Source organism: Chelonia mydas, chromosome 23 (assembly GCF_015237465.2).
Source record: "Chelonia mydas isolate rCheMyd1 chromosome 23, rCheMyd1.pri.v2, whole genome shotgun sequence".
Lineage (NCBI taxonomy): Eukaryota > Metazoa > Chordata > Testudines > Cheloniidae > Chelonia > Chelonia mydas.
This window is the reverse complement of record NC_051263.2, coordinates 8,259,860-8,396,519: the sequence shown is the minus strand read 5'-3', so window position 1 is coordinate 8,396,519 and position 136,660 is coordinate 8,259,860. Positions and strand designations below refer to the sequence as shown.

Genomic DNA, 136,660 nt, shown 5'->3' with positions numbered 1-136,660 from the left:
AGCCTAGAGGAAGGGTCTGTCCCTGGAGCGAAAGGGGAGACACCTGCCTGGATTTTACACCCCGCACTGACAAGCGGGGAGAATTGTATCCCCTGCTGGAGAGACACGTGGCCAAACCAAAGGGGAGGGGGCTCAACAGCACCCCCCCATCTGCCCTGGGGGGGTCCTGGCTGCAGAGATGGTCCAACCCCCCCTTCACATCGCCTGCCCCCCCCCGACACACACACAGGGGAAACCCCCTGGGCCCCGCCACCTCTGCCCCCACCCGCGCCCCCAGAGCCTGCCCGAGCCGGGGGCCGCGGCCCCACCGCTGTCCAGGCCCCTCCAGCGCCGGCGCGTCCCCAGGGGCTGCGAGACCTGCGGCCCCTCCGGGCCCTTCGTGCAGCGCCGCTGTCCCGCCCGCCCCCGGGTCTCTCCGGCACCTGGTGCCTGCGGCTCTGGGCGGGGCCGGCGGAGCCCAGGGCGGGTCCAGTCGGAGAAAGTCCCCCGGGCGGGGCACACCTGGCTCAGGCCCAGCTGGGGAAGGAGCCGCTGCTCAGGCGGGCTCCCAGCTCCGCGTCTCTGATCCTTGCTTTTCCCGCTTCCTCCTTCCTGCCACTTGTTCCCCCCGCTGGCTCCGGCCCCTTCCTGGGCTGCCGCACTCCCCGGGACAGGGACTTTCTTAGGGGGGAACTAGCCCCCTCCCTGCTCCTCCTCCTCCTGCACCCCCTGTCCCAGAGCCCTGCAGGGACTGACCCGCACCCAGGCTCTCGCTCCTGTTTGCACTGGCAGGGGCCGATCCAGCTCGGGGAGAGTGAACGCCCCTGGGAAGAGGAAAGTGACCAAGTCTCCCTGCGAGGGGGTTAGAGAGGGGGAAAGGACAGAGAGACTGATAAGGAGGAAGAATTCAGAGTAACATCCGTGTTAATCTGTATTCGCAAAGAGAAAAGGAGGACTTGTGGCACCTTAGAGACTAACCAATTTATTGGAGCATAAGCTTTCCTGAGCTACAGCCCACTTCATCGGATGCATGTGAAGTGAAGTGAAGTGAGCTGTAGCTCACGAAAGCTTATGCTCAAATAAATTGGTTAGTCTCTAAGGTGCCACAAGTACTCCTTTTCTTTTTAAGGAGAAAGAAGCGTTTTTTTATTATCAGCAGGAGGAAAAAAAGTTTTTCTCCTGCTGATAACTCATCTTAATTAATTAGCCTCTTACTCCACCTTTTCATGTTCCCTGTATGTATGTATATATAATCTTACTGTATGTTCCAGGCTATGCATCCAATCAAGTGGGCTGTAGCCCACAAAAGCTTATGCTCAAATAAATTGGTTAGTCTCTAAGGTGCCACAAGTCCTCCTGTTCTTTTTGCGGATACAGACTAACAGGGCTGCTACTCTGAAAACTGATAAGGAGAAATAACTGGGGAAACCAGTGCCCGGCTCTTTTCTACTGCATCACTCTCTGCATCAAATATCCCCCCCCAGTGTCCAGGTCTCCCAGCTCCCCCTGCCTCCCAAGGGAATACACATAGGGGTCTCTGTCCTGCCAGGCGTGATTAGAAGGAGCTGGAGGTATCACCCTTCTGTCACTTGAGGAAGACAGCAAGCCTTGGGAACATGTATCGGTGGGCTCCAGTGTTACAGTGCCTGCTCCAGGAGGTGTTTGTGCTCTGTTCTTCCTTGATGGGCACAGAACCGGGCAGCAAAAGGTTTGTGTCAGTTTTGTTCCTGCACATCCCTTAAATTAGAATAATAATGAAATGAGGAAAAGGGAGATGGACTAAAAGGAGACTGTTAATCTACTTTGGTAAGGAGAAGATTGAGATTAAGCCAGACAAGGCTGCAAAATGATTATTATAATAAAACAAAAACCCCTAGGTGTGTTGAGATCCCATTGAAATTTGCACACGACTCAAAGTCGGGTGTAACCATTACACCACTGATGCTGTTATTGCCCTCTCCTCGGCACGCCTGGGATGCTCTGGACTGAGTTGCGATAACCAGTTCCAGTGCAGACTTTGACTGAGATCAGGGTCTCCATTGTGCCACATGCTGCAGAAACCGCCATCAAAACGAAGGCCACAATTTTCACTTGCACTGTAAAACGCTATCTGAGACCAGGGCCTTCTTTGCGCCAGGCACTATAGAGACCCTAACCGACACTGGGGACCCCATTGTGCCAGGGCCAGCCAATAATGGGATGTGTGGATTGTTGGATCATATTAAAGAAGTTCTGTATTAAAATCACAAATGAGTTTGATTCCCAGTAGTTTAAATTCCAGGGTATTACTAATTAAGAGGTCTCTTGGGTGTTGGTACTGTTTCTCTCCCTCTATGTGTGAAACTTGCAAGCTACTAATTGTGTTAGTACATTTAAGACAGAGTCTGTTCTCAAAGCAATTCTTTGTAACAACAACTACTCACACAGAGAGAGACTCAAAGCAATACTCTGTAACAACAGAAACAGCACCCAGAGACTTCCCGCCCTTTTGTTGTATTCATCTCGCTTTGTTAACAATTGTGATTAAAATAGAGATAGAGGATGTATGTCGATGGATGCTTGGTGTGGATAATAAATAAATGATCAGGGAGGTGCCAGCCTAAGAATCCAGTGTCCATTGGCTGAAGAAGGCATCAAGTGGAAATAACCAGAGGACCCCCGGAGGGCAGACTGGAATCCACCCAACAGCCTCAAGGATGGGAGAACCGAAGAACAAGATAACATCTGGCAGCACGGAGTGGTCAGGAACGTGCTATCTGCTGATTGATTCAGCAACAGCATGAAGAAGCAATTCCCATAGACTGGCATAGGAAGAAATTCCTATAAAAATGGACTCTAGAAAGTGAGAACTTTGGGGTCTGATTCTGCAAACCAACTTCCAGGAGCATCAGATGACAAGGCCCTGCTCCCTCCTCATGTCCAGGCCACCTGGCCAGTGGCTTGGCATGAGAACTCTAAGGCTGGTAACTATGATAACAACCTTGTAGAACGTGTGTGTGTGTGAGTGAATGAATATGTGAATAAATATGAAATTGAATGGAATGTTATAGCTATAACTAACTGCTTACTATGATTCTTTCTGTATTCACAATAAATGTGGCATTTTGCCTTTTCCCCTTTAAGAAGATCCTGCTGGTTTTTATTTTATTGGTGTAACATTTTGGTGGAGAATTGTGAAAGCGGGAATACTGGTAAAATACCTCAGTTATTGTAAATATTGGTGTGCACACCGCCAGCTCTATTGAGCTAGGCATTCCTATTGGGTTAACCAGACCTGCTGGCCTCCGGGAAGGTAGCAGGGGGAAAACGCATAGATTAAGCTACGATTACTAAACCTACGTCCTGTTGCTCACTGAGGTAGCAGGGGCAGCAAGAAGGCCTAAGGGCCAGGCTAAGCTACTCGCTGGAATAAGGAGTAGCACGGCAGACGGCTAGCTTTGTTCTTTCACTTACATCCTTCACTTCTTTGGATGAAGCTGTGTGTCTGCCACAAATGTACGGCATATCTGAGGTTCCAGCAGCTAGTGACAAAGCTAAATTCTCATTGCCATCAGCCGGAGATTATTCTGGGCTGCCAGGGCTGCAGGTTTTGGTCCAGGGTCAATCCAGGGGATACAGCTGTTGCACACCTAAATTGGTGAATCCTACAGCTCATCATTAAACTGCGCTGCCACATACTGCAAGGTGGCCTCAGGGGCAGAAAATCTGGCAGACCAGAAACCTTGCAGTAGAGAAGGAAAAATCCTCAACAGTCACCGCCTGCAGGAGCAGGAAACGCTGCGTTTGGTTTTAAACTTCTCACACTCGTCAACCCTTGAGTCACCCCTGTAGCTCTCCTCTCCAATTTATCACAAAACACAAATAAGCGCACAAGCCACCAACCAAACTGGATCAGGTTGTCCTGTCTGATCGAACCATCTATTGCCACCCAAGGCTTAATTTAAAGCCGATCGTTCCATTCACCCAAGAGTTCAACTTTAACCGCGGTTCTTTTTTTTCTAGTTCCAATCAAGTCCTGTGCAACATGTTCATTTTTAACTGATCACTTATTTCTTTCACAATGGCAGCTTGGAAAAGTTGTCAGGTCTAAGCCTTTCCTTCCTAATCAATATGAAGAAAAAATAATCAGAGAAAGAAAATTCCATGAGGCACGTCTTCTGTCCTGCACAACGGAATAGGGAAATACCGATTCCTCACTCTTCCTCATGGTGAGTAACAATCTGTTTGTCCTTGGGATCCTGTCACAGGCACAAGGGTTGAGGATGCAAATGACATATCAAGGCTGCATTGGTTTGTACAGCCTTTTGCTCCTTCATTAGCAATCAGGACGCATGAATTACAAACAACTCAGTTTTGACTTTCACCTCATAGGCTATTTCCAGGCTGGCAATTAGAAGTGTCTGTCCTATGGCAGGTCCCACTGTATTCTCCCCCGTCTACGAACTCGTCTTCAGTTTATAGGCCACTGAACCAAGTGAGGGGGAAGGTTCCCAGAGCTCCAGCTCCAGCCCAAACTTGAACGTCTACACTGCAATTAAACAGCCCCTTACCCTGAGCCCCACAAGCCCGAGTCAGCTGGCTTAGGCCAGCCACTGGTCTGCAACTGCAATCTAGACATACACTTCGTGTCAAAGTAACAGCTTTCCCATCAGGGAATTGTCGAGGACTCGAACCCCAGACAGGCACGGTTCGTTGTCTGACCGGAGAGAGACAGGCAACACCAGCACGGTCCGAACTCAAAGCTCTTTATTGAAGAGTGCACACAACAATAGAGAGCATCCCGTCTCCAGAGAGAACCAGCCAGCCTCTAAGTAAAACTCATGGGTTTTTATAGACAGTCCCGTCGCGTCACAGATTTATTCATAAAGCAGCCCACCCCCCATGTTAGTTAAAATCCTCTTTCTCTATTATGCATGCACTTCCACCCCTTTATTGTAGATAACTTTTAGCAAATCGTAATGCTTCACTAACTTTCTTATCGGTATGTTAGTGAACAGTGCTGCTGTTATTCCAGGGGAACAATTCTTGACTTCAGGAAACATTTTTCTTAGCCTGGTTCTGTGCATCACTGGTTTCTCTAACAAAGGGCAGGGCAGGGCTATATGGTCCAGAAATCCTTCTGGAAAACAAGCTACATCCAGAGAATCCTTTCCTTTCCCCAGGTTGCGGGGGCCGGGGGGGACCTTTAAAAGTGCTCTCTGTGTTATTGCACAGGGCTAAGTAAATAGAACAAACCCCAAATTCCCCCTGGGCTTTGGAAGCCGGGTTAGCTGTTTGAATTCCGTATTTCAGATGACTTCAAGTCTGCGCATTGTGGTTCTTTACCAGTTTAGCCATGGGATTTTTACTCACACACAGCTATGATGGCTGAGTGGTTAAGCCGATAGACTTGAAATCCAGTGGGGTTTCCCTGGGCAGGTTTGAGTTGTGCTCATGAGTGCAGTGTTTTAGACCCTGTTTCTAACCAGGGCAATAAACCTATATGAACCCGTGAGACACTCTCAATTCACTCTCCATCCCAAGTAAACCCTGCTCTGCACCGGCCCTATAGATGCCTGGGGTCCTGCCTCACACTGTGTCCCAGAGGTCTTGGGCAAAACGCCCCACAGGGGCAAACATTCTGGGCTCCCGAAGCTTCTACCACCTGCCTAGCAGCCCTGGCTCAGCCCAGACCCTGGCTGCTGCTCCTCTCCATAGAGAGAAAGGAGCTGAGGCAGTGCAGGAGGCTTCCCTAGGGCCACAGGCCTGAAGCTTTGGGAGAGAGAGATTCTCTGAGACTTCAGAGTGCTGTAAACCATGCGGGCACCTCCTAAATCAAGGGCCTGTTCCAGCCCTGAGACTGAGCTGCCAGGATCCCTCCCAGAGAGCTGGGTGCCCCAGATTCAGGGCTGGCCTTGGTGCCCTGGGCGAACCTGTGTTTTGGTGCCCCTGACCCCATGGGCATGGTGCCCCACCCCCTAACCTGGCACTGTGCCCTCTTCGCCTCTAACCCCTGCACCCCCCTCCTGTGGCCACATGGGGAAACTGACCTGGATGCCTTGAACAGCTGGCACTGCTGCTCACTCCTCCCTTGAACACCTGATCCTCCATGCCCATCCTAGGGAGCTGGAGGGGGGGGATGAGGAGCAACATCAGGGCTCCCCGCAACCAGGCCACTTTCCCCACCTGGGCTGCGTAAGGGGAAGGCAGGGCAGGAGAGCAGTAGCTGCTGATGCTCGCCTCACAGCCCAGCCCAGGTGGGGAAAAGTGACCTGGATGCACAGAGTGCTTGGAGTTGCTCCTCACTCCCAGCCCCCTGGGGGGGCATGGAGGAACATGGGGGGGGCAGTGTCTGTGCATCACCACTCCCCCCCCATGTTCCTCTGCCAGGAGGAAGCAAGGAGAAATCTCGGTGCCCCCCATGTGGCGCTCCCCTGGCAGCTGGGAATGGTTTGTGACGCTACACGGGCAGGGCGCATCTCTGCACTGCCTCCCGGCACCTCCTTGACCACGGCGCTGCTCCCTAAGGCCGGCCCTACCCAGATTACAGCCTGGAAACAGGCATGTGAAACTATCTCCTCTTCTCCCTGCATCACAGCTGGGGGTGGCGTGACCTCTCCATGCCTGTGGGCATCATGCCATAGCACCGCACAGGCATTCACGGCATCAGCACGTCCACCAGCAGCACTGTGCCAGCCGCAAAGCCCCCAGAAGGGCCAGGCTGGGCTGTTTACACTATCACTGCAGTTGGGCAGCCTGCCCAGTTGCAGCCGGGAAACCAGCCTTTGCTACCAGGCAGCTCAGGGCCGGTCTCCATTCTCGGTCCAGCCCAAGGTGCTGTTTCTAACAACAAACACTGGGTTTGTTACAAGTGAATCCAATCCCAGTTCATCAGCTCTCGGAACTGGTTTACACTTACGTGTGGCTGTCAGAGAGACAAACAAACCTCTGGGTGGACTGGAGAGGGTCACGTTCCATCCCTTGACACCCTCAATGGGAAGACTAGGAGAACCTCTTGCTTTTCATTGCTGATGTGCGCCATCGTGTGGCCATTTTGTGTCACTGCCTTTTATTAAAAATGGCTTTTTTCATAGAAACATTATTTTCCTCACAGAGCCACAGGAGCAGATTAATCTGCAAAGGGAAGGTGACGCTGAGGCAGTTCTGGAGGGAGAAGGGAACATTTTCAGCATTACTAAATTAATGGGTTGTGCCTTCTATACACACACAGAGAATAACCTTAATTATTGGAGCTACCAACACACTTCACAGAACGAAATAAACTCCGCTATGTGCAAGCAGAAGGGTGAACGTAACTAATTCTAAACACATGTTCTGGGCAACGCATGACCAAGTCACTGCATTGAACAAACTACTTGATATACTGAATGTCCTACATAATGTTTGAAAGGAGTTAAGAAAGATGTGATTGAAAATTAACATGCTGCGCCTTTTACACACACACACAAACACAGAACATGTGAGAGAACAAACTGAATTATTTGAGCTTCCAACATTTCTGCTTTTTCACATCATTTTCGTTATGAAGGTCATTTACATGTTCTTATTTTCTCAGGCCTAAAGATGGGGTAGGAGTAAACTGGAATTGAGGAAATAGAGCAGTGAGGAATTAGACTCATTATCTGTTAATTGACAACAACCAAACAAAAAAACAAACATTGTGAACACAGAGTTGAGGTTTCCCAGTGGTGTCTCTTATCCTTCCAGAACATCAAGTTAAGCAAAACTCAAACTCTGGGAAAGCAGGGAATACAGTATGAAGTAACCCGCCCGCCCCACTCCCCCCGTAACCTTAAATCTGACCACTTGGAGTAATTCCCTGATAGCGCATCTGAAAACAAACAAAAGTTTGGATATAAATTATGGCTACTTTTGCAATATATCTTTAGTAAAAGATCATACCTGCCCCCATCAAGAACAGCTGATTTTATGCTCACGACTTTCAAGTTTCTATGATGCTGGTGTCTGGGGCTGGCATTTACTATTTATTTTTATCCCAGCATAGTTAAAGACCAAACTGTTGCATAAACCTCCTTTATTCCAAGTGCTATGAACAGCCCACTCCCACACCCACTTCAAGAGGGTGGGTGTTTTCCTGGCCCACAGGGAATTTAAAGTAACTTGCCCAAGTCCTTAGGAGAAAACCAAGGGAAATACAAACCCAGCCATTCCTACTCCAATGTTCAGTGTGACCAGAACGTGAGACTTGTGAAGTACATCTGTGTAATTAGCTCTCTGGTACTACATTAATCCTGCAATTAGTTAGCTGCAGATGTAACCAGCTCTACATCTGTTAAAGTTACAGAAACTCTGCAGCCAGTCCTGCAATATGAGAAGCACATTAACTTTAAACAGCTGCTCTTTCAATGCATCCAAAAGTTACAAAAAACAATGCTCTATGTTAAAGTTGCCTTTTACTGGAGCACAATTTATATTGTGTGCATAAAAGACGACAAGGTCTGAAGGTGTAACAGGCCGTTTTGAAAAGCTTTGCTATTTTAGTTTTTAAACAGGCGACTGCCCACCTCCAGTGGAGTTTTCTGCCATGTACGATGATAACTTACTCACCAAACGTAATACAGACTTGTCCATTCCTCCCCATATTCAAGCTGTGACCAGGAAGTTAGCATGAGGCAGAGTCTTGTGAAATTATCGACGTAGGAAAGAATTAAAACTGGGATTAATCCAAGATGAGATTCAGAAACAGCCCATGCTGCAGCTGGTGAAGTGACAGGGACACACTCCCTCTACTGTGAGCTCCACAATAATTGCAGAAGTAGATCCAAGAGAGCAAGCTCATGTAGGAGATACGGGCAGCTGCCCTTTCAGGGCATCACTCACCTGGCAGGTGTTTTACACAGCACTTCCCCTCTATAAGGGGACTCCCCTGCCCCCAGCAACTTACTCCCCAGAGTAAGTCCTGAGAGACCTGCCTTTCTCTGGAATGTCTATGGTAAAAGAGCCACTGAGGGAAGGAGTTTTTCCAATAGAAATCTCTTTACTTCTTTCTCACTGCGCTGGTGTAGCCCTGGCTGCTCTGGCTTGGGGGCTAGTTTTAGCCTTGCTTTCAGGTGGGATCTTGAAAAACTTCTGGGGCTCGGCAGCTTTGATCTTTTTGGGGGGCTTTTCTCTGCCCGTTTGGTGCTTGCTTCAGCTACCTATTACTTAGTGCTGTTCCTGGTCCTGGTGGCCTTTCCGGGGCTCCTGGCAGCTCTGGCCAGCTTCTTGGTGCCAAGTTTCCTGTTCAGAGCCACAGGCTTGTTCTTGTGCTTTGTCCTGGGAGTCCAGCTGCTTCCGGCTGAGTGTGAGCCAAGGTGTCCATGACCTTGGCCTGCATCAAGCTTTTGCTCAGAACGCTCCTGAGCCCCAACTGAATGTGGTGCTTATTCTTCTGCACAGCCCAGCCCATGGAGAACAAGGATGGGCAAATGCATATTCACATCGTACCTTTCGTTCATTCAGGGCAACAGATTTGATTTCGGCTGATGAACAGGATTGCTAGGTTTTTACACGTTTACACTGGAAATGATTGTGGTGTTTAAATTCATTTCAAGCACCATCATGCAGCAGAACTCCTAAGCAGACTGAAATAGGAGGGTGAAACCGTGTGGCATGAATAAAAACCCAAAGGGGGCAGCTGGGAACCACAACATCCATAGGCTGGCAACACTCTGCCATTGACCTGGACCGTCTTTGGCAATGGCAGGTGGGAGACTGTGATCTTAAGGACAATGAAGGAGAGACCTGCTTCCAGGAGCTCCTGTTCCAATCTGAGACCATGCATGGTTTTGAAACGTTTCTAATACATTGTGTAGGTGTGTGTCAACACCACAGCTTGCACAATCCCCACCCCCACTCTCTCACACCAGAGCACAATGACATTTCTGGGACCACACCCTACTCCCCAGCTGTGACCCCCCCTTTTGCAGTTTAAGTAACTGATAAAACCCCTCCCCCATCCTGCCCCTGCTACTGTCCCAGCTGTGCTCCGACACCCCCATCTGCTGACAAAGCCCCCTGGGAGTTCTGAGACAGACAGACAGACAGACAGACACACACACACACACACATCCCCCCATCTAGCCTTTCTCTCAGCTGCAAAACCCCTACAGATCCCAGAGCAACCTCCCTCCCAGCAGGGTCCCCTTTCAGCCACAGGCCCTTTGAGGAACTGCCCTGGCTGATTCCCTCATGGTCTGTGCCAGGACGACCTCCCACTTCTTCCTCATTGGGGTAGCAGTGAGTATCCCTTCCTATCACCTTGGAGACCTGCATTCAATTCCCTGATGAGGAAGCTGCAATTCTGACACACACAAAACTTTGATGCTAACTCAGATCTTCCTACTGATCAGCCCTGAGCCAGGTCTCGGGGCAGCAAATGAGTCCAGTGTCTGGGAATGAAATCACAGTAGCCCGTGCTCCCAGCTCTTTTCTCTTACAGGGACATGGTACAACCAAAGTCTGTCACTGTTCAGCGTGTGGGGCATCTCCGTTTCCTTTGCTACTCATGGTGAGGAATTTCTCCATTTACAGAATTGCCAATCCCCAAATGTTCCAAAATCATCAGTCAGGCTCTCCAAAATCATGAGACTGGTTTTAAATCATGAGATTATGTAAAAATAACAGCTTTGGCGTTCTTTTTATTTGCCTTCTGCTTATTGAGCCTTTAGGGTGCATTGGGATCATAGTTTGAAGTTTTCTCCACAGCCACAAGGGCTAGAAACTTACTTTTTCTTTAAGAATGAAGGCTGAAATTATCACATCTTCACTTGACTCCAGGAGCTGAGGCTTTAAGGGAAACAATAATTATCATGAGAGTTGGCAACATTGCCTTTATAAAATGTCTTGCTGGAAGGGGAAAAGGCGAGAGAATAGGTGTTTTCTCTCTATTTATTTCCTCTCAATTTTCTGTTCCTTTTTCTCTTCCAGGATCATTCCTTCCATTTCAGATTGTCCAGTGACGCCATCCCCACTTAAGAGCAGATGGATCCCATCAACCCAGGTTGAATCCGAGGGGTGAATTGCTGGCAGCGAGGAGATCTGGCAGCTCTTCTGGGACTGCAGATGAGAAATAGCGCGCTGTTCTCTAGATTCTCCCCCAAGGGGCTCTGGGGAGCAGGGTGGGCACATGTGCTGCATTCTGTCCAATAGTCCCCTTTGATCCCAGCCCAGGGACATCTCCAACTGCCTGTTATCCTCATGTTTCCTTTAGCAGCAGCAAATAAGGGATGTTTCCCATTGCCCAGGAGACCCCAGCCTGGGATTAAAGGCATCTCTGGGTTTTTCCTCTCTCCCTTCCTGGGAATCAAGTTCATGTGTTTACCAACAGTTAAAGAAGCCTCACCCCACACTTCCTTTATGTCTGAATTAATATCTCATTTCTGAGTATCAAGAAAAGAATCAAATGTCATTTTAGTTAATAGAATATAGAATATTAGGGTTGGAAGAGACCTCAGGAGGTCATCTAGTCCAACCCCCTGCTCAAAGCAGGACCAACACCAAGTAAATCATCCCAGCCAGGGCTTTGTCAAGTCAGGCCTTAAAAACCTCTAAGGAGGGAGATTCCACCACTTCCCTAGGTAACCCATTCCAGTGCTTCACCACCCTCCTAGTGAAATAGTGTCTCCTAATATCCAACCTAGACCTCCCCCACTGCAACTTGAGACCATTACTCCTTGTTCTGTCATCTACCACCACTGAGAACAGCCAAGCTCCATCCTCTTTGGAGCCCCCCTTCGGGGAGTTGAAGGCTGCTTTCAAATCCCCCCTCACTCTTCTCTTCTGCAGACTCAGTTCCCTCAGGCTCTCCTCGTAAGTCATGTGCCCAGGGAGTGGAGTCAATTCAGTCAAGTTCCCAGGGAGTGGAGTCATAGGTGCCAACTTCTCCTGGCGCTGGTGGGTTCTCGACCCCCCAGCCCCACCCTGACTCCACCCCTGCCCTGCCTCCTTTCCAACCCCTTCCCCAAAGTCCCCACCCCAACTCTGCCCCCTCCCTGCCCCATCGGACTCCTTCCCCAAATCCCGGCTCTGCCTCTTCCCCGCCTCCTCCCCTGAGCACACCGTGTTCCCGCTCCTCCCCCCCGCAGCTTGTTATGGCAGCAAGCGCTGGGAGGAGAAGCGGGGATGCAGCACGCTCAGGGGAGGAGGCGGAGGCGAGATGAGCTGGGGCGGGGAGCTGGGCTGCCTGTGGGTGCTCCAGCCCCAGAGCACCCATGGAGTCGGTGCCGATGAGAGGAGTTAATTCCGTTTTCAGCCTGCATCCTTTCCAGCCACATTCCTGAGGGCATTGCACCACCACGTGGGCATTTAATTTCCCTCGTCAGTTTCACACAGAGACGCAATTTCCTTTACATGAACAGCAAAATCTTTTCCTGTGTCTTCTCTGAGCCAGGGCATTCAGTCCCACTGAAACCGTCTCTCCTGCACCAGAGATGTATGGTTAAACAGAGGGGACATGAACACCTTCATCTCCGACAGTGAGATGTTCCCTCTCCTCTTTCTTTCTGCAGCTGGTGTAATTTCAGGGAATGCCCGGGATGGAATGAAAGGCTGAGTTCCCTCCAGGGTGAGGAAGGAAAAGAGCCACCAACCCCCTGAATAAAGCTCAGATTCCCAGGGAAAACCTGACCCCTGCTATTGGAATCCCTGAATGGCAGGAGAGACGAGTGAGAAAAGACTTGTCTCAATTGTCAAGATGGGGAACAAACAACTATCTACAGCAGGGGTGGGCAAACTTTTTGGCCTGAGGGCCACATCGGGGTTCCGAAACTGTATGGAGGGCTGGGTAGGGAAGGCTGTGCCTCCCCAAACAGCCTGTCCCCTGTCCCCTATCCGCCCCTTCCCACCCCCCTCAGAACCTCCGACCCATCCAACCCCCCCTTGCTCCTTGTCCCCTGACCACCTCTCCCTGGGACCCCACCCCCATCTACCCCCCCACTCCCTGACTGCCCCATCCCCTAACCACACCCCCACCCCCTGACAGGCCCCCAGGAACTCCCATGCCTATCCAACCCCCACCTGTTCCCTGTCTCCTGACTGCCCCCCTACCCAGAACCTCCGCCCCATCCAACCACCCCCTTCTCCCTGTCCCCTAACTGCCCCCCAGGACCCCCTGCCCCTTATCCAACCCCCCCTGCTCCCCGCGCCCTGACCATGCCACTCAGAGTAGCAGGACTGGCACCCGAGCCGCCCGGCAGGAGCTCGCCACCACTGAGGCTGCAGAGGAGGGGGGACAGCAGGGGAGGGGCCGGGGACTAGCCTCCCTGGCCGGGAGCTCAAGGGCCAGGCAGGACGGTCTCGCAGGCCGGATGTGGCCCACAGGCTGTCGTTTGCCCACCTCTGATCTACAGCAATGTCATTAACCCCAAACACACTGTAATCATGCTCCAGACAGAAGGGAAATTAAATTGGCAGGAAATCTTGTGATTCAGCTATGGCCACACTTACACGACTGCACAGCAGAGAGAGTCCTGGGGAACTGGTCTGAGCAAACAATTGGAAATGATAATTCAGTGAAATGCCTTTTCGATGAGAACACAACCGTAGTGCGGCGAGACAACGGTGCTGCTGTAAGCGCTCTAGTATAGACATGGCTGTAGTCTTTTACCATGCCACAGAGAGTCCTTTCAGTAGCCAAAACCTCTCCCCACCACCACCACCACCACCTATGGCCAGCTGGTAGGGTGACCAGCTGTCTGGTTTTCAGCCGGAACACCTGGTCGAAAAGAGTCCCTGGCGGCTCCGCTCAGCACTGCCAATCGGGACGTTAAAAGTCTGGTCGGCGGCGCTGAGCCACTGAGGCGGGCTAGTCCCTACCTGTCCTGGCTGGCACGGCGCTGCGCCCCGGAAATGGCCAGCAGGTCCGGCTCCTAGGCAGAGGGGACACCTGGGGCTCCATGTGCTGCCCCGAGCCCCAGTTCCGCACTCCCTTGGCTGGTTCCCAGCCAATGGGAGCTAGGGTGGGGTGGTGTCTGGGGGCGAAAGCAGCCTGCCTTAGCCCCCCCGCTGCACCACTGACCGGGAGCCGCCTGAGGTAAGTCCATGCCCCAACCCCCTGCCCCAGCCCTGAGCCCCCCCAAACCCAGCGCACCCTCCTGCACTCTAAACTGCTCATCCTCCCCAGAGCCCTCACCCACTCTGCACCCTAACCCCTTTCCCCAGCCCAGAACCCCCTCCCACATTCTGAACCCCTCATCCACAGCCCCACCCCAGAGCCCTCACCCACTCCCCACACCCCAACCCCCAGCCTCAAACCACAGCCCCCTCCCACACTCTGAATCCCTCAGCCCCACCCACCAGCCTGGAGCCCCCTCCTGCACCCCAAACCCCTCAGCCCCAGCCCCACCCCAGAGACTGCACCCCCAGCTGGAGCCCTCACCCCCTGCCACACCCCAACTCCCGGCCCCAGAACAGAGCCCCCTCCTGCACCCTGAACCCCTCATTTCTGCCACACCCCAGGAGCCTGCACCCCCAGTTAGAGCCCTCACCCCATCCCACACCCCAACCCCCTGCCCTAGCCCAGTGAAAGTGAGTGAGAGTGGGGGAGACCAAGCCACCAAGGGAGGGGAAATGTAGTGAGCAGTAGGTGGGGCCTTGTGGAAGGGGCAGAGCCTGGTGGAAGGGGCAGGGCTAGGGTGTTCGGCTTTGTGAGACGAGAAAGTTGGCAACCCTATCAGCTGGGGAAAAGATTACAGGCAACCGAGACCTTAAAAACAAACAATAAACCCATCAGACTAAGTGGCCAAGTAGTTACAACAACAGCTTGCTAATCTTTCCTCATCGTTGTGGGCCACTTTTATTCTTCCCCCATCTTTCTTAAACAGCCATTTCCCTCCTTCAGTTCAGGGTCAGTCCCACACTCATTGCTTCCTTCACATGACATTTCATACACACCCGGTGCAAGAAAAAGCTCATCAAGGAATCAAAGGCACCTGCTGGATCCCTGCCCCACGGCTTTACAGAATCCAAAGCTTGTCAGGCCCTGGTGGAGGCTGGCAGGGAGTCAAGGGCTGAATCATTTAAACTACAGTGACAGGCACTAATAGTAAAGTTGCTGAATGCATGGGAGTTAAAAATTGGTAGGTAAATGTTCCAGCCTTGTTATAACTCCAGAACTCGATCAAATGGAACTGCAGCCATTTTGTGTGTCCAGCCGCTGTTAGCTGAAAACCAAATTCCACGTAGCTAGGAATGATTGTTAGGACTCCGAGAGGCAGCAAGGCCAAACAGCTGCATGATCGCAGTTTTGCTAATCAGAATGGGAGTATGGGATAGAAAAGTTAACAGACCTAAGGGCCCCTGACATATAAGCTTTATTGTTGTTATGACTCGAAATATTATAAATGCGTTGGTGATCAGAAATAATGAGAAACTTGTTGAAGTTAGGAGAATTGCTGACTCTGTAGTGGTTACTGTGGGATATGTGATTTGTAAGAGTTAACTACAAAAAATGAAGTAAAAGTAAACATCTCAGAGCAGCCCAAGGGAGCTTTTCTTTGGGCAAGGAGCACACACCTAAACTGTCCGTCAGTTGGACAGAAGGAGGGCCCCCAGGAGCCCAGCTAGTGACCACTGCAAACCATCTCAGACTTTGAGTAACTATGTTTGAGATTGTCACAGAGTGTGGGGGAGTCCGGGGCCTGCACCCCTCGTCCTGGGATTCACTGTGACTCTCAGCCAGCCAGTAAAACAGGGGGTTTATTGAACAACAGGACCACAGTCTAAAACAGAGCTTGTGGGTACACCCAGGACCCCTCAGTCAAGTTCTTCTGGGGGGCAGGGAGCTTAGACCCCAGCCCTGGGGTTCCCTGCGTTCCACCACCCAGCACCAAACTGAAACTAACCCCCGCCCCCGCAGCAGGCTCTCTCCTGCAGCATCTGTCCACATTCCCGGGAAGAGGTGTTACCTGCCCCCTCCCCCTCCTGGCTCAGGTGACAGGCTCTCAGGTCTCCCATCCCCAGTGAAACTCCCCTGCCACATTCCCAGGTCAACACTCCCCCCTCCCTGCTGCATCACATCTCTCCCCACTTCGAGACTGAACTGAGCGGGGTCACTCTGACCAGTGACCTGGGGAAGTTCGGGGCCCCCTCTCCGGGACAGCGCATCCGCTATCAGGTTGGCACTTCCCTTCACGTGGACCACGTCCATGTCGTAATCCTGCAGGAGCAGGCTCCACCTCAGGAGTTTGGTGTTGGCACCTTTCATCTGGTGCAGCCAGGTCAGGGGAGAGTGGTCGGTGTATACGGTGAAGTGTCACCCGAAGATATAGGGCTCTAGTTTCTTGAAGGCCCACACCATGGCCAGGCACTCCTTCTCGATGGCCGCGTAGTGTTGCTCCCGGGGTAGCAGCTTTTTGCTCAGGTACACGATGGGGTGTCCCTCCCCCTTTTCATCCTCCTGCATTAACACCGCCCCCAGTCCCGTGTCGGAGGCGTCGGTGAACACCATAAAGGGCTTGTCAAAGTCTGGGTTTGCCAGAACTGGGCCACTGACCAGAGCCTCCTTCAGCACCCGGAAAGCCTCCTGGCACTGCTCGGTCCAGACCACCTTGTCTGGCTTCCCCTTCTTGCATAGCTCGGTGATGGGGGTGGCTATGGCGCTAAAGCGGGGCACAAACCTTCGGTAGTATCCTGCCAACCCAATAAAGGCTTGGACCTGCTTTTTGGTGTGGGGAGCGGGCCAGTCTCTGATCACCTCCACCTTAGCTGGTTCCGGCTTTAGGCGGCCGCTCCCCACCCGATGGCCCAGGTAAGATACTTCAGCCATCCCCACCTTACACTTCTCTGCTTTTACAGTCAGCCCAGCCCCCTGGAGTCAGTCCAGCACTTGTCTAACCTGGGACACATGGTCCTCCCAGGTCTGGCTAAAGACACAGATTTCATCAATACACGCCATGGCAAAACTCTCCATCTCCCTCAGTAGCTGGTCCACCAGGCGCTGGAAGGTGGCCGGCGCTCCCTTGAGGCCGAAAGGCAGGGTCAGGAACTCATAGAGCCCCAGAGGGGTGATAAAGGCCGATATCAGCCGGGCGTCTGCATCCAGCGGCACTTGCCAGTATCCCTTTGTAAGGTCCATGGTGGTAAGGTATCGAGCTCCTCCCAGTTTGTCTAGGAGCTCATCAGGCCTGGGCATGGGGTAGGCATCAGATACAGTGATGGCACTGAGCTTCCGATAGTGCACACAGAACCGGACCGACCCGTCCTTTTTGGGGACCAGCACCACTGGCGCGGCACAAGGGCTGGCAGATGGCTGGATCACCCCCAAAGCCAGCATGTCCCAAACCTCTCTTTCCAGGTCCTGAGCAGTTTTCCCTGTGACTCGGAAGGGGGAGCATCTTATCGGCAGGTGCGATCCTGTCTGCACCCAGTGGACAGTGAGATTAGTGCGTCCAGGCTGGTTGGAAAACAGCTATCGGTATGGATGCAGCACCCCTCTGATCTCAGCTTGCTGGGCAGGGGTTAGCTGATCCGAGAGGGGAATTGTTTCCAGGGGTGAACCAGCTCTGATCCCAGGGAATAGATCTACTAAAGGGTCATCTCTCTGCTCCTCCCAATGTCCACACACGGCCAACACCACATTCCCCCTGGCATAATATGGCTTCTTCATATTCACACGGTACACCCGGCGGTGGTGCGCCCGGTTTGACAGCTCTACCACATAGTTTTCCTCATTTAGCTGCTTGACAATCTTGAAAGGGCCCTCCCAGGTGGCCTGTAGTTTGTTCTTTCTCACGGGGATGAGAACCATCACCTGATCCCCAGTGGCGTAGGCACGGGCCCGCACCGTGCGGTCATACCAGACCTTCTGCTTCTTCTGGGCTCTGGCCAGATTCTCCCTGGCCAGGCCCATGAGTTCAGCAAGTCTCTCTTGGAAGATCAGGACATACTCCACCACCGACTCTCCATTGGGAGTGGTCTTCCCCTCCCATTCGTCTCTCATCAGGTCCAGGGGGCCCCTTATCCCCCTTCCATATAACAGTTTGAAAGGTGAAAATCCGGTAGACTCCTGGGGTACCTCCTTGTACGTGAGCAGCAGGTGAGGTAAGTACTTGTCCCAGTCCTGCAGGTGCTGGTTCATAAAGGTTTTCAGCATCATCTTTAGCGTCCCGTTGAACCTCTCCACCAGCCCATTGGACTGGGGGTGATAAGCTGAAGCCCAGTTGTGCCGGACCCCACATTTCTCCCACAAGCACCGGAGCAGGGCCGACATGAAGTTGGATCCTTGGTCTGTCAAGACTTCCTTGGGGAACCCCATGTCACGGAGTCCCTTGGCGATGCTCTGGAACTGCTCCCCATGAAGCCAGTCAGGACTCTGGGGCAGTCGCCTTTCTGTGAGCAGCCTGTCTTCAGGACACACAGCTCACACAGCTTCCACCTTCCTGGGTCTGACCTTGGAGCATTCAGCATCCTCTCCCCTCCGTGCGCTTCCCCCAGCGAGTCTGCCCAAGCGGGGTCCTGGGGAAGCCAGAGGGTCTGCCCCCCAACTTCGCAGTCAGACGTGACTCTCAGCCAGCCAGTAAAACAGAGGTTTATTAGACGACAGGAACATGGTCTAACACAGAGCTTGTAGGTGCAGAGAACAGGACCCCTCAGCTGGGTCCATTTTGGGGGGCAGTGAGCCAGACAACCACGTCTGTACTTCACTCCATGTCCCAGCTAGCCCCAAACTGAAACTCCCTCCAGCCGCACCTCCTCTGGGCTTTGTCCCTTTCCCGGGCCAGGAGGTCACCTGATTCCTTTGTTCTCCAACCCTTTAGCTCTCACCTTGCAGGGGGGAAGGGCCCAGGCCATCAGTTACCAGGAAACAGGGTGTCGGCCATTCTCTGTGTCCAGATCCCTGCACACACCTGCCCTCTAGGGCTCTGCAGTGATCATACACCCTTACCCCACCACCCAGACACTCAAGAACTGTATAGGGGAAACTGAGGCACCCCCACACTATTCAGAGGAAACATTAAGAACAGTCCCACTTCGTCACATCTCTCCCCCCTTCGAGATCGAACTGAGCGGGGTCACTTTAGCCAGTGACCTGGGGAAGTTCGAAGCCACCAGCGTTCCCATGGATGCCCCAGCATCTCTCCCATTCCTTGGTAGGAGTTACACCAGGCCCTTCCAGTTTCACGCCCTCCCTTAGGTCGGGGGTGGTCAATAGCACTCGCAGGCAGCATGTGGGAAGGTTTATGCGGCCCGTGCCCTTTGGCCACCCCCAAAACCCCAGGGACTCAAACTGGGATTGGGTCTTCTCCCCAACAAGCTGGTCAAACACAGCCACTTGGTTATAGGACTGTTTAACTTTCTTAACAGCTTTCACTCCATCTGAGACCTTCTCAAAGCTCTCCACACTGGGTCTTTCAACAGGAAAGTCAGTGGATCCATTCACAACAGAAAATTTCTGGCTGTTAGGAACTGAAACTTTCTTGATTAAATCACTTTCACACCCTTCAGTTGCAGTAAACTGCTTGCAAAGACTCCATGAGGATTCCTTTCCCAAGGGCTTTTCTTTGCAACAATTCACCCCTCACAGAAATTCTGCTCTTACCCTCTTTAACGAGGGCTTGCTCTAGAGGAACACTTTCCTGAGCAACAACAGACTCTTTCTGGGTCTCCCTTACATCCAGAATTACCTCTGGCCCATCCGGCAGATTCCTACACAATCCCCTTTCAGGCAAACTGACAGACTTCCTAGATAAAAGGTCAGAAACATTCTCCTTCCCTTTGCCACACACAAGTTCAGGAATCTTTTCCTTCTTGCTACAGGTTTCCACACCCTCAGTAGGTAACACAATCACATCACCTTTATGCTCTGCTTCTGCCCTGGCTAGGATCTCACCCTGATTAGTCAGAGTTGCTCCACCCTTTCCCAACAACACACTAGCAACAGGCGAAATACAAGCACCCGAATCGCCTGGTCTCTGGGATTTTACAAAGACACTAACTGGATGCGACCTAGTTATAGTGCCATTCTCCCGAGCAGACACAAACTTAGGGCTATTCCCTTCGTGGGCTTTAGCTGAATCCAGAACCAACTCTGAGACAACTGCACTACCCTCAACCATCACAAGCTGAAAGGACCCTTCTGTCTGCTCCACAAAGAAGAGCCGGACACACTTTCTCCTTTCCCAGACACACAGCTTGGGATCTCATTCCCCTTGTCCCAGCACACAAGGCTGGTCACAGACAACTGCTTTGAGATCAGGGTAGCTCCCTCCATAGGCAAGTCAATACCCCTGACAGACACAGGCACATTTCCTTCACTGTCACAATTCTCCACCCAGCTAACAGGTAAGGTCCAGGGACACTCAGCTTCCACTCTCCTCGCCTTCCCACCCTGCTGACTAGACACAGCCATCAGCTCACAAGGCTGCCTAGGCTCATCCAGACTTTCCTTACCAAGCACCTTGCCACTCCCAACAGATCCCCTGCCCTGCCTGTGTCTCCCCCAACTCAGCTGGGGTCTCAGCTCCCACTGTGCTCAGCGCTGCCCTTGCTGTCCCAGGCAGCGAGCTCGCTGCTTTCCTCACTGCATCAGAGCCAGAGTGAACCCCCTCTCCAGTGTGCAAGGGGGGCGGGGAGCATCTCTCTGTCCCACCCAGCCCCAGGGGTCTGGTCACAGGCAGGCAGGTAGCCTGAGCCTAGCAGCTCCTCCCCCCAGCCAGCCAGGTCATCTGCATTTTCACTGACCATTTCCCTCTCCGCCGATTGGTTCCCTGGATTCAAATTCAAACCCTTGGGAGTTACACGAGCAGGGCCTGGATCCTGTCCCAAAGAGACACAGTCACCCCACAACAGGGTCTCGCAGCTGGTGTCCTGAACAGCTGAGAACCCCAACAACCAGCCAGCCCGACCCCTCCTGGATCTGCACAGGGATCTGGGCCATAGGGAGGGCGAAGGGCTTCATCCCTGGGACCCTCACACAGCCCCTCAGCATCTGAGGCTGCACCACCCAGGGCCTGGCAACAGTTCTCTCTGTCCCAGGATCTCGCCACCCCAGGAATGTCTCCCCATTGACCATCACCTTCCGCTCCCACTGGGGGTCCGAGGGGCCTGGCCCCAGGAAACTCCACACAGACATATAGGTTGGGACCAGGAGTGGGAGCCTGTCCACCTCCCCACCCATCTGGCTGACGGAGTCTATGGCCTTGGGACCCAGCAAGGGAGCTAGACACCGGGGCTTTTCCGCAGGGTCCCCCTGGTTCAAATCTCCAGCCTGCTCAAAGGCAGTGAGGTAGCATCCACATCCCCCCGTCCTTAACCAGGGGCAGCAATTTACTCTCGAGGTTCCCTGCGGAACTGGCACCGCGGGGTCTATCCCCACTCACCCCGGGGAGGTCCCCTAGGCCTCTCCGTTCCACCACCACCAGTTCATGCTGCTGCTGCTTCTGCAGCTCTTTCTCAGGCTCTCGCTGTCTCTCACAGTCCTCTTGCTCTCTCGGACTCAGCTCCAATCCCGTCCGTCTCCGATCCCCCGATGGGGAACCCGATCGTGAAGACCCTCGTCTGGTCGGGGACAGGAGTCTTGGGGATGCCTGGCTACCACTCCAGCTGCTCCCAGATCCTGCTATAGCCCCATTTGGGGTCAGGAATCTGTTCCTTAGAGCGGTCATCCCCCTCCAGCTGCACGATGAACTGTGCTTTGGTGAACTTTCCAACGCTCAACCCTCTCTTTCTGCACAGGGTTACAAATGTCCTTCTTAAGGAGACGGTGACAGGCCATCACTCCGCTCTTCCCAACTTGTTGTGGACTCACAGGCCCGTGTGCTCTCAGCTCCCCACGGTTTCCAGGGAGAACCCCTAGTGTGCCAGCCCTTCTCAAGGTCACCACCTCTTTGCCAGGGTCGAGCTGCAGACTCCTCCGCCCCTGGGACCGCTCGCTGCAATCCCCCGGGGGACCCTGTTACTGCAAAAGTCCTTCTCACTGGTCACACACTCCCAGGGGTTAACCGCCCCCTGAAACCGTCTCTCTCTGAATCTTCAGCACACCTGGTCCCCGTCAATCCCCCTTCGTTTTACTGCTCCCCAGTCACTTACTGCAGGAAGTGCCGTCCACGGGGTGCAGTAGATCCCACCGCTGCCACCAGTTGTCACGGAGTCCCTTGGCGATGCTCTGGAACTGCTCCCCATGAAGCCAGTCAGGACTCTGGGGCAGTCGCCTTTCTTCAGGACACACAGCTTCCACCTTCCTGGGTCTGACCTCAGAGCATTCAGCATCCTCTCCCCTCCGTGCGCTTCCCCCAGCGAGCCTGCCCAGGCGGGGTCCTGGGGAAGCCAGAGGGTCTGCCCCCCAACTTCGCAGTCAGACATGATTCTCAGCCAGCCAGTAAAACAGAGGTTTATTAGACGACAGAAACATGGTCTAACACAGAGCTTGTAGGTGCAGAGAACAGGACCCCTCAGCTGGGTCCATTTTGGGGGGCAGTGAGCCAGACAACCACGTCTGTACTTCACTCCATGTCCCAGCTAGCCCCAAACTGAAACTCCTTCCAGCCGCACCTCCTCTGGGCTTTGTCCCTTTCCCGGGCCAGGAGGTCACCTGATTCCTTTGTTCTCCAACCCTTTAGCTCTCACCTTGCAGGGGGGAAGGGCCCAGGCCATCAGTTACCAGGAAACAGGGTGTCGGCCATTCTCTGTGTCCAGACCCCTGCACACACCTGCCCTCTAGGGCTCTGCAGTGATCATACACCCTTACCCCACCATCCAGACACTCAAGAACTGTATAGGGGAAACTGAGGCACCCCCACACTATTCAGAGGAAACATTAAGAACAGTCCCACTTCGTCACACCCCACTCGGCTGAAAATGGTCAGGAGCGCATCTGCCATGGTGTCTGCTTCAATGGAAACTAAGGGCACTGCCTCAGGGTAGCGGGTGGCAAAATCTACCACCACCAGAATGTATTTCTTTCCCGACCGGGTCGTCTTGCTGAGAGGTCCCACTATGTCCATGGCCACATTCTGGAAAGGTTCCTCTATGATGGGTGTGATGAAGCAGGACTGTTCTTAATGTTTCCTCTGAATAGTGTGGGGGTGCCTCAGTTTCCCCTAGGCAGTTCTTAAGTATCTAGGTGGTGGGATAAGGGTGTATGATCCTTGCAGAGCCCTAGAGGGCAGGTGTGTGCAGGGGTCTGGACACAGAGAATGGCCAACACCCTGTTTCCTGGCAACTGATGGCCTGGCCCTTTCCCCCTGCAAGGTGAGAGCTAAAGGGATAGAGAATAAAAGAATCCGGTGACCTCCTGGCCCGGGAAAGGGACAAAGCCCAGAGGAGGAGGGGCTGGAGAGAGTTTCAGTTTGGGGCTGGCTGGGGACATGGAGTGAAGTACAGATGGGGTTGTCTGGCTCACTGCCCCCCAAAATGGACCCAGCTGAGGGGTCCTGTTCTCTGCATCTACAAGCTCTGTGTTAGACCATGTCCCTATCGTCTAATAAACCTTCTGTTTTACTGGCTGGCTGAGAGTCACGTCTGTCTGCGAAGTTGGGGTGCAGGATCCTCTGGCTTCCCCAGGAGCCCCGCCTGAGCGGACTCGCTGCGGGAAGCGCAGGGAGGGGCAGAGGATGCTGAATGCTCCGAGGTCAGACCCAGGAAGGTGGAAGCTGTGTGAGCTGTTTGCCCTGCAGACAGGCTGCTCACAGAAAGGAGACTTCCCCAGAGTCCTGACTGGCTTCATGGGGAGCAGTTCCAGAGCTCAGAATAGTCCCATTACGTCACATCTCTCCCCACTTCGAGATCGAACTGAGCGGGGTCACTTTAGCCAGTGACCTGGGGAAGTTTGAAGCCACCAACGTTCCCATGGATGCCCCAGAATCTCTCCCGTTCCTTGGTGGGAGTTACACCAGGCCCTTCCAGTTTCACGCCCTCCCTTAGGTCGGGGGTGGTCGATAGCACTCACAGGCCGCATGTGGGAAGGTTTATGTGGCCTGTGCCCTTTGGCCACCCCAAAACCCCCGGGGGTCAAACTGGGATTGGGTCTTCTCCCAGCGCTCCAGTCTGGAGGGCTGCAATTCGGGCTCTCTTGGTTATGAGCCCCCATCTTGACCTGGGCCACATACTGTTCACTTACAGAACTAGCATGGAGACATCCCTTTCTCAACAACACACTAGCAACAGGCAAAATACAAGCACCCGAATCGCCTGGTCTCTGGGATTTTACAAAGACACTAACTGGATGCGACCTAGTTATAGTGCCATTCTCCCGAGCAGACACAAACTTAGGGCCATTCCCTTCCTGGGCTTTAGCTGAATCCAGAACCAACTCTGAGACAACTGCACGACCCTCAACCATCACAAGCTGAAAGGACCCTTCTGTCTGCTCCACAAAGAAGAGCCGGACACACTTTCTCCTTTCCCAGACACACAGCTTGGGATCTCATTCCCCTTGTCCCAGCACACAAGGCTGGTCACAGACAACTGCTTTGAGATCAGGGTAGCTCCCTCCATAGGCAAGTCAATACCCCTGACAGACACAGGCACATTTCCTTCACTGTCACAATTCTCCACCCAGCTAACAGGTAAGGTCCAGGGACACTCAGCTTCCACTCTCCTCGCCTTCCCACCCTGCTGACTAGACACAGCCATCAGCTCACAAGGCTGCCCAGACTCATCCAAACTTTCCTTACCAAGCACCTTGCCACTCCCAACAGATCCCCTGCCCTGCCTGTGTCTCCCCCCACTCAGCTGGGGTCTCCGCTCCCACTGTGCTCAGCACTGCCCTTGCTGTCCCATTGGGGGTAGGCAGCGAGCTCGCTGCTTTCCTCACTGCATCAGAGCCAGCGTGAGCCCCCTGTCCAGTGTGCAAGGGGGTGGGGAGCCCCAGGGGTCTGGTTACAGGCAGGCAGGTAGCCTGATGGGATGGGGAGCTCTGCCGGGAGGATCCCCTGCTGGCTGCCGGAGTCAGGGTGCCCTCGGTATTCACTGGGCTTCCCTCAACCCCTCCCCCAGGCATAGGTAGGAAGGGTCTCGGGATGTCCTCGGGAGCAATCTGACCCCTCCCAGCCCAGTCAGGCCCCAGGGCCCACGCTGCATCCACCAGGCAGCTTCCCTCAGGGACAGGGATCAGGTCATCCAAGCGATCCCTCTCCTCCAACTGGACAATCAGTTGTTCCTTGGTGGACCTCCCAATGCGCAGCCCCCTCTGCCTGCACAACTCCACCAGGTCGCTCTTATTGCATTTAGCGTACATCTCCCTGCTGGCCACTTGCAGGCCTGGGCAGCTTTCCACGGTTTCCAGGAAGAACCCCTAGGGTGCCAGTCCTTCTTGTGGTCACCACCTCTTTGCCAGGGTCGAGCTGCAGACTCCTCCGCCCCTGGGACCGCTCGCTGCAATCCCCCGGGGGACCCTGTTACTGCAAAAGTCCTTCTCACTGGTCACACACTCCCAGGGGTTAACCGCCCCCTGAAACCATCTCTCTCTGAATCTTCAGCACACCTGGTCCCTGTCAATCCCCCTTCGTTTTACTGCTCCCCAGTCACTTACTGCAGGAAGCGCCGTTCACGGGGTGCAGTAGATCCCATGGCTACCACCAGTTGTCACGGAGTGTGGGGGAGTCCGGGGCCTGCACCCCTCTTCCTGGGATTCACTGAGACTCTCAGCCACCCAGTAAAACAGAAGGTTTATTGGACAACAGGAACACAGTCCCAAACAGAGCTTGTGGGTACACCCAGGACCCCTCAGTCAAGTCCTTCTGGGGGAGCAGGGAGCTTAGATGCCAGCCCTGGGGTTCCCGGCGTTCCACTACCCAGCACCAAACTGAAACTAACCCCCCCCCAGCAGGTTCTCTCCTGCAGCCTCTGTCCACATTCCCGGGCAGAGGTGTTACCTGCCCCCTCCCCCCCCCGGCTCAGGTGACAGGCTCTCAGGTCTCCCATTCCCAGTGAAACTCCCCTGCCACACTCCCAGGTCAACACTCCCCCCTCCCTGCTGCGTCACATTGATGCTCTGAACCTGTTGCATATATATATATGTGTGTTTGTGTGTCTCCGTGCTCGGAACCTATTAAATGTAGTTTTAGGTGAAAGCACTCTGGTTTGTATCAATCATTCATCAGATGGCAGAGCTGTGTCCCCACTGATTTATTCCTGGCACCACCTGGAGAGAAACAGTTCAGCTACCCCTGCTTTGGGTTCTGAAACCCTGGGTAACACTGCCACAGGCCACCCAGTCACTCTGTGAAAGATACAAAATGGCCCCTTCTGGCTGAAAGAACTTGGGAGTGGCTGTTTAGTGGACACTCACTGAGGTTTGATTCCTGTTTTGTGCATTGTGTTTGAGAATGAAAATCATCACCTCCCCCTTGACACAATGAATCCAGCTGGACATGTTATCACCCCTGCCCCAGTGCAGACAGACTAACAGAGAAATGCTGTTGATTCAAAGGTAAGACTTCCCAACAAGGCTTGGCCAAACAGGCAATCTCCTCTCTTTAAACATTGTCACTTGTTAAACTTTTTGCTAAGTGGTTACAGTGCTGCTATTTTAAGTGTGAGGTTGTGAGTTGAAAATTGCTAGAGTCTTAGACCAGATGTAGCTCGGGGGGTTGGAGCAGTGGTCCTGGACTACATGGGTCACTGTCTCAAATCTTGCCGGGGCCTAGGTAGCTGCCTCAGATTTGGAATCTCCTCACTGGTGGCTTGTCACTCGTTCCTTGATAGCTCATCTCTCCTCAGCATTAACCTCCCTCTACCGAAGGGACCTGGGCAGGGGCTCCATAGCTCAGGGGGCTAGAGCAGTGGTCCTGGACTGCAGGTGCTCTGCAGACAGAACAGAGCTGGTCTCTGCCCTGGGAACCCCACTGCAGAGAACAGTCGTCCGGACTTCAGCATGCTAGGTCCTGCACAAGCCCGAACAAAGCCGGTCCCTGCCCCTGGGAACCTCCTGCGCAGACCAGTCACCTGGACCCCAACTGCACTAGGAGCTGTACAAACTACAACAGAGCCAGTCTCTGCCCCAGGAACCCCCCTGCACACACCAGCAACATGGACCCCAGTGCGCTAGGTGCTGCGCAAACCAGAACAGAGCCGGTCCCTGCTCCTAGGACCCCCCCTGCACAGACTAGTCACCCAGACCCCAGAGCAGTAGGGCCCGCACGAACCAGAACAGAGATGGTCCCTGCCCCTGGGATCCCCCTGCACAGACCCGTCACCTGGACGTTCCAGGCTGGACCCCCCGAGCGCCAGGCGCTGTACAAACCAGAGCAGAGCCGGTCTTTGCCCCGCAGATCTCACCCTGTCCTGGATGAGACGCAGGACAGAGGCCACCCCGCCGCGCCCTGCCCTGGCCACGGGAGCCCTGGGACCGCGGTCCTAGCTCGCTGCGCGGGAGAACTACAGCTCCCAGCGTGCACCGGGGCGCGCCTGCCCCTGTCCCACCTGTGCAGCCGCCCGAACCTGCTCCCGGCGCGGCGCGGCCGGAGGGAGCGCGGAGCCAGGTCAGTGCCAGCCCCGCGCGCGCTGCCCACGCGCCCCCGGCCCGGCCAGGGGCTCGCGCAGCCCGGGCACCTGCGCCCGCCGTGCGGGGGGATCGGCCCGGCCCGTCCAGTCCCAGCGGCGCTGCCCCGGCTGCGGGGGACAGGGCTGGGGGGGGTCTGTCTGCCCGCCGCCTGCCCGGGGCACCCAGCGGCGGGGTCCCGGCGCGCCTGGAGCGGAGCCGGCTGCAGGGCGCGCCCGGCCGGCGGGTTAGGGTGGGAAATGCTCCAGCTGCGGGCCGGGGAAGGGGCGCTCCCCGGGTACGATTCTGGGGCGGGGGGGTGAGACTGCCGGCCGGGGGGTGAGACGGCCCTAGCGCGCGCTGCCCCCGCGGCCCTGCCCCCAACACGTGTCTGAGCTTCTTGGGGACACGGGACGTCGGACCGGTCGGGCTGGGCTTTCCCGCGGCGGGGGAGAGCCGGGCACGGGGCTGGTGGGAGGATTGTGGCTGGGGCGGTCCGGTCACTGGTGTTCCCCAGGCGGTCCGCTGTCTCTTGGCCGGGGTTAAGCCCTCACCGGGGTCAGCCGGCTGCAGCAGCCCGACGCCAGGCCTGGCGCCCTGGGGTGCGTGGGCATGCAGCGTGGTGCTGATCTGCTCTGGCCCAGGGTTTGCTCCCAGCTGGCATTTGGCATTGGACTGTTGAGAGACCCCAGGCACTGGGACCCCAGCCCCAACCCCGCCCAGGCGGGCCCCAGAGCAGCTGGGGAGGGGTGCTGCCGGACTCCGGAAATGCCTTGGCTTTGCCTCGGTAGGTCCAGCCTCCCTGGGCACGGACCAGCCATGCATCCTCTGGTTGGGACTCTGCTGAGCTTCCCAGCCCCGCTTCCCCTGACCCTTGTGCATTGCGGGGTGGGGGTGGGGACATGAAGCAGCACCAGCCTCAGGACTGATTCTGACCTCGCTCATCCCAGCGTAACCTAACTCCCCGTTTACCCAGGGGATGAGGCCTGGAGTAGTCTCAGGGACCCCCTGGGCTTGTGCAGGCTCCATGAGTCACTGGGATTAGCCTCCAGCCTGGAGTGAGCAGCCTGAGATAAGCGCACGTACCAGCCTGGCCATAAAAGGCTCCTAGTGGCTGGTGGCATTCTGGCCTCCCACATTCTTATAATTAGCCGATACCAGCTTGTCAGTGCCCCATGCCTGGGCGCCAGGCCAGGGGGTCTGGGAGCTGCTGCATGGCATGCTGCCAGACTGCCTGCAGGGATTGGCATTTGCAGGCCCCAGCTGGGATCAGCCACGTCCAGTAGCTGGGGTTGCTGTGTCCCGTGGCCGAAATGTAGCAGAGTGGCTATCAGCCCCCAAAGGTGCTGCTGGGCTGGCTGCGGTGGAGCCTTCCTGCTGCCCCTGCCCTTGGTTCAAACCCCTGCAACCTGCGTGGCATGTGATGCCCCTGGCTTTATTGCTAGTTCCCTGGTGTCCCTGCTCTGCTAGGCTGTGGGAGCTTCGTTGGCCTGACCTCTGCCCACCGTGCAGCATGGGGGGAAGTGATTGCCCATTTGAGTGACTGGGCTGAATCTGCTGCGAAAGAGCTGGAGACAGCCATGTGGAGAGGTGGGAGCAGCCCTGGCAGAGTGTTGACTCTGGACCCTAATGCTGATGGATGGTCGTTAGCTCTCTGGCTGCTGATCGTGTTAGTAGAAGCATTTGGGCAATGTGTTATCCAGCGCTGTGCGCAGTGGTAGGTTCGGAACGTGATGACAAACTTATTTTTGTGAGCGGCCAAGCAGATGAGCACCCCGATGTAATGGGCTGTTCTCTGTGCTCTCGGCTTCCCCAGGCACCTCCCGGTGCAGTCCTGGCTGCTGCTGGTTCCGCAGCACTAGGAAACATTGCTTGCTGCCTAGATATAGTGGTGATAGGTGCATTGGGATGGAGTGAAGGGGGGCTGAATGTGTGGTGTCCCTTGCCAGGATGGGTGGTGCTGTGCAATCTGTTTTTGTGGTGTTGCTCCCTCCAGCTGTGTGACACTGACTCATCTGGCTCCCCTGGCAGGTCCTTTGCCAAGGAGCCAGGGGTGGGTGGGCAAGGCACATTTGGTTTTCACTTGGGGAAGGTACAGGTTCTTCCAGGCCTTGGAGCATGGAGGGGGAGATCAGAGGTGGGTGGGAGGCTGCAGTGCCAGGCAGGGAAAGGCCCCCAGCCCAGAGGATCTGGTGCCCTGTGGTGCATGTATCCCTGTGCAGAGTGGGCATGAAGCGCTCCAGATCAGGGCTCTCAGTGGGGGAGAAATGGGCCAAGAGCCTGTGTGGGACAGGAGGGGAGATGGGGAGACTGGGCAGCATCCCAAAGTAGCCAGAGCAGCGGGGCTAGAGATCCCAGCAGGGGGAGGCATACCTGGGTTCCCAGCCACCTGGGTCTCCCCTTATCAGCACTGTGGGGATGGTCTGTGGCCTGTCCCCTCAGAGCTCCTCCCTGCCAGTATGGTAGGGAGCATCTCTCTCTCCCTGTTCCATAGAGGGCGGCAAGGGAGACTGGCTCCCATTCGCCTCCCTCGCCCCATGTCTGACTTCCTGCCCCTACGCTGTTTCTTGGCTCTACTTGGTGGGGTTGGATTGCATTTGCCATTCTGAGGTGCTTCTGGGAGGTTTGAGCACAGACTGGCCCTAAATCTAGAGCCCCCGGCTGGTGGTGGGGAGCTGCTGGGGTGGGGGGCTGGGACTGCAGGCACCGGGAATCCTGCTGCTGGGATGCACTAGGCTGTGTTCAGTATCCACAGTGGGTCCCTGTTCCCAGCTTTGCCGGGTAAATGTCGGCAAGGAGCTCACGCTGCAGAAACCAGCTCGTCTCCACTCCTCAAGGGGCCCTGCCAGCCGGGCTGGGACTGAGCAGCCAGCCCAAGCCCAACTGCTGCCAAACCCTCCTCTGGATTCAGTGAAGTGGCTGCAGGCTAATTGCTCCTCCTCGTCAGAGGCTGGGGAGCAGGGACATCACACAGGGAGTGTGGGCAGACCAGCTAGATGGCAGCACAGGGCAGGCACTGACAGCCGAACCCCCTGGGGCTGCCAATTTTGCACGCGTCATGGGGCCCAGCTCGTTGGGTGAATGGTTCATCAGTGACCCCTTGCAGAGCCACTGATGCCAGGGGAAAGTGAGGGCCAAAAATTGCATGTTAAACGCGCAGTTTGCACTGGTGCCAATTACTTCATATGGTGCTGGGCACAGTAAATTGGGCACTGTGCTTCAGGAAGTGGCACGTGGGGCTCAGCCACGGGCGCTCTCCCCTTGTAGGCAGTGCCTACCCCAATGCCCCAGTGCAGTGCTAATGAGCGCCGTGCTGCAGGGAGCCGGGCGGGGGCTCAGCGGGGGGCGCCGTGCTGCAGGGAGCCGGGCGGGGGCTCAGCGGGGGGCGCCGTGCTGCAGGGAGCCGGGCGGGGGCTCAGCGGGGGGCGCCGTGCTGCAGGGAGCCGGGCCGGGGCTCAGCGGGGGGCGCCGTGCTGCAGGGAGCCGGGCCGGGGCTCAGCGGGGGGCGCCGTGCTGCAGGGAGCCGGGCCGGGGCTCAGCGGGGGGCGCCGTGCTGCAGGGAGCCGGGCCGGGGCTCAGCGGGGGGCGCCGTGCTGCAGGGAGCCGGGCCGGGGCTCAGCGGGGGGCGCCGTGCTGCAGGGAGCCGGGCCGGGGCTCAGCGGGGGGCGCCGTGCTGCAGGGAGCCGGGCCGGGGCTCAGCGGGGGGCGCCGTGCTGCAGGGAGCCGGGCGGGGGCTCAGCGGGGGGCGCCGTGCTGCAGGGAGCCGGGCGGGGGCTCAGCGGGGGGCGCCGTGCTGCAGGGAGCCGGGCGGGGGCTCAGCGGGGGGCGCCGTGCTGCAGGGAGCCGGGCGGGGGCTCAGCGGGGGGCGCCGTGCTGCAGGGAGCCGGGCCGGGGCTCAGCGGGGGGGGCGCCGTGCTGCAGGGAGCCGGGCCGGGGCTCAGCGGCGGGCGCCGTGCTGCAGGGAGCCGGGCCGGGGCTCAGCGGGGGGCGCCGTGCTGCAGGGAGCCGGGCGGGGGCTCAGCGGGGGGCGCCGTGCTGCAGGGAGCCGGGCGGGGGCTCAGCGGGGGGCGCCGTGCTGCAGGGAGCCGGGCCGGGGCTCAGCGGGGGGCGCCGTGCTGCAGGGAGCCGGGCGGGGGCTCAGCGGGGGGCGCCGTGCTGCAGGGAGCCGGGCGGGGGCTCAGCGGGGGGCGCCGTGCTGCAGGGAGCCGGGCCGGGGCTCAGCGGGGGGGCGCCGTGCTGCAGGGAGCCGGGCCGGGGCTCAGCGGCGGGCGCCGTGCTGCAGGGAGCCGGGCCGGGGCTCAGCGGCGGGCGCCGTGCTGCAGGGAGCCGGGCCGGGGCTCAGCGGGGGGCGCCGTGCTGCAGGGAGCCGGGCCGGGGCTCAGCGGGGGGCGCCGTGCTGCAGGGAGCCGGGCCGGGGCTCAGCGGGGGGCGCCGTGCTGCAGGGAGCCGGGCCGGGGCTCAGCGGGGGGCGCCGTGCTGCAGGGAGCCGGGCCGGGGCTCAGCGGGGGGCGCCGTGCTGCAGGGAGCCGGGCCGGGGCTCAGCGGGGGGCGCCGTGCTGCAGGGAGCCGGGCCGGGGCTCAGCGGGGGGCGCCGTGCTGCAGGGAGCCGGGCCGGGGCTCAGCGGGGGGCGCCGTGCTGCAGGGAGCCAGGCGGGGGCTCAGCGGGGGGCGCCGTGCTGCAGGGAGCCGGGCGGGGGCTCAGCGGGGGGCGCCGTGCTGCAGGGAGCCGGGCGGGGGCTCAGCGGGGGGCGCCGTGCTGCAGGGAGCCGGGCCGGGGCTCAGCGGGGGGCGCCGTGCTGCAGGGAGCCGGGCCGGGGCTCAGCGGGGGGCGCTGTCGTCTTGCAGTCAATGCTGACTCCAGGGTGGTGTCGGGGGGCGCTATGCCCATAGAGGTGCCATCTTTCAAAAGAGATGCCGATTGCTAAAGATCCCAGGGAGTTTTTGCAGGAGGGCTGCTCGTTAGCCAGAGAGAGGGGGCCACATTGCCAGTGGCTGTTTTGCTGGTTCCCCCGGTGTCCCTGCTCGGCCAGGCCATGGGGGCTTGGTCAGCCCGTGCTCCGCTCGCTGTGCTGTGCAACATGGGGGACAGGCTGTGGTGCCCATTGGGTATCTCTCAAGGCCCCGGTAGTTTGCTGTGGGAACCTTCCTCACTTCCTGTCCCAAACTGCACTCAGTGTTGCTTGTGTGGCTGTTTTAACGAGCTGCCCTGTTCCACCTGGCTGCACTTCAGCAGTGGGTGAAATGAGTCCTGTGTGCACCCCCTGGGCCTGGTTCTCCAGGGCCGTGTCCTCTGGTTGCTGTTTACACCTGGCCTCATGCTCCCCGCTGTCGGGCCGGGGCAGGCCAAAGGTGTTTGTGTCAGGCAGGGGAGCGAGGCACCTGGGCTGGGCAGCTGGATGTGCTTTATGAGAGACACTCCCAGACGCTGGGCACTGCCGCAGAGCCTGCCCTGCTATTACGGGCTTTGGTGCATTGGCTCAGCCTGGCTGGAAGTGGCTGTTTGATCTCTTGGCCGGCTCCCAGCACTGACTGCAGCTAGATGGTGCTTGTAAAGATGCACAGCCACGCCTGCCTGGCAGTGCGAGTACGCGCCATTCGCATGAGACAATCACTGTCTGTTCCTTCTCCCTCCCTGACTCCACCTCCTGCTGGGGGGTCCCCTTCCTGTTTGCCTGCTCCCCCAGCTCTGTGGAGGTGCCTGCGAGGACCTCCTCCGGGCAGAATGGCCGCTCCTGCCTCCACACGGCTTCCTTGGCAGACCCTGAGCTCTGTCAGCGTCGTCCTGCACCAGGCGTGCTCCCATGGGAAAGTGCCTGGAGGGTACCAACAGCCCCACCCCGAACAGAGAGTGTCTGCTTTGATCTGGCCCCTGGGCAGGGGCATTGCTGGCTCAGGGGGCAGGGAATGGGATACAGGATCTTCCCCTCTAAGGGGCACTAACACCATTCTGGCCTCAGGGCAGTGGGACGGGCTGGCTTCTGGGGGCAGGGAATGGGACACGGGGCCTTTCCCCTCTAGGGGGGCAATAGCACCAATCTGGCCTCAGGGCAGTGGGACACGACGGGCTGGCTCAGGGGGCAGGGAATGGGACTTGGGGCCTTTCCCCTCTAAGGCACCAGCCCATGTTGCTTGCTAGTGACTGCACTGTCTCCCCTCTCTGCTGCTCTGTGGCTGAGGTGAAGGGGGTTTGATGAGGCCCAGCCCTTAGGGTAGGGTCCCATCACCAACCTCGTTTTGGCCAGGCCCTGCATCTAGGAGCCAAGGCCGGTGCTCATGCTGGCAGGACGAGGAGCAGGGACTGAAAGGGACTTGGGGTCACGGTGGACATCAGCTGGGGCAGTGTGGCTGAGAGGCTGAATGTGTGAGCAAGGGATGTCGAGCAGGAAGGGGGGGTCACCTGGGTATATGGCACTGGTGAGACCCTCACGGACCCTGTGCCCTGTTCAGGGGTCTTCAGAAAGGGGAGCGATGGACTGGAAAGGGCTCAGAAAAGAGCCACGAGAGCCATACAAGGGCTGGAAACCTGCATTCGAATTTCTTCAGTCTCGCTCTGCCCCGAGGTGACTGGATCCGTCTGCAACACCCGGGGCAGGAGGGTTCTGGGAGCAGAGGGCTCTGCAGCCCAGCAGACAAAGGCAGGGCGAGGTCGGTGGCTGGAAGCTCAGGTAGATTCAGAGCAGCCAGAAGGTGTAGCAGTGAGGGGCGTTAACCAGCCACGGGAAGGCCCCAATCTATTGGTGGGTTTAACTCCAGACTGGCTGTGTCTCCTTGAATGCTTCACTCTGGCTCCAGCAGCCTGGATGGGCTGGGAGGCAAGGCCCTGAGGAACCACTGTTACCATCCAGTCTGACCTGTAGGACACGGGCTAGGGGATGTCAGGGGGTTAGATGGATGCAGAGGATCTAGGTAGGAATAATCAGAGGGGTTACACGTGCAACAAGTGAGGGCTAAGCAGGAAGACGGTCAGGCTTGACAAAGCCCTGGCTGGGATGATTTAGTTGGGGATTGGTCCTGCTTTGAGCAGGGGGTTGGACTAGGTGACCTCCTGAGGTCCCTTCCAACCCTGAGATTCTACGATTAGGGAAGGTCTGTGTGGAGCCCTGGGTTCCTCTGGGATGGGGTGTAGGGGGAGTGTCAGCTTGGGTCAGGTCTGGCTGCCATCGGGTCACAAGGTGAGGTTTACAAAACTTCTCCTGTCGCTGCAGCTGTGACACTGCTGTGGGGGGCTGGACCGGGAGCTCCAACCACCTGAGGCCCTGGTCGCGGGGCCTCATCCCACCCTGGGGGGCCCCTGCTGATGTGCAGCCCTCCATGCAGGGCAGTCTGTGCTCAGAGGCCCCCACCTGCCAGAATCTGGGGCCGCGAGGCCAGTGCCACTTTGCTTCTGGGTTGAGTCAGGGCAGGGGTGTAGTGCCGTGAGGGGGACCCAGCCCCAGACTCCCGGTCCCTGCAGGGGAGGAGCACACTGACCCCCAAGACTCCCTGCCAAGCTGGCAGCAGTGGGTGGTGGCCCGGGTCCATGATGGTGTCTCCCGATGGTGACATTTGGGGCTGGGGCCCTGCTCCTGGACCAGTGAGGGAGAGGGCTGGTTTGCTGGGGGGCGTTGGGCCGGTCTGTCTGCCTGGTGCATCCTGTGGGCTGGGCGGCTCCAGCTGCACATTACCTGGCTCTCTGGAATTGGGTGTGGCTGGCTAGGGAACAGGTTTCCCTAGTGGGCGGCGGCAGAGCGAGTGTCTGGGACACGCACAGCGCTGTGTGTTACTCACCCGCCTGCCAGTGCCGCCAGGGGGCTAGGGCCGTGCAGGGGGCTGCGTGGGACTTTCTGCCGGCTGGGGTGGGCACCAAAGCCACAGGTGCCGCGGATGGCTCGGAGCTGGGCTGTCCTGAGGGATGGAGAGCGGTGGCACCTGGCTAGTGCCAGCTCGCTGGACCTGGGGCCGGTTACAGCCCACTGCTGGCTCACCCCTGGACTCACTGCTCCCTCAAGGCTGGTGCGGGAGGCCAGGGGTTCAGTGCTGGCTGCAGAGCTGTGCTGGGGATGTTACCACAGCACCTTCTGGCAAAGCCCTCCTCCTTCACCCCTTCCCCTCCTCTAGGCGGCCCCAACGGGCCAGTGCCAGGACTAGGCCACAGGGGAGCCCTCCCGAGGCTCCCAGCGTATGAGGAGAAGCTTCCAGGATGTCTGGCAGGAGACACCCCCCCGCCCCCCCTTCACAGGCAGGCAGGTAGCTCCTGAGGTCCCTCCACCATGGAAAAGCCCCTTTGACCTGGCAGATCCAGTCAGACCCTGCCAGAGAGTGTGGAGAAGCTGGGGACAGGGCAGGTCCGTGGCTGCCAGTGGAAAGCTGAACCCTGTGCCGAGGGTCCTGGCTCCCCTGTCCTCAGGTGTCTGCTGCCATCACCAACATAGCCAACTGCATGGCCAGGCCGGTCTTCCATTCAATTTGCATTTGCGCTAGGGAAAGTGACTATGTCATGGCTGCTTGCCCCAGTTCTGCAGAGGCTGGTGGCTGGCACCAGCCCTTTGCCTGGGCCAGGAAGCTTGGACAGCTGCACACTCGTCTCTTGGGTTGCAGGCCCAGCTCTTTGTGCCCGCCCTTGTGCCTGCACCTGTCGGGTTTGGTACCTCTAACTGCATGGGACGCTCGGCCGTGTGGTGCCCACTTCTCTGCTCTTGTCAGGCCGGGGATGAGCAGGAGTTCTGAGCGGAGAGAACCCCCGTGCAGCTCTCTCGGGAGCTGGAGACACCAGGGGTTGGAAGGAGGATTCCTGGCTTCTGTCCATGGCTCTGGGAGGGGAGGGGAGTCTAGTGGGAAAGAGCAAGGGGCTGGGAGCCAGAACTCCTGGGTTCTGTTCCCAGCTCTGGGGTCTAGTGGTCAGAGTGGAGAGGGAGCCGGGAGCCAGGACTCCTGGGGTCTATCCAGAGCTGTGGGAAGGTAGTGGGTTCTAGTGGTTAGTGGGGAGAGGGTTGGGAGATGGGATTCCTGAGACTTCTCCATCTTGCTGAATGACCTGGGGTGAGTCCCTGCTTGTCTGTGCCTTGCTCTCCCTGCGGCTGCTGGAGCTGGTAACGCTACCCAGGCTCCGGCAGGTCCCTGGGGGCTCTGTGCTCCCCAGTGCTCTGGCGCAGGGGTGGAGCCCGCTGGCCCAGCGCCGGGTTGTTGGGTTTCACTCTGATGCCCATGAGGTGGCGGGACCTGCCCTGCCTGCCTGCTGAAGGGTGAGAGTACATGAGGCTGCAGCTGGGCAGGGTGGAGGGAGAGGGGACAGCCCTGGCGCTGCCCTTTGCACTGCCTCTGCCCCTCTGTCGGGGCGCTGCCCCGTGACGGCACCAGCTGTGCCTCTCCCTGGCAGGGCGACCCAGCCAGGGCCCAGATCAAGAGGGGGTGGCGTGAACAGACCCAGCCAGGGTTCTGCAGAGGGGCCCCGGGGGCAAGCGAGGCTAACCTAGAATCATAGACCCATAGGGTGAGAAGGCACGGCAAAGGTCACCTAGTCTAACCCCCTGCCACGATGCAGGATTTGTTGTGTCTAAACCACCCACGACAGGTGGCTCCAGCCTCTTTTTGAAAACCTCCAGCAAAGGACCTCCCTAGGTGTCTGTTCCATTCTCTTACTGTTCTTACAGTTAGGAAGTTTTTTCTGAGATTTAATCTAGATCTGCTGTGCTGTAGTTCAAACCCATCGCCTCTTGTCCTGCCCTCTGTGGCAAGAGGGAACAACTTATCTCCATCTTTTTTATGGCAGCCTTTCAAGTATTTGAAAACCACTGTCATGTCCCCCTTTAATCTCCTCTTTTCCAGACTAAACATACCCAGTTCCTTCAGCCTTTGCTCACATGGCTTGCGTTCCATCCCTCTGATCATCTTTGTCACTCACCTCTGGATCCTTTCTAGTTTCTCCACACCCTTTCTAGACATTGGTGACCAAAACTGGACACTGTCCTCCAGCTGAGGCCTAACCAGCGTCTAGCAGAGCGGTACTGTCACCTCCTGTACTTCTGCTAATGCAATCTCAAATTGCATTTGCTTTTTTTGCAACAGCATCACATTGTTGACTCATGTTGAGGTTGGGATCCACCACAACTCCCAGATCCTTCTCAGTAGTGCTGTTGCCAAGCCAGTTATCCCCCATTCTCTGTTTGTTTTTTTCTCCCCAAGGGTGGCACCTTACAATTGTCTTTGTTGAACTTCATTGTGGTGTCTATACCCCAGTTCTCTAATTTATCAAGATCCTTTTGGATTCTAGCTCTATCCTCCAAAGTGTTGGCAACCTCCCACCTCCAGCTTTGTGTCATCTGCAGATTTGATCAGGGTGCTCTCTAGTCCTACATCCAGGTCATTAATAAACACGTTAAACAACATCAGACCCAGAACAGATCCCTGTGGAACCCCACTGGAGACCTCCCTCCAATCCAACATCATTCCATTTATAGTTACTCTTTCTTTGTGGTGGTTTAACCAATTATGTATCCACTCAATGGTAGTTCTGCTGAGCCCACATTTCTCCAGCTTACTTATCAGAATGTCATGTGGGACTGTGTCAAAAGCCTGGCTAAAGTCCAGGTCTATGATGTCCACTGCATCCCGCCCAGCCACCAATCCAGCTACCCTGTCAAAGAAGGATAAGTAAAGAACACATCAGAGATCTTCTGGCCAACCTGAATGAATTCAAATCCGCGAGGCCGGATGCTATTCACCCCAAGGTGCTGAAGGAATTAGCTGACGAAATCTCAGAGCCAACTGGCGATAATATTTTCAAACTCATGGATGACGGGAGAGGTCCCGGAAGACAGGAGAAGGGCCAGTGTGGTGCCCATCTTTAAAAAGGGGGAAAAGGAGGAGCCGGGGGACTACAGACCAGTCAGCCTGACCGCAATACCTGGGATCTACTAGAGCAATGTCTAAAATGTTCCATTTGCAAATTCCTGGAGGATGAAGGGGTGATCACTAGCAGCCAGCATGGATTTACTAAGAACAAATCATGTCAAACCAGCTTGATATCCCGTCCCCTTTATTGTCTGTGGTAACTTTGCTAGTCGTCCGGTCACCTGTTGTTTTTTTGTGGGAGGACTGAAGCAAAGTAGGAATTGAGCAGTTACTGGCTCGCCTTCTCCATTGAGCAGCAGCCCCTCACCATCCCTGACTCTTCTTCTCTGCCTGACGTATTTGTAGAACCCCTTCTTGTTGGCTCTAACATCCCGGCCAGCTGTAGCTCATTCCTTGCCTTGGCTTTCCTGATTTTGTCCCTACACACTCGCGCTGGTCCCGTGTATGCTCCTTGGTGACCTGCCCCTCCTTCCGTTTCCTGTAGGATTCTCGAGCCCTGACTGACTGGCCAGCAACAATGGGCCTGGGGCCTGTCCCATTTGAAAGGCTGTGCTGTGATACCAGGCGCCCCATTTCCCTCCTGGCCACAGGGACCCCCGGTGCCCCTCGCCTATTTGGAAAGTTTAGGCAAAAATGGTTAAGTACAGAGTTGGGGGTGGGGGGGATGCACTTTTCCCATGATTTGAAACCCCCAAAGCCGTCTCTGGGTCACACACACATGCCCTGGGGCACCAGCGCATAAAACATCGCAACAGCTGCTTCCCGTTGAGAGCTTGTGCAGTCCCATGGAAGCCGCTGGAGTCCCACTGAAGCCAGGAGTCAAGCGCATGCCAAGGGGCTTTCCCAGAGCAGGATCTTGCGGGGGCTTGCTAGTGCATTTGGGGGTGGGGGCTGCGCCCCAGGAGCATGTTGGGGGCCACGTCTCCCCGGCGTACTGAGCTCCTGGAGAACAGACTTCCTGTGGCTCGTTCTCTGAAGGGGGGATGGGGGACGGATAGCTCAGTGGTTTGAACGCTGGCCTGCTAAACCCAGGGTTGTGAGTTCAATCCTTGAGGGGGCCATTTAGGAATCTGGGGCAAAAATTAGGGATTGGTCCTGCTTTGAGCAGGGGGTTGGACTAGATGACCTTCTGAGGTCCTTTCCAACCCTGATATTCTATGATTCTAAGGGGCGGGGGTGACGGGGGTGCCTGACGCTCCTGGGCTTGGCGCTCCCACCATCCCCTTCTCCTGCAGAGTGTCACAGCTGAGCTGCAGCCCCCCGGGGGACATCTCCGTTCAGCTGCAGGCTGGCCTGGGGAGCTGGTAGGAAGGGGCTGTGGCGCCCTTCATGGCTCTTCCTGTTTCCTCTTGTCCTGGGACCTTCATCCTAGAGCAGAGATGGACAGGACCAGAGCCTGGAGAGCTGGGCGACTGGAGCAGCGGTGGTGATGCACAAGGCGGGGACAGGAGTGACCTACAGGGCGATGCTGCCCCACCCCGGAAGCGTCAGGACAGGCTGCTTCAGCCCCACAGAGCCTCAACCCCCATGTGCTACAACCCTGTGGCATCTCTATCAGTGCCTCCCAACTGTCCCCATCTCCTCCAGCCTGATGGGTGCATCACGGTGATGCTCAATGCCAGGCTGAGCTCGGGAGACGCTCAGCAAAACCACTGGCCATTCAGCCACACAGGTGTGCCCCAGCTTCCTGGGCTTTGCACGCGGGTGCCTGGGCTTTGCACACCTGTGTGAGTGCTGTGTGTGTGTAGGGTGTACATACCTCTGTGTGTGTGTGTGTGTGTGTGTGTGTAAGGTGTTATAGCACAGTGGGTACTCACGGCTGTGGCGCCTCCTACTGGTCAGTCCAGGAATTAGCCCATTCCAGCCTCAGAGCGCCTCCTGCTGGCCGGTATCTCCCTACTGGTACCTGCTTCCTCATCTATCTCCACCACTGTACTTCAGACACTTCAGGCCCCGTGTCCCTCCTTGTGCCTCTTATCCCCCATATTCTGGGTCTTCCCTCCCGGGGAACCCCCTCCCCCTATGCCCACCTTGCCTCAATGGCTACTGCCAGTCGTCATCTAGCCCCCTTTCTCTGGGGCAAACTGCAGTCTGTAATGGCCAATCATCATGGGCAAGGGGGTTGGACCTGCTGTTTTTCTAGCCCCAACTGTCTCCCTGCAGCCCCAGTACCTCCTTAGGCCTTCCTGCCAGGCCTGAGCTCCCCAGCGCTGCTCTGCTGAAGGTACCCTGTCTCTCCAGGCAGCCAGGTCCTTCTTGCTCCAGGGCTGGAGTGAGACTCTCACGGCTCCTTACTCACAGCCCTCGTATCAGGGCCAGCTGTGCCCAGCTACTCAGCCAGCCTCCCTCAGCTGCTCTCACTCCTTTTATCTCAGGAGCGGGGTAACCACCCCTCTACGGGTGTATGTACCTCTGGGTGTCTGTCTGTGCTGTGTGCGTGTGTAGGGTGTACATTCCACTGGGTGTCTGTCTGCGCTGTGTGCGTGTGTAAGGTGTATGTTCCACTGTGTCTGTGTGCGGGTGGAGGGTGTATGTTCCTGTGTGTATATGCCTGTGCTGTGTGTGTGTAGGGTGGCTGGAGCTCTGTGTGTCTGCATGCACTGTGTGTATCCGGTGTATGTACCTTTGCACGTACCTATGGTGTGTGTGCACCTGCCTGTTTTGTCTGCATGTGCGTTGTGCGTATCCATCAAGGCAGCATGTCAAGACTTGGTAGCAGCCGAGCCAGGTGCTGCCCAGGTGGCGGTGCAGGGAGCCGTCCCTGGCCTTGCCCGCGATGTTGGGAGGCCCTGCCTGCGGTGACCCTAACGCTGCTCTGCCAGGGGCATTCTTGGGGGGGGAGGGGGTCACCCAGCTGGCGGATGCTGGGGCAGAGTCCCAGCTAGGCCATGAGCCGGCAGCACTCCGGAGCTGCAGTCCGTGGCCCTGGGCAGAGAGTGCTGCCGTCACTTCTCTAGGGCAGAGCCCTCCCAGGGCAGTGGGGGGTGAGGGGACGGAGCTCAGCACAGGCCACAGAGGCACTCCACTGCTGGCGTAACTCTGCGAGTGGGGGGGGGGGGGGGACTGCCCCAGCCGGGAGCTCAGTCCAGGGGCGGGGGGCTGCACAGCATGAGAGCAAAGCTACATGGGTACCAGCATGGCAGAGCGCAGCGGGGCGCCTAACCCCGGAGCAGGAGGACAAGGAGGGGACGATGGGGCAGAAGCTAGAAAGGCCCTGTCTGGGCCGACCATAGAGGGCCAAGCAGCAGCATCCTTGCAGTCTGTCCCTGGGCCTTTGCCAAATCTGGGTCTATACATCCCTGGCGATGGGGGGCCTCCAGCCTTCCCCCTTCGGGTGATTCCTGGCCGAACCCGTCTCCCGCTAGGGAGTGGGAGAGCCCCCAGCCTGTCCCTACAGTGTTCGCCTTCCCCTCCCTCCACAGGGCTCACACCCTGCCAGGCTTTGTGGATTTTCACTCAGCCCAGGGCCAGGCCCCAGCCCTCCTGGCCAGCCAGGCGGCTCCTGGGCTGTAGATACTCCTGCGGGAGGGCTAGCTGGGTTGCTCTGGGCCCATCCCCTGGCCTGTTTCTCTGGCCTTGGTTAGCATGGTCCGCAGTGGCATTAGCACACTTGAGACTGGGCTGACGTGAGGTGAGCGAGGCTCTGACTCCCAGCCCACCTGCAAAGCAGCTCCCTCTCCAGCCTGTGCTCCTGCCAGCAGGAAGGTGACAGACCCAGACAGACTTGTTTCCGTTGGGTATCGGATAGCTGCAGCTCAAAGCCCTTCCCCTTGGCTGGGCTCCGCTGGGTTCTGTCCCGAAAAGCAGACAGAGCCGCTCTGGCCCTGGTGCGGCTCCACACGCCTTCGATTCTTGCCTGGGGAATCCCCTTTCCCTCCCTGCAACCCCTGGTCCTGGATTTACCAGGGTGGGGCCAGGATCAGGGTCTTGTCTGTACTTGAAGGCTGCTCCCATGCTGGCTTATCTCAGGCTATGTCCGCACTACGGGCTACAGACCTTACAGTGGCCCAGGAGGTGGGGGCTGGTTCTGTGACCCAGGCCAGAGGTGCCGACTTGCTAATTTCCCAGGGGGGACTCGACCCCTGCTTCTCCCCAGGCCCTGCCCCCTACTGCCCCCCTTCTCCCAAGGCCCTGCCCCGTCTCTTCCCACCTCTGCCACTTCCCACCCTCGCTCCCCCCCCCCATCGCCTCTGGCCCCCCGCGGAACAGCTGATTGCTGGTGGGTAGGAGGTGCTGGGAGGAAGGGGGAGGAGCGGATCAGCCGGGCTGCTGAGCACCCACTGGTTTTTTTTCCTGTTGGTGCTCCAGCCCCGGAGCACCCACAGAGTTGGCACCTCTGCCCCAGGCCCCTCCTTTCCCCTGGGAGCAGGGGTCTCATAGTGCCCACCCTAGCTCACTCTGCTCCTTCCCAGACCCCATGGCAAAGCCCCTCCAATTCCCTTCCTCTGTGGCTGGTTCCTCCCAGGGCCTGTGCATTCCACCGCAGCCGTAGCTGGCCGCGTCTTCCCCCCGCCCGTGACCTCCCTGCTCTTCCTTCCCTGGCCCTCGGTGCCAGCCTAGCTAGGCCCTGCGATCGGCTGTAGCTCAGGGGTAGCTGCAGCCCGGGGTAGGGGTGGTGCTGAAGTCACATGGGGCGTCCGCAGCTCAGAATTGAATTAGATCCCCTGACTCACCAGCCTGTCCCCCCTGTGGGCTCCCGGCATCCCCCGTTGCTCCGCGCATTCCCTGGGGCCAGCTCCCCTGTTGCACTGTTAGGTTTACCCCTGCCCCAGTTGCGCCTCACTCTCTTGATGCCTTAGCCCTCTTCTCCCCTGCCTCCGAGCTCTCCATGGCTCAGGATGTGATACCGGGGAGGGGAGCACCGTGTTCCGTGTTCACAATGTGGCCCCCTGCAGCGGCCGTCTAGCCAGCCTCCTCGCCCTGCTGCACTCATGGGCCTCGGTCCCCAGAAGCCGCCACCTCCGTGCCCTTTCCCCTGCAGTGATTGTCCCCAGGCGCCTTCCCGGCCTGGCAGGGGTCTGTACTGTTTGGGAGATGGTGTCTCCTGGGCTGTGGACACCAGCGCTCTCCGCCCACCTGCCCTGCCTGGCTCCAGGGGGAGCTCACGTGCAGTGTCCCAGCTGGCCTGAAATTTGGGTGGGGCCTGCAGGGGCATGATGGGGAAGGGGCAGAACAGCTCAGAGCATAGGGTCTGTGTGTGGGGTTGGGCCATGGCCCCTAACTCTGGGGCTGCAGACGGTGCGATCTGGCCTGGACCCCACAGTAACAGCTTCGGAGGCACCAGACCGGAAAGCCCCACATCCAGGCAACACAGCCTCAGCCCTGGGAGCTAGCTCGACCCCCTGCCCCATAGCTCTGAACCCGTCGCTGCATGTCCCCCAGCTCATTTGCTGGTGCCCTCCCCTGCCCCCTTGTCTTGCCCCAGGCTTGGCTCCTGCCTGTGGCTGGTAACTGGAGACAGGCCCAGTGCAGAGCCTTGGTTCGGTGGGTCTGAGGCTGCAGCTCAAAATCCTTCCAGCGAGGGGCCCACTGTGACCCAGACCCAGGAGCAGCCAGGCTCTGGGTCCCTGTGGCTGAGGAGGACAGGCCAGGTTCCGGCTGGGCCCAGATAGAGGCACAAGGCTCAGCTCTGGGTTGGGCCATCCCCCACCCCAGTCTTTCTGGGCCCATGGATGGATGTGAGAGTCCCGTGGGATTAGCTCCACTCTAGGTGTATGTGTGTCCATGCCACTGTGTGCCTGTCTGTCTGTACAACCCCATGCAGTCGTGTCCCCCCCCCCCCCCCGCCTGTGCCTCCGTGGGCCCATGTGTGTGCTTGTGTCTCTGTGTGCCCAGGTGGGTTTGCCCCATGTACCCTAATGCCACTTGTTCCTTGCTCTCAGGAGACCATTCTGGGGGCTCGGCTCTGCGTCGTGGGGTCTCGGGGAGCTGATCCCAGGGGGAGACCAGCCCCTCTTGTGCAGCTGTGGCATTGCTGGTACTAGGGGGAGGGTGTGCTGTGCCAGGCCGGGCCGTGGTGGACCTTAGCCCGGTGTGAGGACTGGTTCAGGCACGGCAAGCTGGGATTTGGCCTGGCTCACCCTGTGTACTCCATTATAACTTCCATTTTGGTGCCACACGCTGTCTCCGCTGGCACGGGCCTGGCGTGTCCGGGGGGGATGCCTCACTCGGGGCAGAGATGCCCACGGCAGGCAGCTCTGGTGGTGATTGCTCTCGGCTAGGATGCCCGGTGCAGAGCCTCACAATGGATTGCATGTTTTAATTATTGTTATTGAAAGCAATTCAAGCTAGTCACGGCATGCAGCCAGGAATGGGCTGCAGGGTCCCCAGGGATTCTGGGTAACAGGGTGGGGGGCAAGTCCAGTCCCCAAGGGATGCAGGGTAACAGGGTGGGGGGCAAGTCCAGTCCCCAAGGGATGCAGGGTAACAGGGTGGGGGCTGGGTCCCCTAGGGGAATGGAATGGGCAGGTCCCTGGAGGGTGATGGGGGGTTAGGAGGGCAGCTCCGGTGGGGGGCAGGCATGGGCTGGGCAGCTCCCTGGGGGGGCGGGGGTGCTGGGGCTGGGCAGCAGAGCAGAGCTGATAATAGCTGTGCTCCTGGCCCGGCAAATGCAGGGCACTATCGGCTCTGCATGCGCCCGGCGAGCAGGCCCGGGCGCGTCGCTGTGCCCACCCGTGGGTGTTCGCTCAGTGCCTGGGATGGCCGTGGGCGGCAGGCTCAGCTGCAGGAGGGTTTGCTCCCCTGCATGGTGCTCAGCAGCCTCAGGCATAGCTGTGCCCAGCCTGTGCACCAGGCAGGGGGGCAGAAGTGCCAGGGGCTGGAGTATCACCGACCTGGTGGGGTTGGTGCCAGGTGAGCTGGGTGTTCGCTGTGTCCCTAGCCCCTGTGACGGTGGCAGTGCCGGGTCCTGGTGCCCGGGTGTCCCTGAACCTGGCCCGATTGGTGCTGGATGCCAGCTGTGGCTCCCTGGCTCACTGGAGCGGGCGGCGCCCGTGGCCTGGCCAGGTGTCTCTGCTGCAGCTCCCATTGCCCAAGAGCCCTGAGTCAGCCCCTCCGCCTGCATCCCCAGGGCCAAGCAGGAGCCAGCCCCGCCCCTGGCTCCCAGGGCTGCTTCATAGGGCAGGGGAGCGATACTGAGCACCGGGCGCCTACTCAGCCCCTTGGCACCTGGGTGGGGCAAGAGGGCGGCCCTGGCTGAGAAGGCAGCTCTGGGTCCCAATGGAAGTGCTTCTCGTCCCCAGATCCCTGCGACACTGCAGCTGGTGGCCAGTGGCCTCGGAGCCCCCTGCACCATGGCCAGCGAGAAGATGCATGGTGCCCAGGACCTGCAGGAGCTCAGCTTCCAGTGTAAGGGTGGAGGGCTGGGGGTCGCAGGGTGGGGAGGCCCTGTGCTTTGTGCACAGTGGTCTGGGGAGTGGCTGGGAGAGGTGGGGGTTGTGTGGTGACTGGGGGGAGGTGTTGGGGGGGCAGGAGGGGCGCTGGTGGATGTGTGGTGACCAGAGGCTTGGGGGCAGTGCGTGGTGGTAGCCAGGGGCTGGAGGGGGCATGGTGGCTTTCATGGATTTGGGGTGCCAGGGAGTTGGGCTTTTGCGGGGAACAGAGGGTGCATGGTGGTGTGTGGGGTGGCCAGGAGGGTGGGGGATTTGCAGTGGTTGGAGATTTGGTGGTGGTGCGTGGTGGCTGGCAGGTGTGTGAGGTGGCCAGGGGTGGAGATTGGGGTGCAGTAGGTTGGGGTTCTGGGGGGTGCCGAGGGTGCGTGGTGGCTGGCAGGTGTGTGAAGTGGCCAGGGGTGGGGATCGGGGTGCAGTAGGTTGGGGTTCTGGGGGGTGCAGAGGGTGTGTGTGGTGGCCAGGGGTTCGGGGTGCAGTAGGTTAGGGTTCTGGGGGGTGCGATAACTAGTGGCTTTTCAGCTATTTGGTCACAGCCTCTCAGAGCGCTTGGGCTGCTGTTGCTGAACCGGCAGCCCAGCTGTCCCACCGACTCCTTGGGAGAGGGCTGGAGACAAGCTGGGGATGGGATGAACCTGGGACCCTGTCGCTCACCAAGTCTAGGGGCCTCTCTTGGAACCGCCAGCCTGCCCTACTCAGAGCGGGACAAGGGCCCCGCAGGGCCATGGCTCTGGGCTCTCTGCATAGCCCGGGCCAGCCGGGTGCGGAGCCTGCCCTGGCACAGGGCCTCATGGTGCTGTCTCCCCCAGCCCTAGCTATGAAGCACATTGATCTGAAGCAGGTGGAGCTGGACACGGCCGCAGCCAAGGTGGATGAGCTGTCCAGACAGCTGGAAACCCTGTGGACGGACAGCCCGGGGCAGACTGCTGGGCAGCCCAAGGTACGGCAGGGAAGGGAGACAGCTTGTCTTGGCAACGACTGCCTTGTCACGGGGAGCACTGCCCCACCACTGAGATGCAGCCATCTCTGGGGTGCGATGTAGCTGAAAGAGAATCCTCTACTTTCACCTGGACGGGGATGTTTCAGGGAGGAGGAATGGGATTTGACCAGGACCCCAGGGCTAACACCCTGGCAAAGGGGAGTCTTGTGAAAGGGCTAGTGAAAGAATCAAGTGGGCAAGAGTTCAGGTCTCTCATCCCCAAGAAGGCACTCCAGCAGCACAGTGCCCCCTAGTGCCAGACTGGGCCAGTGGGGGTCAGCACTCACCCCAAAGGGACAGCGCCCCCATTGAGTCCTTGCCCCGCTCCCTGCAGCACAGCGCCCCCTAGTGCCAGCCTGGGCCAGTGGGGGTCAGCACTCACCTCGAAGGGACAGAGCCCCCAGTGAGTCCTTGCCCCGCTCCCTGCAGCACAGCGCCCCCTAGTGCCAGGCTGGGCCAGTGGGGGTCATCACTCACTCCAAAGGGACAGAGCCCCCAGTGAGTCCTTGCCCCGCTCCCTGCAGCACAGCGCCCCCTAGTGCCAGGCTGGGCCAGTGGGGGTCAGCACTCACCCCGAAGGGACAGAGCCCCCAGTGAGTCCTTGCCCCGCTCCCTGCAGCACAGCGCCCCCTAGTGCCAGGCTGGGCCAGTGGGGGTCAGCACTCACCCCAAAGGGACAGAGCCCCCAGTGAGTCCTTGCCCCGCTCCCTGCAGCACAGCGCCCCCTAGTGCTATGCCCGCCGGTGCAGTGGTGCCATAACAGGAGTCTGATTTGCTCTGGATGGGGCAGGGGCTGCAGCCGCCAGGCCCGTGCTGAGCCTGTCTGCTCTCCCTGCCGCTCTCAGGTGGACAGATACGGCGCCAGCCCCTCGCACGCCCCAGAGCCGCTTGGCTTGGCCACGTCCCCACAGCTTCAGTACGCCAGGAAGAACTTGTCCCTGGAGAGCACCAACAGCTACATCTCCTACCACGCTGAGACCTTCTCGCCCACCGCCGCCTGCAGCCCCCCTGCCAAGGCCCCGCTGGGCCACCCCGCCTCGCCCCAGTCCCCCTTCTACCTGCAGGGCGAGCCCCTGGAGCGGGCCCAGTCGCCCCGGCCCAAGGTGCTGCCCGTCTCTTACGACTCTCTGCCCCTGCCCAGCCCCAAGGGACGCGCGCCCTCCCCGCGCTCCCTGTGGCAGGCTGGGGCCACGGAGCGCCTGTCCTTCTCCAGGCCGGCGGGCCGCGCCAGCTCCCCCCGGCTGCCCCCCGCCCCCTCTGAGGCCTCGGCACTGCAGATGTTCTTCCCGGACCGCGCGCTATCTCCCCGGCCGCCCCACCCGCCGCCCTACGAGAGCCACAGCCTGTTCCCCGCTGGGCCCAGCTCCTTCGCCCCCTTCCGGGCCCAAGGTAAGCCAGCCCCAGCCTGACACACAGACCCCCTCCCCATATGGCTTTGGGGGGAAAGGGGAGAGCACCGCTGGGCCTGTTCCTCTAGGGGGCACTAGAGGGGTGCTTGCTGCGTCCTGCAGCTTTACGGGGGGGCTCAGAGCAGGGGTGACGGAAGTTCTCTAAAAGTTTGGGGGGGGCCACGGGCGCCTGAACGGTGGCCCCACCCCTTCCCCCGAGGCCTCGCCCTCACGCCACCCGTTCTCCCAAGACCCCACCCTTGTGTTGACCCTTCTCCCTGAGGCCCTGATCCTGGGCTGTCCCCTCCCCTGAAGCTCCGCTCCCGCACTACCTCTTCCCCCCAAGACCCTGCCCCCTGCTTGCTCCTCCCCGCCCCATTGCTCACCCTTACAGCCAGTAAAAGGTGGGGTGGGGCATGGACCCCTGGCTCAGAGCAGGGACGAGCTGTGGTGCTGAGACAGGCAGTTACTTCCCTGGGGGACGTGGCGGTCTCTGGGTCACACTGGTGAGGTCTCCCCTGCCCATCCCCCATCCTGGGGCTGGAATGGCCCCTGCTGGGGGCAGGGCAGGGCTGAGGACCCAGGTGCTGGGGGGGCTGGGGGTGGGGTGAGACCATTCAGAGTCTCTCTCTCCAGATGACCTGGTGATCCGGCGAAGGCCCCAGAGGAGCTGGAACGAGTCGGACCTGGACGTGGCGTACGAGAAGAAATCGTCCCACTCGGCCGGCTACGAGAGTGAGTGCCCAGGGTCCATGGGGAGGGCCTGGGGGGATGGACAGACTTCTCTCTCCCCCTCCCAGTCTCTGGGAAGCTCCTGGCTGCGGAGGAGCTGGCAGCGCCGGGGGTCCCTGGCAGGCCGCGGGGGAGCTGGCAGCACCGGGGGGTCCCTCCTAGCATTGTCCTATGGTGGGTGCCAGCTCCATTTCCACACAGAGCCCCTCAGACCCCCATCCTAGCAGGACAGAAAAGCAGTGTGTGGCTTGTCCCCTGCGACAACATGGGAGCCCCCCACCTCACCAGCTGCCTTCCCGCAGGAGGAGATGTGCACACAGGGCTCAGGCAGGCGCCCGCGGGGCTGAAGCTGGCTCCTTGGAGGGAATCGAGCCTGGATGGGGTCGCAGGGCAAGGCAAGGTAAGTGCTGGCCAGGCAGGGCTAGCAGCCGGTGGGGCTGGCCCACAGCTTGGTACCACATGGGGAGGAAGGAGTCACAGCACCAGTCCCTGTGTGCTCTGGGGGGTGAAGAGAATTCATCTGCATCTGAATCAGGCCAAGCTGACCCCTGCCAGAGACCAGATACTGGGGTAGCTGGGCCTGTGGGTCTGATCTGGGGCCACCGGCGCAGGGATGGGGCTAGCTGGCCCTGTGGGTCTGATCTGGGGCCACCGGCGCAGGGATGGGGCTAGCTGGCCCTGTGGGTCTGATCTGGGGCCACTGGCGCAGGGGTGGGGCTAGCTGGGCCAGGGGTCTGATCTGGGGCCACTGGTGCAGGGATGGGGCTAGCTGGACCAGTGGGCCTGATCTGGGGTGACGGGAGAGAGGTTTGGGGCCAGCTGGGCCCGTGAGTTCGCCCCTGCGCTGGGAACCTGGCAGCCCTGCATCTGGCAGCAGGCAGCTCCTGGGGCTGGCAGCCCTGCATGGGCCCTGCCCTGCCGCTGGTGGGACCCTGGAGCCAGAGCTGTACTGACTAGGTATGGGAGCTGCAATGAGTTATGGCTGGGTGTCCCCCTGTGCTGCTGGGGGGAAGGTGGGGGGTGTTCTCAGCACTGCATCTGATCCTGGCTGGCTCACAACCCCCTCTCTCCCCTCCAGGACGAGCACCCCCAGCCTTATGCCATGCACAGCGCCACGCTGCCCCGCAACTACAAAGTGTCCCTGCTGCCCAGCGAGCGCAGACCAGACAGCTCCTTCCGCAGGCTGCTGCCCGCCAGCCAGACGGGCACCCTGCCCCGCAACTGGCAGTTCTCCCAGCAGCCCGTCTCGCGCATCGCCATGCCGCCCCCCAGCCTGCAGGGCACGCGGGCGAAACGCCACAAGCCCCTGCCCCTCTCCATGATCTTCAAGCTGCAAAACGCCTTCTGGGCATCCGGAGCCTCCAGTGCCAAGGGCCAGCCCCAGGGGGCCCCAGGCTCCCCCATCTTCCTCCGCTCCCCACAGAAGCAGCCCCAGCTCCAGCAGCCGTCTCCTCCGTCCCAGGCTCCTCTGCGGCCGGCCCCGTCGGGGGCTGAAGGTGAGAGACCTGGGGCAGATGTTGCAGGGCCTGATGGTCTCCTGGTTCCCCTGGGGCGGGGGTGAGGTCAGACCCCTAGCACCATGGGGCAGAGTGTGGGGGGAAACAGGAGGAATTGCTCTGCACTCAGCAACGGGGCTGGATATGTGCAAGGGCCAGGGGGCTGGGAGTGGATCCAGGACTCTCCCGAGCTGTTGGGATAAGGGAGGAACTGAGTAGGTTTTGGGGCTCCCCTTTGGGTCTTGGGATGCTGCCCGGTGTCTAGGGAAGGGGTACTGCTCGGGTTCCCCCTGTGGATCTGGGGAAGGGGGTGCTGCCTTGGACCCCCTGGGTCTGGGGGTGCTCCCCTGGGGTCTAGGCATGCTGCCTGGGGTCTGGGCTTCTGGGTGCTGACTGGGGTTTGGGGGTGCTGACTGGGATGTGGGTCTGAGGGTGCTGCCCTGGTTCCTCCTGTGGATCTGGGAAAGGGGGTGCTGCCCTGGCTCCCCTGGGTCTAGAGATGCTGTCCTTGGCCTGGGGGGTGCTGACTGGGTCTAGGAGTGCTAACTGGGGTCTGGGCCTGGGGGTGCTGGCCTAGGGCTGGGGAAGGGATGCTGCCCTGGTTCCCCCTGTGTATCTGGGGTGCTGCCTTGGCTTCCCTGGGTCTAGGGGTGCTGTCATGAATCTGAGGGTGCTGACTGGGGTCTGGATCTCACGGTGCTGCCCAGGGTTAGGGGTGCTGTACTGGGTCTGAGGGTGCTTCCCCTTCTCTGGGGGTGCTCACTGGGGCTGGGGACTTGGGTGTGCTGACCTGCCATGTCTCTTACCAGCAGTGGGAAGGGCCTCAGCCCTTGAAGCACCGGTGGAGCCCGTGCGAGGGGCCCCGGCGGCGGGCGACACGGAGCCCGAGCTGGAGAGCATCCTGCGGGGCAGCGAGCCAGCAGAGACGGAGGAGGTGGCTCGCCCCTTGAGCCCCACCCGTCTGCAGCCTGTCCTGCCCCCCGAGGCTCAGAAGGTGCCCGAGTTCAAGGAGGTGGCCCGGGTGCTGGCGGAGATTCCCCGGCCCCTGAAGCGCCGTGGCTCCATGGAGCAGAGCCCCGGCCCTGTCCTGCCGCCCACCCACAAGAAGCAATACCAGCAGCTCATCAGCCGCCTCTTCCATCACCGGGGCCGCAAGGAGGAGGTCGTGTCGGCAGGGGACGACCTGCCGCTCATCGCGGAGACAGCTGAGCTGAAGGCAGCCACCCCGGTCAGCCCTGCCCCGGCGCCCTCACCCCAGAGCCCGCCAGCACCCACAGCGTCGCCCCTGCTGGCTGTTACGGAGAGCCCCGGCACCCCGACGCCCAGCCCCGGCACCCCGACATCCAGCCCCGGCACCCCGACGCCCGGCCCTGTAAGTGCACTGAGGAGCTGTCAGCCAGACCCCAGCCCCGGCACCCTGACGCCCAGCCCCAGCACCGCGACGCCCAGCCATGTAAGTGCACCGAGGAGCTGTCAGCCAGACCCCTGCCCCGGCACCCCGACGCCCAGCCCTGTGAGTGCACCGAGGAGCTGTCAGCCAGACCCCTTCCCCGCCCCAGCCCCGGCACCCTGACGCCCAGCCCTGTAAGTGCACCATGGAGCAGTTAGCCCGACATGCCCCCAGCACCCCGACGCCCAGCCGTGGCACCCCGACGCCCAGCCCTGTGAGTGCACCGAGGAGCTGTCAGCCAGACCCCTTCCCCGCCCCAGCCCCGGCACCCTGACGCCCAGCCCTGTAAGTGCACCATGGAGCAGTTAGCCCGACATGCCCCCAGCACCCCGACGCCCAGCCGAGGCACCCCGACGCCCAGCCCTGTGAGTGCACCGAGGAGCTGTCAGCCAGACCCCTTCCCCGCCCCAGCCCTGGCACCCTGACGCCCAGCCCTGTAAGTGCACCATGGAGCTCTCAGACAAACGCCTTCCCCCCCCACCCCTCCCCCAGCCCTGGCACCCCAACGCCCAGCTCTGTAAGTACAGCCATAGAGTTGTCAGCCGGCCCCTCCCCACAGTCCCAGGACAGGGCCCCCCGAACCTCCCCGGTGCACCCATGGAGTTGTCAGCCAGTCCCCCCCACCCCCGCAACTCTCAGAACTGGCCTCCCCGCTCGCCGGCACAGCCCGAGCTCCGGCCCCTCCCGCCCACACCGTGACCTTGCCCCTTGCGTGCCTGCAGGAGAAGCGCTCGGCGCTGCGCAAGCTCTCGTCCCCGAGGCGGCGGCTGGGGAAACGGGTGCAGCTCAACCCCCTGGTGCTGCTGCTGGACGCGGCCCTGACGGGCGAGCTGGACGTGGTGCAGCAGGCAGTGAACGAGGTGAGGCTGCTGCCCCGCCCCGCCCCTCTGGAGACAGGCCTGGCCTGGAATCCTCTGCTGAGCGCGACCTGGGCAGGAGGTAACGGCCGGGGGCCGGTGCACCCCCAGGCTGCCCCGTCCCCTTCGTCCGGCTGGGGCCTGGCCAGCTAGACACCGACTCCAGCCCCTGCGACTGGTGAGCGAAAGCTGCTGCCCCGTCAGCCCGTGATCCCCTCGGGACTCAGCCAAGGGCCCCCCCATGGGCAGGCCCAGTACATCCCTGTACCCCACAGCCGGCAGGCCCCTGGGCGGCTGCTCTGGCTCCTTTGTCAGCAGTGGTCAGGGAGATGGCGAGTGTCCTGCCATGTTCTGGTGGATCGGGATGGACACAGCCCCTGGGACGGGCCCGGTGTGTTGTGGGGAGCAGGGGGCACAACCCTGGGACAGGCGGTTGGCAGCGTTTTCTGAGTTCACCCGCTCTGGCCTGCAGCTCAACGACCCGAGCCAGCCCAACGATGAGGGCATCACAGCTCTGCACAACGCGATCTGCGGGGCCAACCACAACATCGTCGACTTCCTCATCAGCGTGGGCGCCAACGTCAACTCCATGGACAGCCACGGATGGTGAGCGCCCGCCCATGCCGCCGCTGGCACCCGACCTGCACTCGTGTGCCTGCCAGCACCCACCGTGCCGTCTTGTGCCCACTGGTGCCTGCCATGCGGCTCCGGCCCCCTGCGTCCCAGTGCCTAGTCCCGTGCCCGCCATGCAGCCCCGGCCCCCTGCGTCCCAGTGCCTAGTCCCGTGCCCGCCATGCAGCCCCGGCCCCCTGCGTCCCAGTGCCTAGTCCCGTGCCCGCCATACGGCCCTGGCACCCTGCATCTCAGTGTCTAGCCCCGCGCCTCCCAGCGCTGCCCTGTGGCCCTTCGCCACTCAGCCCCATGCCTGCCAGTGCTGCCCTGCACCCTGTGTCCCGGTGCCTACCCCCGTGCCTGCCAGCGCTGCCCTGTGGCCCCCATCATGCAGCCCCGTACCTGCCAGCATTGCCCCAGCATCCCAGTGCCCTCACCCTATGTGCAGCCACATCCCTGCCCTCGAGCCCCTGCTGGACAGCCCTGGCACCTCGGAGCAACTGCACTGCTCTAGCCCCCATGCCCCCCTATCACCCAGTGCCTGATGCCCAGCTCTGCACCCTGGCCCTGCCCCTCCCTTGCAGCATGCCAGGCCTAGCCTTGTGCCCTCGTGCTCCCCGTGGGCCTGGGCAGGGTTGAGGTGGGTGGGTGAGCGGCTACTGTGTGCGTGGCTGGGGTCCATCCCTGTCCCAGGTGCTGCCTGCCCCAGGTTGCCGTCGTGCCCGCTGGTGCAGGCAGACGCTGATGGTCCCAGCAGAGCCCCCCACTGCCCTGGGTGCCTGTCAGCTTGTCCCTCCTGCCCCCAGGACTCCCCTGCACTGTGCCGCCTCCTGCAACGACACGGCCATCTGCATGGCCCTCATCCGGCACGGAGCCGCCATCTTCACCACCACCTTCAGCGACGGCAGCATGGCCCTCGAGAAGTGCGACCCCTACCGGGAGGGCTACAGCGAGTGCTTCAACTACTTGGCCGGTGAGCGGGGGCCACCATGGGGAGGAGCGGGGGACGGGGGGGGGGTCAACCTCAGAGGGGCGGGGTGGGATGTGACGAAGCGGGACTGTTCTTAATGTTTCCTCTGAACAGTGTGGGGGTGCCTTAGTTTCCCCCATGCAGTTCTTAAGTCTCTAGGTGGTGGGATGAGGGTGTATGATCATTGCAGAGCCCTAGAGGGCAGGTGTGTGCAGGGGTCTGGACACAGAGAATGGCCAACACCCTGTTTCCTGGCAACTGATGGCCTGGCCCTTCCCCCCTGCAAGGTGAGAGCTAAAGGGTTGGAGAACAAAGGAATCCGGTGCCCTCCTGGCCCGGGAAAGGGACAAAGCCCAGAGGAGGAGGGGCTGGAGAAAGTTTCAGTTTGGGGCTGGCTGGGGACATGGAGTGAAGGGCAGACATGGTTCTCTGGCTCACTGCCCCCCAAAATGGACTCAGCTGAGGGGTCCTGTTCTCTGCACCTACAAGCTCTGTGTTAGACCATGTTCCTGTCGTCTAATAAACCTTCTGTTTTACTGGCTGGCTGAGAGTCACGTCTGATGGCGGAGTTGGGGTGCAGGACTCTCTGGCTTCCCCAGGAGCCTGCCTGGGCGGACTCGCTGTGGGAAGCTCACGGAGGGGAGAGGATGCTGAATGCTCCGAGGTCAGACCCAGGAAGGTGGACGCTGTGTGAGCTGTTTGCCCTGTAGACAGGCTGCTCCCAGAAAGGAGACTTCCCCAGAGTCCTGCCTGGCTTCGTAGGGAGCAGTTCCAGAGCATTGCCCGGGGACTCCGTGACATGGGGGCAGCTTTGTGGTGGGGGGGGAGGCCTGGGGCTTGACCCCCTTGGGGGGAAGGGAGGGCCGGGTGGCTGTGGGGCCAGGAGGCTGGGTTATTCCACTGAGGGACTTGGGCCTCCCCTGGGGGTGCCGGCTGATCCCTATGCCTCCCAAGCCGGTGGCAGCTGGTTCATTCTCTCCCCTCCCCCACCCCCCGTGGCCCGTGGGGGCAGCTGGTTCGCTCGTGCGCCTCCCCCCGTCCCCGTGGTGGTGTCTGGCTCACGCCCCCCCCCGCCGCCCGGCCGGGCTGTCGTTGCAGATGTGGAGCAGAACATGGGGCTGCTGAACAACGGGGTGCTCTATGCGCTGTGGGACTACAGCGCCGAGTTCAGCGACGAGCTGTCGTTCCGCGAGGGGGAGCCGGTCACCGTGCTGCGGCGCGACAGCCAGGAGGAGCTGGACTGGTGGTGGGCCTCGCTCTATGGCCAGGAGGGCTACGTGCCCAAGAACTACTTCGGGGTGAGCCCTGCCCTGCGCTCACCCGGGTGGGGAGGGGTCGGGGCTGGAGGAGGACGGGCCGTGCTGGAACCCCCTGGGAGCAGACCTGACCTAGGCTGTGTCTTCACTGCAAAGCCTACAGCACAGCGGTCCCCAAACTTTTAGGGATTGCACCCCCCTTACCCGGTCCACGCCTCCAGTCTCCCAGAGCTCGGGCTGGGGCTGTGGCTTGGGGCGGGGGGACGCGGCCTGAGTTAAGGGGGCAAGGCTGGGGGTGGGTCGGGGGCCGGGAGTGGGGCTGTGGCTAGGGGCCGAGGCTGGGGGTGGGAGTGGAGCTGCAGCCAGGCTACGGTTGAGGCCAGCAGCCAGGTGTGGCCCCACTCCCAGCCTTGGCCCTGGCCGGGAATGGAGCAGCAGCCGAGGCTGGGGGCTGCCGTGGGGCAGGGAGCAGAGGGCCAGGGGTGGGGCTGGGAGCCAGGGACGTGGCTGGAGGCAGGGCTGGATCAGAGCTGGTAGCGGAGTGGGGTTGGGTAGCACTCCCTCCCCTCCTCCCCGCCCCCATGGGGGCTGGCCCAGACCCCGCTGCACCCCCTGGATGTTCATCCACACACCCCTAGGGGGTGCGTCGCACACTTGGGGACCTGCGCTATGGCAGCAGAGCCCCTAGTGCAGACGCAGCGTATGCTGACAATAGGAGGAGTTCTGTTGCCTTAGGAACCCCACATCCCTGAACCCCAGAAGCTGAACCTGCCTGAGCCTCCCTCGACAATGCTGTCTACACACTAGGGGCATTGCCAGCATAGCTGGGTCACTGGCCGGTGTGGTTTTTTTACGCCCCCCCGATGGACCTAGCTGTGCTGGTGTGTGTTTGGCCCGCGACTCAGGGATTTCAGTTCGCCTGAAGCTTTGGTGTTTTCTAATTTGCTTGGTTCCGATTCAGAAAATAAATTTACCAAAATTCCCTGGCGAACCAGAGATCCCTGAAGAATTGGTTTCAGAAAGACCAGAATATGGTGTTCCTGAAACAGAGTTGTGAAACTGACAAGAATTCAGAGCTATTCCCTGAATAGCAGCCATGAAACCAAGAAGAATGTCAGTTTCACTTAGCAGTTCCACAGCTGGGAGCCGGCCGGTCCCTGGAGTCCCCGTTCCAGCCAGGATCTGGGGGATGGGCAGACTTCCTGGTGGAGCTGTGGCCCCTTGAACACTGGCAGGCTTCTGACCACGACTGCCCAATAGCCACGGCTGTGGGGAAGCTCGTGGCGCCGCGGTCGCTGGGAGGGCACTGCTGTGGGGAAGCTCACACTCTTTCTCTCTCTCTCCTCCCTCAGCTATTCCCCAGGGTGAGGCCTCAGCGGAAGAAGGTCTAATGCACCAGCACACGGCTCTGCTGCTGGGAATGCAGCTGGCACCTGATGAACTTAGGGGCTGGGGGGAACATGGGGTTCTGCTGCTGGGATTCTCCCCTGCTGGGAAGTGCTCCCCTCTTCCAAGGACTTGGTCAATTGGCCCCTGGGGGCTGTGAGGACGGGGGGGGGTAGGGCTGCCAGGGAGCCAGCTGGGCAGGGTGGATGTCCTGCTGGCAGAGAGGTGGGATGGGCGGGGGGGGGGGGGGGGCATGGCTTTGGCGTGCACTGTGGGGGGGGGTAAGAGCGTTGGTGGGAGCTGGGTCGCACCCTGGATTCAGTCGGGCCCCGTCCTTGGCTCATCCGCGTCAGAGACTGGTATGCGTGACTGCAGGGGGAAGGGGGAACAAATTCAAATCGGTCTCTAACCAAACTAAACAGTCCGTCCCTTGGGAAAACCCGAGGGTGGGTGAGTGTGGCGGGGGCAGCCTCCTGTGCCAGACCAGGTGCCACCCTGCTCCTCCCCAACCCTGTGGGCTCCAGCCTGACCCGGTGCCCTGGCTGGGGGAAGCTGCGGGGGGAGCGGTCATTTCCTGGCCCAGTCTCAGAGCAGCTGTGTTCCTGTGGGAATCACTGGGCCCAGGCGCACCTACTTGCCAGCCCCACCTAATGGGCATACAGAGAGAGAATCCTTCAAGATATGGACATGCAGCCCATGGAGACTTTGGGTCCCAGCATGCATTGGGGCCAGTCGGCTCGGTGACCCCCAGCGGTGAGGTTCTGGGGGCTTCACCCTAACTGGAGCTTGGGCACTTCCACAGAGGTCCAGGCCAAGAAGATGCAGGGCCCAGTTTCCTCCACAGTCTGGCAGCACTCCTGGTACCAGTACAATGGGCCCTATGGTGCTGCTGTCCTCCTTACCCATGGGGCTTGGCGCCCAGCCCCCATTCAGCCAGGGAGTGGGGAACGAGGCTGAGAGCTGAGCCCCACTCTGTGCCCTTCACTCACAGGCCTCTCCCCAAAGACATCCCTCTGCCCCCCGCTACCTCAGCTACGCCTCAGCTCAACTTGTGCCGTGTAAGTTCCCCACACAGGCCCTGGTTCTCCGCCACTCATCTCCGGCTGTTTGCTATGTCGGCATGAGGCTGAAGGGGGGAAAAGCTTTCCAATCAATGGGGCAGCTTGGAGGTGTGTGGCCGAGCCAGAGAACCCCAGTGGGCTGGGGATGCAGCTATGCTGTCGTGCAGCCCTTCGCATGAAGCCTGCTGCCGAGGCCTGTGCAGCTGGCTGCTGTGCATACGGGAGAGGCTGATGATACTGCAGTGGTAAAACCTGTATTTCTCTCCGATTCCAAGGCCAGACGTGCCCATTAGATCATCTAGTCTGACCTGCTTTATCACAGGCCAGGGAGCTGCCCCCGGGTTACCCCTGTAGGGACCCAATCGCTTGTTCTTGGCTGAAGTTTTCTTCCCAAAAGGTAGCCAGGTTAGACTGGGAGAGATCAGGAGGTGGAGAATCCACCACTGCCCTGGAGAGTTTGTTCCACTGGGGAATATTTGTGCCTAATTTCTAACTGGAATGTGTCAGGTTCCAACTTGTAGCCGTTGGTTCTTGTTCTGCTTTTCTCCATTAGATTAAAGTGCCCTTTAGTACCTAGTTTGGCTGCTGTGAAGTTGCTGTGATTGAGTCACTTCTCAGTCTTCTGTGGGATCAGCTAAACAGACTGTGCTCGGCTCTGAGAACTTTAAAGCACCCTAATAGAGGCTCACACTAAATGTATACCCCCGATGGGGAAAAAATTCTGCCATGGCTAAACAAGAGTTTAAAAGAGGTGGTTAGAGATGAAGAGAAATCCTTTAAAAATTGGACATTGAATCCTACTAAGGAAAACAGAAAGGAGCATAAAGGCTGGCAAGTAGAAAGTAAATTCGGCAGCCCAGAAAGAATTTGAAGAGCAACTAGCAAAAAGCACACAAACTAACAGCAAATTTAAGTACATCAGAAGCAGGAAGCCAGGCAAGCTATCAATGGGGCCACTGGATGATCAAGGTGCTAAAGGAGCACGCAAGGAAGGCAAGGTTGTGGTGGAGAAGCTATATGAATTCTTTGAATTGGTCTTCACTGCAGAAGATGTGAGGGAGACTCCCACACCCGAGCCATTCTTTTTAGGTGACAAATCTGAGGCACTGTCCCAGATTGAGTGATTGATAGAGGAGGTTTTGGAAAAAATTGGTAAATTAAACAGTAACAAGTCTTCAGGACCAGATGGTATTCACCCAAGAGGTCTGAAGGAATTCAAATATGAAATTGCAGAAATACTAACCGTGGTATGTAACCTATCACTTAAATCAGCCTCTGTGCCAGATGACCAGGAGGATAGCTAATGTGACTCCAATTTTTAAAAAGGGTCCAGAGGCAATGCTGGCAAGTACAGACCACTAAGCTTAACTTCAGTACCAGGCAAATTGGTTGAAACTATAGTAAGCAGAATTATCAGACATATAGATAAACGCCATTTATTTGGGAAGAATCAACATGGCTTTTGTAAAGGGACAAGGATGATTTCATGGATATAGTTTACTTGGACTTTCAGAAAACTTTTGACAAGGTCCCTCACCAAAGACTCTAAGCAAAATAAGCTGTCATGGGATAAAAGGGAATGGACCAGTAACTGGTTAAAAGACAGAAAACAAAGAGTAGGAATAAATGGTCAGTTTTCACAGTGGAGAGAGCCGGTAAATAGTGGTGTCTCCCAAGGGTCTGTACTGGGATCAGGGCTGTTCAACATATTCATAAATGATCTGGAAAAAGGGGTAAAATAGTGAGGTGGCAAATTTTTCAGATGATACAAAATACTCCAGATAGTTAAATCCAAAGCAGACGGTGAAGAGTTACAAAGGGATCTCACAAAACGGGGAGACTGGGCAACAAAATGGAAGATGAAACTCAATGTTGATAAATGCAAAGTAATGCACGTTGGAAACATAATCCCAACTATACATACAAAATGATGGGGTCTAAATTAGCTGTTACCACTCAAGAAAGAGATCTTGGAGTCATCATGGATAGTTCTCTGAAAACATCCAGTCAATGTGCAACGGGAGTCAAAAAAGCTAACAGAATATTGGGAATCCTTAGGCAAGGGAGAGATAATAAGACAGTAAATATCGTATTGCTTCTATATAAATCCATGGTATGTCCACCCCTTGAATGCTGCAGGCAGTTCTAGTTGCCCCATCTTAAGATATATTAAAATTGGAGAAGGTACCAAGAAGGGCAACCAAAATGATTAAGGGTCTGGGACAGCTTCCGTATGAGTAGAGATTTAAAAGATTGAGACTGTTCAGACTGGAAAAGAGAAGACTAAGGGGGGAGATGAGAGACGTCTATATAACGGTGTGAAGAAAGTGACTAAGGAATTATTTGTCCCTTCACATAATACAAGAACCTGGGGTTACCCGGTGAAACTAATAGGCAGCAGGTTTAAAACAAAATACTTCTTCACACAAGGCAGAGTCAACCTGTGGAACTCAGTGCCATGAGATGGTGTGAAGGCCAAAAGTATAACTGGGTTCAAAAAAGCATGAGATAAGTTCCTGGAGGACAGATCCATCAATGGCTGTTAGCCAAGATCATCAGGGATGCAAGCCCATACTCTAGGTATCCCTAGCCTCTGACTGCCACAAGCTGGAAATGGATGACAGGGAAGGATCACTCCATAATTGCCCTGTTCTGTATGAAGCATCTGGCACCAGCCATGGTCAGAGACAGGATGCTGGGCTAGCAGGACCATGGGTCTGACCCAGTGTGGCCGTTCTTAGGTTCTTGGCACCAGCAACACCATGGGAGCTCATGTTGAGTTGCTTGTTCACTGTGACCCCTCAATCCCCTTCAGAGTCCCTGTTTGCCAGGACACAGCCCCCTGTGTGGTATGGGTGGCTGGCGTCCCTTGATCCCTCATGTAGAACTGCAGTTGGCTGGGTTAGACGCATGTTTGAATGGGCCCAGCTCGCGCTGGCTGACGGCCCTGTGCTCACTATTCACCGCTCCATCGATCTGTGCCATACGCTGTCTCTGCAGCAATGGTATGGTTAGTTCCAGCTCATTGCTGACAATGTCCAACAGTGTCAGGGTTAGAACTGCTCCCTGCAGAACCCGCTTGAAACCCCCTCATTTATTCCACTGCTCCGACTCCCACCTCTGCTGTCCCCACTCCCTGCTGCTCCAGCCCTCTCGGGCCTCCTCCCTGCCCTGTGGCTTCCTGTGACTCCCTTGGCCGTCCAGAGGCTCCGTCTCCCAGCCATGTTGATGCCAATGGGAGCACTGTGAGGCCAGGGCTGGGCAAGCACCTCTGGGGATTCCACCACCCTGGAGCCAGGCCTTGCCCCAGGGAGCCGCTGTGGGCATGAGGTGAATGGTTCTCCATTCACCCGTGACCCACCCCCTCTGCCCCAAGCATTTGGGGCTATTCTCCCTGGGGTTGTCAGTCCCCATGCAGCCCCGCCTCCGGCAGGGCCTCGGGGCCGTGAGCAGCGTTTTCCCAGTCACATGTGGGTTGGGGAGGCTTGTTTAGTTGCCCTCAGGGGCATGCACCCCCATAATCATCAGGGGCCCAGAACTTCTCTGGCCCTGGGTCTGCGGAGGGAGGGAAGATCGAGCTCCTGTCGGGGAGGGGGGAAAGCAAGCTCCTCCCGGGGCCTGGTGGGGGAGGGCAGCAAGCTCCTCCCAGGGCCTCGTGGGGAGGAGGGGAGAGCAAGCTCCTGGGAAGGCACAAAAGGGGTCAAATTTAAATTCCTGCACGCACCCATGGTTGCCCTGACTCCCAAATGGATGGAGCTCCGAGTGCCGCCACCCTACGGCATGAAGGGCTAGGGTTAGGCATGCTGGGGCCACCTACTGTTCCTAGCTGAGGCAGCATCTGGGGGGCCCTTCCAGCCCAGGAGCCCGCCGGTGGGGCGGAGCACGGCCCAATCAGGTGTGTGGGGGGAGCGGGTGCAATTGGGTTTATACACATGGCTCTGAAGCTGATGTACAGACCTTCACAGCAGCTCAATGTGCAAACCCCACCCCCACCAGGGTCTGGCACAGCACGGCACGCTGTAAATCACCCCCCCCCCCCCCGCCGGCTTGGGGCCTGGCTGAGCTGGGGCAGGGCCAGCCGGGGCAGCGAGCCAGAGGCCGACATTAAAGCTGCATTAACTGGACCAACGTGCTTCTGCTTTGATGGGCCAAACCCCTGTGAGCCCCTCCCTGGCTGGGGGGGACAATGAGGGTGGAGGCAAGAAGACGGGAATGAGGGGGTGGGAGAGACCCACTGGCCTGCAACACACAGACCTGGGGCTGTACAAATGCCCCCCAGCCCTCCTTCGACGGCTGGGCCTGGCTCACTGGCTGGGGGCCGATGGTGGGGTGTGTGTGGAGGGGGTGACGGGGGCTGTGCTCTTCCAAGGTCAGCCCACGGACTACGCCCCTGCATGAAACAAGCCCCAAGGGAGGAGCCGTGACGTTAGGACAGGCCAGACTGGAGTCAGAAGAGCCGCCGAGGAGCGTGCACACCAGCACCGCGGCGCCGAGCAAGGAACCACAGCAGCGAGGCTGCGAACCGAGACCTTTGGAGGTCACCCAGCCCAGTGGGGGGGGGGGGGGGGCTGTCCTGTGACCTGGGGGTGCCCTCATGGTACGTTGCCATGGCTCGGGCTCTCACACGAGTGGCCAGCTCACGAGCAGCTCGAATAGTCTGGAAAAGCAAACAAGTTCTGAAGCCGCAAGGCTCTGGGCGGGGCCGGCCCCTGTCCTGCTGCAGCGGATGGGGTTCCCAGGGTGGGCTGTGCCATCAAGGATGCCCACGGGCCATGGCCGGCTTCCCGCTTGGAGGCTGCTCCAGCCTCTGGATGAAAATCACCTCAGTTTCAAGCCCCCAGTTTAAAAGACGTCGGGGGGAGGGGGCAGACTGAATGGTGCAAGCCCCAGGGATGAGCCCAGCTGCACGCGCCCTGATACACTCGCAGCCCCACCCCTGGAGCTGCAGCGCGTAGTGACTGGCATGGTCAGAACAGGCCTCGCGCTCAGGAGGGATCATACGCCAGGAGTTCTCAGCCTTTCCCTCTCTGACGCCCGGCAGCATGCTATAAAATCTCCACGGCCCAGCTCTTCAGCACCAACTCGTTTTCTGCATAGAAAAGCCAGGGCTGGCATTCGGGGGTACAAGCAGGGCAATTGCCCAGGGCCCCACACCAAGTGAAATTGCTCAGGCTTTGTCTTCAGCCCCGGATGGCAGGGGCTCAAGGCCCCGGGCCCCAGTGAGTCTAACGCTGGCCCTGCTTGGCGGACCCCCCTGAAACCTGCTCACGGCCTCCTAGGGGGCCCTGATTGAGAACCACTGCCGTACGCAACATATTGCCAGACACATTCCCGCTGTGTGCCTCCATTGGGTCAAATGCGTGTTCGCTTGTTTCAGACACGCTGAAATACGTTAGTGTTTAGATCAAGCCTGGGTCGTGTTTGCAGATTGGCAGGAACTATGATGTCATTGGAATAACAGAAACTTTGGGGGGCAGTTCACGTGACTGGAGCACTGTCATGGGTGGGTATAAACTGTTCAGGAAGGACAGGCAGGGGAGGAAAGGTGGAGGAGTTGCACTGTATGTAAGGGAGCGGTATGATTGCTCAGAGCTCCGCTTGAAACTGGAGAAAAGCCTGTTGAGAGTCTTTGGGTTAAGTTTAGAGGCGAGAGCAACAAGGGTGATGTCGTGGTGGGCATGTGCTATAGACCACCAAAGCAGGAGGATGAGGTAGACGAGGCTTTCTTCGGACAACTAACTGAAGTTTCCAGATCACAGGCCCTGGTTCTAATGGGAGACTTCAGTCACCCTGACATCTGCTGGGAGAGTAATACAGCAGTGCACAGACAATCCAGGAAGTTTTTGGAGAGTGTTGGGGACAACTTCCTGGTGCAAGTGCTGGAGGAACCAACTAGGGGCCGTGCTCCTCTTGACCTGCTACTTACAAACAGGGAAGAATTGGTAGGGAAAGTAGAAGTGGGTGACAACCTTGGCAGCAGTGACCATGAGATGGTTGAGTTCAGGATCCTGACAAAAGGAAGAAAGGAGAGTAGCAAAATACGGATCTTGGACTTCAGAAAAGCAGACTTTGACTTCCTTAGGGAACTGATGGGCAGGATCCCCTGGGAGAATAACATGAGGGAGAAAGAAGTCCAGGAGAGCTGGCTGTATTTTAAAGAAGCCTTCTTGAGGGTGCAGGAACAAACCATCCCGATGTGCAGAAAGAATAGCAAATATGGCAGGTGACCAGCTTGACTTAACAGTGAAATCTTCGGTGAGCTTAAACTCAGAAAGGAAGCTTACAAGAAGTGGAAATTTGGATAGATGACTAGGGAGGAGTATAAAAATATTGCTTGAGCATGCAAGGGTGTAATCAGGAAGGCCAAAGCACAACTGGAGTTGCAGCTAGCAAGGGATGTGAAGGGTAACAAGAAGGGTTTCTACAGGTATGTTAGCAACAAGAAGGTGGTCAGGGAAAGTGTGGGACCCTAACTGAATGGGGGAGGCAACCTAGTGACACATGATGTGGAAAAAGCTGAAGTACTCAATGCGTTTTTTGCCTCGGTCTTCACAGATAAGGTCAGCTCGCAGCCTGCTGCACTGGGCAACACAGTATGGGGAGGAGGTGAGCAGCTGTGAGTGGTGAAAGAACAGGTTAAGGACTATTCAGAAAAGCTGGACATGCACAAGTCCATGGGTCCAGATCTAATGCATCCAAGGGTGCTGAGGGAGTTGGCTGATGTGATTGCAGAGCCATTGGGCATTATCTTTGAAAACTCATGGCGATCGGGGGAGGTGCCGGACGACTGGAAAAAGGCTAACGTAGTGCCCATCTTTAAAAAAGGGAAGAAGGAGGATCTGGGGAACTACAGGCCAGTCAGCCTCACCTCAGTCCCTGGAAAAATCATGGAGCAGGTCCTCAAGGAATCCATTTTGAAGCACTTGGAGGAGAGGAAGGTGATCAGGAACAGTCAACATGGATTCACAAAGGGCAAGTCATGCCTGACCAACCTGATTGCCTTTTATGATGCGATAACTGGCTCTGTGGATATGGGGAAAGCAGTGGATGTGATATATCTTGACTTTAGCAAAGCTTTTGATATGGTATCCCACAGTTTTCTTGCCAGCAAGTTAAAGAAATATGGGCTGGATGAATGGACTATAAGGTGGATAGAAAGCTGTCTAGATCATCGGGCTCAACGGGTAGTGATCAATGGCTCCATGTCTAGTTGGCAGCCGGTATCAAGCGGAGTGCCCCAGAGATCGGTCCTGGGGACAGTTTTGTTCACCATCTTTATTAATGATCTGGATGATGGGATTAATTGCACCCTCAGTAAATTCTCAGCTGACACTAAGCTGGGGGGAGAGGTAGGTATGCTGGAGGGTAGGGATAAGGTCCAGAGTGACCAAGACAAATTGGAGGATTGGGCCAGAAGAAATCTGATGAGGTTCAACAAGGACAAGGACAAGTACAGAGTCCTGCACTTAGGACAGAAGAATCCCAGGCACTGCTAGAGGCTGGGGACCGACTGGCTAAGCAGCAGTTCTTCAGAAAAGGACCTGGGGATTACAGTGGATCGAGAAGCTGGATATGAGTCAGCAGTGTGCCCTTGTTGCCAAGAAGGCCAATGGCATATTGGGCTGTAGGAGCATTGCCAGCAGATCAAGGGAAGTGAGTATTCCCGTCTATTTGGCACTGGTGAGGCCACACCTGGAGTATTGCGTCCAGTTTTGGTCCCCCCACTACAGAAAGGATGTGGACAAATTGGAGATAGTCCAGCAGAGGGCAACGAAAATGATTAGGGGGCTGGGGCACATGACTTACGAGGAGAGGCTGAGGGAACTGGTTTATTTAGTCTGCAGAAGAGAAGAATGAGGGGGGATTTGATAGCTGCTTTCAACTACCTGAAGGGGGGTTCCAAAGAGGATGGAGCTCGGCTGTTCTCAGTGGTGGCAGGTGACAGAACAAGGAGCAAAGGTCTCAAGTTGCAGTGGGGGAGGTCTAGGTTGGATATTAGGAAACACTATTTCACTAGGAGGGTGGTGAAGCACTGGAACGGGTTACCTAGGGAGGTGGTGGAATCTCCATCCTTAGAGGTTTTTAAGGCCCGGCTTGACAAAGCCCTGGCGGGGATGATTTAGTTGGTGTTGGTCCTGCTTTGAGCAGGGGGTTGGACTAGATGACCTCCTGAGGTCCCTTCCAACCCTGATATTCTATATTCTATGAAATATATGTATCTAGAACCTGTGAAATGAGCGGTGGCTCCCCCCAAAATCCATGACTCCAGAGCTGGGGCAACAAAAATTGCAAGACTGGCCATAAAACCCTGAGAGCTCGCAGCACTGCTCTCGCCACAGGGGTCACCCTCCCCCAAGCCCTCCCTTGACCCAGGCAGGGTTGGTCCTGCAGCTCTTGGCTCGATTGCTCACGCCTGCCCATCCATAGAGATCCCCTGCGCTGCGCATGCCTGCCCGGCGCAGCCGAACCCACCGCGCGCTTCGGGCTCTCAGCCCACCCTGCCGCTCAAGCGGCCAGGCCCCCCCCGCTCAGACTTGACTGGCAGTGTCTTCACCCAATGGACGTCGGACTCTTCCCAACTGGTCGGCTCTCCAGCCAGTAGGCGGAGAGGGCGGGAGTCGGACCGAGGTGGGAACCGTCAGAGGGCGGGGCAGGGCCGGCATGAGGCGTGGGAGGGGCTGCGGGGAGGGGCGGGGCTCGGAACCATGAAGTGAGTGAGGGGAGCGGTGGGGTTGGGGATAGCGGAGCGGAGCGGGGCGGGGCGGTGGGGGGTGGAGGAGCAGGGGGGGGGGGTACGGGGTGTTGTGGGGGATGGAGGAGGCGGGGACAGCGGGGAGGGGAGTCGTGGGGTTGGGGGGTTGGGGGGCGGGGCGATGGGGGTGTTGTGGGGGGTGGAGGAGGCGGGGACAGCAGGGAGGGGAGCCGTGGGATGGGGGGCGGGGCGGTGGGGGTGTTGTGGGGGGTGGAGGAGCAGGGAGGGGAGCCGTGAGGTGGGGGGGGATGGAGGGGTACGGGGTGTGGGGGGTGTTGTGGGGATGGAGGAGGCGGGGACAGCGGGGAGGGGAGCCGTGGGGTGGGGGGTATGGGGGGCGGGGTGGGGGGGTGTTGTGGGGGGTGGAGGAGGCGGGGACAGCGGGGAGGGGAGCCGTGGGGTGGGGGTATGGGGGGCAGGGTGGTGGGGGTGTTGTGGGGGGTGGAGGAGGCAGGAACAGCGGGGAGGGGAGCCGTGGGGAGGGGGCATGGGGGGCGGGGCGGTGGGGGTGTTGTGGGGGGTGGAGGAGCAGGGAGGGGAGCCGTGAGGTGGGGGGGATGGAGGGGTACGGGGTGGGGGGGGTGTTGTGGGGATGGAGGAGGCAGGGACAGCGGGGAGGGGAGCCGTGGGGGTGGAGGGGCCGGGACAGTGGGGTGGAAGGGCGTGGGCGGGGGGGGCGGGTAAGAAGCCCCCAGTAGTGCCTGGCCTCCTGCTCTGGCGCAGCCTGCCTGTGGCACAGCAGGTAAAGCGCAGGAGGCTGAGGTGGAACTTTCTGATCCAAGAGCTGAAGATGTGACACCACCGAGCTTAGGTTACCATATTTCTGGTTCCCAAAAGAGGACGTTTGGGGGTGCTGGAGGTGGTACTGCGATGGGGGTACTCACTGGAGGTGGGGGGCAGTGACTCCCTGTCATCGTGGCAGGACGGTTGGTGCATGGTCAATGCCTCCCTGCAGGTCCCCTCCTAGGGTGACCAGACAGCAAATGTGAAAAATCAGGATGGGGGTAGGGGTATTTAGGAGCCTATATAAGAAAAAGACCCCCAAATCGGGACTGTCCCTGTAAAATCGTGACATCTGGTCACCCTCCCCCCTCCCCAGGGCTGGAGCCTGGGTTGGTGGGATCTGGCAGCTGTGACTTGCAGGGGAATGGACCAATCAGCAAGCAGACCCATCAGGGCTCTTTCTGAGCTGCACCTTGTCTGCACTGCAAAACCCTTGGACATTTCCTGTTATTTTAAAAATCCTCCCCGGGCAGAGAAAGGAGGCTTAAAAAGGAGGCTCTGTCTGGGGAAATCCGGACATACAGTAACTCCAACTGAGCACGGCCCTGAACCAGGTGCTGACTCTGTTTGCTCATTTCTGGGCCAGCCTCCTCTGCCTCACTGTGCCAGGGTGCCCCTCATCGCGACTGTTCAGCTGGGCTCTCTGAACCCATGACTTGATCTCATTGTCAGGCTGAACATCGATGGGCTGCTGGTGTATTTCCCCTATGACTACATTTACCCGGAGCAGTACTCATATATGCTGGAGCTCAAGAGGACGCTGGATGCCAAGGTCTCTCCTAGGGGTGGGGATCTGTGTGGTGGTGGGGAGCACTGGGGGTGGGAGTGTTACACATCTCATTGTGTGTGGCTAAATAACAGTGCTTGTATTCACCCATGTTCCCTTCGGAGCCCCTGAGCCCTGCCCAAGTGGGGCTCCTGGCATGCAGCCTGTCACCCAGCTTGGGCACCCTGGGCTGGACGGCACATGTGGTGCCCACTCAGAAATTAGCAGGGTGAATCTCTGTCTGCTGGGGGCAGTGATATGCTCTGGGGGCTGCATGCCACCAGACCAGATTGGTGGGCTGGCACAGCCATCTCCCCGCTGTGGTCGGCACTCTGCTCCAGAAGACGGAGAGGTGCCCCAGAGGTCTCCTGTCTGGGCAACCGTGGGGGTGGAATGGGCGGTGTTTGCTGCCCCTGGAGCCTGAGATCTGGTTGTGGGTGCAAGGGTCGTTGGCTGTGACGTGTCATCCTATCCCTGTATCCCCCCCTCTCGCCCCCAGTGTGACACTGCTCCTGCGCTGCCCAGGCCACTCTGCTGGGAGGGACCAGTGTGGCCCAGTCCAGCCAGTCTCAGTGGGGTCCTTCTGCAGCCTCCGCTCCTCCCGGACCCGCCTCTGACCCAAGCTTGGTGACTCCAGCTCCCAGGGCCTTTCCTTGCAGGACTCTTGCTGTCTTCCCTCTCTTCTCTGGCCCTTCTGGGTCCCTGCAGAAGCAGGGGTTGGGGCTCCATAGGCCCTGGCTCAGCCTTTCCTGCTAGCCCCCTGCCCACCTCTTTGGGACTCCCTGTGTGACGGCTGTTCCTCTTTCCCAGGGCCATGGCGTGCTGGAAATGCCCTCGGGGACTGGGAAGACCGTTTCCCTCCTGTCTCTCATTGTGGCCTACCAGCGGGTGAGTGCCAGGCAAGAGCTGGGGGCGGGGACTGCCAGGTGCGTGTCTAGGTGGCCCACTGGGAGAGGCACTTTCCCCAAAGGCCAGCGTGGCCGGGTGGCAGGCGCTGGCCCAGCCCTGGCGCTATCCCGCAGATCTCGTGGGTGGGTCTGGGCAGGGGCTGGAGCTGCCTCTGCTTGCTCCACTGGCAGAGCCCTGGGGCTTGGGGTCAGGGCCTCTTCTGTGCCCCTCAGGTCCCATAGCCAGGTGGGGGTGCTCACACCATCCCCCCATCCCTGGGGCTGTAGCTGTGATGGTGGTGGGGAGGGGAAAGCAGGCTGGGGAGTTTGATGTCCTGGCTGCTCAAGGCTCGGCATCGGTGGCCTCTGGGGATAGCCAAGCCCCCATCCCGCCCAGTAATGGAGGTGTCTGGCCTGTTTCCCTAGGCCCATCCGCTGGAGGTGACCAAGCTGATCTACTGCTCCAGAACCGTGCCTGAGATCGAGAAGGTGACCAGGGTGTGGGGGGCAGGACCTGTATGCGGTGGGGCCTTGTGTTGGGGAGGTGGGGGAATCATGGGCGGGGCCCTTGCTGCCCTGTGGTGGAGAGTGGGGAGGTCGTGGGGGCCCCCCCTCACTGCCCTGGTGGGAGGAGGAGTGGGGGGGAGGGAGAGTATGTGGGGGATGGTGACAGGATCCTTGCTGCCCCAGGGGGAGGAATGCAGCGGGGGGAGGGTGTGGGGGACTGTGACAGGGCCCCTTACTGCCCTGGGGGGAGGAGAGGGAGGGAATGGGGGATCACAGCAGGACCCCTTGCTGCCCTGCGGAGAGAATGGTGTGTGGGAGGATGTGGGGAATCATGGTGGGTCCCTCATTGTCCCTGCTCCTGCAGGTCATTGAGGAACTACGGAAGCTCCTGGATTTCTATGAGAAGCGGACAGGGGAGAAGCTCCCTTTCCTTGGCCTGGCTCTGAGCTCCAGGAAGAACCTCTGCATCCACCCCGAGGTGAGTCGGTTCCCGGCTCCCCACCCTTGGGACCCTGGTTCTGGGGCACAGCCAGGACTCAGCTGCCCGGCAGGCCGGGGGAGGAGCCCGGGGCTGGTCTGCCCTCCATGCCTGCCGCCCCACGGCCAGGCTGTCCCGTTCAGAGACCTGCCCTGGGCAGAGGCCGAGGCTGCTCCATCGAATGACTGTGGAACTGCTGCCCCCTGCCCTCCCCTCCTCTGGAGCCAGATACCACCTGCCCTGCCCCTTCCTGTGCATGTCCTGGCCCGAGAGGCAAGTGACTCCACTGCCTGTGTGCCCCAGCAGCTGCCCCTTTATATGAGCATGTGTGGTTGAGTCTCAGAATGTGCCAGTGCTCGCTGCACTGACTGGCCAGCAGGCCTGCGAGCCGGGAGTGAGGGGCAATGGCAGAGCTGGGGGGAGCCCAGAGCTGAGCTAACGGGGGCTGCAAGTCTGGAGTGAGGGGCACCGGCAGAGCCGTGGGGGTGGAGCCCAGGGCTGGGCTAACAGGGGGCTGCGAGTCAGGAGTGAGGGGCACAGACAGAGCTGTGGGCGTGGAGCCCAGGGCTGGGATAGCAGGGGGCTGTAGGTTGGGAGTGAGGGGCATTGGCAGATCAGGCGGGGGAGGGGAGACAGCCCCCCCCCCCCTCCCCGCGTTACACATGGTGCCCTCCAGAACTGAGGGCCCCATGGCCAGGCGCCCTTGGCTCTTTGCCCGGCCTGACGGCTGCTCGTTGTAGGTGAGCTCGCTGCGGTTCGGGAAGGAGGTGGACGGCAAGTGTCTGAGCCTGACGGCGTCGTACGTGCGGGCACAGCAGCAGTGGGACAGCGCCATCCCCTCGTGCCGCTTCTTCGAGGTAGCAGGGCTCCTGGGCTAGGGTCAGCCCCTCCCGGCCCATGGGGCTTCCCCTCCCGGGAGGTGGTGTGGCAGGGGTTTGACATGCCAGCTGAGCACTGTCACTAGAACCGAAGGGCTACTGGGACGTTTCCCCAGGGGTACCCTGGGCTGTGAGGCACCTTGCTGCCATGTGCCGGAGCACGCGAGAGCCTTGTCTGTGCCCGCCGGGCTCAGCTCCGCTGTCCCCCTGCGGGTTAGCAATAGTCACACTCCAGCCTCCCAGCCCCCACAAGCAGCATTCACAGATCTGCTGGCCCAAAGCTCCCAGCCTGGCTCCCCGGTCCCAGCCCAGCTTGCAGCCCTTCCATTCGTTTGTACCGAGAACCAGGTGAAGCTCATGTAACAAAGAGCAGAGGTTCGAGAGAGAAGTCTTGGAAACAAATGGTTACGAGTCAAACAAAATCCTAACTCGCCTTCCAGATCCCAGACGTAACTCACCAGCCGCTCACCTTTCTGAGGGGTCTCGCGCCTGGGCTTTTTCCCAGCGTTTCCCAGCCAGGCTGGCCGTGACCCTGCATTCATAAGACAAACATCTGGCAGCTAGGCCCTGGGGGGCGGGATCCCAGGTGTGTCTCTGTGTTCCCCAGGCACACCGGCCTTGGTCTTTGATCTTAGGCATAAGCAGGGCGCCGTCGGAGCTTGTGTGGTGTCGTGGCGACTTTGCAGTCTGGGTTATGCCAGTGAACTCTCACTGTAAGACACACGATACCCAGGAGAGACATGGCCAGTGTCCCCTGCCTGATGCTGAACCTGTGCATCACCTTCTGGTCGTAACTCACAGGTCCTAAGACGACACGGACAGCCACCCCCTCAGATGCTCTCCTGTGGCCAGCCGGCAACGGGCTCTCACTAGAGGCCGCACATGCCACCCGTTGGCGCAGAATGATGTAGACATCAGACCCAGGGGATCCCTGTAAACCCCTCTGCACCCCATATGACCTCTGCCAGGTGGTACCAAGAGGTCTGCCCTCCCCGGGGGAAGCTCATGGCCCCATCTGCCAGCCTAGGACACTGGCGAAGAGGAGACCCACTCTGCTGCCCTGGCTGCCGGCTCTTGCCATTAACATTGATGGGAGGCATCCCTGCGGCCCACTCGGAAGGGTTAATGGGCAGGGAACTGGGCAGCGGGGACGATAGTGTGAAGGGGCTGAGGAGTTGAGCTGGAGATGGGCTGGCCCAAGGCCCGGAGCAGCAGAGGGAGGGATGTGAGCCTGGGTGGCGCTAGGCCCTGATTTGCAGCGTGCTGTGTCCCTCCCTCCCCCACCCCCACAGGAGTTCGATGCCCATGGGCGGCAGGTGCCCATCCCCTTTGGTGTCTACAACCTGGATGACCTCAAAGGGTACTGTCGGCAGAAGGGCTGGTGCCCCTACTTCCTCGCCCGCTACTCGGTACGTGGCGGGCCATCGTGCCCTGCTGGGCCCAATGCGGGGGGTGGGGAGCAGGGTTCACTGAACCTGGAGAGCAAACCCTCCTCCCCTGGCAGTCAGCAGGGCAGATGCAGGGCAGCAGGGTATGGGGTGGCCCAGCTGGGAGCCCAGTCCAGCACTGCCTGTCGAGGGGAAGGAGCTGTGATGCTGGGTGATGTGATCCTGGGGTGGGTGACTCCCCCCTGCTGGGCACAATGCCCACCTGTCCTCCAGCCCCGGTGGCTCTGGCTTCCTGTGCCCCACTGGCTGTGACGCAAGCTGGGTACTCCTGCACTGGGCCCAGTTCTGTTCCAGCGCTGGCCCATTGAGTGGGTCTGACCCAGGGCGAGTGAGATTCAAATCAGGCCCCTGGCAGACTGTAGGGGGCTTGGCCCAGGGAGGCTGCTCATGGGCACTTGGGTTGGGCAGAGGCTGAAGCTGAGGCAGGCACTGGTCCCGCAGGGCCATGTGTTCCCGAGGAGTCACAGCAGGATGCGCCTGGGAGCTGAGTGGGGCCAGGCCTGGGCTGAGTGAGCCCCCAGGGCAAAGCAGGTGGTGGTGGCAACAGCCTCCTCCGTGAGCTTCCCCCTGGGGGCTCCGGGCGTTCCATTAACTCGCTGGCCTAGGCAGCTAGAGCAGCTTGCAGCCCCCAGCAGCTAGAGCAGCCTCAGCCCGTCCCACCCAGAACTGCCTGCCTTGGCGACAGGGCCATCGAGTGCCGTGCGGCTGCCCGCTGTGCTGAGGCCAGAGCCCAGCTGCTCCTGGTGCAGCCCGTCCTGACTGCTGCTGTGCACAACCCTGCTACCGGGCACGGAGCCTCCCTCTCGCCCGGGGGCTGCTGGCCTGTGGCCCTCTAGGGCTTGCCAGGGAGGTGGTATGCCAGCCTGGGGCTCCCTGTCTCTGGGCCCCCAGCGGGGTGGGTGGGGGTGTGTGTGTGTGCTGGGCAGTAACCCTTTCCTTCCTTTGGTCAGATCCTCCATGCCAACATTGTCGTGTACAGTTACCACTACCTGCTGGACCCCAAGATCGCAGACCTGGTGTCCAAGGAGCTGGCCAAGAAATCCGTTGTCGTATTTGACGAAGCTCATAACATTGGTAATGGGATGGCTGAGCCTACGCAAGGGGGCGGACAGGGGCAGGGGGGGCGGGGCTTTCTGCCATGTGTGCCTGGTCCCTGCCTGCCATTCAGTACTTAGGGCCCCTGGTGGGGGCGGCTGAGCCCCTTTCGCTGACGCTGCGGGGCTGCTCCATGCCCGGCTGGCTGATACGCTGTCCCGGCTGGTTATGCATGTGCTGGGCGGGCAATCCCTGCACCAGCCCCCTGGGGAATGACTCCCCGCCTGATCTGGATATGGATGTGTCTCCAGATGGCCGGGCGTGGTATTGCTCCCATTCCCCGTCATGCCCCTTGGGCTCCCAGGGGAGTGGGAGGGCTCAGATCCCTTCCCATCTCCCTCCACTTCGTCAACCCCTCTATGCTGACGAGATGCCCAATCGCTTCCGGCTGCCCACTCCCTGCTCGGGGCCGTGCAGCCCGGTGCCTGTGTTGGTCTGGTTGGATCCAGTGCCCCAGGGTCCGCTCTCTGGCATCTGAATGTTCCCTGGTTCAGGGCGTCCCTGTCTCCTCTGCCAAGTCCCTCCTGACCCCGTGTCCTGTTCTGGCTTTTTGCTCCCGCCCTGCAGCTGTCACTCGGGACAGGACGCTGCTCTTGCCCAAGCCAGGGGGACTGCCCCAGGTCCCGTGTTGAGGTGTCCCTGGGTCCCAGCGTGTCATGGCTGTTGTCTTCAACTGCTGCCGGCTCTGGTCTGGGGGGGCCTGTGTGTAAAGGCTAGCCCCTGCCCCCGATCCCTGTTTGTTACTGTCCCCACCGGCAGAACTGACCTATCCTTTCACTCTGCTGGTGGGGCGTCTGCCCAGCCTGGTCCCTGTCAGGGGAGTCGAAGTCTCTGCCCCCCTCCCACCTGGGGTTTAGTCCCTCCCCAAGGTCCCCTGCCCACCCCAACTGCTGGGTTCCCCTGGAGACCAGGTGCCCTGTTCCTGCAGACAATGTGTGCATCGACTCCATGGGGGTGAACATCACGCGCCGGACGCTGGATCGCTGCCAGGCCAACGTGGCCACGCTGCAGGCTACCATCCAGAAGTGAGTGCCCTCCCCGTACCCCCTCCCCGTGCCCCCTCCCTGTGCCCACCTGGGCTCACGGGCCCTGGTCCCCTTTCAGGATTAAGGAGACGGATGCCCAGAAACTGAAGGAGGAATACAGGCGGCTGGTGGAGGGGCTGAGAGAGGCCAACATTGCCCGGGAAACGGACATCTACCTGGCCAATCCGGTGTTGCCTGACCAGATTCTCCAAGGTGGGCCCTGCTAGCTGGTGGCGGGAGGGTGGCATTGCTGGGGGCCAGCGCCTCCCAGTGCAGCTAGAACAAACGGAACTGGCTGGCTGGGGTATGGGATACTGGGCCTTTTGCTGCTATGGTGTAGCTGGATCCGATCCAGCCCCAGGCCAGGGGACTGGCTGGCACTGGTGGGGGTGGGCAGGGAATGGATGCAGGTCCTTTCCTCTCCAAGGGGTGCTGGCTCCAGTCCAGCCCCAGGGAAGGGGGACTGGCTGACCTTGAGGACACTGGGGGCAGGTGGGGACTGGGATACAGGGCCTTCCCCCGCCCATGGCATCAGTTCCACCTCAGCCTGGGCTGGTGTTGACTCGGAGACCGTTCTCTGGGGCCCCCTGGTGCTGGACGTGAGATGAGCTGGTGTTTCTCAGCCCTCTCCCTGCCAATACTTCTGATCTCCTTGGAACCATGGAGCCTGAGCCCAGCCCTGTTCCCTGGCTACTGGCATAGGGCTTGCAGTCAAGGGCATGGTGGACATGCATACCCAGCATGGACTTGGGCCTGTGCCCCCCCCTTGGGCAGGGACCTGGGGATAGGTGGGCTGCAGCAGTGGCATGCTCACCCTGGTCATGCCCCCTTGTGGGTGGGGCATGGGCAGGGGCAGGCTGTGACTCAGGGTGAGCCTGTACCCCTTGCAGAGGCCGTGCCCGGGAACATCCGGACAGCCGAGCACTTTGTGGGCTTCATGAAGCGCTTCCTGGAGTACCTGAAGTCGCGGCTGCGGGTCCATCACATGGTGCAGGAAAGCCCCCCCTCCTTCCTCAAGGACGTCTTCGAGAAGGTGTGCATCGAGCGCAAGCCACTGCGGTAAGCAGCTGGCCTGGGCCCGGCCAGTGGAGCCAGCCTGCCCCTCTGCTCTGCGCCCCTGCCCGGCCTGGCCTGCCCCTCTGCTCTGTTCCCCTCCTTGGCCCGTCCTGGCCCCTCCTCGGCCTGGCCTGCCCCTCCGCTCTGCGCCCCTCCTCGGCCTGGCCTGGCCTGGCCTGCCCCTCTGCTCCGCCTGTCTCCTCGGTCCATCCTGGCCTGGCCTTCCCTGCTCTGTGCCCCTGCCCAGCCTGGCCTGGCCTTCCCTGGCCTGCCCCTGTGCTCTACCCACCTCCTCGGCCCATCCTGGCCCAGCCATCCCTGGCCTGCCCCCCCAACTCTGCGCCCCTCCTCGGCCTGGCCTGGCCTGGCCTGGCCTGGCCTTCCCTGGCCTGTGCCCCCAACTCTGCGCCCCTCCTCGGCCTGGCCTGGCCTGGCCTGGCCTGCCCCTCTGCTCTGCGCCCCTCCTCGGCCCGGCCTTCCCTGGCCTGCCCCCCCCAACTCTGCGCCCCTGCTCAGCCTGGCCCATCCTTCCCTGGCCTGCCCTTCTGCTCTGCGCCCCTCCCTGTCCCAGCCTGCCCCTCTGGTCTCGGCACCCCTCCCTGGCCCTGTCTGCCCTCCCCACTAGGGCATTGCCCACCTGCCACTGTGCCATGCCTTCCCCCTGGAAGTGCTGGCACTCCTCCGATATGGGCAGATAGGTCTCGCAACCCCCCTTGCTGTACAGGGTTTGGCTTGTTGAATCTCAGCCCCCTCTTGGCTGAGCTGCCTCCGGCCTGCCCATGTGGGGTGCCATGGAGGTGCTCGGCGTGGCCTGCCTAAGGTCACTGGATGCCCTGTGCCCTGCTCAGCCCTGGCTGGCTCTGCAGCTGCACCAGGCTGGGAGTGGCATTAACAACCCCCCTGCAGCCGCAGTGTGTGGGGCTGGAGGGCAGATAAAGGGGCATCTCCTCCCCAGGAGGTAACATTCACCTCCCACATTCCCGCCCCGCTGTGGTAACCCCCTCGACCTCTCATGCCTGCCGTAGGTTCTGTGCGGAGCGGCTGCGCTCCCTGCTCCGCACGCTGGAGATCGTGGACATTGCTGACTTCTCTCCCATCACCCTCATCGCCAACTTCGCCACGCTCGTCAGCACCTACGCCAAGGGTAAGGTGCCCCGCGACCGGAAGCCAGGACTTCTGGTGTTGCTCGTGGTGTGGCCTTGGCCTGGTGGCTCCCCCTTGGTTTCCCGGGCAGTCTGAGGGGCTTGCAGGGAGTTGAGGCTCTCAAGCACATCCTGCTCTGGGTGTGAAGCCTTCAGGCTGCTGCTGGAGGGAGAGGAGGGCACTGGCACCAGCCCGGTGCCCCCACTGAGAGGTTTGATCCTCGGTGTCAATGGCTGGGTTTGGGTGATGGCCCTTGACCGAGCTCCTCTCGCAGGGTTGGGGTGGCAGCAGCGGCTAGTGTCTACAGTAGGCCACAGTGAATCTTCTGAGTCTGGCTGGGTGCCCCACTGGTGTGCTGGAGTCCCTTGGGTGTGTGCTAGGTGGGCAGGGGGCACTGGGCTGCTTTTGCTGCCGGACTGCCCAGGAATTCCTGATGGGCCGCGGGGCCCTTCTGTGCCTGGCTCTGCGGGGCCCAGGCCATTCTTTCCCGCAGGCGGGGCTGTTGCTCAGCTGGGAGCAGGTGGAGAGAGACGCAGTGGGACACAGCTTGGCCTGGCAGAGTGTGGGGCTCCTCATGCCAGGCCCAGGCATGCACCATAAGCATAGCGAGAGAAAGCCTTGGCCTCTTCGCCCCCTGACCAGGCGCCCCTCAGGAGCCAGCAGGGGGCTGTTTGGTGCCAACCCCCAGCGCGTGGCTCCTGACTCGCACCCCACAGCAGCGTGTCCCCCAGCCGAGGAGCCAGGCCCTCTCCCCAGGGCTCACCTTGGCCCCTCCTGCCTTGGAGGAAGCAGCTGTGGTTCTCAGGGCCCTCTGAGGAAAGGGGAACACAAGGGGGCTGGAGATCTGTCTGGACCAGGGCATGCTGGGGAGGGGAGGGAAGTGGGGCCAGCCATGTGTCTGGGCTCATGGATGCCAGGTGAGGGGCCGGGCCTGTGGACGTGGTACTGGGGGGCCTGGGGCTGGTCTGCGTCCAGGCCCGTGCTGGGGCGTGCCTGCGGGGGGGGTGAGGTGTCTCTCCAGGCCAGTGTACTGACGTGGCAGTGGAATATAAATACCACGTAAATCTCTCAAGCATTCAGCCGCGGGGATGCAACAGTTTCAATCCTCTTAGTGCTAAGCAGCTTGCTCCCCTCCCAGCACGTGGACTGGGGCCTTCCCTTCAAGGTGGCTGCCCAGCGGGCCTGGCTGGGACAGACGCTTGCAGCACAAAGCAGCTGGGCCTGGAGGGCACCGGCTCCTCTCCTAGTGCTGGGAATGGAGCCTGGGCAGTGGGTGTGTAGGGTGGGAGGGGGTGAGCAGGGTCTGGGGGTTGGGGTGGGAGCGGGTGAGCGTGTTGTACTTAAAGTACTGCACAGGATCTTTTGGGGGGAAATAAGGCAAAGCACCACGTTTATTGATAACCCATGTATCAATCAACACTGTCTGTTAGTCTCTAAGGAGCCACAGGCACTCCTGTTCTTTTTGCTCTTCTTTAGTGAGCCCACTTGACAAGTTTTATTGTTCTTGGGTCTGGCTTCCATCCCCTCCCCAGCTGTTGCAGCTATCTGGAGGTGCTTGCTTCCAGGCCTTTACTCATTCACACCTCCTTCATTCAACAGGGTAATTGATTAAAAGGGGGCAGGGGGGATCTTATTCTGCTCCTAGCAAAAAGACTTTTTTAACATTATATCAAGGCTCAATACAAAGTTTTCTATATAAGGATCTGATGCAAAGTTGTACAAAAACAGAAGCATAATACAAAGTCAGGAAAGTTATGTGAAGATGCTTTATGCAGAGATTTACCTACAAGCGAGGTCTGGGGCGAGCAGGTGGGAGGGGGTAAGCGGGGGCTGGGGGCGAGCAGCTGGCAGGGTAGGAGGGAGCAAGCAGCTGGCAGGATAGCAGGGGGCAAGCGGGCAAGCAGCTGGCAGGATAGGAGGGGGCTAGTGGAGCCGGGGGCGGGAGGGGGTGGCGGGAGAGAGTGAGCGGGGCCCGAGTGCAGGGGACGAGTGGGGACAGATGGGGCCTGGAGGGGGTGAACGGGGCCCGAGTGCAGGGGACGAGCAGGACTTGGCTTTCCTGCTTGTTTGTATCTTTGCCTGTCATGCCAGGGCCGGGCTCCCAAGAGCTTGGTGGTCTGTGAGTTCAGCGGGGGTTGCAGACACCACTGCAAATCTGAGATAGTAGCTGCCTGAACAAGCAGGGAGAACTGGAAGTCCTGGCACAGTCAAGGAACTATGATGTGATTGGAATAACAGAGACTTGGTGGAATAACTCACATGACTGGAGTACTGTCATGGATGGATATAAACTGTTCAGGAAGGACAGGCAGGGCAGAAAAGGTGGGGGAGTAGCACTGTATGTAAGGGAGCAGTATGACTGCTCAGAGCTCAAGTATGAAACTGCAGAAAAACCTGAGAGTCTCTGGATTAAGTTTAGAAGTGTGAGCAACAAGGGTGATGTCGTGGTGGGAATCTGCTATAGACCACCGGATCAGGTGGATGAGGTGTGGACTAGGCTTTCTTCCGACAACTCACAGAAGTTACTAGATCGCAGGCACTGGTTCTCACGGGAGACTTCAATCACCCTGATATCTGCTGGGAGAGCAATACAGCAGTGCACAGACAATCCAGGAAGTTTTTGGAGAGTGTTGGGGACAACTTCCTGGTGCAAGTACTGGAGGAACCAACTAGGGGCCGTGCTCCTCTTGACCTGCTACTTACAAACAGGGAAGAATTGGTAGGGAAAGTAGAAGTGGGTGACAACCTTGGCAGCAGTGACCATGAGATGGTTGAGTTCAGGATCCTGACAAAAGGAAGAAAGGGGAGTAGCAAAATACGGACCCTGGACTTCAGAAAAGCAGACTTTGACTTCCTTAGGGAACTGATGGGCAGGATCCCCTGGGAGAATAACATGAGGGAGAAAGAAGTCCAGGAGAGCTGGCTGTATTTTAAAGAATCCTTCTTGAGGGTGCAGGAACAAACCATCCCAATGTGCAGAAAGAATAGCAAATATGGCAGGTGACCAGCTTGACTTAACAGTGAAATCTTCGGTGAGCTTAAACTCAGAAAGGAAGCTTACAAGAAGTGGAAATTTGGATAGATGACTAGGGAGGAGTATAAAAATATTGCTTGAGCATGCAAGGGTGTAATCAGGAAGGCCAAAGCACAATTGGAGTTGCAGCTAGCAAGGGATGTGAAGGGTAACAAGAAGGGTTTCTACAGGTATGTTAGCAACAAGAAGAATGTCAGGGAAAGTGTGGGACCCTAACTGAATGGGGGAGGCAACCTAGTGACACATGATGTGGAAAAAGCTGAAGTACTCAATGCGTTTTTTGCCTCGGTCTTCACAGATAAGGTCAGCTCCCAGCCTGCTGCACTGGGCAACACAGTATGGGGAGGAGGTGAGCAGCTGTGAGTGGTGAAAGAACAGGTTAAGGACTATTTAGAAAAGCTGGACATGCACAAGTCCATGGGTCCAGATCTAATGCATCCAAGGGTGCTGAGGGAGTTGGCTGATGTGATTGCAGAGCCATTGGCCATTATCTTTGAAAACTCATGGCGATCGGGGGAGGTCCCGGACGACTGGAAATAGGCTAACGTAGTGCCCATCTTTAAAAAAGGGAAGGAGGAGGATCTGGGGAACTACAGGCCAGTCAGCCTCACCTCAGTCCCTGGAAAAAATCATGGAGCAGGTCCTCAAGGAATCAATTCTGAAGCACTTAGAGGAGAGGAAAGTGATCAGGAACAGTCAGCATGACTTGCCCTTGGTGAATCCATGCCTGACTAATCTAATTGCCTTCTCTGACGAGATAACTGGCTCTGTGGATGAAGGGAAAGCAGTGGACACATTGTTCCTTGACTTTAGCAAAGCTTTTGACACTGTCTCCCACAGTATTCTTGCCAGCAAGTTAAAGTAGTATGGGCTGGATGAATGGACTATATGGTGGATAAAAAGTTGGCTAGATTGTCGGGCTCAACGGGTAGTGATCAATGGCTCCATGTCTAGTTGGCAGCCGGTATCAAGCGGAGTGCCCCAGAGATCGGTCCTGGGGACAGTTTTGTTCACCATCTTTATTAATGATCTGGATGATGGGATTAATTGCACCCTCAGTAAATTCTCAGCTGACACTAAGCTGGGGGGAGAGGTAGATACGCTGGAGGGTAGGGATAGGATACAGAGGGCCCTAGACAAATTAGAGGATTGGGCCAAAAGAAATCTGATGAGGTTCAACGAGGACAAGTGCAGAATCCTGCACTTAGGACAGAAGAATCCCATGCACCGCTACAGACTAGGGACCGAATGGCTCGGCAGCAGTTCTGCAGAAAAGGATCTAGGGGTGACAGTGGACGAGAAGCTGGATATGAGTCAGCAGTGTGCCCTTGTTGCCAAGAAGGCCAATGGCATTTTGGGATGTATATGTAGGGGCATTGCCAGCAGATCGAAGGACGTGATCGTTCCCCTCTATTCGACATTGGTGAGGCCTCATCTGGAGTACTGTGTCCAGTTTTGGGCCCCACACTACAAGAAGGATGTGGAAAAATTGGAAAGAGTCCAGCGGAGGGCAACAAAAATGATTAGGGGTCTGGAACACACGACTTATGAGGAGAGGCTGAGGGAACTGGGATTGTTTAGTCTCCAGAAGAGAAGAATGAGGGGGGATTTGATAGCTGCTTTCAACTACCTGAAAGGGGGTTCCAAAGAGGATGGATCTAGACTGTTCTCAGTGGTAGCTGATGACAGAACAAGGAACAGTGGTCTCAAGTTGCAGTGGGGGAGGTTTAGGTTGGATATTAGGAAACACTATTTCACTAGGAGGGTGGTGAAACACTGGAATGGGTTACCTAGGGAAGTGGTGCCCACAAGGAAACGCCCACCCTGCCCCCAGCTGTGGTCCATGGGCTGTTTCAGGGAGAGCTGTGGCAGATGGCAGAGCAGCCGAGCTGGGTGCTCCCTGCCCTGAGCCGTCGGAGGGCTGGCCTGCAGCCAGGCCGCCCCCACTGGTCCCTGGGCGGGTCTCCAGCTACACAGGGGCTAGGGCATTCCTGGGGCAGTGCAAGCCAGAGAGGCTCACCCCTGCCCTGCAAACTCGGTTGCCCCCCGATGCTATGCTGCTGTAGCTTCTGCCCGGGCCGCTCACAGCCAGCCTGCCGGTCGCACCTCAAGTGTCTGTTCCAGCAGCCCTCTCCCCAGCAGGCTGTCAGCAAACACCAGCCACACGGACTTCCACCAGCCTTGGTTACCATTGCAGGGTGACCCTAACTCACTCCCAGCCCCAGATGTTCCCCCCAGACGTGTGTTCTGCACAGTCCAACCCTCTCCTGGCCAGTTCAGATGTGTTAGGTCTGTTGCCGCTCTAAGGCAGGGGTGAGTAAACTATGGCTCGCGGGCCATATCCGGCCTGCCAGCCGATTTAATCTGGCCCTCGAGCTCCCACAGGGGAGTGGGGTCTGGGGCTTGCCCCGCTACCGTACTTCAGCCAGGGAGCAGGGTTGGGGGCTGCTCCATGCGCACGTGCTGCGGCTTCCGGAAGCAGCGTCATGTCCCCCCTACTGCTCCTCCATGTAGGAGCAGCCGGGGGCTCTGCATGATGCCCCCACCCCAAGTGCCACCCCCGCAGCTCCCATTGGCCAGGAACTGCGGCCACTGGAAGCTGCATGGGTGGCGTCTGCAGGCAGGTCAGTGTGCAGAGATGCCTGGCCCTGCCTTCGCGTAGGAGCCGGAGGGGAGACATGCCGCTGCTTCTGGGAGCTGCTTGAGTCAAGCGCTGCCCGAAGCCTGCCCCCCTGACTCCTTCCCACGCCCCAATCTCCTGCCCCAGCCTGGAGCCCCCTCCCACACTCCGAACCCCTCAGTCCCAATCTGGAGCACCCTCCTACACCCCAAACTCCTCATCCCTAGCCCCACCCCAGAGCCCGCACCCCCAGCCAGAGCCCTCACCCCTTCCTGCATCCTAACCCCAATTTCGTGAGCATTCATGGCCCACCATACAATTTCCATACCCAGATGTGGCCCTCGGGCCAAAAAGTTTGCCCACCCCTGCTCTAAGGGGATCAATGTACAGCAGTCTGCTGCCCCACGTGGTGGTCCCCACCCTATTCCCAGCCCTGGATTTGTTTGGATTGAAGAGTAAAGCATGTTTATTTAGCTACACGGAGGCAGGTTTTAAGTGAGCACACGTCCAGGGCATTGAAGTTAGAAATGGTTATAAGAGAACTACAAATAAACCGCTTCCTAGCGTTAACAACCTAGCCTGGGCTCGAGGTGGGATTCCTTACCACATGCTTCCAGTGTAACTGCTGACCAAATTCCCAGGCTGGGATCTGCTTCCCAAGTTCCTTCTGTTGTCTTCGGGGGAAGTGAGAGTGGTGTTCAGGGAGTGCTACCTTGGGGTGCTTTTGCTCCTCCCTTTCATAGTTCAGGCTCCTTTTGAAAAGCATTTTCCTGAGGGTTACCCTTAGGCAAAGGTCATTCCCAGCGCGATGATGGACACCAGGAGCGTGGTGGTGACAGAGGTTCCTTGCTACTGTTTGCTAAGATGCAGATCTGTTTGCTACTGCCCGCTGCCTTGCCAAAGATGGCCACTGGGCAGGGGATGGCCCAGCAACTTGGATGACACCTGGCTAGAGGCATTAGCTTGTCCTTTGTCCTTGAGAAACAGGTTTAGCCATTGCCCAGGTGTGTCTGGGAAATGCTTTGGTCCCGATTTCAGCCTCTGTTCATAGCTTTACACGCAACGTTGCTACGTGTTTCCGTGTGTTGGTGACCAGCGAGTTAGTAGTTTCCAGATCCCTCACCGGGCGTGTTTGGTACAAAGCTCCTTACAGTGGGGTGCAGGGAGTGAATATGGGGGTGCATGCAGTCAACTGGCCAGTGTGTGTGTGTGTGTGTGTGGAGACCCCGGCGGAGCAGCAACGAGCCGGGGATTGAGGGCGGGGGGGTACCCAATCCTGGCACAAGGAGGGGTGAGATGTTGAGCCGTTCCGCTGAAGCCGCTGCGGGTGGTGCTGGTAAGGAGCAGCTCCCTGCCACCCCGGAGGGGGCTGCATCTCGGTGGTGGTGGGGGCAAGGCACGAAGGGAGATCCCGACAGCTCGCTGACTCCAGAGCTCTGACTCCTCTGCAGGCTTCACCATCATCATAGAGCCCTTTGACGACAGGACCCCCACCATCGCCAACCCCATCCTGCATTTCAGGTGAGCGGGCGGGGGAGCTGGCGTGGAAAGGCCATGGGCTCTGGTGGGGGGTGAGCAGGCTTGCCTGGGGGCTGCTGTTTGCTGCCTGCCCCCGAAGACACTCATCCTGTCCTTCCAGCTGCATGGACGCCTCCATCGCCATCAAGCCGGTCTTTGAGAGGTTCCAGTCGGTCATCATCACCTCGGGGGTAAGTGGCAGCCTGGGGTGTGGCTCCTGGGCCTGGGAGAAGCTGGGCTGGAGCTGTGGCCCCTGTGGGTGCCGGTGAGTGGCCCTTGCTCCGGATGGCGGCTCTGCTAGGAACAGCCCTTCCTGCTCAGCGGGTGCTTCTGCCTCCTCTGCCTGGTACATTCAGGGCTGCATCCCTGGTGTGTGCTGCGACTCGGGCCAGCCGGCTTCTCCGTCCCCTGCAGAGCGGGCCTGGCCTGGGCACAGGTGGGGGTTCTGGGGATGCATGGCTGGAGCCCTCTGCTGCCCTGGCTTGCCAAGGGCCCATGGGCTGTGCTGCTGACCCAGTGCTGAGAGTCCAGCTTGGCTCCTACGTGTGTGTGGGGACCCCCCCAAACGCTGGCACTCCTTGTGGGTCTCCCTGAGAGCAGAGCCCTGTCCTGGCACAGCAGAGATACTTGAGCCGTCTGTAGCTGGCATCTCTGCTCAGCCACCACCTCGTTTCCAGGCCTTTGGGGTGAAGGTTCCATGGGCGGTGTCTGGTGAACAGAGGCCCCCCAGCTCATGCTTCACCCCATGTCCCCATGTAGACGCTGTCCCCGCTGGACATATACCCCAAGATCCTGGATTTCCATCCTGTTACCATGGCCACCTTCACCATGACTCTGGCCAGGACCTGTCTCTGCCCTATGGTGAGCTGACGGCTGGGCTAGGTGGGGGGTAGCTGCACGGGGCTGTGCCTGGGGGAATGAAGGGGGCTGCCAAAAGTCCCATGCTCCCCCCCTCTGGGCTGTTGCTGGGCACCTCTGAGCCCCTGCCCCCCTGGGGGCAGCCCCTGGGCGGCTGGGCGCAGCTTGGCTCTGGACCGAGGCCCACTTACCAGCGTCCTGTTTTCCTTTCAGATTGTGGGGCGAGGAAACGACCAGGTGGCCATTAGCTCCAAGTTCGAGACCCGCGAGGACATTGGTAGGGATGCTACAGGACGTTAGCCTGGTGGGGAGGATGTGGGTGCCACCCTGGGGCATGGGCTCATCCTGGAGCCACCTCTCCTATTCCCAGCTGTGGTGATAGGCTGCCCTGCCAGGGGCTCCCCCCACTCCCATCTGTCTTGGCTCTGCGGACAGAGTTGGGGTCCCCCAGTGACAGCTTGGGCTGTGGGAGCCGTTGCTGGGGGTGTAACAGCAGCCGGCTCCTCTTGTTCTGCCAGGAGCTGCTGTGCCAGAATTGGGGGGGGGACCCTGTATTGTGTGACTGACCTGGCGACCTTCCTGGCCATGCCTGTGGCCCTTCCCCCCCCCCCCCCCCATGGCCTTCTCCTGCCACTGGGGAGCTGAACATGTACCCCCCGAGTGCTGGCTGGAGCTGCCCCTAGCATGGGCCAATGTGGGGCCAGATCTCAGGTTCAGTCCCTCCCCCACCACTGTGTGGGTGTTCACCCCCCACCACGGCCCACCTGGCTCTGGACCCACGAGACCCTCCCTGACTGTTCCCAGCTGTGATCCGGAACTACGGCAACCTGCTGCTGGAGATGTCTGCGATTGTGCCTGATGGCATTGTGGCCTTCTTCACCAGCTACCAGTACATGGAAAACATCGTGGCCTCGTGGTACGAGCAGGTGCGTACAGGGGGGCCAGTGGGGGCTGGTTGCAGAGGGTCCTGGGGGCTGGCCAGTGCTGCTGGAGTGGCTGGGGGGAAGGGTGGCCTGGGAGGCACAAGGGATTTCCCTGCTCCACTTCACTGCCAGAAATCCCAGGCTTGTCCGCGGAGAGGGTGCCTGCTGCTGGCCCTGCCCATGCCCCACCCACACAGCTGCTGCCAAAGCCACTGCCTTGACAAAGAAGCCCAGCCGGTGTGGGAACAGTATGGCAAGGCAGCCGGTGGCACGGAGCCTACGGGCAGGCCGGCAGAGCAAGCACCGCGCTGGGGGATTCCTAGGCTGAGTTCTGTTAACGCCATGAACTCTGGTGTCTAATGGGCACTCGGGCATCTGGGATCCAGACTGGCCCCTTGCCATTCCGGGAGGGGAGATCACAGTGCGACACCGGGACCCTGCCAGCATTCCTCAGGGAATGCGGGTAGGAAAAGGCCCTTTAAGGGAACAAGCAGGGAGTGGCTGGGAAGGGCCCTGGCTGTGTTAGCTGGCTCCCCCCCAGCAGTATCTCCTGCTGGCGGAGCAGGAGGCAAGGGGCCAGGAGCCGATGGATTCGTCCTGAGCTCCAGTCCTGCCTGCTCACAGCCGTAGCTGCCTGGCCGGGCACTGAGCCACAGCGAGTCTCTGGGAAAGCAGTTTATCTCCTGGCTTATCTCCAGCCGCAGTTCTCCTGGGTGAGGCAGCTCCATACCGCACCCTTCCTGGCATGGCACGCTGGCACCAGGCTGCATCCCCCTCCCTCAGTCAGGTCCCCCATGGGACTCAATTCCACCCCTCTGAGAGGGAAGGGAAGGGTCTGGCCTCCCCTGCGGGGTCTCCCTTCCTGCTTCTGGGAGCGTGGGACCCCTGGGTAGGGAGGAGTGCTGGGTTTCACAGCCCCACGGCAGTGCCTGCCTGCCAGCTCCTGTCTGGTTTGTTCTCCACCCTGTGACACAGCAGAGCCGCCCGTGTCCAGATGCTGCAGCCCCTGCCCAGCGCTGGAGCGGCTTAGTAACGAAGGGGAATGTGCTGCTCTCCCCCACAAAGCCATGAGCGGGACTGGAACCTGCACCCAGCCCTATTGTGGGTCCCAGCTGAGTCTGGGGCTCCCTGGGCAGCTGAGCCCTGATATCTGACCTAGGCTGCTTTCCCCCAAGGGCATCCTGGAGAACATCCAGCGCAACAAGCTCATCTTCATCGAGACGCAGGACGGGGCCGAGACCAGCATGGCGCTGGAAAAGTACCAGGAGGTGGGCACTGTGCCAGCACCGTGGGGGGCTGTGCCTAGTCCTGGTGCTGGAGAAGGGAGAGGCTGGCCCCTGCAGGCTAAGCGAAGGCCGTGAGGCTGCAGGTTGGGATGGAGCGGAGCTGTCTGATGCTAGGGAGCCGACTCCTTGTGCAGGGCCGGTTATGGCAGTGCGGATCTGCAGGGATGGAGGGAGACTCCTTAGTTGAAACTGGCTGTGCCCACTCCTGAACTCAGCCCTAGCTCTCCCCAATGCACACCCAGCACCGACCTTCCCTGCACAGCACTGGCTGGGCCCAGCTGTGGGGGTGGGGGTGGGGTGGAGGGGAAGGCCAGTGGGAGCGGAGTGACGGTCCCAGCTTGGCGTGACCCCTGTTTGCACACAGGCCTGCGAGAATGGGCGGGGAGCCATCCTGCTATCCGTGGCCAGGGGAAAGGTGTCCGAAGGCATCGACTTCGGTGAGTTTTCTTGCTGGGGAGTACCAGGGAGTCACAGTGTGGGTCTGCCCCAGCTCCCCTGCCTGGCCTGCTGCTGTTTGGGGGTGCAGGACCTTCTCAGCTCCTTCTACCTGGTAGGTAATGCTGACCTGAGCACAGCTCTTCCTGCTCCCAGCAGGGCTCGCTCTCTGTGCCAGGGCAGAGCACGGGGGGTGAGGTGCCCTCGGTCCTGTCCTTTCTCTTGCTGGCAATAGCTTGTGCTCGATTTTTGACCACAGGCCCCTTGTGTGGCACCGGCCTGGGGCCCTGCCGGGGGTGGTGTGCGGCAGGGGGGCAGCCTGACCTCTGATCTGCCCCTGCAGTGCACCACTACGGGAGAGCTGTGATCATGTTCGGCGTACCCTATGTCTACACCCAGAGCCGCATCCTCAAGGTGAGCTGGCACCATGTGCCCCAACACTTAGCCCTGCTTGGCTGGGGCCCTGTACCTATTGGGGGAGGGGTGCAGAGACTGTCCTCCTGAGAATGCAATGGGGATCAGCCTACAGGGCCCTGCTGGGGTGGAGAGTGGGTGCGAATGCAGGATCGGCACTGGGGTCCCAGCCCTGCTGCCCCCGGAATTTGAGGTTCATAGCAGGAGCCTTGTGTCCCAAGGCTGCATCCCGTCCACTGCAGCTGGGCAGGGCGTGTGCCACAACCCTGCTCTTGTCCCCTCAGGCACGGCTGGAGTACCTGCGTGATCAGTTCCAGATTCGGGAGAACGACTTCCTGACATTCGATGCCATGCGGCACGCAGCGCAGTGCGTGGGCCGGGCCATCCGTGGCAAGACAGACTACGGGCTCATGGTTTTTGCAGACAAGGTGGGTGGGTAGATGAGGCAAGGCAGCGGGTAGGGCTGTGGGCACTGCAGGAAGTGGCTGCTGAGCAGGCTTCGCCCTGGGCCATGAGTCAACCCCCCAGGGGCTCCAGCATGTTAACCCACGGTGGGCCATGGTGAAATGCAGGCACGCGTGCCCCACCACCCCCAGAAGGGAAAGATGGCACGAGGGGGAGATGGCACGCTCTGGTGGGCAGAGGCTCCACAGCTCAGGGTTGTCTGGGTCTCTTTGGTTGGTAGCGTTTTGCCCGGGCAGACAAGCGGGGGAAGCTGCCACGCTGGATCCAGGAGCACATCACGGACGCCAACCTCAACCTCACGGTGGACGAGGCCGTGCAGGTGGCTAAGTACTTTCTGCGCCAGATGGCCCAGCCCTTCCACAAGGTGAGCGCTGTCCTGCGGCCGTGGGAGGCGGGGATGGTCCCTCCTGAGCGATTGCCAGCCCTGGAGGGGGGAACTGGCTGTAAGCTCAGGCCAGGGTGCAGGCCTCAGCCCTGCTCTCATGGGCTGTGTGGTTTTGGCAGGAGGACCAGCTGGGCCTGTCCCTGCTCACTCTGGAGCAGCTGCAGTCGGAGGAGATGCTCCGCAAGATCACGCAGATTGCGCACCAGGTGTGAGCCAGAGCGGCGGCTGTGGGGGACCTTGGCTCACCCAACACACCGGCAGAGGGCTGGAGGCTGGCTCCACCAGCAGACAGGTGCTGGCCCTGCGGCCAGGGCCTTGTTTGATACTGGCTTTTATACTGAAGGTGACTGTCTGGGACACAGCAATAAAGAACAGGACATAGCCCGTGTGCTGTGCGATCACCCTGCGCCAGCCACTGTGAACCAGGAGACCACACAGGAGGGTGCTGTCCCCTACCCAGCCAGGGCAGCCGCCATTGCAGCTGGGTCAGAAGCACTGGGCTGGGTGCCCCCACTGCATCACGAGTCTGGGCATCTCCTGCTGCTCAGGGGTGGGGCCGGTATTCCCCCAGCCTGCAGGCCCTTAACTGGGGCGCTAGGACCCTGCTGCAGGCCCTGGGCTACACCTCTGGCCTGGGGGAGGGGGTTAACAGTGCCAGCCTGCTGCTTCTCAGAGGGGCCAGGGGAGCTTTTCCTCCTCCCAGGGTTGAGCCCTGACACAGACCCAGAGCCAGCAGTCAGCAAACACCTTTATTCAGGTTGTGCTTGTTCTGCTCTCACCTACCATGTCCTATAAATAGAATAAATAGCAAGCCCTGGCCCCTGCAATCTGGGGGCAGTTAAGGCAGCTGGAGCAGGGCCAGGCCGAGCCCAGTGGCTTCCTGAGAAAGAGCGGCCCAGCAGGGGGCAGGCTTTGGCTTGGTGGCTCCTAGTTGAGGGGGGCACATTCACTGTATCCAGTGAGGTCCAACGCAGGGGCTGGCTGGGCTGCAGCCAGCAGTGCCCCTTGCTCTGTGCACACTGCTCCCTGGAGGGTTAACGGGCAGGCTGCGGGGGGGCCAGGAGCAAGCAGAGCTGAGACTCCAGCTGGCCTGGTCATGCCAGTACCTCAGCCCGCACTGGAGAGAGAGCTGCTGGGGGAGAGGTTCTGGCTGCTGGCGCTCAGGTTCCTGCTGGGCACCTGCGGAGAAGGAATAAATGGGATCAGAGTTAAGGGGTCCTGGGCCAGGAACCCTGCTGCCGGGGTCCCAGCTGCACCTGGGTTGGCAGCTGCTGGGGCCCTGGGACTAGTTCTCACCGCTGGGGAAGCCGCTGGCACCTGTGGCCTCTCGCCCACATGCAGGACATTCAGGGAGCTGGCGCGTTTCATCCTGCAGGAGAGAGCGTGAGGTGAACACCCAGAGTTGCTGCATGCAGGTATCACACCCTCAGTGCCACGGCTCTTGCCCAGAGGCTGGTCAACACAGCGCAAGGGCTAGAGCCTTCGCAGCGGGGCACAGAATTAACACCTGGCAACAAGGTGCCAGCAAAACAGCCAAGCAAGCTGCTGGGAAATGAGCCCTGGCTGCTGAGGGTGAGCCCAGGCAGAACAGACCCAGGGTTGGACAGGTCACCCCCACGCTCCCAGGAAAGCATTTGCACTCTGCCAAGCCAGGGTCACCCGCTGGAATGGATTAGACATAGCTGGGGGAGGGGGGGGGAGCTCTGCTCCTAGCCCCCCCCCAGGTAGCACAAACGAGTGCAGTAACTAGTGATGGGCCAGGGCAGCCCTACAGAGCAGTGGGCTAGCAGGGGCAGCTGCCTTGGGCCAAGGAGCACTTCAGCTGCCAGGTGCAGCTGTGCCCCTGGGAACCAGGAATACTGTCCCTGGGAACCAGCGACTCCGGCAAGGACGTGGGGGCCTGGTGGAAGAGCGCTGGGCCCCTCGCTGGAGCTGGGGGGCTGTGGCTGGAGGGAGGAGCCCCTTACCCAGGGTTGGGGTCGATGGGCTGGACGCTCTCGCCTTTCAGCCGGGAGACAAGCTTCTCGCTGCCACGCCGGATGGACTCCCGCAGCTTGGAGAAGGAGCTGCTCCGGCGCACATGGCCCATGGCATCCTGGGGGAGACAGTGGTGCTGGGGTGTGCAGAGCTCCCAGCAGGGAGGGGCTGCAGCCCCCCTGGAACCCAGGCCAGCTCATCCCCATGCAAGCCCCGCTGTGGTGACTCCCTAGGCCTGGCCTCTGCACGCTCGGCTCTCCCACTGCAGCCCTCTCTGATCTCTCCCTCCCCACCCTGCACAGATCCTGGTGCTTACCTGGCTCAGGGGGTCTGCACTGCTCTGGCCTGCTGCGGGGTCACCTGGACGAGAGAGGTGATGAAGAGAAACGGCACTGAGACCCTGCCCCCAAAGCCCCCCTCCCCTGGCAATAAACCAGCCCCAGAGAAAGAGCCCCCCCGACCCCTCCTGCCCACACACAGCTCAGCCCTGTCGCTGGGCAGCCTCCCCCCCACAGAGGAGCCAAGCGGCCTTACCATGGCGGGCAGCTGCCAGCTCCTTGTCATGTGAGGTGAGGATCTCCTTGTACAGCTCCTCGGCCTGCTGGTACTTGCCCTGCTTCAGGTAGGAGGAGGCCTGGTGGGAAGGGGAGTGTTACCAGGGGCAGCCCTCATTCACCCAGCGCTGCTGCCAGCGGCCCCTGGTTCCTGGGCCGGATTCCTGTCCCCCCCCAAAGGCCAGGCCAGGGACCAGGGGGAGTTTAGCCTTTCCTGTGTAGTGCCACCCACACATGCTGCAATTGCAGAGAGTCAAATCCCCCAGCCCTGCAGCCAGCCACCAGGGAGCCCCCCAGAGCTGCACCCCAGACCCTCCCCCAGGAGCAATCGTGGGCCCTGCCCCCACACCTAGCAACCCTCCCCCAGGGGCAGTCATGGGCCCCTCCCCGCTCACCAGGTTGTTCTTGGTCTTGGCCACGTTGGGGTCGTGGGGCCCCAGCTGGCTCTGATAGATGCGCAGCGCCCGCTCGTAGTAGCGCTCCACCTCCTCGAACTTGCCCTGGTTCTGGCACAGCAGGGCCAGATTGTTGAGCTGCTTGGCCACGTCGGGGTGCGTGGTGCCCAGGACCTGCCCGGGACGGGAGGGAGAGTGTCAGGGACGGGGCCAGGCCAAGGGGCTGTGTGTGGCAGCGCCCGCCGGCGCGGCCTTACCTTCTCGCGGATCTCCAGCGCCCGCTTGCACAGCGGCTCCGCTTCCTTGTACTTGCCCCGCTTGCCGTACAGCACGGCCAGATTGTTCAGGGTGGCGGCCACCTGGGGGGGAGGGGGCAGCATTAGGGCGCAGGTGCACTGGCAAGGACACGCGTCTCCTTCCCACAGGGAGCATCCCCCCACAGACGCTCCACCCCCCCACTCCCAGCAGGGGGCGCCATGTGGGGAGCTCCCAGCTCCTCCAGCCTGGCCTCTCCCAGCAGGGGGCACTGTGGGGATGGGGCAGACACTGGGTGTGGGGGGGGGCGCTCCTGGTTATTCTAGCCCCCCCCCCCCCCCCCCGCGCAGTGGGGAATGGGGCAGGCTGATGGGGGGCTCTCCCGCTGCACGCTATGGGCAGTGGCTGGTGATGGACCCGTCTCCAGAGAAGGATTCAGGCCTGTGCCTGGAAACCCTGCTGGACCCAAGGGACCAAGAGGGATGGGACCCACTGGGATGGGAGAGGCCCCTCCCCCTTTCAAACAGCCTTTGGGGGACCCACTGTCCAAGGATATCTGAGCCAGGGAGCCCCCCCACCCCACCCCTCTGGCACTCACCGCCGGGTGCTCCACACCCAGGGCCTGCTCCCGGATGTCCAGCGCATCATTCAGCAGGTCCGTGGCCTCCTTGTACTTGTTCTGGTCCCTGCAGCAGGGCAGACAGCAGCGGTGTCACCCGGGAGCTTGGCCCACCCTCACCTCACCTGGACCCTCAGCCCCTGCCCAGAGACCCGCCAGGCCCAGGGCAGGGAGCCTGGAACCCCTCCCAGCCCGGGCCACACGCCGCTAGCCACGCGGGGCAAAGCCCCAGGCCTCGGCCAGCCTCTCTCTGCACCTGGCGCTGCCAGCGTCCGTCAGGGCTGGAGGCAGCTCTGCCACATGCCTGGCTGGGGGTCTCGGAGCCCCAGGGGGCTACACCATGCACCAGCCAGGAGCCCGTGGGGGAGGAGACCCACGGACAGGCGCCGCCCCGCCGGCCGCAGCCCTCACCTGTACACCAGCGCCAGGATGTTGAGCATGGTGGCCACGTCAGGGTGGCCGTGCCCAGAGCTCTTCTCCAGGTCCTCCAGCGCCTGCTTGCAGAGCGGCACGGCCACCTCGTAGCGCCCCTGCGAGGCGTACTGGATCACCAGATTGTGCAGCGTTCGCAGGCGGGCCGGGATCTCGTAGCCGCCCTGCTGTGCCACTTCCATGGCCGTGCTGGTCGGCTGCCTCCCTGCAGAGAGCCCCAGTGACGGGTGGCGCCCGCAAGCCCCCGGGCCCGGCCGCCCAGTTCAGGGACGACCCGCCAGGGCTGACCCAGGGCCAGCGCTATGCCCTGCGGGGGCCACCCCCGGGGCCTAGCGCAGCTGGGGGGACCTGGGCGAAGACCCTCACCCCCCTCACCAGGGTGCCCCCCCATCCTGACTCCATCCTCTCAGCTCTGCAATGAGCCTAGCCCCGGGGGCACTGAGCCCGGCCCTGAGCAGAGGCAAGAACCAGGCATTGGCCCACGAAGGGGGCTGCTGTGGGGGTCACCCTCACCCAGCTCCCCAACTGATGGGCCTGAGTCAGCAGAGGCCTCCACGCTCCAGGGCTCTCTTCTCCCCACCCTCACTGACCAACCTCACCGCCCGGGCCACCTCCTTCCCCGCACCGACCCACCTCTCCTCCCTGGGTCCCCTTCCCCTCCTACACCCCACCCACCTCTCCCCACCACCCTGACCCCCCTTCCCCTCCTACACTCCCCCACCAACCCCACTTCTCCCACCCTCACCAACTCTCCTCTCCCACCTGGGTCCCCTTCCCTTCCTACATCCCACCACCGACCCTCTTCTCCCCTGCCACCACCAACTCCACTTCTCCCACCCCCGGGCTCCCTTCCCCTGCCCTCCCCAATCCTCGTCTCCTCCCTGGGTCCCCTTCCCCTCCCGTACACCTATCCCCACACTCCTCTTGCCCCGGGGGCCCCTTTCTCCCTCCACCACCCTCTCACCCACAGGTCCCCTTCACCTACCCCACCCCGACACTGGCCCGCCTCTCATGCCTGGCTCACTGCCCCAGGGTCCTGGACTCAGCAACTGGAGCCGGGTGGATGCTCCAGTCGCAGGCTGGGCTGGGCTCCGGGGGCAGGGGCTCTGTAAAAGCCCATTGGGGGGTGGCAGTAAAAATGTTAACCCCCTTGGTGCCAGGAGGCAGCTGTCTCTAGGGGTGTGGGCAGGCGAGGGGCGTCATGGGGAACATGCAGAGGAGCCCTTCCGCCCCTGCCCAGGGGTCTGGCTGGCAGGGAGCCCCCAGGGTTTGAGGCAGATGTGGGGCTGCTCTGTGATGGGCAGCAGGGACAGCTGCAGGGCATCACCCCACAGATGGGCTGGCTCAGGTGCGGGGGGCGGGGCTGTAAGAAAACCAGCCGGAAGGTGGCCTGAGAGGAGTCACCCCACTGCAAACCGTAGGGGGCTGCTAAGAGCCGGTGGGCGGCTGGGGATGGCCTGGAGGGAATGGTTGGGTAGAGGGGACTCTCCGGGGCTGCTGGTCCAGGCGCCCGTCGGGTGTGTAGAGAAGCTGGGCCTGCCCAGGTTAGGATGGGGCAGCAGGGCACACAGGAGGCCGGGCAAGGTGGGGCAGGAGGACAGGAGTGCAGGGTGGGCGGGGGCGGGTGCACAGGAGGGCGGGCAGACAGGCAGAACGGGGCAGGACAGGCAGAGCGGGTGCACAGGAGGGCGGGCAGGTGCATGGCTAGGCCAGGCAGGTGGGCAGCAGGACAGGTAGGGCAGACAGGTAGGTGGCTAGGCTAAGCAAGTGGGCAATGTGGGGCAGGAGGATAGGCGGGGTGGATGCACAGGAGGGTGGTCAGACAGGCAGGCAGCACCAGGCGGGAGGACAGGCGGGGTGGGTGCAAAGGAGAGTGGGCAGACAGGTGGGCAGGGCAGGATGAGGGGCAGGGCGGGTGCACAGGAGGGTGGGCAGAGAGGCAGCGCAGGGCAGCAGGACAAGTGGGGCGGGAGCACAGGAGGGTGGGCAGACAGGTGGGCAGTGCGGGGCAGGAGGACAGGTGGGGCGGGAGCACAGGCGGGTGGGCAGACAGGTGGGCAGTGTGGGGCAGGAGGACAGGCAGGGCGGGAGCACAGGCGGGTGGGCAGAGAGGCAGCGCAGGGCAGGCAGGTTCAAACCTTCTCTCGGTGCTTTGTTCCCGCAGTTACCATTAAATCTTGCTGCTGGGGCAGGCGGCCGGGTCGCTGCCTTTCCCCCCCCGCCTTCCATGGCAGAACCGAGGGGCTGAGCCCGTTGGACCCACTGGCTCAGGGCCTGGGCGGACAGCAGGGAGCCTGGGGTGCACTCAGAGAGCTGAGGGGCAGCGAGCCAGCCCCGAACCTACAGCCCACAGCCCGCTCCCCAGGCAGGAGCCCCCTGGCACGTACCCTGTCGCTGCTCATCCTCGTCGCTGGCAAACAGGGAGGCCAGGCTATCCTTCCGCGGACGGGCCTTGTCCTTTTCCAGCTGAGGGTACAGGGGGAAGGCAGCTGGGGCCAAGCATTCCCACCCCACAGCCCAGCACCTGGGCTCCCCCACCGCATCCCCTGATCACCCCCCACCCCAGACTCCTCCCTGCCCGAGGCTTCAGCCAGCGAAGTGGAGGCTGAGGAGGGGAGCCGGGCCTGTGCAGCCGGGGAGGGGGTCCGGGCCCCACCTGCTCCTCTCCCTCCCCTCCCCCTTGCCAACCAGGGGGGTCCGGGCCCCACCTGCTCCTCTCCATTCTCCCCCCACCAGCTAGGGGGGTCCGGGCCCCACCTGCTCCTCTCCCTCCCCTCTGCCCCACAACCAGGGGGTCCAGGCTGCACCTGCTCTTCCTTGGTGTCATACTGCTTCAGCTGGTTCATGAACTCCAGATGTTTCTTCTCCTCCTCCAGCTGCGCCACCATCTCCTCGCTCTGCTGCAGCCGCAGTTGGGTCCCCGCCAGCTCCTCCCGCAGCCACAGGTTCTCCTGGCAGAGCCTCTTCACCTGCGCCCGCAGCTTCTGCTTCTCGGCCTCCAGCGCCCCGATGTGGGACGACAGCGCGATCATCATCTGGCCAGGGCAGGGCAGGGCACGGCTCAGCAGGGAAACCCCCCTGCCTGCCACGCTGGCCACCCCCCAGGAGAGGGTGGGATGGCCGGGAGCTCCCCACAGCCCACCTCCTGCCCCACAGCCCAGAGCGCCCGCGGCTGGGAGAGAATGGGATGGCTGGGAGCTCCCCCCATAGCCAGCGCCTCTACCCCGCTCTCCACAGCGCCCCCTACTAGGAGAAGCCGGGACTGGGATAGCCAGGAGTTCCCCACAGCCACCACTCCCCCCCCCCACAGCGCCCCCTACTGGGAGAAGCCGGGACTGGGATAGCTGGGAGCTCCCCATACAGCCACCGCTCTGCTCCACCCTCACAGCACCCTCTGCTGGGAGAGGCCGGGCCTGGAGTAGCTGAGAGCTCCCCCCACAGCCAGTGCTCCTGTTGCCAGATGCCCTTCCCTTGTTCGCAGCCCCTCTGCCGCACAGGGGCACTGGCCCAGCACAGCCGGTACCTTTGCCTCGCCAAGCCCCAGCTCAATCCCCTCCAGGGACTTGCGGACGAGGTCGTACTTCTCCTCCAGGAGCTGCAGGGCCCGGCTGCCCGGGGGCTCCTCCTGCCCATGGCCCTGGATCAGGGCCTCCTGCAGCTGCTGCGAGATGCCCCTGTTTTCGCTCCGCAGCGCCTCCAGCCCCTTCACCACCTGCCGCGTGCCAGCGATGATGTCATCTGCCGTCATCCTCCCCGGCTGGCCCTCGCCGACCGCCACCATCAGGGACATGGCGCAGCTGAGCCTGCAGGGAGAGGGCGCCCTGAGCGCTGGCATCCTCCGCCCCTGGCCAAGGCGCTCCTGAGCCCCTCAGCCCTGGAGCCGGCAGCCCTGCCGGACGGATGACCTGCCCAAAGCGGGGTGTCCATGGCCAGGACAGGCAGTGAGCCCTCGTCCTTCCAAGCGTGGGACCTGGGGCGGGCGGGGGGGTTCGGAGGGACAGGCACCTCCAGGGTGACCCACGTCTCCAGGGAGGCGACACGGGGGGGGGGGGCGGGGGGCTGACACAGTGGCACCGGGGGCAGCATGGAAGGCCAGACAGGGGAGCATATGGGAGGAGTCCAAGCTGCAGACACATTCCTGACTCTCAGCCCCGGCTTGTGCCCACGGGGACCACGACTCGCCGCCCCCGATGCCCAAAGGCTTGGGGTGACTCGGGGCCCGCCCAAGCAGGGCGGGGCCCAGAGCTGCGAAAGGGCCCCAGCTCGCTGGCAGCTGGGGGCGGGAGGGGTGCCCGTTGGGTGCCGCGTTCCTCCCCGCCCCAAGAACCAGTCCCACCGGCCTGACGCGGAGCGAGGGCGCCTGCACCGCCCGGCCCGGCCTGCGGCACGGCGGGCACGGGCAGGGCACACGCGTGAGCAGCACACCCCGCCCGGGCACGGGCACGAGGCGCCCCCCGCACTCCAGCCACAGCGCACACGCGCGGCACACGCCTGCCCAGCCACAGCCGGCACCTGCCCGTGTCACCCCCCCCGCACGGGGCACCCCCTGCACAGCTGAGTGCCAAGGCGGCAGGCACGGCGCCACCCCGCCGTGTGGCGTGCACCGCTGTATGGAAATACAACACGCACACGCGGCCCGTGCACACGGTGCACACCCAGGGTGCACACGCGGCCCGTGCACACGCACACGGTGCACACGCGGCCCGTGCACACGCACACACCCAGGGTGCACACGCGGCCCGTGCACACGCACACGCTGGCTGCGTGCCCGCCCCGCACGGCTGCCCGCTGTAAGCACGGACACGCGTGGCGCACACCCGGCTCCAGCCCCGTCCTGCGCTCGGGCCGCCGCGGGAGCTCCGACCTGCGCGGCCGGTTCCCGGAGCGGCCCCTGCCGCGCCCCGCCTCGGCGGGCGCGTCCCTGGAGCCCAGCGCCGCCGAGCCCCCAGCCCCGCCGGGACCCACCTGCCAGCCGGGCCGGAGCACCCGCCGCCTGCGCCGCGCCCGGAGCCGCTGCCCTGCCGCGGCTCATCGCTCACCTGCCGCTGCTATGGGCGGGGCCCACAATGCACCGGGCTCCACCCCCTCCCGGGGCCATCTTGGGCGGGGCGGCCCCCCCACGGCAGAGGGGAGCGGGGTCCCCTTCCCCGGCGCCGGGCCTGACCCCAGCGACGTCCCCCTTTGCACTCCCCGTGGTGATCTGGGGTCTGCCAGGAGCTGCTGTAAGTTAGAGCAGCCCCAGGGTGGCGCTGCCTTCTGCACCCCGCAGGCCCCCCTGGGCAGGGAATAGCCACAGCGCAGTGCGCCCCGGCCACGCCCCCGATCCGCCCCCCGTGGGCCCTGGGGGGCAGGGGATAGACACAGCGCAGTGCGCCCCGGCCACGCCCCCGATCCGCCCCCCGTGGGCCCTGGGGGAAAGGGAATAGCCACAGCGCAGTGCGCCCCGGCCACGCCCCCGATCCTCCCCCCGTGGGCCCTGGGGGAAAGGGAATAGCCACAGCGCAGTGTGCCCCAGCCATGCCCCCGATCCGCCCCCCATGGGCCCTGGGGGCAGGGAATAGCCACAGCGCAGTGTGCCCCAGCCATGCCCCCGATCCGCCCCTGTGTGCCCTGGGGGGCAGGGGATAGACACAGCGCAGTGTGCCCCGGCCACGCCCCCGATCCGCCCCCCGTGGGCCCTGGGGGACAGGGAATAGCCACAGCGCAGTGTGCCCCGGCCACGCCCACGATCCGCCCCCCGTGGGCCCTGGGGGACAGGGAATAGCCACAGCGCAGTGTGCCCCAGCCATGCCCCCGATCCGCCCCCCATGGGCCCTGGGGCCAGGGAATAGCCACAGCGCAGTGTGCCCCAGCCATGCCCCCGATCCGCCCCTGTGTGCCCTGGGGGGCAGGGAATAGCCACAGTGCAGTGCGCTCTGGCCACACGCCCCCCTGCCCCTTGTGGTGGGGCCTGGAAACAGGGCCTGTGTGCCAGTTCCACCCTGGCAGACGGGTCCCTGTCTTCTGCCCCATTCAAGGCCCCTTTACATTTGCAGAGGGGCGTAGACGGGCTCGAGTGTAACAGACCTGGACCCATGTACCCTAGTCGCTCTCCAGCCAGTCACCTTCTGGTGGGGCAGCTCATTCCGGACGTTCAGACTGTGCCCATCACTGGGGCCTCTGGCCATGGGACCTGCTGCTCCGGGACTCCCCTGAAGAGCAGAGGCTGCTTGGTGGCCTGGCTGAGAAGGGGACCTGCCCCGTTCGCTCAGTGTCCTCAGTGCCACTGCCTGGTGTCCCGTGTCGCCTGTCCCGGGGCATAGGCGGACCCAGGAGAATCCGCCGGCCTCCCTGGCCTGTGAGGCGGAGACGGGAGCGACGCCTCGGCCAGCGGCAGCCAGCGGCACGCCCTCGCTCGAGGGGCAGGAGCGCTGGCTGCACCTGGGAAGATGACGTCAGACAGAGCTGCTGCCCTTGGACATGCATGGAAACTGCGGTCAGATCCCTGGCCAGCTCCGAGCAGTAGGATCCTGAGCTGAACTCACCTGGCCCCGAGCAGCCGTGAGACTTTGGGCAAACCCGCGTGCTGCAGACACCTCAAGTCAAGCAGACTCCAGGTCGGGGATCGTGGCAGGAGCAGGACCCAGGGGAAACCGCTCTGGGGCCGCAAATGGGGGATCCAGAACAGCTGCTGCTACCCCAGCGGCCCGCCCTCACCTCTCCTGGGGCTGCATGCCGCTGTGCTAGCATCGTGCAGCTGGAGGAGTCGTAGATACCAAAGGCAGACGGGACCACGGACAAGGACGAGCCTCCTGGGTCCTGTTGTTGTTGCTGTTTGTAGCAGGGCACCACCCAGGAGTCCCAGAAAGGATCTGGGCCCCATTGTGCTGGGTGCCGCCGGGGGCAGAGGGGGATCGAGCACCCACCGGCGGCACCCAGCACCAGAAGAAGTTGGCGCCGATGCATCCAGGCATCTGCCACAACAGTAGTAGATCATTGTCCAGCGACAGAAGCGACCCTTGGATCAATCAGAGAGCGATCCATTGACAACATACTGGAAGAAGCAAAGACTTCCGTCCAGAAGTTGACTCATGAAGGCACTTATATTGACTCCTGAAGTGAAGAGGACAAGAAGTGTTTATTAAGCCATCTGAAAAAGTACAACAGATTTGATTCTTACAGATCTACAAGAATCTGGGGGGGGAAGACTAGCTCAGTGGTTTGAGCATTGGCCCGCTAAACCCAGGGTTGTGAGTTCAATCCTTGAGGGGGCTATTTAGGGATCTGGGGCAAAAATTGGGGATTGATCCTGCTTTGAGCAGGGGGTTGGACTAGATACCTCTTGAGGTCCCTTCCAACCCTGATATTCTATGATTCTAACAGCGACTTCTGGATTCTACTCAACCACTAACTCGCTTCTACAGATCCCTGTCTTATAAAACACCGACACTTGAGTGGAGTGAGGCGCTGCCAGCAATGGGGCTGCCATGTGCTCAGGACAGAATAGAGAATTTGAACACAGTGGAATATCACACAGTGAACGACGTCTTCTTAACCTCTGAGGCTGGGACAAGAAGCGATGGGCTTAAATTGCAGCAAGGGCAGTTTAGGTTGGACTTTAGGAAAAACTTCCTAACTGTAGGGTGGTTAAACGCTGGAATAAATTGCGTGGGGAGGTTGTGGAATTTCATCATTGGGGATTTTTAAGAGCATGTTAGACAAACGCCTGTCAGGGACGGTCTGGATAATTCTTAGTCCTGCCATGAGTGCAGGGCACTGGACTAGGTGACCTCTCGAAGTCCCTTCCAGTCCTATGATTCTATGATTTGACTTCAACTTCTTCTTTATCATCACTAGTGTCTCGACCCGATCTTTGTGCTACGTTTCCTGGGATGAAAGAAGTAGGAATTCATCTCTTGCTACTCCCAGTCACAAGAGCTACAGCTGAGCGTTCTTCTTCCTCATCGAATAGACTGTTGTGTTCTCAAATGCGTTGCCTTCTTCCTGATCATGAGCATGTCATGAAGCACTGGAAGTACCAGACACCATAGGCACCGACTTCTAATTGCGCCGGTGGGTGCTCGGCCCACCTCTGCCCCTGGCCCTGCCCCACACAGGCTCTGAGCCCCCAAACCCCTCTGGGACCCAGCTGCAAGCTGTTTGTCTCGTGACCCAGGGACTCAGGCTAGTTCCTCCCTGTCTGCTCCAGCCTTAAGTTGTGTTCGCGTTGAACGGAGAACCAGCAAAGCATCAATGTCACCTGCAGGACTCCAGGTCCTGGGAGCTCCCACTCTGGCCTCGAGTTCCTGCACCCTGGCCTGAACACACCTAAGCTTGCCTGGGGTCCCAGCATGGCTTGACCAGGACGGAGGAGTGCGGATGTGACAGTGGGACTGACTCACCAAGAGTCGCTTTCTTCTGATACTGAACAAGGAGCTCTGGTAGCAGAAGGACCCCGTCGTCCCCAGAGCTGCTGTCTCTGCTGTGCCCCAGAGCTCCTGCCTGCCCCGTCTCCTCCTGCCTTCCTGGGTCCGGGCACTGTGGACTTTGTCATGGGCTCAGGGCCAGGGCTTCTCCTCGGCCACACACCCTTTAAACTGCCCCCTTTAGGACAGAGCTTTGCCCCCACGGCTCTGGAGCAGCTCGGGGGTAGGGGGCAGGGCTGCAAGCAAGTCCCTGGTGTGTGACTGTGCAACTTGCCTGCCTCACATGGAAGGCAGGGGCTGGGTGGTGAAGAGAGGAAAGAGACGGAAGTGCCAAGCCGTGGAGGTGGAGAGACAGAGGACTTGGCCTGATGCCTGGGGAGGGAGCAGGGCATGCGGTGCAGGCCATGGCATGAGCTTTCGCTGAGGGAGGGGCCCACGCCCTGTTCGGGGGGAGTTGCCTCTGCCACAGCTTGCTGCGCTGACATCATGCCAGGCCCAGTGCCAGGCTCGCCCAGTCCCAGGGCAGCAACCCCACCCAGTTCCCCGGAGAGCTGCCCTGTAAACCAGCCTGTCTTCTGCCCCGGCCTGATGTCAGCAGGGCCCTCCCAGAGGCTGTGCTCACACCCTGCGGGCTGGGGTGGATCGGGGACACTGGCCGCAGCTCCTGCTCCCTGGGCCAGGCTGGCTAAGCCCCCCCCCCCCTCAGTCTGCCAGCCTGAAACCCCCCCTCCCCCCACCCTATGCAGAGTGGTGCTGGCACTGGGGCAAATCTGGGCAGCAGGCAGCTTCCAGAGTGCCTGAGAGAGCGTGGTGGGGAGCCCCAGCTGGGGGAGCGGGGTGGGAGGGTGATGGGGCCTGGTGTGGTTGGGTTGGGGAGCCCAGCTGGGGCGGCGGGGGGGTTGTGACATTCCCCTGGTGTTTTCTGGACCCGGTAGTCTGCTAGGTCACTCCAATCCTTGACTCTGGGAGCCAGCCTGACCCTGCTCTGCTGTGAGAACCCCCACTCCTGGGCTCTTCACGCACAGCCCCTGGCATGAAAGCTGTTCCCAGCTACTTGCAACCAAATGACACTAGCCAATATCTCTGATCTCAGACACAGCCCTGGGAACCGCCGTCTTGCAGGGTCCAGTTATGCCCGCTGGACGCTGGAAGCTTATATAAGTTCATCCATTTAACAAAGAAATTGATACATACCAGGCCTGTTTTCCCAAGGGGCGTCTCTGACACACTTCAAACCAAACACACTGCTTCAGGTAGAATAAACACCTTTATTAACTACAAAGATAGATTTTAAGGGATTATAAGTCAAAGCATAACAAGTCAGAGTGGTTACCAAAATAAAATAAAATATAAGCACGCAGGCTAAACTCTCAACCCTATTAGACTGGGCAGCAACTAGATTAAGCAGTTTTTCTCACCCCACTGGATGTTGCAGTCCTTAGTGTACAGGTTTGTTCCTTAAACCTGGGCCAATCTCCTGGGTTGGAGTCTTGTCTTCTTCTCAGTGTCCTGGTTGCTTGTAGCATAGGTGGGGCAGGAGAAGGGCCAGTATGCGTCCACTCTGTCTGTTTTATACTCTCAGTCCGTGTGCTTGTCGAACACAAGTCCAGGCATGTCTCTGGATCTAGACTATTCTCAGTGGTAGAAGAGGACAGGACAAGGAGTAATGGTCTCAAGTTGCAGTGGGGGAGATTTAGGTTGGATATTAGGAAAAACTTTTTCACTAGGAGGGTGGTGAAACACTGGAATGGGTTACCTAGGGAGGTGGTGGAATCTCCTTCCTTAGAAGTTTTTAAGGTCAGGCTTGAGAAAGCCCTGGCTGGCATGATTTAGTTGGGGATTGGTCCTGCTTTGAGCAGGGGGTTGGACTAGATACCTCCTGAGGTCCCTTCCAACCCTGATATTCTATGATTCTATGACTCTATGATCTTTCACAGCTGCCCCAGTGCACAGTGCCCTCATTTTCCCCAGCTGACGAGCCGTCTGGAAGCAGAGGCCAAGGGCAGCTGACGTGGCAACGTCTGCCTGAGTCTGCAGCCATCCCAACGCAGTGACGTGGGGCTGGGCTGGTGGCTCAGAGCTTGGCCCTCTCTGGGGGCTCCGGCTGAGATCCGAAGCTGACAGTTTAACTAGCATCAGTGTCAACTGTTTTCAGGGCCGATCCTTTTAACAGCAGCGCCTGGCTGCGGTGCTCCTCTCTGAGTCCCACCCCGCCCAGGCCCCCACCCCTCTGGCTGCCCTCCTGCCCGCTGCTCCAGGGCAGCCAGCGCTGAGAGCTGGGGCCCTGTGAAAAGGGATCCCACGGAGAATAGTCTGAATTTAGAGAGGGCTGAGAATATTGTTCAGTCCAGATCCCTCTTTGCTGGAATGAGGCTGCTGTCCTGTCCAGTGTGCTGCCATCCGAGTGCCACGACGCCCCCCGGGTCATGCTGCAGGGTGGATGTTACACGCAGGGCCCTGGGGAACAGAGTCTGAGACCTTTTTGGGGGACATGAGATGTCTGTAGAACACTGCCTCGTCGAGACTGGGAGTTTCTGCCTCCTAACTCGGGGACGGGGGGGCGTTCCATGGGGTTAAACGATAGGAACTTCAAAATCCAGTCAAAGGAAGTACGGTTTCACTCAACGTGTGATTAACCTGTGGAACTCCCTGCAACAGGATGTTGTTGAGACCAAGAAATTAGCAAAGTTTAAAATGGGATTGGACTGTTACACAGATCTCAAAACAGAGCTGTCACTGTCGTAATGAATAATTCAGATGTTGTGGCACCTGCTTCATGGCTTATGACAAGCTAACGCAGCGGTACGGCCGAGACTCAGTGCGGGGGCAGATTCTCCGCCATCTGGCACTGCAGGATTCACAAACAACATCTGGCCACTGTCAGAGCTGGGATCCCAGGCAAGATGGGCCTCCTCTCGGGTCTGATCTCACCTGGCAGGTCCTGCATCGTTACTGCAGGCACAGTGCCCTTGCCCCACCTCCAACTCCTCCCTGCTGGAAAGGGGGGTCGCATGCCCCCAGAATGCCCAGCTGGTGGGATTAACCCCAAGCCCAAACCTTTCCCAGCCTGCTGGGGCGGGTGCTTTGCTCTGTGCCCACCGGGCCAGCCACAACACCCGGCCTCAGCACGTCCCAATGTGCCTCTGCCCTTGGGGTTTGTGTTCCCCACATCCAGCCTTTCCCTTTGGGACACTAAGCCAGCACCTGCTCCTTGCAGTGTGTCTTGCTGAGCCTGAAATCCAAGTGCCCTGGACATGGCCCACAGGTTCCTTATGGAGGTAGCTCACCCACCCACCCAGTGTAGCCTGGCATGCTTAGCACTGCCCAGCATGGCCCAGTGCGGCCAACCTTCCCACTCAGCCCTGAGAAAAAAGTGAAAGGAACGGGCACATCAGCAGGGTCACCAGCCTCCCGGTCGCTGAGCCCACAGCCCACTGGTTATGCTGCTCTCCCCTCCCCAGGGCTGCCCCCGCTCCCAGACTTACCAGGCAGGTGATTCTGGTCCCGCGGCAGGAGCCCTCACCCCCGAGCTGCCCCTCTGCCCAGCAACCACCTCAATCCTGTCTCCCCAGGCAGGCATCATGTCTGCCCCACCCCAGCCTCCCTTCTGCTCCTCCATGCCTCCGCCTCACCCCCTCCACCCCCCCGCTGGTGCTCCAGCTGCTGGGCTCCCTCTGCTCCCTGCCCCATCCCCCTGCCAGGATGGCTTAAGGTCACTGAGGGGAGGGGGAGGGAGCGCTGCCTGGTTGCTTGCCCCAGGAGATGGGAAAGTGGGGAGGGCAGCCAAGTAGAGGCCCCCCCAGGCAGGGAAGCTGAAGCTTCTGGCATCAGGGCCTGTTGGGCTCCAGCCCTGGCCAATCCCATCACTGTGAGAACATGGAAGTGGCTGCATCAGATCCAAGAGCCGATCAGCAGCTTGATGAGCCAGCATGTCCACTGAGCCCTGCCATTCCCAAGCCACATCCCTGCACCTCAGGGACTGTCCCCTGTTCATTGATTGTCCCTCCTGGTGACCATGTGCCCTGTAGCGTAAGGGATGATCCCCTGTTCTTTGATTGTCCCTCAGGGTGACCATGCACCCTGTAGTGTAAGGGTGTGGCATGCTGTGCCTCAGAACAGTACCCTGGAACCCCCATATTCCCCCCGTCATACACTTATGCTATGTTGTGTATAAAGTCTGCCTTGTGAGGTAGCATTTTAAAAGTCTTGATCCGTTGACCATTAATATCCTGTTGAATTGTATGTGCTGTCATTGGATGGGAAGTTGTGAAGTTTTGCTCTGTGCGTGTTGCTGAAATTCGTTGTGAGGTTGGGAACACCCACAACCAGCCTGTCAGGTACAACAGTGGAGGAGCCAGGTGTGCTGATGGCCCATTAAAGGAACCCACTCTCCCAAGGACTATCCCAGGAACCATATACAATGGAGACTTCTCAGAGAGAGCACATAGACAATGGAGACTGTTTGATCCATGTCATAGCAAAGAGCTTTCCAGCAAGCTGGAATCAGCTATAAAAGAGGAGAAGTGACATCATCACTTGGCTTCTCTCCCCCAACAACTCAACACTTGGACTAGACCCCTCTGGAGGACAAAGACTGAATGGGGCAGGTGATCCCAGCTGGAAAGGAGAATCCCAGCCTGTGTATTCAGAAGTAAAGCCATCAGGTAAGACGCTGCTTGATTCAAATCCTGTCTCTTTTCTAGAACTCAGATTGCAATTTTACTTTTATTTTTTAGGTGACCAACTTTGATCTGTGCGCTGACTACTTACAATCTCTCTGCCTGTAGCTAATAAACCTGCTTTATGTTTTACCTAACACAGCACATTTGGCTTGAAGTGCTTGGAAAATCTGCTCATGTTGCAAGAGCGGGTGCACGTCCACTTTCCTTTGCAGAAGGGGCGGACTGGGTAATAAACGTACCCAGGCTTCTGACCAGGGCAGGAGGGTGCAGTTCTGGTGTCCTAGGCTGGGGAGCTGGGTGGGAATTGGCTGGACCCTTCCTAATGTCCGTTCGTGAGTGAACTGGGAAAAGCATTCATGTAACTCAGCTGGGCATGTCCCTGCCTGTGGATGGCAGGACCTGACAGAGGCTTGTGGCTTTAGATACAGCAGCACAGCGTGAGAGGGAGCCCAGGTCGGTAAGACAGAGGGCTGAGCAGTTCCCCAGTTCCAGGTTGCGCCCTGGGAACCTATCACAAAGGGGCTGCCCCTTGGGGTGACCGCACGCCCCCCGGTGAAGATGCAGAGATGTGTATTATGACGGTAACATACCATTTTAAGCATTCGGCTGAAGCGTGGGCTCATGGGCTGGTGGAAATGAGCACAACAGACTCATGCATGGGTGAGAAGAAGACATGAGGTACCAAGGGCCGTGGTGCTGACCTTAAATATCCCGCACAATGACACGTTCTCCCTCTCATTTCAGGGGGGCTTCCCTTGTTCCATCCCTGTCTGGCCACAGTGCAGGGTGGGATGGCCTGCCTTTAGCCTGAGTGATGGGGGTTGGTAGCCTCTCCCTGAGGGTCCAGGCACACCTGGGCTGGGCCCCTCCTTCTGCAGCCCTCCTTGGCTAAGCTCCAGGAACCCACCCAGCTAGTGGCTGAAGGGCCCTATTGGCTGTTATTGAGAGGGCGACGAGGTGCCGCTCCTTCCCGCACACCCAGGGTCTGATCTTCCTGGACAGGCTCATTCTCCAGCAACCTGTAACTCAGAAACCAGGGGATGGAATTGCTTCAGACTTGGCAGAAATATTCTCTGTCACCCTCAGGGGAAAGCTGCTCGCTTCCAGACCTAACCCCCGCCTCAGGCCAAAGCTGTCAGCTGCTAAAAGGGAGCTTTGTGAGGGAAAAGGGCTCTCACCTTAACATTAGAAATAAACAGCCCCTGAGCTGAGCACGGAGGAATGGGCCAGTGGGGATGGCACTGGCACTGACCACCACTTCCAGGGAGCTGGGTTCACTTCTTAGCTCACCCAGAGACCTCTGGGTAACCCTCTTTAGCTCTCCTCTGCCTCAGTTTCCCCATCATTCCAAATGAAGGTAGCGCTTTACTTTCTGCTGTGAACATAACAGACACTGATGATTGTGAGGTGCCCAGAGGCCATGGTGATGGAGCCTCCAGAGTTAAGATTGAGATGAGCTTGGTATTTAAAAGGTATTTTTTTCCCCAAATGCTCTAAAATCAATCTGTTGACTAAGATGGTCTTGAAAACTTCTGGCCCCCCTGGGGGTCTGGGGTGGGGGTAGTGGTGCAAACTTGGAATTGTTTGGCACAGAGGTTCCTGGCCCATGGACCTGGCACTTACAAGGGGTTTTCCCAGGATCCTGTTTAAAGGTAATCCAGGCATTGGGGCCGGGCTGGATGATACTGACTGGAGGCTGCGTTCTCTATTCATGGCTCTGGCTTTGGCACTTTTCCTCCCCAGGGTAGTTTGGAGGCCTCTCTGCGCTGAACCCCAGGGGCAAGCTGTGGGGAGACTGTTCTCCCCTGGGGACACCCAGTCTTCCCACCCTCACCGGTGTCAGGATGGCAGCTCCATGGAGCTTTGTCTGGGTTCAATGCAACCGTCTGACCCATTTCTGAAAGCCACCCCAGCGATCCCGGTGGCCGTGAGCTCTGCAGGGCGAGCGTGGAGTGCAGTGTGGGGTGCAGCATGGAGAATCCGGATGCTGGTGGGTCATAAGCCAGTGGGGAATTCCCCCTCTGCTGGCCTGGCGGGTGCCGTGCCATGCCCCAGCCTGCCCCTGTGCCAGGCCCTGCTGTTCCCATGCTGCTGGCTCGACTCGGCTGCTGCGGGCAGAGGCTCAGGGCCCATCAGGCTGCTGGTTCTGAAACGGGTCTGGGCTCCTGCACTGTGGGCTGGCTCCAGTCAGCTCTGGCAACATCAGCTCCCCCGCCACATCTGGGCGATACCGTGGGAGTGGGGCGGGTGTCCTAGCTCAGAGCCCCTCCCTGCACCCCCAGTGCCACCTGCATCCCCCCAGCCCAAGGAGCTGCTCATCCTGTTATTGTGCCCGCCCATCCTTTTGGAAGATCCTCGCCCGCTGTTCCCGCATCCCCCTGTCCCCCGGATACGCGCTTTCACTCACACTCACTCACACACACACACACACACACACACACGCAGGTCAGGACACATAGCTGGGTGCTTGAGATGTGTGTAGTTCCCCCACACGCCAGGAGATGGCGCTGTTTATCAGTGGGAGGGCACCTGCCAGGCAATAACGCAAAATTTCCTCTGTGTGTGCGTGTGTGTGTGTGTGTGCGACACTAATTAAGGCACTTCCTCACTGCTGCGTGAACATGCCATGCAAATTATTTAATGGGCTAGTTTGCATATTTGCACATAACCGTCAGCTTTGTTTTGTCAAAGCCCTGGTGTGGGGTTTTGTGCTGACGAAAGGGAGGGGGGAGGGACCTGGCGGGCAATGCCCCATGCCAGCACATCATGCACTACCCTGCCAGCCTGGCTCAGCCGATCTGCCCATAGGAGAACCAGGGCTTAGCCCCCCAGGACCAGGGAACCCTGCATGGGGCACAGCGCTGCTCCAGGACTGGGAGATCTGGGTAGGGGACCCCGGTGCCACCAGGCAGCGTCTCCCTCATAGGGGTGTCTGACAGTGCAGCGCCCCAATGCACAGGGCAGGCAGAGCCCAGCTCACTCCCATCCAAGAGGCTGTGGTGCCTGGTGCAGACAATGAATGTCACGTCCAGCTCAGCGCAGCTGTGGGGCCTTCCCTCCCCACTGCACATGGTCTAGGGGAGGCGGCCGCAGGGCCAGAGCAAAGGAGATGGAGGAGACTGAGAGAGGGAGAGACTCCCCCCATTTTCCCACATGCAACTCAGGGGGATCAGGGAGGACAGAGGAGGATTGGGGGGTTGTGACGAAGCAGTTTTCAATGGTTTGCATGCAGAGGGGGTGGGACTCAGTTTCCCTGGGTTTTACTGGTATAACAAGGTGGTGGGAGAGGGAGTTTGTTGTTACAGAGGGCCAGTGAATGGCCTAGAGAATAGATACCCCAGCAACTGGCGACCTGGTGACAGGGAGGCCCAGCTCGGGAGTCACAGCCGGTTCTGGTCAGTGAGAGGACAATGGGTTGCGGAGAGAGGACCCCGGTTACCGGACCAGCTGGTTCCAGCCAGAAGGGAAACAAAGGACGGATGAGAGGAGAGGCTGGGAGGAGCGGAAGCCCAGGTGGCCTGTTTACCTGGGACAGAAAACAAAGGACAGAGGCAGGACTTGGGGGTCAGTGATAACAGATGTCGAGCTGGAAGGAGGGGGTCCTGGGCTGGCAGGGGAGAGCAACCAGAACCCACCTGAAGGCTGGAGAGGCTTAGATGTCCTGTGCTGAGGGAGGCCAGGCCTGAGACCCTGAGAGTTTCCTATGCTGTGTTCAGACTCTCAATAACCTTTCTGTTTTACACAGGCTGAGTCTCACTCCGGTCTAGAGATCAGGGTGGCTTATTCCCTCTGGGAGTGGAGGCTCCGGGGGTCCAGAGCGAGTGGACTCCCTGAGGGGGCCCATGGCAGAGACAGGCATGCTTAGGCTCAGAGAGGTGCAGTTCCAGGAGGTGGACGGGCCTACGGCTTAACCCCTGAGACAGAGTGGACCCCCGAGAAGGGCTGTCTCACTGAAGGGGGTTCCTCCCAAGGACCATATGAGGCCGAGAGAGAGCACGAGTCCTGTGAGTCCATGACAGGGGTGAAGAGGGGACTGGAGAGGTTGGTGTGAGGTGGATTGGCAAAGGGTGGTGGCAGGTTGGATTTAGAAGGCGGGTCAGCACACACCATGGAAGTAATAGAGCTAGGGTGGGCCCCAAAGATCATGTCTTTGGAAAATGACCCTCTTGCTTCTCTGCGACAAAGATGGGGTCACAGCAATTAAACAGGGTGTTGCTCGACACCTTCCAATGAATGATACCCTGGGACCTACCAGGGCACAGTCCACACTAATGTGCAGCTGTGTCACCCCTGACCTCTAACTTGGGGAGCCCTTTGCAATGCCTGGCTGCTGTAGCCTCCAGCCAGGACTGCTCCCAAACAGCCTCAAGCACTGAAGTCACTCACTGCTATGTGTGTGTGCTACAGACGGCCAGCCACACCCTGGCTCCTACCAGCCTTTGTTATACTGTGGGGTTACCCCAACACACTCCCAGCCCTGGGTTTTCGCCCAGAAACATATGTCCTGTTCTGCCCAGCCCTGTCCTGGCCAGTGCAAATACACTGAGTCTGTTACTCCATTAAGGGAATAATATGCACATGACTTGTGATCCCAATGGAGTTACGCAGACACTTCAACCTGACCACACTGGATTAGAGAAAACAAGAAAATGGGTTTATTCCTGACAAAGAGAGAGATTTGATGTGAGTACAAGAAATGAGGCATAAAAGCCAGAAATGGTTACAAGAAAAATAAATATAAAATGCTTCCTGGTGCCTAAGTGAACTAACTGCTTTCAAGTCGAAGCAGGGTTTTCTCACCACATGCTTCCAGCAGTCTGACGGACCAAGCCCTCAGGTCAGGACCCATCCCTCAGAGTGCAAGGGCTGCTTCCTTTGTCTGTTCAGTGCAGTGAATGTGCTGGGCAGGAAGGTGGCGGGGGGGGTGTTTGCCCCCTCCTTTTTATAGTTCCAGTCCCCCTCTTGAAAACCATTTCCAGCTGAGACCAAGAGTCTGTGTGGAAGGATGTCCCCTGCTGGTTTTTGATGAGCAGAGCCTCGCCACTGGAAAAAGAAAGAGCACAAGAAAAAAAAAAACAACGAGAACAAGAGATGAAAAAGTTACAAGACGTCCATAAAAACACAGGCTCACAAAAGCAACAACAATTAACTAATATTAAGGGGAAACTGAATAGGTTGAGGGCAGATGCTGCTGCAAAAACCCTTAGTTGGACCAAGCAGATGGCTTGTAAAAATAGGACATAACAAGGACAGGTGACAGTATTAGCTACAGCTCAGCCTGCTGTCCCCAAGGGGAGAGGAACTGCTTAGGAGCAGAGGGAAATCTCTGGCAGACGTCCTAGTGCTGCCCTCCATCAAGAGTTCACCGGCTCAGGCCACTGACCAGTGGTTTCCTGTTGGATCAAGGAGCCTTGGGGTGCTGAATAACCGTGTGGACGCACTGCACCCGGCGGGCCAGGCCCAGCATGGCTGCTCTGGTGGCTTCAGAACCATCAAATGCCATGATGGCCACTAGAGGGCTCCTAAACTACGGCCCGGCATCCTGCCCAGTTCCCAGCCACGCGGGCTCTTGGGTCCCAGCCGGAAGGGCAGCAGGGGCGTCTGGCTCACCGCTCCCTAGCTGCAGTGGTGTGTCTTGGGAAACCTCAGCTCACAGCCCCAGTGTCGAGCCCAGCTGTGCCCTGGGTCTCCAGTCCTGGTGCCAGCCGGGGGTGTTGGGACCCTGGAATGAGTTAGAGGTTAAACCTGGCTGAGCATGGCCCCAGAGAGCCACCTCAGCAGCTGGGAATGGCGCGAGCGCATTGGTGTTCTGCCCAAGCTGCCCCCGGGTCCACACCCCATACTCTGCGGGCTACCTCTGCAGAGTCCCAGGCTGGCCGGGGCGGGGCTGAGGTGCTGGCCCTGGGTGTGCTGGGGGGGCCGAAGAGGAGGGAGTGCCTCTACAGAGCTCGGAGAGGCCCAGCCCGTGACCCAGACAGAGGAAGCAGCTCCTTGGGGCAGCGGGTAGCAGTGCGGAGCTGGCAGGGAGGGCAGGGCGCAGGTCTCCTGGAGGAGTCACCCGCCTGAGCGCAGCCAGCCTGGCTTCTCAGCACCAGCTGATTTATGAGGTGCTGCAGCTCCCAGCCGGGCCCTATAAGGGCTGGAAAGGGCCAGGCCCAGATGTCTCTGCTGGCGTCACAGGACAGGGAACTTCCTAGTCCTGGCCCAGGCTGGGTGGGTGCCCAGCTGCAGGGCGAGGCCATGGGCAGGCCAGGGCTGCTTTCCACAGACAAACGGTCCTTACACTGAGTTAGTCCCTGAAATCCCCCCTCGCCCAGGCCCAAGGCCCCAGGGACACCCCCCGTCGTGGGGACATCGGGCCAGCACAGGATCTGGGTGGGTGCAGGGAGCAGCTGTATGGAGAGGGATTGGGCCCTGAGGGGGATTGGGCCCTGAGGGGGGAATACGGGGAGGGGGGCACTGGGTGCACTGCTAAGGAGCCACAGAGGCAGGGATGGGGCGGATTCCACCAGGAAAGGCAGAGCGACCCCAGGAGTGAGACAACCACTCAGCCCCCCCAGTGCAGGACCCAGGCCAGGGACTTGACCACAGCTCAGCTCCAAGCAGCCGGAGGTGGAGCAGATGGCAGGGGTGTGGGGGTCAGGCAGGTGTGGGCGCTGCCCACAGTGTCCTCCCCCGACACCGTGCCCCAGGCTGGTGCCATCCCCGAGGGGCTGGCAGGGCCCAGCACCACACACACACCTGGCCGTATCTCGGCCCATCCCAGTGGCTTTTGCTCACTTTGCCCTTTCTGGACTTAGCTGGAGATGCGCCCGGGGCCTCTCTGAAGCAGGGGTGGGGGAGTCCTGCCCTGCTGCCCTGGGGGCCGGGCCTTGCTCCCTGCTCGGGACGGAGGCTCGGAGCCGAGGAGCTGAGCGCCTGCAGCCCCCTCCCGCTCTGGAGCAGCAGGCAGTGGGCGCGGGTCTTCGGGGGGGTCTAGGCTAACGAGAGCTGAGCTTCAGGGGCGTGTGCGGAAAGTGCGTCGGGGTGGCGGGGGGGAGGAAGGGCCGCGAGGGACCCAGTGGTGATTACAGCGCGTGGCGTTAATAACGGGCACCGAGGTAATTAGTGCTCAGCTCCTGCTCCTCCCTGCAGGGGGCACAGCTGGGCCCCGCCCCCGGGCTGCATTTCACTCCCCCCACCCCATGCCTTGGCACCCACACACTCAGGGGGAGTGGGGGGCAGTGCCAGCCTCGGGGGGGCGGCAGTGCTTGGGCTGGCAGAGGGGGGAGGGGCGCAGCCAGCAGGCTCAGGGTTGCCAGTTTTGGTTGGACGTGTTCCTGGAGGTTTCATCATATGAAGCAATCTCTCATGCCTGGAGATGCGCTAGCCTGTGAATCCTGGATGGTGGGCAGCCCGACCAGCAGCTGATGTGGGGTCTGTGCGGCAGAGAGGGAGTCACCCTGTGCCCTGCGGGGGAGGCTCCAGGGCCTGAATCTCCAGGAGGGCTCAGCACCCACAGCTGGGGCGGGGGTTGGGGATCCCAGGGATGCCGCATGCTGGAGGATCCCCGAGAGCGGGTCCTTGGCATGACACCTCTAGGCCCGAGATCTGTTCACCGGCATTTGCCCCAGGTTGGTACAGGCAGAGGACCTGCAGCACAGAGAGTGGAAGAGACCAAGTCAGCATTACATACAGAGCTGGGACAGAACCCAGGAGTCCTGGGTCCCAGCCCTACTCCTCTCCCTGCGCTGGGACAGAACTCAGGAGTCCTGGCTCCCAGGCCCACTGCTATCCCCGGGACACTCCAGTAGAAAGCTGTATATGGCTGTGAGTGCCTGACCTTGGGGTGGCGTCCGGAGGCTGCTCAGGCTGTTTGAGCCTAGGGAGGGTGTTCCGGTGGGGGTATAGGCTGCATATGCGTATGGGGAATGTCCTGGCTTAGGGGGTGGCCTGTGTGAATGCAGGGAGGGTCTGGCCTGAGGGTGGGCTGTGTGTGTAGGGTGGGGATCTGGACTGGGGAATGGGCTGTGTGCATGTGGGGAGGATCCCAGGTGGGGGAAGGGATGTGTGGGGAGGGTTCCAGGTGGGGGAAGGGCTCTCGCAGTATGGGGAGGATTCAGGGTGGGGTGGGATGTGTGTGTGTGAGGTCCTGATTGGGGATTGGGCTGTGTGCGTGTGGATAGGGTGCCAGATGGGGACTGGGCTGTGTGAGTGCGGGGAGGGTCCCTTGTGGGGGATGGGCTGTGTGAGTGCAAGGAGGATCCCGGGTGGGGGATGGGCTGTGTGTGTGTGGAGGATCCCAGATGGGGAATGGGCTGTGTGAGTGTGGGGAGGGTCCTGGGTGGGGGTTTGTCTCTGTAAGTGTTGGAAAGGTGGTAGATGGGGAATGGGCTCTGTGACCCAGGGGAGGGTCCCAGGTGGGGGATGGGCTCTGTAAGTGTGGGGAGGGTCGGAGGTAGGGGATGGGCTGCGTGAGTGCAGGGAGGGTCCAGGCTGGGGAAAGGGCTGTTTGTGTGTGTGTGTGTGTGTGTGTGGAGGGTGCTAGATGGGGAATGGGCTGTTTGAGTGTGGGGAGGGTCCCATGTGGAGGATGGGCTGTGTGAGTTCAGGGAGGTTCGCGGGGGCAATGGGCCGTGTGAGCCAGGGAGTGGCCCAGGTGGGGGATAGGCTGTGTGAGCCAGGGAAGGGTGTGACGTCCTGTACCTCGTGGGAATGTCCTGCACCCCCATGTTCATCCTTATAATATGATTGTGTGGGATCCAATGCAAAGTTTGTCACATTGGGTGTCTTCGGAAGGCTCAGGATGCACTGAGCTTGGTTGTTATAGTCATGTTATAGGTTATAATTTCATATGTATATAGTTATGAGGCTGAAAATGTATCCGCATGGCTTAAAACTGGCCCAGGCAAAACTCTCCAAGAGCAGAGGAGAAGTTCACACCTCATCAGGGCACGGATGGGACAAACCCAGCCCAGCCTCACAGGAACAAAGGACACTGGCCGAGGGAACAGCAAAAGATCAGTTGGACTCTCCAGTGAGTCACCCCCCTTCCTTTGGTCAGTTTGGGACTAAGTTTGGGACTGCAATGAGGTAATGCTCACCTGACTCTGAAGGGGAGGGGCAAAGGCAAGAGGGAAGAAAGAACATGATAAAAGGGAGAGACTTTTGCCATGCTCTTCCTCTCTCTTCCACCTCCATCTACAGATATCACACCAAGCGACTGAAGTGCTGATCAAAGGGGAGAGCCTGGCTGAAGGGCAACCAGCCAGCCTGCGGTGAGACGCATCTAAATTTGTAAGGGCATTGAAAGTGTTAAGATCAGTTTAGAATGCGTTTTGCTTTTATTTCATTTGACCAAACCGACTTGTTATGCGCTTTATAATCACTTAAAATCGATCTTTGTAGTTAATAAATCTGTTTGTTTATTCTACCTGAAGCAGTGTGTTTGGTTTGAAGTGTGTCAGAGACTCCCCTTGGGATAACAAGCCTGGTGCATGTCAATTTCTTTGTTAAATTAATGAAGTCAGATAGCTTGCAGCATCCAGCGGGTATAACTGGACACTGCAAGACGGAGGTTCCTAGGGTTGTGTCTGGGACCAGAGATGTTGGCTAGTGTCTTTTGGTTGCACAATCCAAGGAGCAGCTTACATGCCAGAGGCTGTGCGTGAACAGCCCAGGAGTTGGGGTTCTCACAGCAGAGCAGGGTAAGGCTCTCTCCCAGAGTCGAGGATTGGAGTGACCTAGCAGACCACTGATCCAGATAATACCAGAGGGGAATGTCACAGAGGGTCCCAGGTGGGGGATGGTCCGTGTGAGTGTGGGGAGGGTCTCGTGGGGGATGGGCTCTGTGAGTACGGGGAGGGTCCCAGGTGGGGGATAGGCTGCATGAGAGCAGGGACAGTCCCACGTGGGGGATGGGCTGCGTGAGTGAGGGGTGGGTCTCAGGTGCGGGATGGGCTGTGTGAGTGTGGGGAGCGTCCCATGTGGGAGATGGGCTATGTGAGCATGGTAGGGGGCGGGGAGGGTTCATAGCTGGGGGTGGGCCCCTGTGCTCGTGGCATCTCCGTGGGGTCTCCCTGTTGCAGGCTGGCAAGTCGTACTTCCCAGCTGGATGGGACATCTGAGCAGCTCTGCCTCACTAGGGCTCTATAAATACCCTTGTGCCCGGGCGTCTGACGTTCGGGGATCTAATTCCAGTGAGCCAGCGGATCCACACAGAGGTGACACCCTGCGAATCGCCCTGTCACCCAGCAGGAGGGCCTGGCACATGCCCCCTAATATCTGCAGTGCGATCCCTGCACCCCCACCACTGTAGCCCGACGAGTCTGTGACAAAGCGGGACTTTTCTTAGTGTTTCCTCTGAATACTGTAGGGGTGCCTCAGTTTCCCCTATGCATTTCTTAAGTCTCTAGGTGGTGGGATAAGGGGGTGTAATTGTTCCAGAGCAAAGGGCCAGTGTACATAAATGGCCGACACTCTGTCTCCTAGCAACTGATGGCCTGGGCCCTTCCTCCCTGCAAGGTGAGAGCTAAAGGGTTGGAGAACAAAGGACTCAGGTGACCTCCTGGCCCCGGAAAGAGACAAAGCCCAGAGGAGGAGGGGCTGGAGGGAGTTTCAGTTTGCGGCTGGCTGGGGACGTGGAGTGAAGTGCAGACGTGGTTGTCTGGCTCAGTGCCCCCCAAAATGGACCCAGCTGAGGGGTCCTGTTCTCTGCACCTACAAACTCTGTGTTACACCATGTTCCTGTCGTCTAATAAACCTTCTGTTTTACTGGCTGGCTGAGAGTCACGTCTGACTGCAAAGCTGGGGGGCAGGACCCTCTGGCCCCCCCAGGACCCCGCCTGGGCGGAGTCGCTGTGGGAAGTGCATGGAGGGGCAGAGGATGCTGAATGCTCGAAGGTCAGACCCAGAAAGGTGGAAGCTGTGTGAGCTGTTTGCCCTGTAGACAGGCTGCTCCCAGAGAGGAGACTTCCCCAGAGTCCTGCCTGGCTTCGTAGGGAGCAGTTCCGGAGCATCGCCCGGGGACTACGTGACGGGGTCCCTGCCAGTGGCCCTACAAACGGGACCCTGCTATTTGTCACAGATCCACAGGATCGGTGAGTGGGCACCAGCTGTGGAAAAGCATCTAGGGCAGTGGTTCTCAAACTTTTGTACTGGTGACCCCTTTCACATAGCAAGCCTCTGAATGAGACCCCCTTTGTAAATTAAAAACACTTTTTTATATATTTAACACTATTATAAATGCTGGAGGCAATGCAGGGTTTGGGGTGGAGGCTGACAGCTCGCGAACCCCCATGTAATATCCTCGTGACCCCCTGAGGGGTCCCAACCCCCAGTTGGAGAACCCCTGATCTAGGGAGTCTCCCATCAGTGCAGCAGGTCTCTGGGAGACTTGGCCACTCTGTCCTGAGCTGGGGAGACGCTGCTCCCACCCTGCGGAGAAGCAGAGGTCTATTGCTAGGTGTCAGTGTCTGGACAACTGGATTTGCCATTGTCTTTGGAAAGCTTGGGTTAATAGGGAGCCCAAGCCGCAGACTGCTGGGCGGTACCCATAGCTATGTCTCTTCGGCTGCCCTGAGAACAAACAGCCCTTTTCTGCCCATTGGGTAACCACTCAGCACACAGGGGAAACTGAGGCACAAACAGGCCTCGTACACATGCTTCAGAAAGTTCTCACTCCATCACAGACCGAATGGGGTTAAGGTCTCCCCTCCGCATCCCCTCCTTCCACTCATTGCACAAGGCTTGCCCTGGCATGTCCGCCCAGTGAGTCCCCCAAAAGGGAGCCAGGCAGAGCCCCTATCCACCCCATTCATTGCCAGTCACTACCAGCTGCTTACAGTGTGTTATCCTGCATCCAGGGGTCTCACCCCCTGAGCCGGGCCCTGCTGGCTGGATTCCTTGGCCAAGGGGCCTCGCTGGTGTGTCCCATGTGCTGGATAACAGCCTCCTTCCCGCTGCTCCGGACAGCATCCTGGGGACGCCGGGGGCTGGCTAATCTGCTTCTCCTGCAGCCTGTTCCACCCCCAGCAACACGGTGAGAGCCGGGCAACCCCACTCCCTGGGTGACCCCCCCCCCCCCGCTGCCCACGGGCACGTGCCTGGCGTGGGAAGCTGGGGGGTGCTAATGACACGGAGGCTCCTGGGACAGCACAAGCAATAGGGAGCCGTAAGTCAGGATGCTTTGGGGAGCCAACAGGAAACCCCCCTGTGCGGGAGATGGACTCGCCCCCCAAGGGAAGGGGATGGAGCCCCGCACTTGGGACACAGCTGGGCTGAAGCATCAGCAGTGCCCCGGGAGAAGCCCAGCTCTACCCCCAGCCCCGGGAGACAGTGGGGTCTCCATGGGTCTTTGCCAGCTCTGCCTCCTGGGGCATCTGTCGCAGGCAGCAAGGGGCCAGGTTAAAAATGTCCCATCTGCCTGTCACAGGGGAGTAGAGATGATGCAGTAGGGAGGGCTCTGTGACACCAGCCCTGACCCAGGGTGGGAGGTCTCTGCAAAGCTGGCCCTGCCCGGGGCGGTAGGGCTCTGTGATACTGGCCCTGCCCGGGGCAGGAGGTCTCTGAGACATTAGCCCTGTCCCAGAGTGGGAGGTCTCTGCCATGCCAGCCCTGCCCAGGGTGGGAGGTCTGTGCAAAGCCGGCCCTGCCTGGGGCAGGAGGTCTCTGCGACACCAGCCCTGCCCAGGGTGGGAGGTCTCTGCGACACCGGCCCCGCCCAGGGTGGGAGGTCTCTGGGATTCCGGCCCTGCCCGGGGCGGGAGGTCTCTGCGACACCAGCCCTGACCCAGGGTGGGAGGTCTGCGACACCGGCCCTGCCCAGGGTGGGAGGTCTCTGTGACACCAGCCCTGACCCAGGGTGGGAGGTCTCTGGGATTCCGGCCCTGACCCAGGGTGGGAGGTCTCTGGGATTCCGGCCCTGCCCGGGGCGGGAGGTCTCTGTGACACCAGCCCTGACCCAGGGTGGGAGGTCTCTGGGATTCCTGCCCCGCCCGGGGCGGGAGGTCTCTGTGACACCAGCCCTGACCCAGGGTGGGAGGTCTCTGGGATTCCTGCCGTGTCCAGGCGGGAGGTCTCTGACTGGGTGACCAGATGTCCTGTTTTTAAAGGGACAGTCCCGTTTTTTGGGACTTTTTTTTTATATAGGTACCTATTACCCCCCACCCCCGTCCCGTTTTTCCACAGTTGCTATCTGGTCACTCGAGTCTCTGAGATACCAGCCCTGCCCCTCCCACCCAGCCCCTTCCCAATCCCACCTCCCGCCCAGCCCCCACATTATCCCACCCCCTCCCACCGAGCCCCTTCCCAATCTCCACAGTCCCCCACCCCGGCCACCCATCCCCATCCCAATCCCCATTCCCACCCATCCCCCACAGGCCCCCCTACCCCTTCCACCCAGCCGCTTCCCATGCTCCTTTCCACCCATTCCCCACTGTTCCCCTCCCCCTGCCACCCAGCCCCTTCCCAATCCCACCTCCCACCTATCCCCCGCAGTTCCCACCGCCCTACCATGGGATAAGGAAGTCCGGGACTGGGCTGGGGCAGGCCGGGAGGCACCGGCTGATGTCAGGAGGCAACTGGGGGTTTGGGACAACAGCCCAACCTGTGATCCCTACCCCAGAGCCCACCCTGTGCCCATGGCAGCTCCCTGCCCCATGCCCACACAGTGGGCCCCAAGGGCCACCTCAGGATGCTGGGGGAGTCTGTGGTGGGCCAGGAGATGCATTTCTAGCTGTTCAGATTATAGAAGACACATGGGCTGCATCTGTGACATCTTAGGAGGGTTCAATGCTTGCCAACGGGACCCCAGACAGACGGCTGCTTGTGCATTTGCTGGAACTACAAACTTCTCCAGAAGATCTGGTGGATGCAAGCTTTGCGCAGAGAAAAGTGTAACCCTAATCCCTCCTATCCACACTGCAGAGGCCATGGGACGGGGGGGCATAATTTTTGGCCTGAGGGCTGCATCGGGTTCTGGAAATTGTATGGAGGGCCGGTTAGGGGAGGGGGGCATGGCCTGGCCCCCCCACCCCTTGTCCAACCCCCCTGCTTCTCGCCCCCTGATGGCCCCCACTAGGACCCCTGCCACATCCAACCCCCCTGCTCCCTTTCCCCGACTGCCCCCGGAACCCCCACCCGACTGCCCCTGGCTGCCCCATCCAACCCCCCGTCTCCTTCCTGACTGCCCCCCGGGACCCCTGACCCCATTCAACCCCCCTGTTCCCCACCCTCTGACCGCCCCACCCCCTGACCACCACCCCCAAACTCCCCTGCCCTCTATCCAACCCGCCCTGCTCCCTGCCCCCTTACCGCACTGCCTGGAGAACCGGGTCAGGCCGGGCTCTGCGCCCTAGGAGCTCGCAGCCCCCCTGCCCAGAGCATTGCGCCGGCCCCCAGTGAGCTGAGGCTGCGGGGGAGGGGGAACAGCAGGGGAGGGGCTGGGGGCGGGCCTGCTGGGCCAGGAGCTCAGGGGCCGGGCAGGAGGGTCCCGCGGGGCACCGGGGGCTGTCCTTTGCCCACCTGAGGCCATCGCGCTAGTACGAGCTGCAGACTCTCCAAACGACATTCAAACGCCATACATGTAACGACTTCGTGAGACTCTTTTTTCAGCAAGACTCCAAAAGGACTGAACGGCTTGGGGGGGTTGGGGTGCGGGGGGAAAGACCCTGCATTGGGACTGAAGTTCAAATGAATCCAGCCTGGGACATGCCGCGGGCTGTCTCAGATTTCAGAGTAGCAGCCGAGTTAGTCTGTATCCGCAAAAAGAACAGGAGGACTTGTGGCACCTTAGAGACGAACTCATTTATTAGAGCATAGCTCACGAGCCGAGGAAGTGGGTTTTAGCCCACGAAAGCTTATTATACTCTAATGAATGTGTTCGTCTCTAAGGTGCCACAAGTCCTCCTGTTCTTTTGGCTGTCTCAGAGTGATCCTTGGCTGGTGTCGTCAAATTACTGCAACCATTACTACATGCAGGGGCTGAGGGATGGTCCCATGGGCCCCTCGTGGGGGCGGGGAGGAGGGGGGTGCTGCCTGCGGGTTTGTGTGTGGCTTGAGGGCCCGATCCTGCCTATGAAGTATGCTGGGCTTGAGGGCCTGATCCTGCCCATGCAGTGAGTGTTGGACATGAGGGTCCGACCCTGCCTGTGCACTGTCTGGGGTGTGTGTGTGTCCGTGTGTGTCCCGATCCTGTTCAGTGTCTGGGTGGGGGTTCCAATCCTATGCAGTGTCTCGGCGGGGGGAGGGGGAAGGTGTGTCCCGATCCTGTGCAGTCTCTGGGTGGGGGTCCCGATCCTATGCAGTGTCTGGATGAGGGGGGGTGGGGGGAGCCCGATCTTTCCTGTCCAGTGTCTGGGCAGGGAGAGGGGGAAGGTGTGTCCCGGTCCTGTGCAGTGTCTGGGAGGGGGTCCCGATCCTGTGCAGTATCTGGGTGGTGGGGCGATCTTTCCTGTGCAGTGTCGAGGGGGGGGGCGATCTTTCCTGTGCAGCGTGTTGACAGGGGAAGGTGTGAGGCTGGAGGGGTCTGGGCCTATGGCGCAGCCTGGCACCACTGGGCGCCGGCCAAGGGACACAGCAGCACCTCATGAGGCAGCTATTGGCCCAGCACCCCCCTCATCCCCGGCTGTTTCTTTTTATACCCCTGGCAAGGCCTGTGCCCGTCATGTGAGCATAACAGGAGACTGTGGGGACGGATGGACTGGCACGTAGGCTATGGGGCAGCCCAGGCCCCACTGAGCTCTGGCTCTGAGCCCTCCTGCTTCAGGGCGGCCACTAAGCTCTCGCTGGGTGGGGGGCTAGGGACATTGCTCATTCTGGGGCTCTCACCCAGTGTGGTGATGCAGCTGGGCCAGGCGACTGTCCCACGGGCCCTGCAGCAGCCCAGCCCAGTGGGCCTGGGCAGTGATGAGCTGCCAGAAGCTGAAGAACCGGTTCCTTCAGTCGCTCCGGGTCTTTGCCGAAGTGGTGCCGAAGACCCGGAGCGACTGAAGGACCCGCCGCCGAAGTGCCGCCGAAGGACCGCAGGGCCGCCGGGTTAGTAGAGATTCTCAGGGGAGCCTCCCCAGCCGAGAGCTCAGGCGGGACGGACAGGACTGTCCCGCGGGCCGCATGCGGCCTGCGGGCCGGAGTTTGCCGAACCCCTTTAACAACCGGTTCTAAACCAGCTGCAAAATTTAGCAACTGGTTCGCGCGAATCGGTGCGAACCGGCTCCAGCTCACCACTGGGCCCGGTTGATCACGTCTCAGGCTGGGTCTGGCCAGGTGTCTCACGCCGGCCGCGGTTATGCCACGGCAGTGTGTCCTCGCTGGCCACGCGTGAGCTCCACCTCTTTGGGTCTGTCGCAGTCATGGTGCCCATCCACTCGGAACCAGGGGCATTACTGCGAAAAGCCCAGTCTCCGCCCTCGGCTGGCTCTGGGATCCCAGTGTGTGCAGACTCTGAGTGGGCATCTGGGCTGGGCCACCTGGTTCCACCCTGCTGTAATAGCCCTGCTGGCCTACATGCTGGGCACAACCTCCCGGAGGCCGGCTGGGTTCAGGGCATTGGGTTTCCTAACATGGGGATGGCAGTGCCTGAGAAGAGTGTGCAGCATGCAGTGTTCCAGGTGCAGTGTGCTGTGCAATATATGGCATGCAGTTGCAGAGGTGGCATGCAGTGTACCGGGTGCAGTGTGCTGTGCAATGTGTGGCATGCAGTGTGCAGTGTGTGGCATGCCCTGTGCCATGTGCAGTGTGTGCAGTGCAGCGCAGTACGCCTTGTGCAGCATCCTGTTTGTAGTGTGTGGCATTAAGTGTGCAGCGTGCCATGCAGTGTGACCCAGGCAGTGTGTGACATGCTGTTTACATGTGGGAGGCAGCATACCATCTGCAGTGTGTTGCATGCAGTGTCCAGCATGCCATGTGTGAAGTGCAGCATACATGTGCTGAACTCCATTTCCCATGTCGAAGGTAACAACGTCGGCCCCATGATCCTGGCTGCTCCGAGTGGCACTGGTCCCCTGTCCTCATTCCCCCGCCAGCCCTGAGCACTGGGATGCAGTGTCCTGGCTGTGCCTCCTGCCCTGCCCCACCCCAGAAGTGGCTGTATTCTGGTAAAGCAACACTGAGCATCCAGGGCTGGTCTGCGCGGTGCCTTCTCAGCCCCAGACTGCAGAGATCTTAGGGCACAGCTGGAAAGCGGCTTCTTCTCGAGCCAGGGAAGTAGAAAATTCCAGGCCCAATTCTGAATCACACGCAGCCCCTCTGTGCTGCCGTGGCATGCACGGGGGGCCAGGCATGGCATGGCTTCGGCAAGGGGGGCTAAAGCTATTCGAACACCCCTCGCCCTGCCCCAGCGCCACAAACTAGAGGGAGATGCCCAGCTCTTCCAGTCAGCTTGCACAAGCTCTCATCTGAGCAAGCATAGTGCAAAGAGCAGTGTAGCAGGGGCAGTGGCCGGAGGCTGAGGTACCCACCTGAACCCTGTCGGTAGGTACCTGGGCAGCTAGCCTGGGCGCTCTCCATAGTGCGAACTCACCCGCGCCCCAGCATGGGCATCACACCCCAGCTCCAAGGCAGACGTATTCCCCAAGCTGCTAGGGCTGGGGATGAACCCCCGTGACTCAGGCAAAGAAAGAGGGAACAGTTAATCAAGCAGCTGCCCCATGGCAGGGAGACAAGCATTGCAACGCACCTCCAAGCCAGCCCACGCCCCGCTCTCTGCTGCCCCACAGCGCCCCCTGCTGAGTCCCCACCCTGCTCCCTGCCCCACAGCACCCCCTGCTGAGCCCCCACCCTGCTTCCTGCCGCACAGCGCCCCCTACTGAGCCCCCCACCCCGCTCCCTGCAGCACAGCGCCCCCTGCTGAGCCCTTGCCCATTCCAAATCTGCCCAGAGGAGGAGGGGGTGCTGACCCCTCGTAACTTGGGGGGAGGCCCAGGTTCATTCGGCAGAAAGGATCTGAGCTGGAGCCTCGCACCCCTCCGGAGTGAGCTCTAATACCTGGCGCTGGGATGTTCTGAGGGCTCCCCCCACCTCTCTGTGGGAGCTGCTCCGCCACGGCTCACTAAGGACAGCGCGCCTGGAGCAGGAGGCCTGGATCTTCCATGCGGGCCCCAAGCGCCAGAGCCATTCTCAGGCTCTGACCCCTTCACTCTTTCTCCCCAATGAGCCAAAGGCAATAGCAGAGCCCAACTGTCACCCCGGAATAGCCCAGAGCCCTGGGGTTAAGTGCCTGCATGGTGCGAGGCCCCTGCTCACATCCTTTCTCCTGCTCAGGCAGAGGAGGGATTGAACGCGGGTCTCCCCCTCCCAGCTGAGGGAGCCGGCCCCAGTGCTCGGGGTAGGAGGCCGGTGGCTGGGCTGTGTGGCGCGAGGCAGGCCCCTCGCTCAGTCCTGCAAAAATTGACAGAGGCACCTAGTGCTGCCTGACGCCAGGCGGCGGGTTCCCGGGCGCTCCCAGCAGCCTCTCCCCAGTCACTGACAGGGCCCGGGTACCTGGCTCCAGCCTCGTGCACCCCACTCTTGTTCCTGTGGTTTTCCAGGCACCACGACCCCCAGCACAGCTGGGCCTCAGCCCTTCGTGAAGCCGGCCCGAAGTAGCTGTGCCTTTGGGTGTCAGTGCCAGGCTCTCTGCAGACTCAGGCAGCCGCCACAACCTTGGTTCCAGGCTGCTCCCCCCACCCTCCCCGAGGGCCTCCTCCCAGCCAGTAGGGAGCCTTGATTGGGGGTGGGGGGGGGATGCGGGAGCCAGATCCTGCAGTGCCACAGGATCCCCAGGGCTCTGCCAGAAGCCTGCAGCACCCTAGCAGTGACGGCTCGGGGCTGGGGTGGGGAGGGGGTGGCGTTTCCTGTCCCTGTCCCTAGAGGGAGAGCCGGTTCCTCCAGCTCCGGCAAGGGATCAGCTCAGGCCCTGCGGCCCCTTTCTCCATGGTGGCATCTCTGCAGAGGCTGTTCCCGGGCCCTCCTGCCCCTTTGTTGGCATTCCCAGAGCCATTGGCCTGTGTAACAGCTGTCACGGAGCCCCAGGGTTGGGGCTATGCCCCAGCTTTGGAACAGCCTCTTGGAGGAACCCGCCAGTGGACCAGGCCCCCCAGGGGTTTCACTCATCCTCCAGGGCTGGCCATGCGGCCTCCCTGCCTCCGAGACTGAACCCCTGGGCTCCAGCCCTCCTGCTATGCTCCACGAGCTCTGCCCAGCGGGGCCAGCCAGGCTCCTGGGAGAGCCTTGTCCCCCCTGCAGGGACTGACGCCCCAGCAGCACTTGCAGGGAAGCTCGGCACCGCGGTCAGACCAGTCGGGTTTATTGGTCCCTGGAGCCCAGCGTGGGACGGCCCCAGGTTAGCACCGAGACACGGAGGTTAAAGCATTGTCCAGCCTGGTCAGCCCTAAGCCCAGCTAAGCTGGAGTGACCCCAACGGCTGGGCTCTGTGTTTCTTCCCCATCTGATCTCCTTGGTCAGTTCCCAGATGAGAGCCCCCGCTCCTTCCAGAGCCGGCTCTTACCACCCCCCCGGCCCCTCTCCCATCCTTCGTTCTCAAGCTGGGGGCTCTCCTCAACTCCCTGCCAGGTGTGTCCATCCAGGGGTCACTGGAGCTAGTGTCTCTCTGGCCCCTTGTTGATCTGGGTCCTTAAGGACTCTTCATTCCCCCCACACAGGGAGGTGACACCCCCCCACCTGTGTCTTTTAGGGGGCCCAGAGATCAAACCTCATCCCTTTTCCCCCAGCAGGGTAGCCATGCAATGTAAAGGGGGAAACTGAGGCACACACCAGCCTCATAAAAATAATACAAAAAATTCCCACTTTGTCACAACATCCTGTGGCAGCACGTTCCACAGGTCGGTGATCGCTTGGCTCTATTGAATGCCTTGTAGTTTAACTGAGGCCTCTGCAAGAAGCAAGGGTGTGTAGTGCCCCCTCCCCACTCTGGCATCCCCCCCAGCACCCCCTCAACTGCAGCTCGGGGCTGGGGAACATGAATGTGGCATGAGGGCCCAGGGTGGCTCAGCCACGATGTGTGGACAGGAGATTGGGCCCAGTCCCTGGCCTTCTGGAAGTAGCAGTAGGAAGGGATGGCTGGAGCAAACTCCCCCCATGCTGCCCCCCAGAGCTGCAGCCACTCTGCCCCCCCCCCCCAGCTGGCTAGGTCTCTGTTTGTCGGCAGGGAGGGTGGGCAGGGTCCTGGGCACTAGCTGGGGTCTCCGTTCCCCATTTCTGTCCTGGAGGCCCCCCCCATCCCCTTTGTGCCATGGTGAGCCCAGCAACACGCCGCAGGTCAGGTGGAAGGGAACAGGTGAGCCCCGGCCCAGGCAGGGAGTCCCTGCTCCCCACTCCCCGCGCCGCGGCCCAGCTGCGGATCGCATACCCATAAATCACTGCAGAGGCAGCTGCTGCGGGCGCTCACAGCCCCTCTCCACGTTAGGAAGGAGTCAGGGGCTGGGAAACCTGATCCGGGCTGTTTTGGGCTCAGGCCTGGAGCGTGGGGCTGGCGGGAGGCTGCCAAGCTGCTCTGGGTCCGGGCCAGTTGCAGAGCAAGCGGAGGGTTGGCATTGCTGCCTATATAAAGAGCTGGGCTGCCTGGCCTGCGGGGGGCGGGGGCCATGTGCTGACAGGCCCAGTTCAGCTGGCCTAGCCCTGGGCTCCAAGCTGGCTGGGAGCTGGCTGGGCTGGTGGCGGGGGGGGATCAGGGGGACAGGCTGGCAGTGGGGGAGCAGGTGGGCTGGGGTGGGCAGGCTGGCTGAGGTGGCAGGCTGGCAGTGGGGGAAGGTGGGCTGGAGGGCTGGGGGGCCAGGCTAGCTGCAGGGGACCGGTAGGCTGAAGAGCTGGGGGGCCAGGCTGGCTAGGCGGGGATGGGGGGGACAGGCAGGCTGAAGGGCTGGGGGGACAGGCTGGCTAGGCAGGATGGGGGGACAGGTGCTGAAGGTCTGGGGGGACAGGCTGGTTGGGGGGGCAGGTGAGCTTGGGGGGACAGGTTGGCTGGGGTGCTGGGAGGCTGCCCAGTCTGGTGGCTGAGGGGGCTGGGGGGGCAGGCAGGCTAGGGGGCCTGGGGGACTGGACACTCCAGTGGTAGCACTGGCTGGGGGGCTGGGCAGACAGGAACTGAACCCAGGCCAGCTTGTCCCAGCACGGGGGTGGTGGCTGGGGTTGTGGAGCGGGTCTGGGGGGTTACCCCAGCAGAGCCATGTTAAGGAATTAAGGCCCCGACCACTGGTCCCCATTGCCATAGCCAGAGGGCCCCACGGGATCTGCTGGTGGGGGATGGGGCAAGGCAAGAGCACCTTCTATCCCCACCCTGACCCCCCAGACTGGGGGCCCCCAGGCAGCCCCAGGACAATGCAGACTGCGGTCAGTCGTCCGTGGGTGCCCTTCACTTCATTTCTAAGGGCATCTGGCTGGTGGGGCTGGGCTGGGGACCCGCAGAGCCGGCTCGCTCAGAAACAGTGCCCCCCCACCCCGGCCTCCCCAGGCTCTCTGCCCTTGTGTAGAGGAGGCGCATGGAACACACTGGGTGCCCAGACCCATGGGACACCCCCTCCAGCCTGCACGTGGCCTGGTGCGGTTGGACTTCCAACCCGGCCCCAGGTCTCCCCGCACAGGCGCCCCTGATCCCCCCTGCAGGCACCCTCCCCATCCCCCGCTGCCGGCGACTCTGCCCAGCTATGTCCCCCAAGCCCCCCCTGCCCCCTCCCCCCCGGGACTCAGCAGCACCTGGAGTCTCGCTGAGGGTGCGGGCACTGGTGCCTGGGTGGGGTTTCCTGCAGCCAGCGGGTGCCCCGAGCCCTGGCAGGGTGGGGTGGGAGCTCAGAGTCTAGGAGGACACGTCCCGCTCTCATAGGGACCCTGACACAGTGTGGCCTGGGGGGAGGAATTTGACAGCATCTGTCCAGGGCACGTGCCCACTGGGCCTGCCCTAGCGAGAGGTGGGGTGGGGGCAGGTGGCACTTGGGGCTCAGAATAGGGCGAGGGGCGGCTCCCACTCCCTAACCCAACCCTTTCCAAAACTGGCAGGGCCCCAGTGCCGGATCCGCTGACCTTTCTTCACAGTGGTACTGGCCCCTGGCCAGCCCCTCGGCAGCCCCTGGGGTTGGGGTACACTGGGGTGCAGCTGGGGCGGGGGCGAGATGAGGCTGGGTGCAGGGAGCTCTGGCTATTCTGGCTAGGGGCCATGTCCCACAGGGGCCCTGCAGAAAGCACAGACTAGAGCAGCCCCAGGGTCCAGACCCCAGATTCCAGCGGGTGCAGAGGGGACAAGTCCCTCCTCCCCCTGCCCTGCCTTGGGGGCACTGGGGCCAGGGGTGGCACGTCAATGGGCTGGCCACTGTCTGCACAGCTCCAACTGGCTGTGAGGGGAGTGGGGATGGGCAGGGGGCTCCAAGGGGGCGGGGCTTAGTTGGCGTCATTATTATTCATTGCTAGAGGGTCACATGTTTCCTAGCTGGTGCCGGCCAAGTGCATGGTACCCGCCAGGGACTCCCTGCATCCCTCCATCCTCGCTGGGGGCCCCCACCCCCCTCTTAGCCCCTGCCAGGGATTCTGACTGCCCCCCATACCAGAGGCTCTGGGAGCACCCCTCATGCCCCCCGTTCTGCCATCCCAGGATCCTCTAACATCCCTGACGACAGGGGCTCTGTGGGCCTCTCCTCCCCTCCTTCTAGGGGCTCTCCCCTGCCCCCCATGCCTGAAGTGTTCATGCCCCCATGAGGAGGTCATTGGAGAGGCCAGTCACCCCACTCCCCGAGGCCTGCAGGAGGGACTGGCAGAGAGGACGCTGGCACCAGGGAGCAGTCTGTCTGGAGGGGACAGATGCAGGAAAAACTCAGCCCCTGTTCCTGTGTGGGGGGTTGAGTGGGTGGGGTTGACGGGGTTGCCCCTCCCCGCAATGGTATGGAGTTGGCATTAACGACCCATTCATTGGACCCTAGACAGCAAGGTGCCCCCCATGTCTCTGTGTCACCCCAAAAGCAGACCTAACTTTTTAACCCCCTGCCCCCCATAGCAATGTGATGTACAGGGGGGAACTGAGGCATGTGTGGGCTTCATAAATATTGTACAGAAAATTCTCACTTTGTCACAGGGGGCCCGAGGGCTTCAGGGTCTGGTGCCCGGTGTGTCAGTGCAGGGCCTGCTCCAGGGAGTTTATTTTTCTAGCCTGCCACCCAGCCCCTCCCACATGCAGGGATCTCCAGCCAGGGCTGCCGGTGGAGAGCTCCCTTTTAGGGCATTTCCCTGGGGGGTGGATGGGATGGACCCGACTGGTCGTGGCCCATGGAGTGGTGAGATGGACCCGCCCGGTCATGGCCCAGGGGGGCGGGTGGGACGGACCTGGCTGGTCGTGGCCCAGGGAGTGGTGGGACGGACCCAGATGGTAGTGGCCTAGGGGTAGATGGGACAGCCCAGGCCAGTTGGGGACCGGAGGGAGGATGGGACAGACCTGGCCGGTCATGGCCCAGGGGGCGGGTGGGATGGACCCAGCCGGTCGTGGCCCAGGGGGCGGGTGGGACAGACCTGGCCTGTCATAATGCACCAGCTGGGATTTCTCCCTGTGCTATTTGTCTGTTTTGCTGGTCACGGGGATACAGCCAGGCCGAGATCCTGCAGCCCTCAGGCACCCGGCCAGGCCAGCTGGAGACATCCCCAAATTTTGTGCTGGGCTGGCAGCAGCAGTGGCCAATCTGGGTCAGCCGGCTGCTCAGAGCCAGCCAATGGGAGCCGGGCAAAAGGTATATATGAGCAGCTCCCCCGCTGTTGTCCTGGGTCACCGGTTGTGCTGGAGTAGAGGACGTAGTGCTGTCCCGTCCCCGTCATTCTGCTGATCAGGTAACCCCTGGAGCGGGCCCGCGAGGCTGATGGAGCCCGGGATGGGGCATGGGTGGGGGCAGGTGTCTGTGCCATCCTCGGGCAGGGCCAACAGAGAGTGCCCAGGAGCTGCTAGGCAGGGGCTGGGTGTGTCCAGGCTGGGGGCCACTGGGAAAGGGTGCCCTGGGGGTGCAGTGTGCATGGGGCGTCAAACGGCAATGCCCCATCGGCTTCCTGGAGGGAAGGGGAAGCCCCCTGAGGGGAGAGGGTGGGCCCAGCAGGGTGGTTGGTGGGCTGCAGGGCCAGTGGTTGGTGCTCGAGGCATGCCCAGGGATGGCCCTGGGTCACTGGTGACCTGTTTGACCTTGGCAGCGTCTCTGGGTCCTTGGGGGATGGTGGAGGGGCTGTGTGCAGGGTCCCTCTGCTCCTGGAGCCCTGTGGGCCGGGGCCCCATATTGGACCCCGCCGGGGCCCCTCTGCTCCTGGAGCCCTGTGGGCCGGGGCCCCATATCGGACCCCGCCGGGGCCCTCTGCTTTCGGAGCCCGGATCCACGCAAAGAGCCCCTGGAATGTGGGCTCTGCTGGCAGCTGTGGCGGCTCCCGGCAGGTGCCCGGGGCCCTCTCGGGACAAGGGCAGGGCTAAAAATAACCAACCCGGAGCAGCAGCTGAGAAAGAACCAACTTTCCATTGGCAGCAACTAGATACGTCCCCTCCCCCGGGCTCCTCCCCACTGCTGCATCCCCTCTGACCCCTGCCTGCCTGTCCCTGGCACCCCAGGGACATCCCCCTGCACACCTGCCAGCCCCTGGTCAGTTCCCCTGGGCGTGATGGCTGCCCCTGTGCTCCGCCACGATGATGCTCAATGATGCTCGCCCAGCCAGGGGTGTCCCTGACAGTGGGGTGCTGGGCTCTGCCTGAGGCTGACTCTGGCTCCCCTGCTCCAGGAGCCCAAGCCCTCGCCTCGGGGGAGCGCCCCGTGCTGGCCCTAGCTCCCATTGCCCAGGGATGGCCCACAGCCCCCATGCCAGCGTTCAGGCTGGGGGTGTCACGGAGCTCCGGAGCCGCTCCGAATGAGGTTCAGGCGGGACCCTCCTGCAGCGTGACCCCCCTCCGGGCTCACTCGGCCTAGGGCAGCATCCCAGGCGTGACTTTGGAGAGCTCAGCACCCTGCTCCATGCCCTGAGCTCCCCGCAGGGACTCCCCCTGGACGGGACACCTGGGGAAGCCTCACCCCCCGCCCCCTACAAGGGGCTGTGCACCCCACCCCCACAGTCAGCAGTGACCCCAGCCAGTGGGTCACACCGACGGGTTCTTAGTGGCTGGGAACACAGAGTGGAGCAGATCTCGTTAGCACAGGCAGTTCCAGCAAAGTCCATCGTGGGGGGAGGGCCCAGAACGATCTCCTCTCGAGTTCCCCAACCGCAGACGGGCCAGCTTCCAGCAGCTGAGCCTCAGTCACGCCCAGCTGGTCTCCTCCGTCCTCGGTCTCTTTCCTGGGCAAGCAGGTCCCCCAGCCTCCACCTCTCGCTTCGTTTTCCAACACCTCCAGCTGGCCCCTGCAGAGGATTGGCCCCAGCCAGTGTCGGCCATTGTCTGTGCCCAGGCAGCCAGCTGGCCATCAGACCTTCCTGCTAGGGGTCTGTGCAAGGCTCACACACCCTTGTCCACCACCTAGATACTTGAGTAACACAGGGGAAACCGAGGCACACACACTATTCAGACAAAACATTAAGAACATTCCCACTTCGTCACATGGGGTCACCCTGACTTAGGTGCTGCTCCCTGCTCCCCCCTGGAGACCTCAGGCTGGTGCAACTAACACAGGATGCCTGGGCCCTGGAGGGAGCAGCGGGACGTACCTCTCTGTCTAGGGTGCGGCTACGCCCCCGTAGGGCTGCTCTGCTGTCGGGCTCAGGCAGGTGGGGAGATGGGCATGGGAGGCTGGCGGGATCAGCCCCCTGGGCATGGCAGAGGGGGCTCCAGCCGGCGGCTGCCCCCGGGACTCAGCAGGCCCCTGTCCCAGCAGGACTCGCCCCCGCCTGCCATCATGCCTTTTGGAAACACCCACAACAAGTACAAGCTGAACTTCTCGGCGGAGGAGGAGTTCCCCGACCTCACCAAGCACAACAACCATATGGCCAAAGCCCTCACCCTGGACATCTACAAGAAGCTGCGGGACAAGGAGACCCCCAGCGGCTTCACCTTGGATGACATCATCCAGACCGGGGTGGACAACCCAGGTGGGTGCCAGCCAAGGGCCCACATGTGTTTTCTGTGACAGGGCTCTGACCCCCGCCCCCAGGAAACCTCCTGCCCCTCACTCCCCGCCTCCCTGAGCTCTCTCGCTGCTTTGGACCCCGTCTAGCTGGGCTTGGCAGCCGCTGTCCCCAGCCTCCCTGCAGCCGGAGCCCTGACTCCCCAGCCCCCCACCCGGAAGTGGGGTGGCACCCATGCCATCCCACTGTGACACTGAGCAAGGCCCTGCTGGGGATGAGCCAGGATGGGGCCCCTAGGCCTTGGGAGGTGCCTGCCACTGAGCGGGGTAGACACCTGGCCTTTAGCCCTTGTCCCCTGGCGGGGGGGGGGGGGGCACTGAGGGGACCACCTCCTGTGAGCTCACCCCCCCTGCCCCTCCAGGCATCCAGGATCCTGGGAGCTCTGCCCCACCCCGCTGGTCACTGCAGCTGCCCAGCCTGGTCTGCTGGAGACTCCCCCGCCTTGTCCCTTGGCCTCCCCCACAGCAACCGGCAAAGGGATAGGCTGCTTGGGCAGGGTGGCGGGGAGTGACCCCCTGAGCCTAGTGAAGAGGGGTTGAGCCCTTCCTGCTGCCCAGGGGCCTGGTTCCTGGCCTGGCCGCCCCCTCACTGGGGCATGGGCCCAACTCACCAAGGAGCAGCAGTGTGGGATGCCATCCAGCTGCGCCCCATGGCAGGCCCCACAACCCCTGTGCCCCCCGGCCCCTCCACACCTGCCCAGTCTAACCCCCCCCGTGCTGCCTGCAGGGCACCCCTTCATCATGACAGTGGGCTGCGTGGCTGGGGACGAGGAGTCCTACGATGTCTTCAAGGACCTGTTTGACCCCGTCATCCAGGACCGGCACGGCGGCTACAAGCCCACGGACAAGCACAAGACCGACCTGAACCACGAGAACCTGAAGGTGTGAGCGGGGGGCATGGAGGGCTCGGATGGGGGATGGAATGGGGGTGGGGGAACGGTGATGGGGGATGGAGGGGAAGTTGCGGGGCCTGGGGCATGGGTTGGGGTCACTGGGACTGGGTTGGGGGAGCAGGGCTCGTGTTGAGGGAGGGACCTGACTCAGCTGGGGGCCAGCGGCTCGGGCAGGGCCCAGCCTGTGGGGACCAGGTGCTCCAGTGCTCTGGGTGGGGCCAGGCCTTGGGGCCATCCCGGGGCATTACAGGGTCTGGTTCCCTCTGGCTCACGCAGGGCGGACATGACCTGGACCCCAACTACGTGCTGAGCAGCCGGGTGCGCACTGGGCGCAGCATCAAGGGGTACACGCTGCCCCCCCACTGCAGCCGCGGGGAGCGCCGCGCCATCGAGAAGCTCTCTGTCACCGGTAGGGGTCTGGGGCCAGGCCCCGTCCTAGAAGTAGCAGGGATGGGGCAGGTGACAATGGGACAGGCTTGGGGCAGGGCACCTGCAGGCCAGGACTCGGGTGTGCTGGTAGGGGGAGGTTTGGGGGAGGGCTGGGTGGGGGTGGGGGTCCCCACAGGCCATGAACTGAACATGTCTTGCGGGGATGGGGAAGGTGACCCCTGGGCCGGGCTGTCAGTGGGCTGAGCCACTCTCACTGGCTGGGGTGGGGGGGGGGAGGTGTCTGTGGGGCCTGCTTACTGTTTATGGGGCATGTTGGGGGAGGGATCCTGCTGGTTGGGGGGGCTAGGGGGATGAGTTGTCATTGGGCTGGTGAGATGGGGCTGTGGGGGGCCATGAGTGGGGTGCAGAGGAGCGGGGGGGTTTGGTGCTGGGTGCAGGGGAGCAAGGCATTGAGGGGGCTGGGTGCAGTGGAGTGGGGGGTTGGACACTGAGTGCAGGGGAGTAGGGAGGATGGGTGCAGGGGAGAGGGCGTTGAGGGTGCTGGGTTTTGGGGTTCTGGGTGCAGGGGAGCGGGGCAGTGTGGCAATGAGGGTCCTGGGTGCAGGGGAGCAGGGTGTTGTGGGTGCTGGGGCACTGGGTGCAGGGGAGTGGGGGAGTTGGGGGCAGGGGAGTAGGAGGGGTTGGGCGCTGGGTGCAGAGCAGTGGGGGGGGCAGGGGAGTGGGGGAGTGCATGTGAAGTGGGGGGTTGGGAGCAGGGCAGTGGGGTGCTGAGGGGGTTGGGCTCTGGGGCAGAGGAGCCATGGGGTGGGGAGCGGGGCCAGGACTGGGGCTGACCCCTGCTCTCTCCCCAGCCCTGAACAGCCTGACCGGGGAGTTCAAGGGCAAGTACTACCCCCTGAAGGACATGAGCGACAAGGAGCAGCAGCAGCTGATAGACGACCACTTCCTGTTCGACAAGCCCATCTCGCCCCTGCTGCTGGCCTCGGGCATGGCCCGCGACTGGCCCGACGCCAGGGGCATATGGTGAGCACCAGGGCCCCCAGTGCCACTGGAGGGGGAGTCTGGGTGGGGGGACTCAGTGCCAGGACTCCTGGGTTCTATCTCTGGCTCGGGGAGGGGAGTGGGGTCTAGTGGTTAGAGTGGGGGTGGGGGTGGAGTCTGGGAGCCAGGACTCCTGGGTTCTATGCCCAGCTCTGTAATGGGATGCTAAACTGTTATGTAGTTTCACCTCCAGGTGGCGCTGCATGCTCCTTCCCTTATCCCTGCTCCCCTGGGCCCTAGGGTAGAGCATTAGGGGGGGCTGACAGTCGGGGAAGGTCACCCTGTAGCCTGCCCGTCCCTGGTACAGGGCTGCCCAGCTCAGAGCGGCCCTGCAGCCCAGTGAGTACAAGACGGACAGGCAGACGCCGACCCAGAGGCCTTTTCCCCAGCTCTGCAGCAGCTGTGACAAGGGGGGGGCGATTGGGTGGGGGTGGGGGGCAGGAATGGGGCAGGGCTGTGGGGCTGGAGAGGAGTCCCAGCCCTGGGCATGCTGGCTGTGCCAGGCTGGGCAGAGGGGTCGTGCCCGGGCTCGGGCTGTGCCAGTGCCATCACACTGCGCTCTGGGTTGCAGGCACAATGACAACAAGAGCTTTCTGGTGTGGGTGAACGAGGAGGACCACCTGCGCGTCATCTCCATGGAGAAGGGCGGCAACATGAAGGAGGTGTTCCGGCGCTTCTGTGTTGGGCTGCAGAAGGTGAGCGCCCACCCCCGGCCCCCGCTCGACCTGGGAGACAGCCCAGCAGTCCTGGCTCCCAGCCCCCTGCTCCAAGCCACTAGACCCCCCTCCCCTCCCAGAGCTGGGCTAGAACCCAGGAAGTTCTGGCAGCCAGCCCCCATTCTACACCCTAGGCCCACTGCCCACCCTGGTGCTGGGAGTGGGGGTGAGGGCCAGACAGCTGGTGTACAGGCACCCTCCAGGCTCGTGGCTGCTGCACTGCCCCCTGCTGGCGGAGAGTTTCCTGGGAGAGATGCCCAGTGCCCTGGGACCTTGAGTTTGGAGCATCTGTTTCCCCTTCCCTGCCCAGCTCTGGCGTCAGCTGGTGGGGGCATCCCTGACACTGGCTTAGGGTTATTAGGGGATAGGCCCTGGCTGGAAGGGGGTGGTTAGCAGAGGGTCTGTCTGGTCCTGGCTGGGGGTCATTGTGTGGGGGGGGGGAGGGGGGGAGGGGGGCTAGTCCTCTCTGGGGTGTGTTGGCTGGAGAGTTGTTGGAGGGCCTGTGGCTGTCCTGGCCCTGGCTGGGGGGCAGGGGGCTGGCTGGACCCTGGCTGGGGCAGGGAGCTGTTGGGGGAGGGGCTGGCCTGATCCTGGCTGGGAGTTGTTGGGGGGGGGGGGGGCGGCAGGCTGGCCTGACCCTGGCTGGGGGGCACTGGCTGACAGGCTCTCTCCCTACCCGGCAGATTGAGGAGATCTTTAAGAAGGCTGGCCACCCCTTCATGTGGAACCAGCACCTGGGCTACGTGCTGACCTGCCCCTCCAACCTGGGCACCGGCCTGCGGGGCGGGGTCCACGTCAAGCTCCCCCACCTCAGCAAGCACCCCAAGTTTGAGGAGACCCTCAAGAGGCTGCGGCTGCAGAAGCGCGGCACAGGTGAGGGGCGGGGGCCACAAGTGGGTGTAGGGTGGGGCTGGGGACACAGGTGAGGGGCAGGGGGCACAAATAGGTGTGGGTTTACCAGGGGCTCGGGTTGTAGGGAGTTACAGGTGGGGCTACAGGAGTGTGGGGGGCACTTCAGTAGGGCTGGGGTTACAGATGAGGGTAGGGGCATAGGGTTGGGGGAGGGGACTCAGGTTAGGGGCAGGCCATACAGGTGGACATGGGGACACAGGTGTGGGAGGTTACAAGTGGGGAGAGGGCTGGGCTGAGCCCAGCAGGGGCTGTCTGAGACTCTGGTGTGGCCCTGCCCATCCTGCAGGCGGAGCAGTGTCCCACCCTGGGGTGCCCTCAAGCTGGTGCAGTACGCGGCGCTGAGGGGCATCTGAGAGGCTCTGGGCAAGGCCTGGAGTGCCGAGCCTGGCCAACAGGAGTGGGGGGCAACCAGGCAGCCGGGACGTGGCAGGGCAGGATACACGCTGGGCCATGGCTGCTGCATGGGGTCTCCATGGGCCGGGTGGCTGTGTGCAAAGAGGCCAGGCTAGGGTGGTGGGGCCAGGAGGCTGCCAGAGCCGCTCTGCTGCAGTGGGGTCTGGGCTCAGCTGCATGGCGCTGTGCCCCCCAGGTGGCGTGGACACTGAGGCCGTAGGTGCCGTGTTCGACATCTCCAACGCCGACCGGCTGGGCTTCTCCGAGGTGGAGCAGGTGCAGATGGTGGTGGACGGCGTCAAGCTCATGGTGGAGATGGAGAAGAAGCTGGAAAAGGGCCAGGCCATCGATGACATGATCCCAGCCCAGAAGTAGGCGCCTGCCAGCGGGCACGTGTGACCTAATAAA

The 136,660-nt window shown here is 60.4% G+C and overlaps 4 protein-coding genes across 9 annotated transcripts in view; 3 read left to right on the top strand and 1 right to left on the bottom strand.

The window, feature by feature from the left end:
* The first annotated feature begins 27,266 nt into the window (after positions 1 to 27,266).
* PPP1R13L (protein phosphatase 1 regulatory subunit 13 like) lies at positions 27,267 to 58,374 on the top strand. 2 transcript variants are annotated; one of them, XM_043534791.1, is made up of 14 exons: positions 27,267 to 27,398; positions 45,469 to 45,574; positions 46,425 to 46,555; positions 47,440 to 47,983; positions 48,619 to 48,717; positions 49,017 to 49,114; positions 49,793 to 50,210; positions 51,020 to 51,541; positions 52,006 to 52,025; positions 52,383 to 52,520; positions 52,990 to 53,123; positions 53,936 to 54,102; positions 55,198 to 55,397; positions 56,708 to 56,939. In XM_043534791.1, the coding sequence occupies exons 2-14, from the start codon at positions 45,520 to 45,522 to the stop codon at positions 56,744 to 56,746; spliced, it is 2,565 nt and encodes an 854-aa protein (XP_043390726.1). In that variant the 5' UTR covers positions 27,267 to 27,398; positions 45,469 to 45,519; the 3' UTR covers positions 56,747 to 56,939. The 2 variants fall into 2 exon arrangements, with proteins under 2 accessions (XP_043390726.1, XP_037740361.1); XM_037884433.2 differs by lacking the exon at positions 52,006 to 52,025 and having other exon boundaries at positions 51,020 to 51,663; positions 56,708 to 58,374.
* An 8,039-nt stretch (positions 58,375 to 66,413) lies between these two features.
* Positions 66,414 to 88,939, top strand: ERCC2 (ERCC excision repair 2, TFIIH core complex helicase subunit). 4 transcript variants are annotated; one of them, XM_037884438.2, is made up of 23 exons: positions 66,414 to 66,430; positions 68,010 to 68,109; positions 68,914 to 68,991; positions 69,417 to 69,479; positions 69,862 to 69,975; positions 70,716 to 70,832; positions 72,146 to 72,262; positions 73,252 to 73,375; positions 74,325 to 74,421; positions 74,501 to 74,634; positions 75,312 to 75,480; positions 76,503 to 76,621; positions 83,726 to 83,795; positions 83,914 to 83,983; positions 84,552 to 84,653; positions 84,864 to 84,927; positions 85,455 to 85,576; positions 86,749 to 86,841; positions 87,224 to 87,296; positions 87,638 to 87,708; positions 87,993 to 88,136; positions 88,394 to 88,537; positions 88,678 to 88,939. In XM_037884438.2, exons 2-23 carry the CDS (start codon positions 68,077 to 68,079, stop codon positions 88,768 to 88,770), a joined length of 2,211 nt encoding a protein of 736 aa, XP_037740366.1. In that variant the 5' UTR covers positions 66,414 to 66,430; positions 68,010 to 68,076; the 3' UTR covers positions 88,771 to 88,939. The 4 variants fall into 4 exon arrangements, 3 of the variants coding, with proteins under 3 accessions (XP_037740366.1, XP_037740364.1, XP_037740365.1); XM_037884436.2 differs by having other exon boundaries at positions 66,419 to 66,512; XM_037884437.2 differs by lacking the exon at positions 66,414 to 66,430 and adding an exon at positions 67,211 to 67,365.
* A 349-nt stretch (positions 88,940 to 89,288) lies between these two features.
* On the bottom strand, positions 89,289 to 98,255 carry KLC3 (kinesin light chain 3). 2 transcript variants are annotated; one of them, XM_037884442.2, is made up of 13 exons: positions 97,830 to 98,255; positions 96,314 to 96,593; positions 95,598 to 95,825; positions 95,178 to 95,256; positions 92,770 to 92,995; positions 92,338 to 92,425; positions 91,742 to 91,843; positions 91,485 to 91,658; positions 91,070 to 91,169; positions 90,852 to 90,895; positions 90,526 to 90,653; positions 89,855 to 89,927; positions 89,289 to 89,737 (listed from the first exon to the last, which is right to left on the bottom strand). In XM_037884442.2, the coding sequence occupies exons 1-13, from the start codon at positions 97,886 to 97,888 to the stop codon at positions 89,666 to 89,668; spliced, it is 1,653 nt and encodes a 550-aa protein (XP_037740370.1). In that variant the 5' UTR covers positions 97,889 to 98,255; the 3' UTR covers positions 89,289 to 89,665. The 2 variants fall into 2 exon arrangements, with proteins under 2 accessions (XP_037740370.1, XP_037740371.1); XM_037884443.2 differs by having other exon boundaries at positions 97,756 to 97,887.
* Positions 98,256 to 129,567: 31,312 nt separating this feature from the next.
* CKM (creatine kinase, M-type) overlaps positions 129,568 to 136,660 on the top strand; it is a 7,110-nt gene continuing 17 nt past the window's right edge. The window contains exons 1-8 of the mRNA XM_037884456.2: positions 129,568 to 129,652; positions 131,659 to 131,872; positions 132,635 to 132,789; positions 133,077 to 133,209; positions 134,042 to 134,213; positions 134,803 to 134,926; positions 135,631 to 135,820; positions 136,449 to 136,660. The exon at positions 136,449 to 136,660 is cut by the window's right edge and continues 17 nt beyond it. Of these exons, the coding sequence (XP_037740384.1) occupies positions 131,680 to 131,872; positions 132,635 to 132,789; positions 133,077 to 133,209; positions 134,042 to 134,213; positions 134,803 to 134,926; positions 135,631 to 135,820; positions 136,449 to 136,627 (1,146 nt within the window). The 5' untranslated portion in view covers positions 129,568 to 129,652; positions 131,659 to 131,679 and the 3' untranslated portion in view covers positions 136,628 to 136,660. The remainder of the gene's footprint in view (positions 129,653 to 131,658; positions 131,873 to 132,634; positions 132,790 to 133,076; positions 133,210 to 134,041; positions 134,214 to 134,802; positions 134,927 to 135,630; positions 135,821 to 136,448) is intronic.

Bases quoted from the DNA above. Each gene is read 5' to 3' on its own strand.
- PPP1R13L (XM_037884433.2), top strand. From the start codon at position 45,520: ATGGCCAGCGAGAAGATGCATGGTGCCCAGGACCTGCAGGAGCTCAGC. The intron at 48,718-49,016 runs GTGAGTGCCCAG...GCCTTCCCGCAG, and splicing joins CCACTCGGCCGGCTACGAGA to GAGGAGATGTGCACACAGGG. The intron at 52,521-52,989 runs GTGAGGCTGCTG...TCTGGCCTGCAG, and splicing joins TGCAGCAGGCAGTGAACGAG to CTCAACGACCCGAGCCAGCC.
- ERCC2 (XM_037884436.2), top strand. The intron at 70,833-72,145 runs GTAGCAGGGCTC...CCACCCCCACAG, and splicing joins CCTCGTGCCGCTTCTTCGAG to GAGTTCGATGCCCATGGGCG. The intron at 85,577-86,748 runs GTGCGTACAGGG...CTTTCCCCCAAG, and splicing joins TGGCCTCGTGGTACGAGCAG to GGCATCCTGGAGAACATCCA.
- KLC3 (XM_037884442.2), bottom strand. From the start codon at position 97,888: ATGGCCCCGGGAGGGGGTGGAGCCCGGTGCATTGTGGGCCCCGCCCAT. The intron at 90,896-91,069 runs GTAAGGCCGCTT...TCTCTCGTCCAG, and splicing joins GCTGGCAGCTGCCCGCCATG to GTGACCCCGCAGCAGGCCAG. The intron at 89,738-89,854 runs GTGAGAACTAGT...CCTTCTCCGCAG, and splicing joins TGCCAGCGGCTTCCCCAGCG to GTGCCCAGCAGGAACCTGAG.